General features: G+C 41.2%; 1 protein-coding gene across 1 annotated transcript; it reads right to left on the bottom strand.

The window, feature by feature from the left end:
* Window positions 1-31131: 31131 nt before the first annotated feature.
* On the bottom strand, window positions 31132-113799 carry LOC120734407 (protocadherin-16-like). Its single transcript, XM_040033225.1, has 29 exons — window positions 113199-113799; window positions 99203-100048; window positions 98921-99118; window positions 97483-98256; window positions 53245-53433; window positions 51223-51454; window positions 50861-51097; window positions 49247-50308; window positions 48846-49033; window positions 48527-48623; window positions 48266-48423; window positions 45663-46103; window positions 45047-45342; window positions 44840-44955; window positions 41793-42032; window positions 40137-40262; window positions 39792-40001; window positions 39024-39280; window positions 38726-38932; window positions 38241-38637; window positions 38012-38125; window positions 37673-37884; window positions 37392-37543; window positions 37089-37219; window positions 36636-36922; window positions 35985-36126; window positions 35705-35876; window positions 35209-35618; window positions 31132-35106 (listed from the first exon to the last, which is right to left on the bottom strand). The coding sequence occupies exons 2-29, from the start codon at window positions 100028-100030 to the stop codon at window positions 33059-33061; spliced, it is 9921 nt and encodes a 3306-aa protein (XP_039889159.1). The 5' UTR covers window positions 100031-100048; window positions 113199-113799; the 3' UTR covers window positions 31132-33058.
* Window positions 113800-142218: the final 28419 nt, after the last annotated feature.

The following is a 142218-nucleotide window of genomic DNA, read 5'->3' as shown; positions in this document are numbered from 1 at the left end:
AAGCTTGGCTAAGAGAGTTCAGGCTGTGCTGAGGAATAAAGGTGGTCATGCCAGCATTTGACTTTCAAGTTTGTTAGAATTGTTCCGCCTCTGTTTTTCCCCTTGTGTAATCATGCATGAAATACTCTACATGTTTCGATAAATTGCTGGATTCTCATTTTTCTAGGAAGATATAAAGACTTGAAGGGTAGCTCAAGACTTTTGCACAACACTTTACTCAATTGTAAAATGAAAAAAGGGTTTTCCACACTACAGTCAGTTTAATGGAAATATGCAAAAAACAACAACAACATGTTCTACACACTTTAGCATACATCATTATTACTGTACACTGACATTATTGGCTTATAAGTGATTTTTAAAGAAGCCAGAGTATCCAGAAAGATTTAAACCCGGGTCCTTCTTACTGTAAGACAACAGTGCTAGCCACCGCTTCAAAAATTGGGTCATTTTACACAGGATCACAGCTGTTTTGGAGATGGGTTATCTGTGGTTTCTTTCATTGGTCTTTAATTTCACAGATCTTTATAATAATAATAATAATAATAACGGATTGCATTTATATAGCGCTTTTTGAGACCCTAAAGCGCTTTTTACAATGCCACTATTCATTCACTCTCACATTCACACACTGGTGGAGGCAAGCTACAGTTGTAGCCACAGCTGCCCTGGGGCAGGCTGACAGAGGCGAGGCTGCCATATCGTGCCATCGGCCCCTCTGGCCATCACCACTAGGCGGTAGGTGAAGTGTCTTGCCCAAGAACACAACGACCGAGACTGTCCAAGCCAGGGCTCAAACCGGCAACCTTCCAAGACGAACTGCCAACTCTTGAGCCACGATCGCCCCGTCGACCGCTCTTTAGTGAGTTTTAGGACCATCTCATTTGTGTGGTCCTCTTCTTTGTGTTGGTTTAACGTCCAAATTTCAGCCTCTGTGTTAAGTAACAACTCTGCCCTCTGTGGGTGTGCTTTAGTATGTGATTTGAATGACGAGGAAACTCTTGTGGGCCACTGCTGTTTGTGTCTTTTCCTATTTTATAGTGTAAAATGATATATAGTACTCATAATAACAATAATCATATATTTCACAATATTGATAAGCTTTTATTTTGTTTGTTTGTTTTTATAAAGTAAATCAAATCTATAATATAATAGTGAATATGTAAAGACATACTGGTGACTCAGCGGTGCATTAATAGTTGTTTCACAGAAGGTGAACAGCAGTAAAAAAGTGCTCCAGTAATTCATGTGTGCCTTTGAGCACATTAATACTCAGCCCACTCCACTCCCTTGCAGGAACCCGCTGATCATTAGCGTGTGATTGAGCCTCTCACTGAAATTTGATGACAGAAAGAAGTAAATGTGCGAGCATAACACAGACACAGCATATTCTTGATGTGACTGTACAGTATGTGTAGGTTATGAATGAAAGCCCTGTGATTAGTGATGGGCTGAGGAGTTTCAAACGGCTCCTGCAGTCATTCATATTCTGAGGAAAGAGCTGGGAAGTGAAAATAAAGGGAAAAAGTGAGTGTTTTATTCATGAACAGAAGGGAAGTTGAAAGCAGTGCGAAGCCAAAAGAAACTCTTTCAGGCTTTTTTGGAAGGGGGTGTGAAATATCATATTGGAACATTTTACTAATGCAAGTGTGCTGGGATACACTATGAGTTTTCCAGCTGTTCATATGGGATTTTCCTTGTTCTTTTTTTAAAAAGTGTTGTTGTTTTCTTCTCCTCTTTTATTTGTTTGTTTGTTGATACCAGTCTCTGTCACTGCCTGCTTGACTGGACACGTGGAAGCTTGTCCTCTTCTTTTAAAGCAATGAAAGTGTTTTACAGCTTGCAGACATGTTAACAGTATAATCACATACGCCATAATTAGCTACAGCTGCTGCTACTGCAAATGTGTGTGCACAGTGCTGTCCACCCAGATTATAGCCTACACCCGCCGTGGTCCCACCAGCGATTGGCCGGATACCATCAATTTTTTATAGTTATGATTGTGCAGTGAATCTTTATTTATTTCATTGAGGCGGTTTAACACAGGGGAGACAGATAAAATGATAAATACCTGGGAGATGATATCTGAGAGGCAGTCAAGTATGAAAACATTTTTATAAATGATGATCTTTAAAGAAATGTGAAAACAAGCGTGTGCTGTTTCTGGGGGACAACTAGTGAAATGAAACGTGAATCACTATCTCGTACACTAAAATGTACAGAAAGGTATTTATGCACTCACTTTCATGTTCACAATTATAGAGAAGCCTTCTTTAAATTCTAATTTAATTTAAATTTATCCCAAAACTGGATGGTAATTTGGAATAAAAAAAGTGTGCTGTTGACAAAAATTGCTTTCCCAAAAGCTTATGTTGGACGTCCTCTTCATTGCAAAGCTGTACCACCTTAACTTTAAATCAAGGGCCATAATTCAGCTGATTTTTATGCGAAAAATAACACACACATTGGCCACTTTATTATGGTACCTTGCTAATACTGGGTTGGACCCCCTTTTACCTTCAGACCTGCCTTATTTCGCTTACCTTCAGTAAGGTGGTGGAAAAATTTCCTTGTCCAATCTTGGGTGAGCCCGTACAAATTAAAGCCACAGTTTCCTGTTCCTTTATGGTCTTCTGCTGCTGTAGCTCATCTGCTTAAAAATTTTACATGTTGTGGATTTAGAGATGCTCTTCTGCATGCTTTGGCATCATCTGCGTTATTCTTGGCTTCCTATTTTCTCAAAGCAGTCTGGACATTTTCGTTTAATCTCTAATATTAACTGCCCCTCACTGGATATTTTTCCTTTACTTGATCATTCTCTGTAAACCCCAGAAATGGCTTTGTGGAAAAATCCCAGTAGATCAGCGTTTTCTGAAATAGTCAGACCAGCCAGTCTGGCACCAGCAACTGTGACACATTCAAAGTCACTTAAATCACCTTTATTCCCCATTCTGATGCTCAATTTGAACTTCAGCGGGTCATCTTGACTCTGTCTCCAAGCCTAAAAGCACTGAGTTTTCTGTTATGTGATTGGCCGATTAGTTATTTGTGTGAAAAAGCAAACAACCAAGTGTAACTAGCTGAGTAGCCACTGTCGATTAACCCCTCCTGGTTTTCCTCTCATTGGTAGTTAAATCAGTAGGAAAGCTTGTCAATTTGCAAACAACATGAGGTCAATGAACACATGTGGAAAAATGGAGATGGCGTGAGCACTGGTAGGGTGAATACCACCACGCTTTCCTGCTATCAGAAAAGAAGAATTAGCCATGTGAAACACAGAGGAGGTAAGAACACATTTTTACTGTTGTAGAAAATAAGAGAGAAAGTTTTGATCTCTTGGTTAGTCAGCGGCCACATGTGAGTGTGAGTCTGGCTGTCCCGCCACTGTTTACTGGAATCAGAAGATGTTTTTTACTTACTCATTCATTATTTTGCAGACTCACCTGTTGACTCACATACAGATTCACGCACATTTAAAGTCTATCGCACACAAGATGTTTTTCCCCACTCATACTGCACATAAGAAATTAGAAATCAGCACATTTGACATGTGCGACCTGTGCAAAGTTTGACAAATATCATAAATCGGTTTATCAAACTGAATATCATCACTTCCATGGCAAAATGTTCATTATTTTCATTATGTACAGCACTTTGGTTCAACCCGTGTTGTTTTTAAATGTGCTTATAAATAAATTTGATTCATGATTTGAAAATACTGAATTAGTTTTAACTTTTGTATACCTGATATGTCCTCATGGTGGCACCAAATCCCAAACCTAACCAAGTTTAATGTTTCCAGTAAAGAATGCGCCACGGTGTTAAAATCACTGACAGGTTACTTGTAGATTATTGATCATCTCATCAACATTGAATGTTCTTGGCTTGGGGGCAAACGATCCAATCCACTGACCTGCTTAATATCAAGCAGGTTTTCATCTTGTTGCTGATCTCTACAAATACACAAAAAAACAGACATCATATAAAAACTTCTGCAAGCTTCCTTTGCTCTCATTACGCTCTTTAAAAACTCCTCAAGTCCTCTTTGATATCATCTCTTCTAAGAGATATGATGAGACCACATGATAATAACCATGGAAGCTTTAATGTTTATTTAATGATCTAAAACCTGCTTGAAATCATCTGCTGACTCCATGTAGTCTCCTCTGCTTATTGCAAACAGGACCTGTAATGAACACGCCAGTCACCACCAAGCCCTGAGCAAATGGCACTGATGTATTTTCTCTAAGAGACCACAGCAGCCTTGATTGCTTTGTTCATCAGCTAATGAGAAACGCTGCTAATAGACTGATGTTCTCTTTGAAGTGTTTACATTGTAGATAGACACCCCACCCTCTTCTTAAACAAAGAGGGTTTGACCTCACAGGGGTTGTTTAACACCCAAGCTGAATGCTCTCCATTAAAAGATACTTGATTAATGTGTTTCCTGTGAAGCAGGCACACGTGCTCACAAATGTTCATTTCTTGTATGCTTTTTGAGATCATGTGAGTTTAATATTTTGATTAACGCCAAAGCGTAGCAGGATAGACCAATCTTCAATTGGAGCTTCTGTCCATTCAAGGGTCAGTTAGAAAAGAATTATGCAATATTTTAGTTCACTATGAATCAATCAATCTATAAATAAATAGAATTAAAAGAAGAAGGTGGTGTTTTTGGATGTTTTTCTAGCATTATTGTTTAGGAGCCAGTTTAAAATTCCATTATCTAGACAACTACTTGAGCTGGCCTTCAATTTCTTTAGGTTTAATATCTGTTACCACAACCCTGAACTGGACAAGCAGAAGAAAATGGATGGATTTCATGATTAAATTAATAAATGTCGCTTGCACATTCACAACAATGATAATAATACATTCAAGACCACTTTGCATGGAGTTGCAGAGTTGAAATGGGGTCAACACATGATGTAGGCATGTCAACTGAGCTACCTCAGTGACAACCTGAGCAAAGGTATTCAGAGAGGAATGCTCCGAAATGTGAGTGAATGCTCTGCAAAAGAAAGTGGACCTTGAGTTAAAAAGCCTACAACATAAAGAAGAACATGATGATTTAGATGTCAAAGAAAATTATTTATTCACAAAAAAAGACCAAATAAATTTAAATTAGGTAAAAATGTGGAGGGAGAAAATTAGTAGACAAACAGAAAATATGTTTATGGCCAGCTGACATCTTTACACAGGTGCCCATGGTCTGTAATGGGAGATCTCAGAACACACAGACCAAACATAGACACACAATGGCACGTAACTTTAGGTTATCCATGTCAAGAGGCTGTCCTTGAGCCTTCAAGCGTTTGACCCCTACTTAAACTAGCCTACGGGTATCTCTCATTAATTGGCACAAACAGCTATTACCATAGCAACAACAGTCTAGACTCTCCTTTTTTTTAGCTGTAATGTTTTACCTTTGAACCTCAACTGACAGTCTGATAATGCTTCTTACCACCACTGATTCATCATTGATAAGCATTGATGTAGATGCATGTTGAACACAGTATTAAACTCTCCCACTGAAGAATTAATAATTCCTTGTGAGGCTTTTGCAATGCTGGAAGCATTCAGTGTTCCCCCTGTATGCCAGACATGTTATTAATGCTTCCTAAGTTTATTTTGCTTTTGAAACCAGCTACCTGCACTTGGCTGAGCACACCATAGCTTGTTAAAAACCACACAAATGTACAATGTACACTCGCATAATAGACACAGATGTGGTCAAATGAGAAGGCTGTGGCCAAAAGCATTTGCCTTAGTTGCCAAGACTGGTGTTTTACAGCTGTATTTGTTCCTGAAGCTCCAGGTTTATAGTGCACTCCACGCTACATCTAAACAACGCCAGAGTATAAAGAGGGCTAGCGCATACCCCCTCACTTCAACCATGCCACACACACACACAGGAGTATGAGGCCTGCCCATACACACTTAGCACGAAACAGCCCACATCAAAGCAAACACACTAATCCAGCCAGGAAACTGTGGATCCATAGATCTAATCACAAAAGTGGATAAAAATGCAAATAAAATAAAATAAAGAGTTATCTCCTAAACATTTACAACATCTGGTTTTAATCACTTTTTAATATGAGCAATGATTCTTTACCTTAACGTTATTTATAGACCTTTAGGGATATTTCTCTCTAAAAACATTTGCCCAGTGGTACTTGGATTAGTGAGCTCATCGCCGAATTGTTTACAACCTTTCATAGACAGGATTTTAAATTCAAAGTATAACTACATTTCATCTCATTATAAATAAAGTTTTGATATGCTATTACAATTGCACAACACTATAAACCGCAGTTAGTTTGGTTCGCAGAGAAGAGCCGAGCAGCCACCTGGTGGGGCTGTGGGAGAGGGGAAGTGGACGGCAATCAAACAAGCAACCACAGAAACACCAAGCATTCATGGGTTTAAGAAGCATTCATATCCAGCCAACCACCACACAATGAAAGGAATAACACTTTTTTTTCCATAGACATTCCACGCTGTTGTCTTCCAAAATGTGTTTTTAATGTTGGTCTTCTATTATGAAGCTGTAATAAAATGTTAGAATTACTTTTCCTCTCTCATTTGTGACATAAATTGATAGGGCCATATGAATTCAGTGGATTGAATGAGTTAAATGTGGCTTTGAGGCTTCAGAAATTGTATGTATGTAAGCTCAGGATGAGTTAAAACTGCTACACCGTTCAATTCGGTGAATTATACACTTTTGTACACAGTTCCAGCCAGTCTGTTTGGCCTCAGCCTTGTACACCATTTAAACCATATGGAAGTGTCAGGAAGATTGCACTGTGCATTGACTCCAGTCTGGCTTGGTATGGATCTTTCTATTATACTGGTCAGCTGTCAAACCAAACAGAAGAAGGAGAGGCAGAATTTAGGGCAGATGAGCAGCGGAAAAGATAGGATACTTGGGTTTGAGAGCTGAAGTCCTGTGTGAGTCCCTCTGAAGGATTAGGCATCACAACAAAAGAGATATTCTAAATACTTCACTGACATCTGAAGCAGTTCTCACTGTAAATCCTAAAGTTGAATAATTAAAAAGGTAGAAATCCTTATTTGCCAAATGATTGATTGGAAGCAGAACCAAAAGTCAGCATTTACCACTGTAGAGGTAGTTGAAATATGCCTCTATCAGCCACAACAATAAACTCACTCCATGGATGCATAATAGGCTATGGTTAAAAGGCGGGGTCATTGCCTTGGGCTGTTTGTACTGTAGTTTTTTCATCATAGCAGGATGTATTGTTCTGCTGAAGGAGACTGCTGACATGAAGGAGTGCCCTTGTGATGAAGGGGTATGCTTGGTATGCAACAATGCTTTTAGGTGGGTTGTACTTTTTAAAGTAACATCTACATGAATCACAGGACCCAGATTTTGCAAGCAGAATGCTGCATTAGAAGAAACTTATCAGTGCTATTCTTTATCCTTCCATAACCCCAATCAGTCGTGGCAGATGGCCAACCCTCACTGAGCCTGGTTCTGCTGGAGGTTTCTTCCTGTTAAAATGGAGTTTTTCCTTCCCAGTGTCACCAAAGCGCCTGAGAAAAGAATCAAGGTGTTGATTCACCCAATTGAAATGCTGTGGCAGGACCTTAAAAGAACTGTGCCTAAAAAATAATACAAACCTCAAAGAACTGAAGCAAATGTGGATCACTGCTATTCTTTTCACCAGGCATTGCTTATAATGGTTTGTCTGATCCATGTATACTCATTCTTTGAAAGCATTTAATGTCATATCCAAATTTATGTCAAACGACCCACTGACAGACCCAGTGTGATTGCAGGCATTACAACTCTTAACAAGCCAGAGATGCAGCTGCACAGATACGCATACACATAAATAAAGACAAGGAATTCTACTTTTTCTTCAGAAAGACAGAATGAACCACATAATATGTGCAGCTAAATCTTCAAAAATTTATTAGCTGTTTAGAAAAGCCGCACCGAAGAAAAAGCAAGAAACCACAGAACAGAAGACTGTAATGTGTAAGACCCCATCTTTCGCGCCAGAATATAACATCTTACCCTCTCCTCACCTCCCTTACCCCGTTGTACCCCCCAGCCGTAACATAAGAGCAGTAATCCAGATGTGCAAGACATGGAGGTGGAGAAAGAGCCTATCCAGCCCCCCAGAGATTTCCAGGTCTGTTTGGTCCTCAGGTGCCAGGCTCTGCTGACAGAAACCTGGCAGACAACAGATTGCTATCACTGGTCATGCTCAGTGGCAGCTAGTGTAAATGATTTAGAGGCTGATTCTGCCTTTTCCCCCCTGCTATAATATATAACATATCTTGCACTATGCAACTTTGCACCATCACTTTACTGCATTGGACTCAGCATTGCAATCACACCATAAAAATACACAGTCAACATATTCGGTTTAAATGAACTGAAATCGATTGTGATGATGAAAGTAGCTGCTTGCAGTCTGCCTGCATAAAACATTGTTCCACAGTGTGATGACGCAAAGATATTATCTACAAATATTTCTAAGGTCCAAGCACTGATTTTGTTTCAAAATTTTGTTAAAGTTGAAAAATATATTCGCCTAAGCTTCTGATGAGTGCATTAAAATGTAAACTGGTTTCACGGGACTATTAATACGGAGTATATCCCAGTTTGATGTCAACAAAATGGAAATTCCATTGGGATGTTTAGTTTAATAATGGTATTTTTCCATGTGTGCTGGGCCATATCTGTTAGATTTCGTGCAATCAGTCACCGGACAGAATTGGTAGATCCCTCCAGGGTCACCTCCCCCCCAAAAGCACACAGAGAAAGATGGATGCTTTCAGTCCTTTTAAGCCATTAAGAAGGTGAGTAAACATCCCCTCGAAACCCTTTAAAATGACAAAACCATCTCCCTCCTCTGCAAAAAAAGCAAATAATCTTTCCTGTGCTCACCTTGTTTTCCTCGTCTTTTGTCTATTCCTATTCTTTCTTCTATCATCACTGTGTTTTGCTTCCTTCCAATAAGATGGAAGGAAGCAAAAGCTAACTGTTGACTGGGTGACTGTTTAATAGAATGAAAATAGATAAATTGACACAGGGTGCTGTGTGTTTTAAAGCCATCCATTTCAAACAATCAACAGTGAACCTGCTGTGAACCTTCCAGACACAATGAAAGCCACACAAGTTCAACTGGAAGTGAATTGCTCAAGGGGGTTAATTTATACAGCTTTACAAGGATCTTGGTTTGCAGGGGGTTGCAGCCACCCAAAACAGCCACTTCCTAAGCTTGTCTAGTATGGGTAAGGCTGCTCATCAAAATGAACTTACCCTTCAAATCTGTTGAAATAAGGCCAACAAAGGGCATACTCAAAAAACCTGCCCTTGCATTTCTGAGATCCTGCACATCCAAAATGCCCTCTGTCACTACTGTCTTGAAAAATACAGTTTTCATTCATGTGCAAAACTAGGCATACACTTACTGCTTCCATGGGAATTAAGAGGGTAAGTAGAAGCCAAGTGCTGCCCATCAAATAGACTTGATTAGCTGATCATCAGCAAGTGTGACCATGTAGTTTGCTGGTCTGAGCATTGAGGTGTGTTGACACAGTGCTGTAATCTGGAAACCCAAAAGGTCAAACTGCAATGTTCAGAGCTCAAATGAAAACAAAACAGAAAACTACATTTCAGACCCAATCCAGTCTTTAAGTGATGCTGTGATGAATCCTGCTTCCGGGCCCAAACTACTCTCTGTTTATCAGGGTTGTTGGGTTTTTCACATGTTTTAATCCTTTGTATCTTGTTATATATAATCTCAACAAGGCCCTAAAAACAGTTAGTGATCACTGTTGGCCTCTCTTGGTTTTTATTACCGCTATTTATTTTAAAGTTCCGCTTTTAAAACCGTACGATGTAACTACAGCCCAGGCAATGCAGCAGTTTATTAATAATGACTAACCTTATATTATGGATGGATTATCTTAATTTATATTGGAAGTGATAGCAGAGCTGTACGTCTTAATTTTGTTTTAGAAATCCTTCAGTCAGAACATGGTGTATTATATTTAGATGGGAACTAGCGAGCTAACTCCCTGCTAACTTCTAACTCTGTTAAAGTTCATAAATTCTGTTTTCGTGGATGCCTGGATGTTAAACTTAATTGTTACACCTGGTAGAGCAGTCACACTGATCATTGTGATCCCGCAGTGATTGTTTGACTCAGGGACTTGCAGCGTAGTTTGGGCGCAGACACAGCTAATGACGTCAGACCGGATAGGCCACCAATAGCATGTTAAATTGAAGATGACTGGCCACAATTCAAAGCACTGCATTTGTCAAAAATGAAACACAGCATGTCGCAAATCCCTCATACCAACTGTAGGACACGGTGGTGGAGAGGTGATGATGTGGGACTGTTTTACAGCCTCAGGACCGGGACACCTTGCAGTCATTGAGATGGTGATGGACTTCTCTGTATACCAAAGTATTCTAGAGTCCACTGTGAGGCCATGCTCACAGACAGCTACAGCTTGTCATGCATGAGCAGGTGTAGCAATCAAGGTTTGCCCATCTACCTGTAGAGGAGCGTTTGTTGTCAATGGAGGCAATTTCAAATATTTATTTCAAAATATATAGTACAACCAGTGTGTGGGCTACTTGCTTGTGCTGTTGTTGGTCCATCAGGCAGCCACAGAGAAGAACAAAGTGATAACATAGAAACACCTGAAGTGAAATCAAGTACAAAAAAAAGAGAAGTGTCCACTGCAGCCACTTTCTGTAGTTCTGATACTAATATATATATATATATATATTAGAAATCCTTCAGTCAGAACATGGTGTATTATATTTAGATGGGAACTAGCGAGCTAACTCCCTGCTAACTTCTAACTCTGTTAAAGTTCATAAATTCTGTTTTCGTTGCACCCCTAATATATATATATTAGGGGTGCAACGATACTCGTATCGATATTGAACCGTTCGATACAGTGCTTTCGGTTCGGTACGCATATGTATGAACAATACAAAATGTTTAATTTATTTTATCAACTTTCCTTCTGACGATGCTGTCTGTGTTGAGCGCTCAGTGGATCTGCGCTCGACAGTGCAGCCTAGGCGGAGTAGTCGAACGCAGATTCACTGAGCGCAGGGCAAGCTAGCGAGACAGAAGTTAAGCTCTCCTGGCAACATTGCAAATTGAACCTCCCCCACCCTCATTCAGATCTGGCGTTTGGAACTATTTTGGTTTTCATGTGAAGTATGACCCTGAAGGTAAGCGAGTCATGGACAAAGTAAAACAGTATGTCGGATGTGCCACGCAATGCTCAATCACATTGGTGGGAACTAGTGCGTTAGCGCAGTTAGCTCGTTAACGTGTTGACGCCGTCCAACCCCACGCACGGGGCGATCCGCGGTAGCTCGTTAACGGAGATTTGCCGTGTTGTGGCGTTAAAGTCAATTCAGATTAACGCTGACAGCACTAGTGGGAACACAACGAATATGACTGCACATTTACTCCGACATCATCCTAGTGCAAAGACAAGTGGAAGCAGACAAAAACAACAAGCACGCATGCTACAAACTTTACCCGAGTCATTTAGACAGCCGTTAGCACATGATTCTCCTTACGGGGACCTGATATGTTTAATATGCTGCTGAGAATATAGCCCAGAAGAAGCGTATAGTATAGCTTTTATTTTGGAAAGAACCATTTCTCTGTAACAAACTCTCTTTTCCAAGGATGAGTGATTTCTCGATCAGATTTTTTTATTACTTTGTTGTTTCAGCAACATTAAATTTAAAAACTGTACTTTTGAGTTAAAATATATATTTATAATTTTAATAAATGACAAATTAAAAAAGCATGAAAATTTTTTTGTATCGAAAAAATATCGAACCGTGAATTTTGTGTATTGTTGCACCCCTAATATATATATATATATATATATATATATATATATATATATATATATATATATATATCTTTTTTTGTGCTTCTCCCATTCCCGGTGAACTACACTGTTGCTCCCATCCCCACTGTGGCCCACTTGTCAGCTAGTAAACACTGAATCAGTGCATATATCATCCACATCCAACAACATGCACTTTGATTTTTGGAGGACTCCAGGGGAGCATGTTTACGGTGGTCAGTTGAGTCATGCAACGGGACAATGACCCCAAGCACACCAGCAAATCTACAACAGAAGGGCTGAACAAGAAAATAATGAAGGTGTTGCAATGGCCCTAAGTCCAGACCTGAACCCAATTAAAACAATGCGGTAGAACCCGGCACAAATGAATGCCTGAAAACCTCAATGAACTGAAGAAATGTTGTAAAGAAGAGTGGGCCAAAATTCTTCCACAATGATGTGAGAGACTGATAAAGTCATACGGAAAACAGTTACTTCAAGTTATTGCTTCTAAAGGTGGTTCTGCAAACTACTGAATGGTGCATTGTGCTTGGTTTTTCACAGGATTCCACAGAGCCCTGTGAAAACGTTCTTTTTCACACAGTTTTCTGTGCGAGAGTCTGCCTCTCTCTCACTTTTACATGTGAAAGTGAGGATTGTAGCTCAGACAAGAGGCTCTCCCCACCTACTTGTTTGTCCCCCCAACTTGTAGATTTTAAAATTCAGAGATTTTGTTTACTCGTGTATCCATTCCATTTTGTAACTGGCCCTGTGTTTGATAATGTATCCCTTTTTACTGCGATTCTTTTTATGCACACAGATGAACACTGAGGATATACCCCAATGTCTGTTTGTGAAGATGAGGCAACCTAGCAACTCGCAAATTGGCAAAAGAAAAAAAAGTTCCTTGTTTTTTATTTACAGAGTGAAATACATTGTTTGGATTATTTGGATATGAGATATACCAACATCCAGCTCTGTGTGTATACTCTACTCTGCCAGAAATCAGCAGCTAAACTGCAAAAGAGTACAATCCCAACAAGTTGTAGTTTTCAAAGAAAACAACAAAACAAACACATCACAAAGATACAACACATTGTGTTGAGTTTTACTCTAGAATAACCTTAAATCTCAAGCTTTATTTTACTTCTGAATTTGCCTTCTTAAATAAGTGAATGTCAGGAAAATTGCCCTCACTCTGAAAAACCTGCAGATATAAGAGCTACTTCTAAAGCGTACACTCACACACATGCACACAGGGAGCTGTATTTTGAGATGGTAGATCAGAGACATGTTGACCTTATATGGTCATGGTCTAATTTTTCCTCACTGTGCTGCTGCCTGGACTAAATCTTGGTTTTGTTTAGAGAATATCAAAATCTGTAAACCTGGGTTAGCACTTGCAGGACTCAAAGAGTGATTTTTTTATAGCCGCTATGATGATTGCAAACCAGTGCTGATCTGTTTTTAAACTCACAGTGCGAGCCAACTTATGTCATAAATTTGAGTTGTTTTTATCACAGAGACCCATAATTAGAAAACCTCTCTTTGTGGTTTTGCAACCTTTGGTTACAGCTGCTGAATCTCAGTCCATCCAACCATTCTTATGTACCTGCCACAGAGGTTTCGCTGCGACCTGAATTGTGCTTGTTTATGTTCCGCTTTACGGCGAGCGGTGAGTGAGTGAGCTGGTTTTTATGTTCCCAGCAATTTCTATCCTCTGAACATTCGCCGGATCAGCTGTGGAGATTAAACCAGTCGAAACTTGGGGTAAAAGTAAAGCGTGCCCCGCGTTCTCGTACGAGTCCTGATCCTCCTAAAGGGGGAGAAAAAGTTCAGGAAAGCGGCGTTAACTTTATTCTGGGTGAGCGCAGCTTAGAACACTGCCCATCATGGCTTCTCAAAGCCTTTCATTGTGGCTTACTCTTAAAGCTGCTCATGTTAACCCCGCAATTGCTTCTGATAGCACTAAGACATACATCCTTCACGGTTGAGAAATATGCAGCACAGTGGTTATTGTGCTCCTCACTCACATCCACCTCACATAAGAGTGCATACAGCATATCTAGGGTAAGACAGAAAAGGGTTTTACCATTGTATATCTCTCTGCAGAAGCTTAAGAACCAGTTAAATGCCCCCAGCTGCCTGAATCTCAGCTTGGTTTAGACTGGCAGTTTACAGAGTGTTTTTTTTTAATCTTGCATTATAACTTAGATGTGGAAAGTGAACTTTAATGTCTTCTTTTTGGTAACCCCCCCCCCAAAAAAAAAAAACCAAACCCCCTCTATCAACTCTCTTTCTCTCACTTCTTCTACTTTCAAAAATAGGCTGAATGGCAAAAAAAAGGGGAATGGGGTGGGGGGTGTACTACCTTTCCACAGCTGATTTTTGTCAGCTGTGGAAAGGTATCAAATAAAAGCATGTTGACTGCAAACGCTGTCGTGTTTCCTCTCATTTCAACAACAAATGCTCCCCTTCCACTTGTTCTTTTATGACATCATCCATCAGGTGACATTCGTTATCGTGCTTTTTGAGCAATCTTTAGTGACAGGGAAGATTTGTAATTCATTGAAATCAGCCAGTGCAAGTTTTTCTTTCCCATCTGACTAGATGTCATAAATCGTAGAAAAGGAAGGAAAAAAAACAGGTTGTGTTTTGAGCCTTGTGAGTTACACTTGCCAAGGAATTTCCTCCCAAAATAGATACACATGTTTCCTCTGATTCCTCTGTTTTTTGCTGTGAATGCACATCAGGATGGGCAGATTTTGTTTTCAGCTTACACTTGTGTCCACGCATGTGCACACACACCCGTACCACACACACCCGTACCACACACCAGAGGGATATTCTGAAGCTTTACTACAACTCTGATTTACTACCTCCTGTGTCTGTGACTGTTTGCTCTTTACTTCCTGCCAAGATTTTTTTTGTTGTTGTTTTCTTTTTTTGGCTTGTTCTCAAAAGTGTTTTCCTGCAAAAGTGTTCTGCTGTTAGTCGTTTCATGGAGCTGGATATGTCCAATGACGTGAGGCCAGCAAATGTTTACACAAATAAAGTCGCATAGCAACAAAGCACAACATGACACCAAAGGCAGTGTTACGTCAGCTAATACGAGCACTTTTTCTTATTAAATGAACGGGCCGTAAATAGGTGGTTACAAATACAACAGTAGAATCCGACATAAATCTGATTTTAAGTTCCAAAAATATTCTGCAGAGAGGCAGCAGGCTACGTGATGGGAAAAATCAGGTGTCTGAGACCCTTTTAGTCTCACTGCATTCCCCCTTCAAAGGTGATTATTGCTCGTCTGCCCCTTTTTACATGAATTAGTTCCAAGAAGCGTCGGGTTACCGTTTAAATTTCTTTTCTTTTCTCTCATAGTCAATCATCCTTGAAGCCTTTCTCAGCAGTCATAAGCACTTTGAATTTTGACCTTTAACCCCTATGCCCAAATCATGCAGATCATGTTCTGCGTGGGGGGTTGAGCCCAGACTCAAGCAGAAAAGACAAACGTTCAATGGGACGCCACCTCAGCGAACAAGCAGAACAAAAATAAGCCAGCAAATCATAAATATTTCGCCTTTGCCTTCTTCTTATCTCGCAGTTACAGACCCATATTCATCACTTTGTGACCTCATCTTACACGTCTCGATGTTTTGCAAAGGGGATTTACTCGTCTGCTCCATCTGAGTGAGTTGGCCAGAGCCGAGCTCGCTGCAGCCAACTGAGAATCCAGCAGAGAAATCACCCTCCCTCACATGGGGGTTAACGTACAAACGAGTAAATCAATAGATGAATAAATTGCCCTCTTCACCACAAGAGGACCCAGAGGAGGAATAGAGGATGGGCGAATAGAAGGGCAAAGCCGTATCTTTTCAAGGAAAACTGGCCCTGAAGCTTAGAAGGCTGGTTTTGCTTTAATGAAGAGTCTTTCTTCTGAATATAAATGAGCAATAAGCAAAGAGAAAGAAGGGGATACCAATGAGGAAAGTGGAGCATCACCTAAGATAAAAAAAGATATTAGTACTTCATGACTTATTTATGTGTCCTGTGTGGCTGGTTAGAGTCCCATGGGAAGAATTAGAGGGATGGGAGGCAGTGCACTCTCGGTGTCTCCAGCACCGGGACGTCACATTTGACCTCACTACTAGGCAAAAGGTCTTGGAGGAAAGTTTGCCCTGCCCCGTGGGACTCCTCATCGGTAAGCAGAATTATCTCTTTAAGATTATATTCCTTTCTAACTTTCTCAGCAGATGCATCTTCAGATCTGTGTGGCTCTTCATTTCAGGAATTATTTATGTTGACAAAGAAGCCTTTGTTCAAGAACCAAATCACTCCTTTTAAGCTCGAGACACAAAAAAAAAATGGACAGTTTCTTAAGACAAACAAAAGCAGGGAGTATCCCAGTGACTGCACTGGCTGCAGAGTTTGACAGTCCAAAGCATACCATGCAGACAGAAGCAGCATGCTGAAATAATATTAACTCTGAATACAGACACTTAAAAGCTGATCCAAATGGCTTTTGGCCTACCTCCAGCAGCACTTGGTATTTTCTTTACTCACTGAGAATTTAATCGCACTCAGAGTCGTGTTGACTCAGTTGGGTCACCTTGGTTTAGAGTGGTAACCATTCGTTATGGCGGGACCGCTTTGAGCGCTCAACAGTTCTTTGTTGCCGAATTGATTGGAACATTAAATGCTGCTGTGCTACTCTGTGGGTTTTTTTGAACTGCTGGGAAGAACGCAAAGTGCAAAACAAATATGTCTTTGATAAATGTTTTCTTGTCTTCAGAGACAAGCCTCTTTATATGACGCAACCTCAGACTAAAGTGTAGAGCATTAGACTTAATCAACTCATGATCTTCAAGGCGTATAAATGAAAGGACTTTAAATCATGCATTGGACTAAAAATGTGTTTTCTTTTTCAGCGTGACTCAGATATCATAAACAAAAATTGATTCCGTTATTCTTTTGCCCATTTCTTTTATTGCTCTTTTTTTTCTCATATTCCTTTTATCGAGTCCTCAGTAGGAAGAGAGACCCAGATGGCAAGAGCAAAACACGTATGCACAATGACTAAAAACACATGAAAATGTGTAATATTTATCGTTATCCTGCTACCAGTTATTTAATGAGCAGAATGCCCATTCTTGAAATACAGATACCAATGTTAGCACAGTTAATTTTTCGGATTTGTCAGAGGAATTGGATTTGCTGAGTTGTGAACATAACCATAGATCAAATCAGTATCTGAGTTCCAGAGGGAGGGTGCATCTATGCAGACAGACCTGTCATCCAAATGTGCTAAAATTTGACAGCTTTTTATGATAAAATGACTTTAAAGCTCTTTTTTTTGACATTTTTGTGGTGGTTTAAGGTATAAGGCCAACTCCTGTAGTGTACTGGCAACACATTTGTTCCATCTGATAGAAGAACAGCTGAATTAGATATTAGCAGTACAGTTACACATTTCCAGTCGTCCGTAGATTTAGCCAAAAAATGTAAAACATGTCTGCCATCAGGTCATTTGATATAGGCCAATAACAACAAGAAGGCAGGCACAGCCCATGAGACGAAGAAGGTAAAGAAACCTGAGTGTTGCATATGAGATGGTTCAGATCTGGCTTTTACCAAGAACATTTTAACTCGTAACACCAAGGGACAGTTTTATTCACAAGCAGAGAGAAGAAGAGTAAATGTAGCCCACTCGCACTCGAGTCAACTCTCTAAAGCTCACACAAAGTAACACTAAAGCCAATCTGTCTTAGGAATAGTAGATACAGGGAAAAGACTGGGGCAGAAAGAAGGATGGATAGAAAGCGAAGGGCAATAAAAGCGTTCTGGAGGGATCTTTATTTAGTTTAGAGTCAGACTCTAAAGTGAAAGCAGATGGGACTTCAGTCTGGAATAGTTTCCACTTGAAGTCTTGGACTCTTGTTGTTCTGCTCGTTGTTTCTGACCTCATTCCAGTTTTCTTCAACCTGTGCTCTGAGCCTTCAACGAGAGGTTTTGAACCGCAGATAGGAACACATATGCAAATTCAGCCTGCGCTTACAAGAATGTAGATCTGCATGTTTGTACACAGATGTTTGAGAAATGGCTTTAAAGAGTACACAGGCATGCAGGAAACATATGCTTTGCACCAAGCTGGTTGGCTGTGTGGGGTATTGGCAAGACCCTCCACAATGACAGGGTGAGAGTGAGAGAAACCCCAAAAACAAAAACTGTGAGATGCCTTGTTGAGCGCTGCAGCTAAACAATGCCCAGTGAGGTTCATCGGAGGTTAGCTGACAGTGTTTTTGTAGTGGCACACAATACTTTACAGTAAAAGTTTAGAAAATAGTGAGGCCGTTTATTTTGTCTTCTTCGCAAAAATGTTTGCAACATTTAACTGTAATGTGAGACAAAGGCTAGCAAATAACCAGCCACATTATTTATCCTCATATGAACACACCATCTGCATTGTTCTACACAAAGAGGGTGACCTGACTGCACTGTGCATCCTCCATCCAGACAAACCAAACTGCCACCCATTCAAAAAGCCTGAGACTGAAGAATGTGTGAAAGCTTCAGAGCACGTTAATTGGGGAAAAAATGGACACACCTATGCATTTATATTTGCCATTCACAATAAAGGTGTGTTGAGCTTTCCAAACAAACATGAGCTACCATAAGCGATAGTGTTTCTGTGAAACACATTTATTGTGTGTGTTTTGTAAAGCCAGGTGCAAAGGCAAGCGCACGTAAACTATAGATGGTGATTAAGCTGCTTCCATCCCATCATCTCTGGCCGTGCTCTCTGGAGAGTCGCTGCTTTGGCCACCTTCTCAATCACTTAGTGTTGTGCTTTTGCATGTTTTATTTTTAGCAGGTGATTAATGGCAGTAGCTTATTTTGTGAACAGTCTCCCACACACCCATTATTCAGTGAAACACAAAAGCATCCACACTGAAGTCATTCTTCCGTTGTGTTCGAGGACTCGCCCTGAAGAACTGTTTTCACGCTCATTTCAGTTTGCGTGGCTGTGCAGGTTGAACGCAGCCTCTGCATCATCCTAAGGTATGTTTGACAGGTGTCTGGAGGGTTGCAAGTCCTCTAGGTTTTCTAAACCTTTTTAAGGTCCACAATTCAAAAGTATAGTGAAATTCCAGTCCTCTGCAGATGAAGCAATGTGCCTTTATGAAAGAAAAATCAGAAACAATAACTGTAAAATAAGTAAATATTTTTTACTATTAAGGGCAGCGTATGGCTTAGTAGGTAGAGCAGGTTGTCTACCAGTCAGAAAATCAGTGGTTTAATCCCAGTCTGCATGTCGAAGATGCTGAACCCCGAGTTCCCCTTGATGGATCAGAGCAAGTGTGTTTGTGAACTAGGTATAGAAAAAAAGCACTGATATGATTGGGTGAATGAGGCTCATAATAAAAAAATACTATGAGTTCTCAGTGTAAAAAGTGCCAAATAAGTACCAGCACATCCATTTATTATGTACATTTAAATTATACTAATTTAATTGATTGTTTGTGCTCACACACGACTTTAATCGAAATGAATTAAAAGGAATTTTCAGCCACTCAGGAAAGCAGAAGTGAATTGCTGTGTTCTAGGTCTGCATTGCAAATTGTTAGAACACTTCTTTGAGACCTCTGGGACAGCACACTGAGGTGTAAGATGCCATGAGATGATGTAATGATACATGCAGTGATAAATTGTCTATTGCTGGCAGCTGTTTCTCTAACTGTGCCTACAAACATTAACATACAAACAAGCTTAAAAGCTCATTGCAGGCCACATTGTGCGCATAATAAGCTTAAGTAAGACCGTATGATTACCACACCTACAGTATCAAAGGCAACAGTGCTCCAAAGTGTCTGTGATTGCAACACCGTTACAACTCTGACCAACTTTGAACCTCTCTCACTTTAAAATTCTTTCACATTGATTATCTTTTGCTTGAGACTACCCAAACCCTCAGTATGTATACCAGGTTTAAAGCATTTGGAGAAAATATTAAGATACAAACGTACAGAACTGTAACTGATGCTCAAATCTTGTCTTTCTATCTTCAAAGTTGAGTGGAGAACAACAAGCAGTGATTCCTGTCAGAAAGTTATTACAGTATATCGTCTACCTCGTAGCCTGTAATTCTTCGGTGCAAAGTATGTCGTCTTTGCAAACCACATCCAACACTGGGTTGATTCAGCTATGCTTTATCAGTGCCACTTGATTAAAATGCTGGAATCACCTGACGGTAAACCACAGCTGCTGATTTATACCTGCACAATCTGCAGATGTGTAAAAGAATTTATATTAAGCAGAACATTTTTTACACCAAAAGTGTTTTTACTCTGTTTGGCTTGAGTAATGTAATGTAATTCTCACCTCATCCATCTTATTCCAACACACAATCTCTAGGGCTCCCCCCCCCAAACCCCCACATTCTCTCCCGCCTTCATTGATGGCTTGCTGCCCTTGACATCTTACTGTTTCTCCGAGTGACATGCCACGCTGCCAGGAATTCAGTTCATCTGAGCTATGTACAACCACAAACCGTATCCTTTACAACCTGGAAGGCTCACACAGCGGGGGCCGAGAGAGGCGTGAGAAGGAAGGGATGGAAGTTCTGCTCTAAGAGGGAGTGAACCAGGCAAAGCTAAACATGTCAAAATTAGCTCCTGTGACTCTTCTAAAATCTGAAAGGCAACTTTTTTCTTCTGGTCGACAAAAAGCGAGCTGATGTTGTTATTCTGTGCTGTGAAACGGAGAAAGCTTGCAGCTGGAGACTAAGATTTCAAATCAGTGACCGTTAGACTAAGCAGCAGAACAGACTATTTTCCTTCTAAAATATATATTTTCACAATTTTGTGGAAGCCCCTTATTTTTTAAGCATTATAAAAATAAATCAAAAACCTGGATAAACCTTTAAATAAAAGATTCGGTAGGTCTTAGGGGAAAAAAATGAATGTTGTTGGGTTTTGGTTTTTTTTACTATATTTATGTATTGTTCCAAATTTCCCCCCATCTGTTCATGACCTAGAATATAGTTTAATTTGGTGTAAAATGGACCTCTGTGCTCTGTGTATACACTCCCCTGGCACTGAATCGTGTCTGTGCTTTACTATGAAAGTTTTAGCCAAGCCCACATCCAGATCTGTTTCTTTCCAAGGGAAAAGACTTACTGTGCAGCCATCCTTCACACTGACACAGCTGGAACAGAAACCTTGAAACACAGAGCGGTGCCGTGTTTCATTGTGCAAAGCCTTAAAAATAAAATATGGCCTAGAAGGACCGAGCACTATGCAGTAATTTCACCAAATCAGAAATAGATAATAACGGATCAAAACATCACCAGCAGCACAGTGACTTGCAACAAAATATTTTTCCTTGCTTGAGTCCCCCCCCTCCCTCTCCCCCTGCCGCCATACCCTGCCAGCACTTGTTTTTCCTCAATCAGCAAGTGTTTAAGCCTGTGTTTTTCCACAGGAGATATAATTCAAAATGACAGTGCACTGTGTGATACAAAAGGGCTTTGGAAAGGTGCAATACCCCAGTGTATCTATCTAAATCTCTATAACTATCAGAGTTTAGGGAGAAGGGAGGTAAAGGGAGTTAGCAGAAGAGGACACAGTAGAGGAGGTGACAGTGATGAGAGTGAACTCTTATGCTCAGGTTACGGGGGGAGTAAACTTACTGGACATGACAGGAAACATGGGAGCCATGGGGGACACCTCGAAGACATCCACAGCGCCCCTGTAAATCTTCATCGCTCACAGCTCACTCCGCCTGATATCTCTATTATACAGTCGGTGGTTCTCATCGGTTAAGAAGCCAAACCAATTTTTCCGTTCATTAAAAGAAAACACTCAATTTTATCTCCAGCTACACCACCCACTTTGTCTGAAATAATCCTTTTATGTCTTTTGACCTTTTAAGCACCCCGAATGACTTCAGAATAAGCCCCCCCCCCCCCCCCCAAAAAAGTAATAAATCCGTGAAAATAATCCAGGTTTTTATTAGTCAGAAAACAATTTTTGGAAGTAGCCAAACCTTGTAAATTTATATGATTTCACATCTCTGCAGTACCATGGCTCTTCTCGCTTTCTAACTCCTTTCCGTGCGAGAGAGAAGAAATGTGGTTTCATTACTCATTTGGGCCAAAACAGATTGTCCTTGTTTTCCTGATTTTTCGCCACAGAAACAGCCTATGAAAGAGTCCCTGGGAGCGGTGTAGCGCCCATACACACCGGGTTATAATCAAACACAGGAGCCACAGCATCCTGAGTCAGCTACTACTTCTACTGACAGCTGTGATGACTCAGGTTTTTCAAAGACATACTTGAATGTCATTTCCAGTAATGATTTATTATATATTGGGCACACTGGATTAGTCAGTTTCCCTGCTGAGTCTTTTAAAAGTTGGTCTGTCTTCATTAGCTATACCTGAATTAAGATTACAATGACATAAAGGCAGGCCCATTGTGTATGGCATACACTCCTAGGTAAGTTTGTAATATCCTGTAATAGTATGTTATTATTTAGTATGGACCCAACTGTACAGTAAGTGTAATCAGTCTGACCAACAGTGGGCAAAATGGGGATCTCCAAGCAGAATTGTATTCTGTCGATCAGACAAACACTTAAATCAGATATTTTAACATAGAAAAGTTAAGAGGGATAAACAGTCGAGTGTCCCACTTGCAAAAGGGACAGAACGGCCAGCTGTGCTGCAGGTCAGTCACCTTCTCTAGTATGCTGACAACCTCCACAGGGATCTGTGGGTCAGCCCAGCCTCAGCAGGCCAGCTCTGCCTCCAGTCTGCAGCCTGTAGAAAGCCCTGGTCTACACAAAGAAACAGGAAAACAGCATTCAGCTGGATCTTAACTGTACGACTCAGAGGACCACAAATAAGTGTCTGCTATGAAAGTATTGATTTTAATCTGAACAACCAGTCTAAACTGTATAACAGAACTGCAACGGAGAACCAGGAAAATGTGAGGGAAGTGCTCGCCATGTGGTGCATAAAAAGACCAGCCTGAGCACATCCATTCACTACTAGCAGCTGTGAAATGCATACAAAAGCACTCCAAAAATCAACACTAATTGTCTATAGCCAATGTGAAGGTGAGCTACTGGGCAGATAATACCAATCTACACTGTTACACCAGTGCATACCTCAAACCCAATTCCAGAAGAGTTGGGAAAATCTCTCAAATGTAATCATTGATCCATATTTTATTCACAACAGAAAATTCATTAAGGTTCAAACTGAGAAAATGTACCATTTTAGGAAAAATATCAGCTAATTTTGAATTTGATGGCAGCAACATGTCTCAAAAGATTTGGGACAGGACCATGTGCACCACTGTGTAGCATCCCCTCTTCGTTTAACAACACTTGTAAATATCTTGGAACTGAGGAGACCAGTTGCCTAGAGAGGAATCTTGTCCCATTCTTTTCTGATGTTGGAATCTAGCGGCTAAACAGTCCTGAGTTTTCTTTGTCATATATTTCATTTTGATACTATGCAAGCTAACGCCATCCATCGATCTGTCCTCTTCCACTTATCAAAGTCAGGGCCACTGGAGGCTGAGAGGCAGGGAAATTGGTGATCTACCATATATTCAACTGATATTTATGTTGTTTGAGTCTCTCTCTTAACTCTAAACTCAGTCATTTTGCAAACATGATGTTGCTGTACATGTGTCTGTCATAATACGCTTTGCTTGACTTGTAGTCAATTTATTTAAGTGCAAATGGTGTGGATATAAGCCCTGCTGCTTAGCAATACGTCCCCCCTTCAGCTTAATCTAAACAAAGCGTTCAGCAAGTTTTTCTGTGCCTAGAGTACTTAAGTGTTCCTGTGCTTTAAGCTGAAATGACAGGCAGTTGGCTTGTCTGAGTGATAAGTCCGATCCCCGTCTCTTCTTGGCTAAAATTCCCCCATACAACTGATCTCCCTCTTCCCATATTTTTCCTTAATTCCTTGTTTTTCTTCTCCACTTTGGACAGAATCCTCTAAAATGACATCTTGTATTAAGTGAAGAGAGAAAGACGCAACGGCTCTTCTCATTCAGCCATTAAAAAGTTTGCAGTAAGTTGCATTGAATATAAAATATAGCTTTTTCTGGTTCAAGCACAGAAAGGACACTTGTGAGATGAATCTGCTAATAATCATTTTAAATTCTTTAAAAAAAAAAACAGCATCTTTGCTTTTCGATTGATACATAGAAATAATTTTATTTTGGAGAAACAAAAAAGGAAGTTTACTAAAATCGTAAGTAACCTGTGTTCTGTGGAGAGAAACTAAACAATGGTCTGTCTTCCATCGAGACATGTCGTTTTGCTTTTCATTGTCGAAACATTGCACTCTATTCCAGCATTAAACATAAAAATGCTTCTGCAGAATAGCTGCATATAAATGTAATTAATAGGAAGCATGTTTTGAAGAAAAACAGGGTATTTGCTCTCACATTTCAACTCAGACTTGAATTGAAAAGAAGCAGAAATGTCAGTGAAGCCACAGCCCTGCGGATGTTTGCACTTGACTGATTGGGGATTTCATTCTATTTTCTCAATTTCAATTTTTGTTGATTAGAAATTTTTTTGGGAAAAAGTAAAGAACAATACAGAATCCAATGGTTTATTAAGCAAGCTAACTTTCATTATCTTCAACATGCGTGGATATTTATCACACTTGTTAAATACGAGTACAGGATGGACAGTTCTGGCGAGCTACCTTTTTACTGCTTTTATCTAATTCCACTCATAAAATTCCACTCTGATCAGTCTCTCGGAGAGTGTCTGCTGATGGGTACATGCCTGCCAAGTAGAAAATTTACATGTTCAGAAGGACAGATGTTGTTTACAAATGCCAAGGAATAAAATTTAAATAATTGTAGGAAAGCCATAATAGACCAGGGTGAACAGAAGTTGCCACAAAAGAATTCTGAAGGCCAGTTAACTCAGTGGAAACTAATTATTTATGGCTTAAGTTCCTGAATAAATTTGTGTCAGATAACGGTCATGGGAGATTAGAATGAAAAGAGAATTTATTCAAAAGGGAACTTGCAGAAAACTCTGTGACTCTGTAAAAAAAAAAACCACCTTCTGCAATTGTTTACACCGCATATGGCCAAAATGCAAAACAGCAAATGGGTGCACTGAGATCTGCTGTCCCCACTGATTTGCTCTGCTCTAATTGAATCCATTATGAAGATTTATATGCATGAGGTTTAGCTCAAGAGTTAGTATCGAAAATGCCTGAAAAGAAAAGTTTAAAAATGAAACTAACTGTTTTGGATTTTATGGGGAAAATCTGTGGAGGACAATGCCTGACATTTCGTACAAAGAGAGGAATCACTGACTGTTATACCTCCGTGCAAAATCTGGGCTATCACAGAGCAGAATAAATAGCAGGTGATCACGTGATCTGCAAAGCCGCTGGGAAATAAACCAACAACTGTGATGTTTTAACATGCTCTAGATATTCAATGCAGCAGTATAGACTGAATTTCTCCATGTAAGAAAAGGCTTGACCTGCAGTCTATCAATCTATCAATCATAAATCAGCATAATAGCTTGTAATGTGAAACATATTTTTGCTTCAACTATAATCGCAGTTTTTTCCTTTTATGGGAGGGCGCGGGGCCTTTTTTGTTTGCGATACCAGAGAGAAGTGGTTTTGTTGTCCTCTTGCTTTGCCCCGCTGCCTATGGTGTTGGTTTAACCTTCATGATTGAGGGCCAAGAGTGTTTTCTTAAGTTCTGTATCTCTGTCAGACCTTTGGCTCACATTTTGCACGCAAAAAAAGAAGGCAGAAAATAAATTTGAGCTGTGAGAGAGAACGAGGGAGGAAGAAGGTAGTTTGACAGTGGAATAGATAGAGAAGTAGAGACTGCCACATGACAATAGACTGAATGCAAGAAAAACTTTTGATAGGAAATTATACATGCATATATATGATTTTAGGAAAGCCCTCATGGACTGACAGGGCTGTTAGCAGAAGAGCTAAAACCAGTATCAGTTCCCCTGCTGCTTTTAGGTGCTGTGGAAATATGCAGTCATGGACAGAGTGAAGACAATGAAGAGACAAGGTAGAGAGAGGTACGGAGCCCATTAGACCTTTTGCGAGAAAATAATCCCAGCAATCACTCAGCCAACCTCCCTCCCTTTTCCTCCGTGCTTTCCAACTGGAAGCCATCCACATTACCTTTGAACCCAGTCTAAGCAGATGTGGCCTTTAATTCATGTAAATAAAGAATTACTAACCAAAAATGTACTCCACCCATAATGTCTTGGCCAGTGACACCAAATCATACACATGTTCAAGTGTCCCATTCATGGTCAGACCATGAGATCTTGAATATGTGCTTTATTCTTCATAATGAGTAAAAGCAGACAGAAGTCTTGGGGATAGTGTCAAATGATGAGTGTATTTTGACCTTCTGCTGTCTGGTGAGTGTCTTATTCAACCTGTATCACACCTCAGGTGGGAAAACCACAGGGAAATTTGTGAAACGTAAGTCAAAATGCAAAAGATTATTAAAAGGATGGTTATTAGCAAAATATAAAAAGGGAGAATGGTTTGAAATAGCAAATTTATTTGGGTGTATTATCTCATCACTAGGAAGTCTTGCAGTCATGCATAAGAAATGGTCAAAATCTAATAAGCTCATTTAGGGTTTTGCAGTATGTTACTGTATACTGTAATGTTGCATTTAAATATCCATCCATATGTACAACCAATTTAAAATCACCTAACCCCATGCATATCTTTAGACTGTGGGAGGAAGCCAAAGTGCAAATAGAGAACCAGTGCACAGCCCCAGCCAGCCGATTGATTAAAACCCTGGACCCTTTTTTTGTGAGGCAACAATGCTGATTACTGCACCACCACGCTGTCCTGCTTAACTTCAACTGTGTCTGCCAAATTTTAAATGCTTAATATGTTAGTTTTCCTACTTAAAGGTAAACTTGACATCTGAAACCTTTGATATGAAAAAACATCTTTGTTGAAGTAAAGAAGGGATTTGATTGGTTCAGCTATGATGGCTCATGCTGGCAAACTTTAACTTGGTACAGATATGTGATGGAAATGGTCAATTTGCTGTCTTTATGACTACACTTTATGACGCTTTATGGCTATAAAACACTTTCTATGAGGCACTAAAACACACTGTTACTACTCTTGTGCTTTAATCACGAGAACAGTAAAATTAAAATTGCATAAACTGTAAAAAAAACAAAAAACATCATACATCTCACACATCATACGAGGGAAAAAAAATAGACTGTTAGGTTGTATTGTCACATAAATGTAACAGACATTTGCAAAGATTTCCTGGAACAGTTTGGCATAGTTCATATATTATGCCTTGCTCAAGGTGCTTTCAGTCTTTTGAAAGCCAACAGATTGAATTACTGACCATAAAGGAAATGTTTGGACCCTCACCAGAATGTTTGACACCTGCACACTCTCACAAGGAAACATTCAGTTCAGGAGTTGGGGTGAAATGAGCTTTATTTCTCAGAAGCTCAGTGTATTTTTCATACTTTATACTTTACAGACTGATTGCTCTACACTGCAATCTAGAGAAGAGTTTATTTTTTTCAGCATTTAAAATTAATTATTGCTGCGATTTTAACAATGTACAAACAACGTGCATTAAACACTCACTCAAAAATGTATTTAGAAAGGCTTGAACTGAACCCCAGTCTCTGTGGAATCATTCCCTTCAATCCTTGTAATTTCTCGCTAATTAACAGAGTAGCAGAGTTCAATGCTGGCTTGTTATTCTGACTCTGGAACACAAACTTTCATTTGGTTTTTATGACCAAACAGGTACTGTGAGGTTTTTTTTTTTTTTTGGACAGTCTCCCTTGCCATGTCCACAGCGCCCTCTCCTCCCCTCTACTTCACCCTCCTTTTTCCTGCAGTGTGAAGTGTGAGTGACACTAGTGAGGGAGTCCTGTAACACAAGGTCAGCACAAATGAGAACCAGCCTCACACTGACTCAGCTGGCTCATTTCTTCTGTCATTTTTCCTCTGCTTGACACCACAGAAAAAAAAGTGGAAACTCACTATAAATAGCAATTTGGAGGCCAAGAGCCAAATAGCCCCGTCGACTGTTTTCCCTCCATGGATCCTGTTAGTCATGAAAGTGGCACGACATAAATAGGAGGGAGAAATGAACTCTGCATAGGCAACAGAAATGAGTTCAATGTTGGCAAATTTTGCACTTAAAGTTTCGAGAATTCTGCAACTGTTTGTGGCTAATGAAAACCAGGTGAGGCACAGCAACCAATCAAGCTGATATTTGAAAGTTGATCACATGACAATGTGCTCAGAGATGAAAAACAGGGAGACAAACATCTCAGCCTTTCAACACATATGGGCAGGACACACATGCACAACGTTCCCTTACAGCAACAAGTGATGAACAGCATGAAACTGGATCTTGGAACCAAAGGAGCTCCTGTGAGGCTTTGAGTCACGAAACGGGGATGAGTGTGCGTTTACGGTAATTTCTCCAGGTCAGCCCTGACCTTGGAGTAAAAGCTGATTTAGCCAACTTCCACAAGTCCTCTTTGTAGTTCTGGGACTGTGTTCAAAGAGATCTCTGGTTAGATTGGACAGAATCAATTGAGTTATTCTTATAAAACCTTACATGGGACGATCAAATTGTTGACTCCAGTGAAGTGAAATGGAAAATGATGAGCCGATTTTATTCTGAATGCATCTCTTTCAGTTCTATAAATGTCTTTTTAAACAGGATTTCTTTTAAAGGCCATTCCAATGATGAGAGGTTCCCAGTTTGGATTAAGCAGCAATAACCTTTCCCACAATGCCATTTAAAAAAAGACTGCTTCTTATATAGTGCTTTTCTGCCGTTCACTGAGCACTCAAAGTGCTTATGTGCCCATTTACACACATGGGCACATAGGCACATACAAACACTTTATTCTACATCTAAGTACTTTCTATCTAACATGGATACTCTAATGAATTCACTGGGAGAAACTCAGGGCTCAGTATTTGGCCCACGCCCAATGTACGCACAATGTACCACCAACCATCCTGCTCTACCTCCTGATCCACAGCCACACTGGAGGTGTGAAGTTTGCTTCTTTCAAAACTCATGTTTCCATTTTATAATCTGTATATTTGTAATTTGTAGTGCTAAATTGTCCATGCAGAACAAATAAAAGCTTTGGCCTTAAAAAAAGCACAACATTACTCATTGAGACCCATGAAAGAAATCATAACTATGGTAAATGTTTTCTTAGTCCGTCTGTTCACACTCGTGTTTCATGTGAAAAGTCGGCGCTGTGCTCCTTAAAATATTTGATCGCCAAATATGTGCGTTGATTCACAATATAATAGGAAAACACAGTAGTTTGTTAGTTCGGGTCATAGGTTTTCATACTTTGCACTCATTTCCGAGTACAAGACAAAATAATTAATGTCTTTGAACTCTTCTCCCCCTTGGATGCCTGCTTGGGGTAACCTGTGTTTTCACTATAATGCTCCAGTTGAGCCACAGATGCCTTGTTTTGGTCTTAATTTTCATTTTTAATCTTTCTTTGGTAAATAATAGTTTATACTGTAAATCCCTGAAAGAACTCAAAGCTAGTTAAAAGTTGCCCCTCTCTCTCTCTGTCTCTTTCTCTCTGCACTGACCTACATTAAAGAGTAATGCATCAACTGATAGAGTGCATTTATAGTGTCTCGTACTGTATACAGTACATCATCCTTACCAGCAGCATGCATATCTTATTTTGAGGTACCAGTACATTTAGGTACATGTACCGATTCATCACTTAATGAAACCAAACTGATCAAAGTCAAAATGAGAGAGCACCTGGGTTTTAACTACAGTGTGGGCCAAGTTTAATATGATGTTTACAGGCTTGATTCCCATTGAGTGCAGCTGCAGATTACCCAGACCCACTGGAAGGAAAACAAAGTCTTTAACAGTGTGTACTTTCTTGGAATGTAATGAGTGGAGAGAATAAGATTTATCAAAGTTCCCGTTTGCCAGAGCTTCCAAAACTTGGAAAACCTTATCTGGTAATTACAGTTTAATGTCAAAAAAACAGTCCAAATTTTCCTAAAACTTTTAGGCTTAAGCCTTAAGCTGGTCTCATTTTTATGCATTGAATCTTAAAAGAAGAGATTAGGCAAGACTGTCTTTATAGACCATTAACTCATTGTATACCTGTGAAGTTCTGAGGGCCCTTAAATCAATTTGAAGAGTAAATGTAAAGGAGGAAGTCAAATGGACATCAGTGATGATTCTGTGCATCTTTTAATTTTTATTTTCACGAGCTACTATTTCAGTTTTGATACTCTGAGATTTCTTGGGTTACAGGGCTTTCTTTTATCTAGTTTAAAGCATATTTAAATGCTGCATGTTGTTACGGCTACAAAAAAGTCTAACAATATTTTATGACACAACAGTGCTGTACCATGGATTTCAGACTTGGCTTACGTCTTGTCCTGCACTCGGCTCCGCGTAGATTTCTCCCAGATTTTGCAGCTTGAAGAACCAGCCAAGTATGTGCCTGTCGGAGCTGGATCGTAGCCAATATCAGCTGGGGCAGATTTGTTTTGGGCCATGCGTGTCACTGTGTAGTAGCCTCTAAGTACATGTGTGGTTGTGATTATTTGAAGTTGTGTGGGGTTAGTGAAGGAGTCTTGGGAGAGCAGGCTGTACACACAGCTGTGTGTGGAGGTGAACAGGCAAGCTGGGGCAGCAAGCCCCTTTATTTTTCTGGCAAGGCCACAGTTTGGGTTATATGTTTCATTTGCAAAGCAGCCAGATGAGCTACAGTTGTCTGTTTAATATCAGAAGAATGCATTTATGAAAAGCGCTATATAAATACAGGCCATTTACCAATTTATCTGTGTGTAATTGCCCCTGTGATATGTTCAAGTGATCATGTTGAAGTGATCATCATCACCTCTCATTTGAGGCCTTGCATTTCTCTCCTACACTCAGGAGCTTCTGTCTCTGGCTCTTTCTCTTGGGCCTTGTCATAATCCATGACTAGCTCCTTCTGTACATAACAATAACAAAGAAATGCTGCGAGGCTGTGCGTGATGACCAAATGAGGCAGAAATCCCAAGCAGCTATGCAAACATGCCTATGCATCATATGAAATAAACATTTTGCAATTATTCATTCAGATCAGTTGCTTCTCAGTTCTCCTCTCGCTGTCTTGACTCCTGAAAAAGATGAAGTACGACTCCAATTTGTCAAAAGAGATCAGTAGGAATTTATTATTTGCTTTAAAAAAAGAAATACAGCTTCTTCTTTTTTTCTTTCTGTCTTCCATTGCTCCACTGATCAGTCACTGGCAGTCATCTCAAACTGAACTCCAAACTGCGGTTCTCAAACAAAGAAATGTTTCTGAAACAGCCAAAGAGCATGTAGTGCTGGAGCTGGGCTCGTGACATGAGTAACTTTAAGCTGGACCGGTGCCAGCTTTGCATGATGGGGATTTGCACGGTTGAACACAGAACAGAGGTAGAAACCAAATCTTGAAAACATCAGGACATCCAATCACTGCAATTAAAATGATGAGTTTGATGATGAGTATATATAAAGAATGAAAAACAAAAACAACATTTTAAGATTGCTAAAACTGAGTCTGAGCAATGGGTGTGGGTGGGGGGGCTGGTGTAAAACACCTCATCATGCTACTGACATTCTCGATGTGTAAAGTCACAGACATAAAAAACAGCACTGGTGGCTAAATCCTTGTACATTCATTAGGGCTCATGTATTCAGCCTTTTGGTTGCCACTTGTCTGGCTCGTGTGCTACATCTCTCCGGGTTTTGCCATTTGAGAATCTCATCTTGTTCATCGTTGTTTTCTTTGTACTGAGATGAACAACTTCACAGTAAAAACGCATTCAGGTGAATGAGTGATGTAACTGATTTTAGGAAGCACTTTCTTTGAAAGACACAGAGGTGAACAGCAAACCGAGTTGTCCCTGAATAACAAAGGGAATCTTCTGTCACGGCGTGGCGCAAGTGCAAGTGCAAGTGCATGCCACGACAGTGCTGAACAGCTGCAAAGTGGAAATACAGACTGATCACAGATTTTTCTTCATCTGGTTTATATGTGTTTGATTTAGGATGATCAACAATTTGACAAAAAAAAAAAATCTCAACACAGCATAAAGTGAGCTGCTGATGGTTTCCAAAGCTTGTGGTTGAAAGTCCTCTTTTCTTATTATAAATAATGCTAAAAACACAAACGCCTCCCTGTCACTCAATTCTGAACAATCACAAGTCTCTATAAACCTAGGAGACACATACAGTACACATAATGTAGCCCACATACATACAAATACACATATATTCAAATACTCAAAAACAATAACCTCTTCATGTGAAATAATGGATCTGAAATCATAAATTTATATAAAAATATAAAATAAAGGTTAAATCCAAACGAGTGTTGTCCGAAAGGTGAGAAAAATAATAATCTCAATTGTTTTTTCACTATGCGATGCATTGGCAAATCAATGAATCAGTGTCTCTGTGAACACACACCGTTTGTCTGTCCATGTGATCCGACGGGTGCGTCCAGAGACCATTCTCAGAGTAGCCACTAGATGGGTTTAATACTGGAGGGTAAAAAAACAGAAGTCCACAGACACAAAGAGAGGAACGAGGTCCTTAGCTCTCTGGCCAGCCAGCGAGGTAACATGAAAACTACACATTTATCTATCTACACACTAAGGGATCTCTGACTGCAGGGCATGGTAAGTGCACATTTTCTATTTGGCTCTTAACCCCGATCAGTTCGTGGAGACCTGCGTCACTTTGTAGTGGATGGGTGGGCTGCTGCAGTCGAGCCCATCACACATATTCCTGCAAAGCTGCCGACACAATGGCAGTACAAATATTCTACCAGGAGACAGACGCTAAGTATTTTTTGTGGGTATTGCCCACCAAATGTCACTAGCGGGGAATTTGGGAAACCTTGATTTCTTTTTGTGGAATAAGACAAATGTTTTTGAGAATGACAATAAAACTGACACCATCACCGCTTGCTTTCTTTTGATCCATGCAAAAGAACATCCAAATGCTGGTCAGTCATGCTTTGTTCAGGTTGTCCGTCTTAGAGTTTCTCCTTAAATAGTAATGTCATGTTTCAAATGTTTCAATTATATTCTCATCTCATGATCGGGACTCTGTTCCAGTGAGGGCTCCCTGGTGCTGATCATGGACGCTGAGGGCCCTTGGTTGACTCCAAATGGAGAAACAGCTGGCGATCGAGCTGCCAGAGGGGACAGAGACGGGGAGAAGCTCGGTGACATCGCTGCTGATGAAATAGATCCCTCGTGACTGATGGGGGACCTGCGGAGTGAAGCCAAGTGGGGGAATGTCCGCCCAATTACAGGGACTTTGGGAGGAACTGACATGGCTCCTGGGTGGGCCACTGATGTGATGAGAGGTGGAGGGTCAATTCTAGGTTTAGGATCCATTTTGGGCTTGGGCTGGAAGGGCTGGCGAGGGTTCTGACTTTGCTGAGCAGTTTCATCTTTCAGCCTGGCAATCTCTGTGAAGACATTTGCAAGAGGCTGGAACTGAGGGCACCAGTTGAGTAGATAATCCCAGTTATAGCTTCCACGGAGCTCCTCGTCACTGGCAACAATAGCTGTGAGGGAACCATCTACGGAAGGTTTACCATCCTCGGGAAAGGCATAATCCTTGGGGAGGGAAATATTGAGACCACGGCCCACTCCTAGGTAACCACCTCCCTCATCCCTGTAGACCGGGAGCTGTCCAGAGAGTAAGGTCCCACTGAGGCTGCCACCTAGCTTCTTTCCTTTGAACCAAGTGCTGCCCTCCAAAGCTGCAGGCTCACAGGAAATATCAGAAAGCTGGTCAGCATCCTGCTGGATTCCAGAGTCTGGTCCTCTGGCAGAGATGTGCTCCTGCATTGATGAGGTGATGGATGCAACGCGGGGATACTCATTTATCATCCTGATCTCATCATCCTCTGCTGCTTCAGCTGATCCTCTACCACTGGAGTGAGAAGGATCCAAAGACCCTCCTCTAGTGTAGGGTCCGCCACCAGCACCACCTTGGTCACCAGCATAGCCTGGCAAGGCCTGGTGGTAGATCCTTTCTCCCCCTGGCCCAGGGCTGCAATCATCCAGTTTTTGCAAGGCAGTTCCTGAGGCAACAGTTCTGTTTCCTGTCTCCTGGCCTTTCTTTCTCCTGCGTGACTTGACCAGGAACACAACCACTGCCATGACCACAAGCAATACGATAAAACCAAGAGACACAGCAACTATGCTAATAACCAGGATGTTGACGTCAGCGGCCAGGCCAAAGTTGGTGTTTGTCACATCGATGGAGACCTGGGCTGTAGTAGTGCGAGATGTATCCAGAGGGCTGTGAGCTTGCACGTCTAAAGTCATAACTCTGGTTTCCCGTTTACTCCGACCCGACCCACTGCTGCTACTGCTGCCTGAACTGTCCAGCTTGAGAAAGACCACCCCAGTGGTTTTGTTTACATCAAAATATGGAGAGCTGGCAGTAAGAGAATAAAGAACAATACCATCCACCCCTTCATCCTCATCACTTGCCTGGACCTGGCCAATGCTTTGTCCTTTCTTGGCTCCCTCTGGAACTTCAAAGGAGAAATCAGAGGATGTGAAGAGTGGGTCATACTCATCCTCACCCGTGACAAACACCTGTACAGTCACAGTGGCTGAATGGTTGCCTGAATCCGCTGCCACTGCGACAAAACTGAAGGTGTTGACCTTCTCGAAGTCAAATGGAATTTTGCTTCTGATTTCTCCTGAGTTCTGGTCCACAGCAAAGCTTTCTTTTCCTGCCCCAGACCGTTCCAACATGTAATACTTCAGCTGGCCAAAAACCCCCGTATCGTGGTCTATCGCGTGCAGAACAGTCACCGCTGAGTTGGCTGGCTGGTTTTCTCTGATACTGGCTATCAGGACATCCACAGGGAAGAACGGATGGTTATCATTCACGTCTTTGACCTCAACAATGACTGGAGCTAGGGCGAAGTGACCCTGTCCATCTGTCGCTTGAACAATGACAACATGTGTGGGCTGGTGCTCGCGATCGAGTGCTCGCTGAAGCTTTAAGGCTCCACTCCACGGGTCCACAGTAAATAAGTTCACCTCATTCCCAGAGCTGATAGAATACTGGACTTCAGCATTAGGAGTTGAGTCAGGGTCTGTTAAAAAATACAACAACAGAGTTCAAGTATATAACTGAGAGACCAAACAAGACAGCGAGAAACATTTACAGGTGACTGGATGAAAGAAGGAACACCCACCTGTAGCAGTCAGTCGTATGATCTCAGTCCCAGCGGTAGCACCCTCAATCAGTGACACGGTGTATTCTGCTCGGGTGAATGCTGGAGGATTATCATTCACATCACCGATCGTTATCACCGCAGCAACACTAGAGCTCCTCTGCGGCACGCCGCGGTCTGACACTACCACAGTGAGGTTGTACAGTGACTTGGTTTCAAAGTCAACTCCCTCGGCCAACAGCAGAGTCCCAACCGTCTGAAAGCCCCGTCCCTCCAGGAAGCGCACGCTGCTTTCGATCTGGAATGCGTTTCCTTCATTCCCGCTGGCAATGGCAAAGTCGAAGCCGCAGTTTTCTCGAGAGAGGTCGCTGTCGAAGGCTTCAAAAGTGAGAACTGTCGACCCTGGGATCGTGTCTTCAGAAACCGTAGCCCTGCAAACCAACCAAAGAGTATTATGTGAAGACGGCTGTTCGGGTTGCACCTCAATATGTCCAAATTCTAATGAGCACAGACTGACCTGTACTCCGACTGGTGAAACACAGGAGCATTGTCGTTGACGTCGGATATTTGAACTTGGACTGTAGTAAGAGAGGAGAGCGGGGGCAGGCCTCTGTCGCGAGCTTCAATGACGATGCTGACTGATGGACGCTCGGGGTCAAACTCAACTCTGTGATTGATGAACAGAGTTCCTGAAATCAGAAGGAAATGAGATGAACTTACTCATTGTGCCAAAAGTGTTATTAAAAATGAGCGCAGGGAAATAAAATAGAGCAGGAAGCAGCCAAGCTTATCTTTACCATTGCTCGGGTCAATGTAGAAACCCTCCTTGGTTGACGACATCACTTTATAGGTGATCCTGCCGTTCTCGCCGGAGTCCCTGTCAGTCGCTGTTACTGTGATAACTGCACTTCCTGGTGGTGTGTGCTCAGGAAGAGTAACCTAAGAGAAAAAGAGACATTAATTCTAACATTTGGATACAGGAAACAAACACCCCAGCATTGGATCATATAAACCTATAACTCACTGTGTGGAGGGCAACAGGCACTGCCTTCACAGAGGGGAAAATACTTTTTATAATGTAGTTCCTTTATCCTGTGTGTGTTTTTCTTTATACTGAGGTCATTTCCTGAGACAGAGTAGTATATTTTTTACAGGCTCATCTCCACAATGGTCCCCAAGTTAATATTAGGCAGTTAAATTTTATCACACCCACTGTGTGCAAGTCAGAAGTGTACAAATGTGTATTCAATGTGTTTCAAGCCCACGAGTGCATTTAATGTTGTCTACTAGAAATAAACTGTTTCTGAAAATAATTCACTTTCTTTTAAGATCTTATAATTTGTGAATACCTCAGACAAAAACACATTCAAGCAACTTTCTCTTTAGGTGCCCGTATGGATTTTTAGAAAATAACAACAAACACAATAAAAATAAAATTAACGGCATACCTGATAAAGATCATGTGTAAATGCTGGTGCATTGTCATTAATATCTTCCACCAAAATTGTAATGTTGGCCTCAGTTTGGTGCTGGCTGTCAGTGGCTCTGACAGTCAGGGTGTACCACGTCTTCTCCTCAAAGTCCAGAGGGGCAGTGAGTGACACACCTCCACTATAGCGGTGAATCCCAAACTTGCCTAGTGCTGTTGGGTCTAGCTGTAAAGAGTAGGAGAGGGCAGGACTGGAGTCGACGTCGTTGCCCGTCACGAGAGTGATTTCAGTGCCTATCAAAGTATCTAACAGAGAAAGAAAGTGGAAATGAACTTATTAGTTGCATTCAAACACACCACATATATTGCACAGGCATGATTTGTTTGATGATGATCCTTACTGTTTGTAAATGTCAGCACTGGGTGTTAACCAGAAACTCCAACAATACCTTTTAAATTAAGCAAAACTTACTCTCTGGGATGCGGATTTCCTGGTGCATGGGAATAGTGGGACTGTTGTCATTCTGGTCAACAATAATGACCGTCAGTGTGGCTGAACCTGCGAGCCGTGGACTTCCTCTGTCAGTTGCTGTAACTACCAGCCTGTGGGTGAGAAGAGAAGGTGATAATCCAAACTGTCCTCTGTTATTACACTTTGGTGCTACATGAATAGAAATGAATTTAACTGGATTGAAAATTATGTGAATATTCCGTTTCAGACTGATCACATTTTGGTTACAAAAGCAAGAAAGTAAGTAAAAGTTGAAGTTCTTACTTAGTTTGAGTAAAGATCTCACGGTCCATGATGGCTGCTGTGGTAATGCTTCCTGTCACAGGATCAATCTTGAAGAGGCCACTCATGCTTGATGACTGGATGGAGTAGGTCACCTGACCATTTTGGCCCTGATCCACATCCTCAGCAACAACCTGGAAAGAGAGGACAGAAAGAGAAACAAAGAGGAGGAAATTTATTTGTAGCCTTTGTAGAACTCCAATAGACCAAATATCTCTGTAACTCTGTATTATTATTATTATTATTTTAACATTTGTGAGCACCTGTATGATTGGCATTTCATATCCTTGTGCTTCCTTCATGTAGGCCACATAATTCTGCAGCTGGAAGCGAGGAAGGTTGTCATTGACATCCTGCAGGATCAAGTTGAAAGCCATGTAAGATGTAGAGGACACAGTTTCAGCCTTCACAACAAGACGGAGTCTTGGGGTGTCTTCAAAGTCTAGTTCATTGGAGGTCTGCACCCTTATTTCACCTGTGGAACAAACAGTAGGAAGATTTGATTAAAAAATGAAGATCACAATATCCTCATACTAATTAACCATCTTGATAACACATTGCACGAGACATACTTTAAGAAACACTTAAAGGGTGAGCGTTACCTGTCGAAGAGCTGATACTGAAGGCCTGCTTTCTGTTCCCACTGAAGAGGCTATAGCTGATACCGTTACGAGAACCATCAGGGTATTGAGCTTGAGCCTGAGCCACAGTGGTACCTGAATTTTTTCAGTGGAGCAGAGAAAAAAAAAGTGTTTGTAATTGTTTTAAAAAATGATATAGGAGAATTAAAACCTGGTGCACTACTTGCTATTCCTGATAACACTGCCCAACCTTTCTCTGCGTTCTCCTGTATGCTGACATCTCTAGCATTCCTTGAGAAACGAATTCCGCTGTATTCCACCTCCTTCACATAAATGATCACAACACCCTGTGTCGACTGAGCTGGGCTGCCTTGGTCCATGGCCTCCACTATCAGGGTCCTTTGTGCCTGGGTGAGGTCCGCCAGTCGCTCAGTGGCCTGTATCTCCCCAGTTAGGGAGTTGATACTGAAGCCTTTCACTGGGATGGCGAAACGGTAAAACACAGAACCATTTGCTCCAAAGTCCTTGTCCTCTGCCTTCATCGTAGCTAAAACCCGCTGGGAACGCCTGTTGGACACTTCAATGACCAGTGGATCTTGGATGAAGAAGGGGGTGTTGTCGTTGACATCCAGGACAGTTACTGTCACCTGTAAGGAAGATATCATGTCTGAAATTAGATTTCAGATCATAAATTCAAGCCCATTAAACACCTGAAACAGCTAACCCCTCATTTACCTGAGCAGACGAGTTCCTAGGTGCAGCTGGTGAAAGGTCAACAGCAAAAACCTGGAAGCTGTATGACGCCAGTTTTTCGCGATCCAGAGGGGCTGACGTGGTGATGCGACCATTGTGCTCATCTACACTGAATGCGCCATGCGCCTCTCGACTGAGGAAATACAGAACCTTCCCATTAAGGTCTTCATCAGCATCGGTGGCTGAAACCTAGATACATACAAAAAAAAAGTCAGATTATTAAAAACTTTTTTTCAAGTATTTACAATTTTTGAATATATTTATTTCCATTTCATCCCACCTCAAGAACCTGTGCTCCCTCTGTAGCATCCTCTGAAATTTCCACCGAGTAGCTACTTTTGCTGAAGACGGGGTTGTTGTCATTGACGTCCAGCACGTTGACCTCCACTGTGACAGTAGCACTGAGAGCAGGGCTGCCTCGGTCTGTGGCCACCACCTCCAGAGTGTATTTTGCATGCGTCTCCCTGTCGAGCCCGCGAGATGTCGACAGGGCTCCTGTGCTGGCGTGGAGTTGAAAATCTCCATCAGGGTCCCCGGCTAGAAGAAATGGATAGAAAAAAAACAAAAAACCAACCTGAATTCAATGCTGAAAGACGGAGAGGAATGGAGACATCTGTGCCAGCTCTGCACTTAGTCCAGATTTTCTCTCTAGAGAGGTAGTAGTGCTTTTGATAAGACTATATCAGGAGCAAACATTTGGCCACTCTGTGCAGGTTTTATTTGAGATATGGGAGAAACAGGGTCTAGTAAAACACAATAGGGTAAATTAGTCCAAAATCTCTATACAGCCTAACTCCTAGTCAGGACTAAACTCTTACAATAGAGTAGGTACAATATCAGCAAAAATGGGTCCAGGAGTCAATTTTAGTAACACATTAAAATCTCTAAATTCAAACTTTATGATTTTCTGGCCTCTAAAAAAACAACAAAAATGAAAAAAATGTAATGTTTCTCCCAGTAAACAGCAATTACAGCAATTGTGGTGACCTAAATCACTCTTTAAAATCTAATAAAATACTTGGATTGGACACACAATGCAGTTTCTCACCAGCAATTCTGTACTCCAGCTCTCCACCAGGACCTGAGTCAGGGTCTGTGGCCTTGAGGATGCAAAGCTCTACAGGAGCCTGGTTCTCTGGCACTTCAAGTCCATAAAACGGCTTTGCAAAGATTGGAGCGTTGTCATTCACGTCCTGCACCTCCACTCGGACTACAGTCTTGGCAAAGTTAGGAGGGAGGCCTCCATCCCTGGCATATACTGATATGAGACAGAAATAAAAGCGATGTTAGAGTGAGTAAAGCAAGTTAAAATAAACTGTTCATATGAGCTGATGTATGCTTAAACTAACACATTAATTAAAGCATTTAAATAAACTCATAAGGGATTTAATACCTGTAAGAGTGTAGTGATCCTGTAGCTCTGTGTCCAGTTCCTTTGTGGTGGTGATGGCTCCTGTCACAGGGTTGATTATAAAGCCTTCCTCTGATACTCCTCCGTATGTTATTTGTCCATTAGAACCTTCATGAAAAAAACAAGACACAAATAGAAATAAAGGCACACAATGGACTTGGCTACATTAAATGTAATAAGGCAGTAATTTCAAAGAATTACAGCTGCAAGTGCCGGTGCCGTAAACTTATAAGGCTCTGGATGAAGATTGTGACCACACATTATCGTTAGCATCTGCATGTGATTGATTTAAAAAGATTTGGTTTCTCAAAACCATTTATGTGTGTGGTTTAGTTCTATGGTTTTGGGGGCTGATCGGCTTCCTTCTTACTCATTAAACCAGCACTGAAACTTGGAACCTTTTTTTCCTTCCATATCGTGACTTTCTTGGCATTATTCCTTTGGCCAAAAATAACAACTGTCTTCAATTTGTACAATTTGCTCTTCCTGAACTAAACGAGATCTTACTTTTTAAAGACGTTTTTGTCAGAGCCATGTATTAGCAATTGGAAAATGGTTCATTTTTAGGACACATTTATTTAATTTTAAAATACAATCCAAGCTGCTGCTGCACAGGTATCAAGCTAGTAGCTTACATAACACTCTGTCATATGTTAGTCACTGGGAACCTTTGTTCCCATAGGTGGTCCCTTCAAATTCGCACCTCAAAGTTTAAAGTAGTTCATTTCAATACAAGCTCACATAACATAAACACAGAGCACTTAACAAAAGGTATAAAGATATGATACTCATGAAATATAAAGAAGAAGAAAATGAAGAATTTCAGTGAATGTCTTTGTTTAGCAAGTTACTACTTCATGATTTAGTTTAGTGTTTTAAAACATGATGATATAATAACTCATATTTTACACAGTGTATATATTCTGTCATTAGAAATTGGTTTGTTGTTGTTTTTGAGGTTTATATCAGTAAGGAAGCTGGATAAATACAAACTTATGGAGAAGTGTTGCGATTAAAGAAAACCAATCAGAATAGATGGAGCAATATTGGGTGAATTTTACCTTATTTTTGTAAAGTATTTCTTTTTTTTTTTTTACTAAATGATTTCTTTTTACTTTTACTAAATAAAACAAACTTTTTGCAGCTAATGCTTATGTTGGCTTATTTTCACATTCCTACTAGTCTAGTTCACTTAAAACATTAAACAGCAGTGAGAAAAATGTCACCCATCAGTCATGTGACTGAGATAAAGTGGTCTTGTCAAGTCATGATTGGTCTATTTTAATCTCTTGCTCTCCAACTCAAGCACTTCTCCCACCTCTCAGCTCAGCAGTCATGACTGAGATTAAGCTGAGTCTCTTAAACTCTCATTCATTTGTTATAGCTTCATATGTTCAGTCCCAATTATTTAAAAGAAAATTCACTTTCATTATAACCTCATATATCCTACTAGTGTTCACTGGCCATGTTTTTAGATGTCTAGCAAGTTGAGCGGACAAATTGAAGACATAAATTGCAGATATATTCTGCAGCAAACAGAACATATTTCTGCACATCCTCCCTGCCCTTTAAGCTCACTTCTTCTTATTGACTGCACATACTCTAAACTTAAAACTGTAATAAAACATTTAAACCAACCTTGGTCCCGGTCAGTGGCCGTTACTGTCAACACTGAGGCTCCTGGTCCTTGGTTTTCCATCACCTGTGCCTCGAACTCTGCCCGCAGGAACACTGGAGCCTCGTCATTCACGTCAATCACCTGCACGCACAGCACCTGAGAGGTGGAAAGCTGCGGTATTCCATGATCTTCTGCTACAATAGTGAGATTGAAGATTTCTTGCTCTTCACGGTCTAGGGATTTAAGGATGGAGAGAGAGCCTAGGAGGGAAAGAGAAGAATAATAAGAGAGTGCTGCATAACAGCTTTCTAAAACTTTCCCCCAAATACTTAAATTGAAACAGATACTCTAAAACAGATTTTTTTTTTTTTGGCCTTTTTCTGTGTTCCTTGCTGTTTTTGTGTCTAAGTGTGTGTTTGGATTATTTTTGCGAACGTGCAATTTTCTGTACCTGTGATTTTCTGTACCTTTTATGCCTGAAGGACTTGTAAAAGCAAAAACCTTCACAGCTTTGCTTTATGAGATTTTCCACTGAAAGCCCAGAAAGTACAGCTACTTCATACCAGCTATTCAATTCTGGCACTTTGAACATGCATTGAAATGTGTATCTACTTATTATCACTTAACGTGTATGATTACTGTAAACACTGTAAAACAGGCACACAGGTAAACACACGCTTCTGTTCGAGCTGCAATCCCAAATCAACTCATGGCCTTGCCTTAGGTCAATATGCTTTTTTTTAATGCAACACGATCATATGTTTGCATTTAAGTCTGCAAGCCATTAACCGAAATGGGTATTTTATGTAAATCATACCAGTTTACACAGCGTCTGTGATTCAGACTCTTACCTAGATGTCACAAACCAGTCATCACCCTGACATTCAAGGCAAAGTAAGAGGCCATATGAAGTGTGTGTGTGTGTGTGTGTGTGTGTGTGTGTGTATACTTTTCGCATGAGTCTACAAGCTTAGCCGGCATGCAGAAGCCTGAGAGACGTGTGTAATTTATAAATGTTACAGCTTGCCAAACATACATTGTGTGTAGAACTTTTTGTGAGGCTGAGGCTCTGATGTTTCTGTGAGGTCTCGCTAGCTGCCCTGTTTTAGTTAAAAGAAAACAGATGCAAACCATCTAGCGAACTATTGCATTACACACTCGAGCCTATTTTGCTTTACTGATACAGTATCGACCATATGATAAAGGCGGTGTTACCCTTTATCATCAAATGCCATATTAAATATAAGAAAATGTACATTAAAGAAAATGCAGTGCTGTACAAAAGCCCTCATTTCTTTATATTTTGTTAGGAAAATGTGAAACAGGTGCAGCAATTTATTGAAACGTGTCGCCACACACAGAAACATATTATATAAGTAGGGGAAAAACAGTATATAAGGCAAAACAGTGTTTTGAACAGTTTTTATAACTCTAACAAACTTGAAAGTTAATATTTGGTCTGACCACCTTTATTCTTCAACATAGCCTGAATTCACTTGGGCAAGCCTTCTTAGAATTTCTTCAGTTAGTCTTGAATATTAGGCTTATTATTAGGCTTTAGAAAACACTAGTTTGATCAAATGAAGGGTCAGATGCAGGTCCTGTGTCAACTTTTTGTTGGATTTTTTCATATTGCTTTAAGACATGACTTTCATGTATTGTTCATATTCTATAAATAATTTTACAGGCCTGCCACATCTTTTTCACTGCACAGCATGGGAAGATATGCCAAGTTTTCAGCTAATAGCTCTTCGGGAGTCACATTGTTGTTGCAAAAATCTGATTTTATGTCTGTTAAAGTGTGTTATCTTTGGCATTTTTTGTAGATTCGACTAAAGAAATGGGGAAAAATATGTGTTATGTGACAGGCTGCTGGTAACAAAGCGCCTTAAGTTGTCTCTTATGCTTAGACAAAAAACTACTTCAATCATTCAATCTTTTGTGTGTTTGAATGATTCATAGGTCAGAGTTAAGTGTTTTAACAAAAACATTCCTTCGAAAATGCTCAGGCACAAGACTTGGACTGAAAACGAGGGGGGAAAAAGCAGCCAGTGTCCAAAGATGAACTTTGAAAGACCCTCACAAACCCTGGAGAACTATTCCTCAACGCCACTTTAAAAAGTTAGAAGAAAGTGTTGCTTCTTGGAAGCTAAATATAAACAAATCAGGGGTGGCTCAAAACTTTTGCAAAGTACTGTATATAGAATATTTAATCCACAGCGCATAAATCACCCAAGTATCCATTTATCCAAGCATATTACTTAAATGATGCTCTAAATAGTCAGATATAGAACTTTATAGGCAATCAATAAAATGTAAATTGTAGTTCATGAAATAAAGTAATTGAAAATTAGAACAGCTTGCAGAGCAGATATATCACTTATAAGCAATAATAAATCTAGTGATACCCTTCACATTAGCCCAGGGGTTTGGTGCATGTCTTCACAATACATGCTAATGTGTCACTACAGCTATTAATAACCAAAAGCCTAACACCAACACGCCTGAGAAACAAACCAGAAGTGAAATCACTCCCTGTTAAGGAGCCAGACACTTGACAGTAATGGCGTAAAGACTTTCTTCCATCTGGAAGCTACATTAAGTGTCTGTGTCGTAGTTGTTAATCTCATCCCAGAAAGCGCTGAGCACGCCCACACCACCACGCTCCAACAATGAAGAGATCACATATGAAGAAAAAAAATATCAAGAGCTATCCACATCTCGAGCCCAAATAAAGATTGGTTCCCATGAACAAATCCATCAAGAAAAGGACACCAAGTATGATTCCAAAGAAATATTACACAGCAGCACTTCAGTGTCTAATTATGATCTTCTGGAAAGTTTTGTTCATCCAGGCGGCTTCCATCAATCATTAAATCCCAAAGAAAAAGGCCACAGGCTTGTCCTGCTGTGTTAGATCACTTAAAGCACAAGGAACTATGTGGTGAATTTTACTCGTTTTTTGATGGAGTGTAAATTGGATAGTCATGGAAAGTTCCCTACGTCTTGAGATATCGATTTCACATTACAGTATTTTCAAATGGTACGTCCCACCCTCAAAGCTCACCGGTGTCAGGGTTCAGGCTGAAGCGGGCAGCGCTGTTGCCTGCCTGAATTCTGTATGATACTCTGCCATTTTCTCCTTCGTCTGAATCTCGAGCCATGACGTACAAAATCACAAACCTGTCAACGAAGACACAAACCAAACATCATCACGGAAATGCACTTGAGGATCCCAAAGATATTTTATTACCGACACTGACGTGACACTCACCCTACAGGCTGATCCTCCATGACGCTGACCGCAGATGGAGAGCTGAAGATCGGCGCGTTGTCGTTTTCGTCTGTCACGAACACTCGGGCGGTGACCGAACTCCAGCGTCTCTGAGAGATATCCACTGCCTGGTCTGTGGCTCGCACCACGAGGTAAAGGGAGGGTGTGGACTCACGGTCTAACTTCTGCCCCAGGGTGAGGACTCCACTTGACGGGTCAAGGATGAGGAAGTCAGGAGTTTCAGGCCAGAAGTGCTCGATGGAATAGCGCAGCTCACTGTTGGGTCCACTGCCATCCTATAAAACAAAAAGAAAGAATAGATAAATTAGACAGGAAGTGGATAGATTATTCTCCTTCTACTTTTCTTCTGCAGAAAATTTAACAACAACAACAATGATAATGAATTGATCATTAAATTAATAAAATACTTTATTAGGATAAAACGATCAATTTGAAGATGTCAGTTCTGTTAACAGATAACAGAATAACTGATATTTTAGGATTAAACAATGACAAAAAACAGTGAATACAAAGCTGAAAAGAACATGAATGACAACATAACTCAGATTAACTGTGCTTTATTGAAAGCATATTGATCCCATACACTCTTTCCTACCTGATCCACAGCTTGGAAGGTGAATATGGAAGCCCCTGGTTCGATGTTCTCGTGGATCACAATGGTAACGGGGTCTTCAGTGAACTGGGGCGCATGGTCATTGCTGTCCTGCACGTTGATATCTAGTTTCACCAGGTGGCTGCTGGGAAATGCCTGAGAGAAGTCCGACACCTCGATGTGCAGGGTGTATCTTGAGCCCTTCTCATAGTCCAGCTCGCGGACCACGTACACATCGCCCTTTAAGTGGTCCACCATAAAGGTCCCATCGCGATCTGTCCCTCCCACGACCAGGTAGGTCACCTGGCCTTCCAATAGAGCAGATTCATGCTGATCAGGTGGACGGACTGAACCAATGACAGAGCCTGGAACTGCCCCTTCGACTGTGTTCAGGGTCATAGAGAGAACGTTGGGCTTGGGGCTGGACCTGGAAGAGCTGAGAACCTAAAGAAAAGGAAACTAGTGTCAAACAAACCAATTTCCTGAGTATTTGTGGTAAAGTCTTTCCAATAATAATTGTGATTTAAATTGCAGTGTAATTCATCCTTGGATCTGTCCCAAAACAGACTGAAACAACACTTCTCGGTAACAAAAAGGAGGAAAGCGGCAAGAAGCTGTATACGTGTGTTAAAGGATCTGATTTCCTCTGATATTCTGCAGACAATGCATCTATATGGCTCTCACCCCAACCCATCCCTAAACATAGCCTTGGGCTGTAGTCTGTTTCTGTTTTGTTGTTAATGCTATAATAACCTTCACAGGCACTCTCACTGTGCATGAAAGCATTACGTGTAATCCTTCCAGTAAATATCTTGACACTGCCGCATTCTGGCTTCAACTTGAGAGTCAGGCTTTGTGACCTGTGACAAAATAATGAAGGGTGTGATAGTAGGGAAAACTGTAAGTGTTCCAGTTCAAATAATTCAGAGCAATAAGCAACCTCCACATATGCTACAGGCTGCTCCAATGGGAAACAAATACGAGCCAGAGGGCCTTTGACACTTTGAACCACCTCAGGGTTCAACACTGCTCTGGGACGGATCAAAGAGCTCTGAGGAAATATAAGCAGATTTTCTGGTTTCATCATCAAGAAATACACACACGGACACACACACTCCTTTGTCCTCAATACCTATAGCGATTAATGGAGGTTTTTTTTCCTCCATTAATTGGACTCAAACTAAAACTAAAAGAGGAGGGACATGATGTGGTTAAGTCTGACCACTTTTTGCACGTATTTGCAGGTGAAATGCACTACTATCCGCACGTTATCAAGGCCCATTTATTACTACCTCACCCCCACTCACTCACAACTTGACCCATGAGACCTTTAATAACAACCTTTTAACTCTTACTCGTAAGAGTTAAATTCTTGGGGACTTTCCATCAGTTTTTAGAATTGAAAAAGCCTCTATCCTTGAAGCCTCCAGTTGCTATAACTCAAGTGCCTTTAGGACTACATCACTACTTTTGATCACTTTTTATTTAAAAAAACAACAAAAAAAAACCCAGCAGTAGAAGCAGAAGTATGTTGCAGCTTTTCCTCCGTGCTTCATTGTAGTGCCGACACAAACAATAACTGATTGCACTGAAATTCCGGGCTCAAGCTCCAAATGGATGACTACAGCTGGTGAAAGTCTGTTTTTTAAGTAATTTGCTTAAATGCACTTCCTCAGATCACATAATTTAATGAGCTGGCAGCACCAACAAATGTGCTGCACTGCACTACTTATACTTTTTCGCCTCATTTGCCTTTTCTCTGTACAGGCTAACTATCATGTGTACTGTAGTACATGTGGTGTACAACGGTATCCGTGTGTCTGATTTTACGCGCAGCTAAGGGAAATGTTATCTCAAAATCATTAACTGGAAACGTTACCTCATGCAAGTGTTTGAACGTGTCATTACAGCGAGCGTGTCTCTGTGCGTGCATGTATCACTGCTTGCTACTGTACTGCGGTGTATTCCCTTTCTCTCTGTGTGATTTGATGCAGCTGGCTTTCATCAGATCTCATCTGGGAGCATTTGATTCCAAGGTGCCTGTTTCCCCTCTGTCTAATCTCAGAGCCGCACAAGCAGTGCACAGGCGAAATCTAAGGCAAGCACTCCCATCGTAATTAGCATCCTTTTCCTTTCTGAAACCACATCGCACAAAAACACTGAGCTCCTAAGCTTTTTTTCTCCCTGCAGTTGAATTCCTGATATTGTATGTTGATATGGAGGACTGACCCTCCTCCAGAAAGTTCACAGTATTAGCTCAGTCTTTCGCATCATGGGTTCTAGTTACCCCTCTAACCTTTGGATCAGGAAACACCCACTAGATTGGATAGAGTTCTTTGTTTATAAAGGCACAGGTTCAGTTTCTCTCTTTCTCATATTTACCTCTTTTCCAAATTCCTTTGACAGTCAAACTGCTCACTGTTTTCCTCAGATTGAGGAAATTACAGCTTGTGTTACAGAAAGAAACGCAGAAGGACTGAGGTGAAGCACAGATGTTTAGGTTCGGTCACCAGACAGGAGACGTCACAGAATATTTTGGGAATTCAGTGCATATGAAGATGTTTGGCAGCTGGATGAGGATATGAAAATGTGCAGATTGTGTTTACTTGTATTCGTAGCTGGCAGGTGGAGCTGAGTGTCGGCGCGCCGTGGTCGGCAGCAGTCACAGTGAAGGCGTACTCGGCTCGCTCTGTCAATCTCAGAGGGGAAGCGCTTCTAAGCTCACCGGTGGTTGGATTGATGGAGAAACGCTCTGCTCTGGAGCCTGAAGTAAATGAAACAAACATTAACGATGTATGTTATGTGGATGCCGTGGCAGGTGGAAAAATCTGTAAATTTGTGGCTATAAGATGAATTATGAGGCTCACCTGATAATGAGTAATAGATGGTGCCATTCTCTCCCTCGTCTGGATCTTTAGCTGCCAGCGTCCCTATGACTGTTCCTGATGGAAGCCCCTCAGTCACCTGCAAAGAAGTATTGTTACTCACCGGGAATGAACGCAACTGCAGATCCATTAAATCCTCACTTTTAGGGTAATTTGCTACGATACCACCTCTCTGTGGGTTTATGTCACACCACACTAATAAAACCCCAGCATCCATAGAAGAAAATTAGATTCATTGATAGATAAAATTTATCCCCCAAAGCTGCTTGCTGATATAACTAATCTCCCCTTCCCTTCTCACCTGAAGCACCAGCTCCCTGTCAGGCCTGGCATGAATGAAACTGGGGGCGTGGTCATTTTCATCCAGCACAGTGATATGTGCAGTCCCTGTTGCACTGCGAGGGGGCGTACCCCCGTCCTGTACAACCACAATAACCTGATAGCTGGACTGCTGCTCTCTGTCCAGTGCAAGGCGGGTGCTAATCTCACCTAAAGCAAAAAAAAGGACACGAGGGAAGCCGTTGAGTAATTACCGTGTTAATTTAATTTAATTGAGAAAGAGCAAATCATCAACTCCTCAAGGGAAATTATGCTGGTATTATCACTGCTTACGAAGTAACTACATTTCATGCTGTGCAGCACAGTTAAAAAAAAGTGTACTATTATCCCTATTTGTGTTATGGTTACGGTGTTTATTGTTACCTGTTTGCGAGTTAATCTGAAAATGCCTGTCTGTGTGCAGCAGCCTGTAGGTGAGTCGAGCATTTAGTCCTGCGTCTCTGTCCGTTGCAGAAACCCTGCCGAAGCCCGTTCCCGCGTGCAGGTTTTCTCTGACAGCCAGAAACACCCTCTCCTGGCTCAGTCGAGGGGAGTTGTCGTTTTCATCCGTCACTGTTACCCGGACGGTCGCGCTGCCGGTTCTTCCTGCACCTCCTGGGCCCGAGGTGGCAAGAACAGTCAACAGGAACATGTCTTTGACTTCTCGGTCTAAAGAGCTCCGAACAAACAGCCAACCGCTATCTGGCATGATGCCAAAACCTGCGGCATCACCATCAGGTCTGAGGCGGTAGGAAATAGAGGAGGAAGATGATGAGGAGGAGGAGCTTCCGCCATTTCCAGAAGCTTCTCTGTTAAGTGCACGGACCTGAAGGAAACGCGTGTTTAGAGGGGTGTTTTCACGTAGCTCCACGCGGTACGTAAGGGTATCAAAGTTTGGGCCTTGTGCGTCTTGTGCTTGGATGTGGACCACAAGGGTGAAGGTGGAGCTAAGTTGAGGCGCTCCACCATCCTTGGCAACCACCTGAAGGTCATAGCGAGGGACACTTTCATATGATAAACTCCCAATTAGACGTACCTCCCCACTGCCCCTGTCAACGCCAAATGTCCTCTGGCCACTGCTGCCTGCAGCCCCAGCAGAGACTAGATCGAAGCTGAGCTGACCGTTATGGCCGGAGTCTTTGTCGGTGGCCTGAATACGGTAGATAATCGTCCCCATTTTGGTGATCTCGGGTAAAAGAAGGGACTCTGATGAGGATGGCAGGAAGGTAGGGGCATTGTCGTTGATGTCTGCAATGGTTATGTGTACCCGGCTGATTCCATATGCCGGAGGAGAGCCAAATCGTGCCTGGATCTCCAGGTCAAGACTGGGGCAGGTCTCGTGGTCCAGAGGAAGGGCTGTGCGAATGGTACCAGAGGCGCTGTCCACTGTAAAGTAGCCATGAGGGTCTCCAGATGAAATAGAGTAGAAAATATCCTTAGAGCCAACTGATGGAAGACAGAAGATGTAAGGAAATAGTGAGAAATTATGCCATATGGGATTTTCAAATTAAAATACAATAAAACAGAAAACAACTGAGGTTGAAATATTAAGTCTTTACTAAGAAATAATAATATGAAGACCAAGAATCAGATTCACTGAGAGCCTTGTATACCACCACAGCCATCTGTCCACTACACCACTGATTATTCTGACTCAAATTTACATCCCAATTAAAATCCATCATTAACCGTGAGAGAAAATAGGAGTGCGAGTAGAAAATAATCGCCAGTAAATTGTGCACCGTGAGGCGGATGTGATTTCTTAATGGAGTGTATACAATTGTTGCTTGGTTATTTCTACAACTACTCGAGAGATAAGGCATCATGCTGCAGCCCATTAGTGCATTTTTGTCCTGGTACTTGTCAGGAAGATGAAAATGGGCAAGCCGCACAGAACTGCTTCTCACTAGGGAAGTATGCAAGTGTTAAAAGCAAGCCTGAAATAACCAAAGCAGACCCAGGAATCCAATAAAGCATGTGAGCGTACAATGGCCTCACCTGTCTTGGCAGAAGCACGAACCACTCCCACTGCCGTCCCCCTGAGAACATCCTCCGACACGGTAAAGAAGTACTGTGCCTGTTCAAACACCGGAGACGCCACTGAGCCCCCCACGACGCTCACGTTCACTCTGGCATTTACCGGTGCTGTAAGACCGCCCCCATCCTCAGCCGATATGACCATGGAGATTACAGTGTTGGCTTTGCCATGGAGTGAGCGGGAGAGAGAGATCACACCTGCAAAAAATAGATACATACAGACAACAAGTTCATTTTTATGTGAGTCATTTTCACATGTCTTGGTTACGGTCGTAACATACATGATTGTGCTGCACATGCAATAATAATAAAACACTACACACCTGTGTCCTTATTAAGGGTAAAGAAACTAGATCCTCCTCCAGGTACAGTGCGGTAGGTTACTCTTCCGTTTTCTCCAACATCAGGGTCATTGGCTGTTACCTTGACGACAGACGTTCCTGGAGCACTATGGGTACTGAGACTGACCGTGTACAGGACTGGATAGAAGATGGGCCGGTTATCATTGATGTCCACCACCGTGACCCTCACACGGGCTACTGAACTTAGACCACCCTGTAAAGGAAATGTTAAAAAATGGTTTGATCTACTTTATTTGACTACAGAAAACCCTAAAGTATCAGCAAGCTAAGCCACCTTACATGAGGAGGCACAAAGAAGAAAAGGACAGTGCTAGACTGGATCAGCAGGAGGAATACTGTATTGTGCTGTGTAATCTGCTTTTTTAACCTGCTTTGCCGCTATCAACAGCCCAGCAGCTCTAAAAGTTTCTGAAAGTTATTTACTGTAGGTTATCAGGATTATCCACACATCAGTTGGTGACATCACAGAAGCTACATCCATGTTTTATGTGCTGTCTTTAGCAGAAACCACAACTCGAATGATATATCAGAGCTCTGCTGACTTGACTATTGACCCATAACTGGATGCTAAACCATAAGAAGAGCTAGTTAAGTTAAACCAACGTCTCCCTCCCTTCTAGCACAGTGTAACAAGGAAAACAGCATTCACTCTGTGTATTACCCCCTAGTGAAAAGTAACAATGCAGGGCTTTTAAAGGTATTAAACTATTAGAACAGTTTCATCTCCATGCCGTTGAATGCATTAGTCAATGAGTTTGCACTCATTACACTATCTCTCTTTATGAGACCATTAAAAACAGAAACAGCTGAGACAAGGGGCAGACCCGAGCTGAGTATTTGGAAATGAGCAGGTAACACTACAGGACCACGATGACTAACAATAACAAATTTACAACAATTCTTGCGTTTCTATTACCTTATGTAAGCCAACAATGATCAAGAGATTCAATGGTTTATTACATGTACTATCGAAATAGGAGTTTCAATTCCTATTTAAGTCAATCCTTTGGGAATAACTGATAGTTTAACCTTATCCCTCTTGGAGTTCCCTCTGATTGTTTTGCCCAGCTGCCGAGGAACTGGATAGTGTCCTCATTAAACACGCCCTGTCACTTTGATCAGATTTACTCGAGTGCAGCTTTAGACTTCTTTAATTTGCTTTAACCCTGTCACTTTGATCAGAAGAAATATTACATATGCAACAGGCAACGTGTTTTGTCATGAAGCATCTTCAATCAGCTGAAATATCCCTCATCTAGCTACAGAACTAATGCCGTGACTTTCGTTGAAGTTCGAGCCTTTGACTTTTTCCATCTCCTTCAGAAGTCTATTTCAGTTACAAATAATTAGGCTTTGATTGCAAAAACATGCAAAGCATGAGGGATTACTTCAGCATTTAATGTGCTTTTGCTTTGACTCAAAGAGGTAGCTGAAATGCTCCATATGTAACTGTGGCTGGTTAGCTTAGCTTAGCACGAGGAACACATAAAAGCGCATTTTATTTTCTCTGAAAACAGGAATTTCCAACAGAATCTCTAAGGCTCACTAATTAACACATATGTCGTTACACTTTTTCTCACATTTAACATGCAGTTCTCACATCAGGAATGTAATTCTCACCAGTCTTAACGCAGTTCTTAAAACACCTACTGCTTCTTCTTCTTCCATCTGCTCCCTTTAAAGGATTATCTACCTCTGTTTTAACCTATCTCACTGCCATCCTATAAACTGATGTGAACATTGCATCAAAGCAATCGAGAAAAACTGGGATCTATCCTAATATAAGAAATACACATTGCAGTTTTGCAGGATGGTGCTACTAGTTTTCCCACATTAAAATTTATCATACAGAGAGCTTTCAATCCTGTCTCTTTGCAAGAAAGTAATGAAGCATATTCCTCAAATGTCACTTGATGTTTCGAGGAATATTCTGGTAAGATCTCAACCTTGCAGAGCTTACAACGATTTTCTGCAGTTACTTACGCCATCTGTTGCTGTGACAGTCAGGTCAAACTTGTCCAGTCCCTCATCCCGGTCCAGAGCTGTGCTGGTGCAAAGTTGGCCAGTCTCCTTGTTGATGGTAAACTGGGTTGGCAATGTGTTTCCAGAGCTTGAACCCAGGTTGTAGCTTATAGTACCAAAAGAACCACGGTCCTCATCTGTGGCCGATACCTGAGGGGAAAAGAGACCAATGTAAGACAGATGCTTCGCCAGTGCCAACTAGCCTAAGAGACACATAAGGATTTCAAAAACCATCACATCCAGCAGGTCCCACAATCTGCATGAAATAAATCCTACATGTGTCATGACTATTATATACGAGCTAAGGGCCTTTCTGTTATCACAATAATGTCCCATAACACAATCACCTCATAGGCCCATACATCTGCGCTTGTCCAAATATCACACACCATAGCACTACTTGTTATGATTTCCAGACTACTATAAAAACGAGCATCTGTGAGAGCAATTCTTTTTTATATACCGCAGATTGTGGTATGTAAAAAAAATAGATCTCCCCAATGGTGTGTTTGAAAAGCTGGCAAAAGAAACCATGCATATAGAGGGGAAGAGAAGAGAAGAGAAGAGAAGAGAAGAGAAGAGAAGAGAAGAGAAGAGAAGAGAAGAGTATGTGGATGTTTATGGAGTCCAGCTTATGGCTTCAAACAAGGCACTAATGGATGTGAAAAAGTCAAGTGGCACACGATGGCTTTCATATCACACTGAACTATGATTCAGACTGATACACACCCCGACTTGAGAACCACTTAAATACACCTCAGAAAATTTCTCTATTTATTTCCTCTAAACAGGTCTGCATGGCCCAACCTCAGACCCATTTGCTCATATTTACCTAACATCCTTTTTTTTTTACCACACAAACTGAAAAGCACCCACCACATAAATATACATTAACCTGTATGTGCTGACAAATTCTATTAAAACATTTATAATACCACAAAGATTTCCTTGCAAAACACAAAAAAGGAAACGGCCTGTGTTCTCTGGGGTGCTGCTTCTGACTGAAGTTCTGCACGACTCCATAACTTTGTTTGGTGGCATTTATGGTCCTTGTTAAAAGTAACATTGTTGCTCAGATGTCCAAGCCTTGAAGGTGAGCCAAGATCCAGGAGGCCTCACGACATCGCTCCCTCTCAGTAGTACAGTCGCCTCTCTTACGGTAAATCAACAACAGTAACTTACAACATCTGAAATCTTGGATTTAGGTTTTTATTTTTTTCTGACAAAGGAAGCTTGTCTAAGACACAGTATTATATAGAAAAAAACAGCTTTTATTTTCAGACCTGGAGAATATTGGATATTTTTTGTTTAAGAAATAAGCAGTAATTTTATAAGAAAACATTTTAGAAGTTACAGCCCTGGCTAACACCTGGTCTTACCGCACTCAGTGCAGCCAGCAGATTTTTGGGCTAACACTTCCTGTTCTAGTCACTGCCTACTGATGAGGACAAAAAGCTATAAGAAAAAGCTAAACCAGTGTCAGATTATAGCTGATAATTTCAAAACTTAATTATGGTGGCTGCTGTCATTCTTTTGTCTCCACACAGATCCAAGCAAATCCAGAACCCAGACTACAAACAGAAAACACACAGATTATCAAACATGGCTACAATGACCAGTCAATATACATGGTAAATGGATTGGTATTTATATAGTGCCTTTCAACTCAATTGCAGCACTCAAAGCACTTTCTAATGCAAGTCTATTTCACCAGGTACCAAACATTCATACGGTGCTTTTTATCTTCACCTAAGGACTTTTATCTAACACTCACACACACACAAAACTCAAGAGTTCAGTATCTTGCCCAAGGATACAGCAACACGTGGACAGGAGGATCAATCCACCAAACTTCTGACTGGTGAACAGCCTGCTCTCCCATCTGAGCCACCGCCATCAATTACAAATTTCATCATATAAACATTTCTGCATTTCTTCAGATATATATGTTTTTGTGTTGCCACAGGATTTTCCCTCCCTGCTAGCTTCTCAAAAGTCATTTCAAATCATAAAATATGCAAGTAAAAGACACGTTCCTTATGTCTGTGCTTGTTATTTAATGACTTTGTCACACATCTGAATCTTGCATTCTGGCCCAGAACCCCACAGAGGACAGGACCACCGTAGCAGACATCCGGCTCGTCTTCCTTCCAACTCAGCAACACATGTCTTCATCATTACACTTACCTATTAGCTACAGATGAACACTACCACCTTGACTCATACTGTTTCTCCTATAGGAAATTAAGACATGGTAATATTAGTAGAGCTCATTTACAGTTGCTGCATTACCATGGTGAGACAGTCGTGGATTTGAGGGGTTATACTGTGCCTCTTTTTTTTGGGCTGTGTTTACACCTAAGGGGGATTTAGATCATCGCCGGGACTTCCTATTGAGTACAATGTTGAGACTATGCTATCTTCAGGATCTAGGTTCATGTCTGAATGTTCATCATATCTTCCCAGCTGTCTGTGATGGATTAGCCACCTGTGGTCACAATATTTGGGCCATTGTCCACGTGCTTGTATTTATATGATGAGCCCAATTTTTTCACTAATTATAATTAAACATCCATGACCGCCCACTTGGACATGTCACCTCTATATTTACCCCAAAAGGTATGTCTCCATAAAGACAGGGCAGTGGATGTTCTACCATAAGTAGGGCAACACAGGAGGTGTAATTAAATTTGCTGGGCTTATATGACACACATGGGTTACAGTATTGAAATACTCTTTTTCTTTTTTTAATGGACTTGGACTGGGAAAAAAAACCTGCACAGGGAGTCTGGGAAGAAAAAGAAGAGCAGCACATTGATTCTCCACGCACTAAAATGTAAAAACCTAAACAGTATGGTATGGATTCTTCATGCTGGAAAAATATGCAAGACAAAAACACAAGACTGTGGTAGAAAATGGCTCGAAAGCTCACTTTCACATAAACCACGGGAGCTATAAAACAAAGACAAAATGATTTGTGCTTTCATGCTGCTACAAACCGTATACAGCACAGTGGCTGTGTTGTTCAAAAGCCAAAGTGCGACAAAAAAAAATGCAGGGTTAAAACTTTAAGAATGGAGCACATGACAATATCTTTAAATGAGATGTGTAGCATCAAATCAACAATCCTGAAAAGACATGAGCTTACAGAGTCATCTCTGTCATCAGTCATTTTTTCCTCTGTCAATCCATCTGACAGTATGGCACCAGTGTTTAGTTTAGACTGCACAGGCCGGCAGGATGGATGCCATAAGATATCAGAAATTCCCCCTCCAATTTGTTGCCGTAACCTACAGCTCTTATCTCGACTTACAAAAAAAGTAGCACAGGTTTAAAGCCAATAAGGTAATCTTGTAAACACACACACTCGACATGTCTTCATAAATCAAGGGGTCTGGTAGGCCAGAAAAGGGTTGCTGCCAGGGACGAATCGCTCCAACGAGGGAGCCTGCTCTGTGCTCCATGAACAGCCTGCTTCGTCTCTGCTTAACTACTCCTTATCGTACATCCTGGAGGTAAAAATGTAGCTACATAGTAACACAAAAACAGACACCTGTCTGTACCTTTTAACATCTAAGTCTCTCTGTGGGTTTGTGCATATTTAAAGTCAAGTTATTAGAGAATCTGTTTTGTAGACAAAAAGTCCAAAAAGATTCATTTCCTTTTTTTGTGAAGCTCTATAGCCAGACACAGAATTAAGAAGCACATATGGTGCTCGATATGACATGAAAGGACAATAATAGTGGTTTTGCAAGTTGCAAGTTGCTTTTACATTTTAGTGGAGCAAAGAGAAACTAATGGCTGCCTGGAAGGTGGTAAATGCCTGAACTGTGGTTCACTTTGGCAGTAATGCTAAGTATACACAATTTGCAGTTAATGGGCTAAATCTTGCAAAACCACTAATGTGGTTACTTTCTTTGGGAACGCTGATATCACACCTGACGTATGAAAAGGCAGAAATTTTTAGAGAAAAGATTGAAAAAATAAGGCAGGAATTTACTGATAGCAGCGGGTTAAGATAACACAAATCAGCCATTAGTACGAGGAACCTCATACCAGGGCTCCATGTGCAATAAAGCCGTTTGGATGGAAATATTCAACTGAGTGAAAAAAGCAGGCAACATGGCTAAAATGTAATTTTATTGTAACTAACCTCTAGATCTTGTATGTGAAGTCCTAAATGCTTTCCTCTGAAATTCCATATTTATAACTTCCTTTCTGGCCTTTCTGGTACCAAAAGTCTTACAGAGCACTTAGCAGTGAAACACAAAATGACTTAAAAGAAACAAAAGAAACAATGATTCACTTAAGCATCTGAATTTGAAATGCATCAAACACTGTTACACATAAAAACACAGTTTTGATTTGCCTATGGTGCAGTCCATTGACTGACTGTATATCTGTTAAAAGGCACAGCTGAAGTTTGAAGTAAAAGCCTGCCGAGGGCGATGTGAAAAACAGTCGCGAAGAGCGTGCCGAGTATCAGATTCACCCAGGACTGAGGCTGGGAGCTTTTTTGTCCACAGAGAGCCATTCATCCTTGGCTGGGACAGTAGAAGAGCGATCACTCACCGGAGCATTAGCAAAGAGCCAGACCTCATCATTCATTTGCCTCACTCTTCTTCACAACTGTTCCCTTTTTTGTGTCCCTCGTCTCTCTACCTTTCCACTTAGCTTTTCTGTTATGCGCCTACTGTCACTCTAATTCTCTCTGAAAAAGACTGGATGTCTCACCAAGGGTCCACTTAGATGTCAGATACACGCCTCACGCTCTGCCATTCAGCGCAGGTCATGAGTGAAAGAGATTTATCTGTCAGTATTAGTTTGTGATGCAGAGACGGAGCGGTCTCCTGTCTGGGGTGTGGTGTAAGCTAACAGGTAATGTTTAATGATACCAGTGGGTCAAAGCCTTTTTCTTTAGAACTGCCCATACTTTACTTTCACACCTCAATAGATACAAGTATTACATCAGCTGACCCCATTTCAGGTTTTATATGCTCTTACTTCTGTACTAGATTATGCTTTTCCTCTTTTCACCTTATTTTATGTCCTTTCTTTCATTATACTCATGACTTTATACCTTTTGCCATACTCTTTTTTTTTTTTGCACTCTTTTCCAACCCATCTTTTTTCATCTTCTCCAGATGTGGGCGCAGGTCCAGATAGATCCTGCTGTTCTCTGCAGTTTGTCTCTGTAAAACATCAGCTAATGTCAAAGGGAGCTTGCGCACAGCTTCTCGGACACAGCTGCGGTTCTGCCGCAACTCAGGTTCTTTTACAGCTTCTCATGAGAGAGACAGAGAGGGAGAGAGAGCATCTATAAGCTTTGATGGTAAAACCTGTAAAACACAGAGAGCTGTCCTGATCTAATCTACTTTTTTTCCCTTCTGACTAGTGCCAGGCCTGAATGTTTATAAAGCCATCATCAGTGGTTGAGTCAGACGGGCCAAGAAGAAGCCTAATATCGATGCTCTACGATGATATCACTACTACAGCTACAGTCTAACTTATTAGCTTTGGCCACCATCTCCGTGGCATTTAACTGCCACTTATTCTTAGTCATGTTTACTTATTCTCTGACAGTTTTTTCCTCAGTTACATAAAAGAAAAACTGTTGTTCTTAGGATTTTTTTTCTAATCTTCATTTTCTAGTTTGGCAAAAGTGAGATTTTATTTATTTGAAAAAAACAAACGGTTGACTGTTTACCATGACTTTCCATGGTCTTGCTCCTTTCCTTCATTAAACTTGTTTTAAGGATGTCACTGCACTGCCAGATTACAAAATTAGCTTTAATGAGCGCGAGCATATTATAGTCACTTTAAATAATGGCCCCCACAAAAAAACCCTCTAAAATTATACCCGTGCTTAATAAAATGGAATTTTTCTTTACATGAACAGCAGTGACCATAAAAGAGCATACTGGATCTGGAGCTAGCTAGTGAGCAGAATGCATCACTGCTGGGTAATTGCACATACGCCGAAGCTGTTTGATTTAAAAGTTATTTAAAGGTTACGCCGTGTCAGATGGAGAGAAAGCATTCATTTAACTTGTGTTGCTCTTTTTCCACTCGTACATTCCTTTGCTCTCTAGTGAGCTGCATTCCTCATATTAGGCATTCTCGAGTCTCAGAATCAATCTCTGACTTGCTGTTGCCAATGAGCTAAGGCACTATGGGTACAATTAAGATATATGGAAGGGAAGGAGCGCAGGGAGGGGAAGGTGGGAGAGGGAAATGAAGGAGGGGAAATATCCTGGCAGAAGAACAAAAGGCTGGGCTAACGATAACACGAGACCTTGAAATGGGAAAGAGGAGGATTGAGGCCTCATCTCCCTTCTCCTTCAATATCTATTCCTCCCTTGACCTTTCCTTTTCTTTTATACAGCCTCGACTCTTTTCTGCCCTCTCTCTCTCTCTCCCTCTCTTTCACTCGTTCTTTCAGCACCCTATTACGCCAAGTACTTGTTGTCTTTCATGTGGAGTTCACGGCTGGAAATGATTAGGAACATCAAACCTCTGAAAGAAAGGGAAGGGGAGGGAGGTGAAAGAGACCGAGCAAGAGCGAGAGATTGATTTCTATATTTGGAAGAAAGAATGCTATTACTATTAATGAACATAATAAGGGGTGATGGTCACCAAAAACTCTGTTTTTCCTCTGTCTCCCACAAATGTGCATACATACTTGTATACACGCACACAGCGAGGCACATTTCTAAGATGGTCCACGCTGAAAGCTTAGCAGTAAAGTGTAGCGTGGGTAGAGCTTTAGGCTGTGGAGTTTAACATGCGGACATGTGGTGTTTGTTAGGAAGTTTATCTTTGGGATGCTTCACATGTTAAAGGACAACAGGAACGCTTTACCAGTGTTGGTTTACCAACATGCTGTCACTCCCTGCTCATATTTAAAGTTTAGCGGCAGATGGGTCGTAGCAGAAATCTGTTCCTCTGAATGGGCGGCTCACTTCAGCACTTTGAAACAACAGAATGGTGATAGGAGTGGCCATTTGGCTTCACTGAAGTGCAATTATACATTACTTAAAATCGAAAAGGCAGCGCAGCCGTAGGGTTCTGCTGACCAAAAGAGATCAAGACCACAATAAATGAAATGAGTTACGATCGAGCATATGATCACACCACTTTGTGGACATGATTACTTCAGATTTTCTTCAACTTCTCTTTCACTTAAGAAGCTAGAAACAAAGACTAGTTACTCTGATACATAAATTATCAAGACAATCGGCAGTTAGTTCTGACTGCTCCGTTGACTATTTTTATATGAGGTTGTTTTTCCCCCTAAACACACTCAGAATATTACTTTAGATTTCGATTTTTAGTACCATATGACAACGTCAGCCATCAGAATCAAACTATCAGAACATGAGTCAAGAACAACTTCGCCATCTCTTTTCTGAAAAAAGGGTTGTGAATGGAGGTTAAAAGAGAGGTCAGCAGGAGATAAAAAGCTGTTTACAGGGATGGACAGTGATAGAGGAGCACAATGTGGGATGACATCACTGTACTGGATTCTGTGGAGTGATAAGAAACGCAGGAGATTTAGATGGTAGCGATCCTATCTTGTGCAAAGCCCTGCAATCTGGCTACTCTTGTGCAATTTTACGTGCGCTGTGTACGTGTGTCTCTGTGCCTGCCTCTCCCCCTCCCTTTTTCAAAGTGAATTCGCTGGGCTCTGACTGACAGCTGGCTTTATCAGACCTATTTTTTACTTATTGTTAAATATTTATAGCCGTTTAAACCCCATCTCAGGCCTCAGTGCACCGGCTCTGACTGGTGCGGCAGCTGCTAGCAAAAGACCTGCATATCTGCGAAATACCAGACATTTTATTGTGGCTAGCTGCTAACAAGAAAGCTAATGAGGAGACCGAGGTCAGGTATTAAGATCAAAGAAGGAATGTTGTGTGTGCCACCCAGAGATAAAAAGTAACTTTAACTTTCAGGGATGTCACAGCCTCACACCAAAAATTCAGTAGTTAGTACCATAGAAAATATAAGAGATGGATGTAGCTACCATGACTTTACTCACTGGTTTCTAAAATCCATTATGAAGCCACTGTCGCCATCTTGGTTGCATTTTTAGCACATTTTTATACCACAGATAATCCTTAATTGTTGTTTGACTGATTGATGTTACTAGTCATTAAATTCATTTTGGCATTAAGGTACCATAACTATGAGTTCTGGTGACATCTGTTTTAACTTGTGGTCATTCAAATTAGCTTATTATGCTTTTTCTTTTTTTGTCATGTTTAAAACTGTGGATGCTCACATTAAGCCAGGACAGTGTTTTAAATAAAGAGGCTACCATATATGCAAATAACCCATGTGCGCCAAAGGTTTAGGCTTCACATAGCTCTAAACATTTGATTTCTGATGTTGTCAGGTAGAGGAGATATGCTTAAGCAGCAACCTGCTGTTAAAAAGATTCTCTGTTTTTAGATGGTGAACTGAGGGGATGCACCAATACCCGCAGTAAAGAAGAAAAATAAGGATTATTGTGAACTGTGAATCATGCATGCCACTGTAGTGGAGCCCATGAAGAAAAACATGAAGTTTAAAATAAGCATAATCATTCCTATTTAAATGGTCCTGAGCCTGTGTACAATAGAAGCTGTATGTTCTGTAATTATCAAGAGTTTTCAATATTATAGCTGCTTTTAAGCATAATTAGGGAAATCAATATTGCACCCTTGCAAATGATCCTTATTCCGCAATCAAATTCAGACATTTGTGAACTTAATGAGGCTGAGCGCTGTTATGCTGCTGATCAACAGTGTAACTGTTCTGTTTTATCTCAAAGTTATCACACTACTGCATGAAAGTAAGTTTTTCAGGGCACCGTCTTTGATTTAAGCAGTAAGGTCTGTGATACAAAGCAACCAAAGATTGTCACTTATTGTCTTTCGGTTGCAAGTTTGCTTCAAAGATGAGAAGAAAACAGTAATTAAAAAGTAGAGCACAAAGACACATAGGCGCTGGACCGGCTCAGATGCGGGACTGCTGTCTGAGACTGTCTGAACTGTTGGGCTTTTGAATGAATGAAAGGATGAATGATTGAGAGTGAGCGGCTCACAGTTGCCTCAGGGACACCACTCTGGGTAATTTTAAATCCTCCAGCGATCAAAAACAGCAGTATGTGTTTAAGAGGATGCATCTGTGTTTCTGCTCCAGCCTTTGTCTCAGAATGGGAGCAGACATGTGTGTGTATATATAAATTTTGGGCATTTCAGCGGTTTATCCAATAAAAACATGACAAAGAGAAAGATCTTGGAATTTCTTTCTTTCTTTTTTTTTTCCTGAATTGCCACACCACAGGATTTTATTTTCTTGGGTGCTGAAGTCAGTGCCTGGAATTTGAGGGTTAGCATCTGCTTGTTGATTACTGTTTCCAATTTGTATTTTATGTTCGTAGCGCATCTGCAAGGAAACAGAGAAATAGACAGAGACACGGTAATAAAGTTTGGAACTAGTCATATTACCACTTTCTTTATCCCTTTAGGACATCTGCTATCATGTTAAAGTATATACACAGCAAAAAATAAAATGTATTATCAAGTGAAAACAGTATTTCGGTGCTTTGTGAGACTCAGTAAAATCAGTTCTCTGTTCTGCTGGTCATTATTTCATTGTGTGGTTTTTGCAAACTAGAAGATGTGTATTCCTATATACAGTATTTTTGTGTGCCTGCGTTTTGTGGAAAGTCGCAGTGCACAGTGAGCAGTTCTGATTAAGGCTATTGATTAGTCCATCTGTGACAGCAAGAAGAAAGCACAGAAACGAGAAGATCAATAGGTGTGACTTGATCGATCTATCATGAAGACAGCTGCTGAGGGAGTAGAAAAGGATTTAAATCTTCTCCGGAGATCTAAAAGCATTTCTAAATAAGACTCTGTCATCAACAAAGTGAAGACAAAACATCTGAAAAAAAATGTGGTCCTAAGTCAGCCATGCTCTCTTGGAGGACCCATCTCCATGTTTATGTACTCCTGGTGAGCTTATCCTGACAAAGCTGATGTTTTACAGACTTAAAATAAACGTCTTTACCACCATCTTTTCATTAGTCTCAGATGTTTAGACAAACTTTTCTAATCTCGGGCCGGCAGGAAAAACTCCTGCCCTCTCAATAATACGGTTCAAGTTCATTCACAAATAGATACACACAATGACCTCTAAACACGCGACACAACGGTTCAGGTTTATCCTCGTTGATTGCACAGCTTCGCTCCACTTAACCAAAATAGTGTCTATAAGCCTCTGCAACCCTCCGCCAATTTAGTCCAGCTTCCTGGATGTGATCCCTGTGGCCACTGGACAGATTCATCGTGGCCTCATCAGTCACGTGTCAACAGTGTTTCTGCAACACTAAGGACAATGGAGGTAAATTAATTAAGACCAGATGGCAGCTAAAATAAGGCACAGTTTTGATTATGGCAACTAGATTTTAATCACAAGAGCGCCTTACCGTCAACATTCATCCATCCTAATTCGGGCTGGGCCCTGATTCAATAGTGTCATGATGAATAAAACAATTTCCCATAAGCTTTCTTTACACACTGAAAAGCTTTGTCTGGTGAGAGACATCATTACAAAAGGGTTTTTGATTGTTTAATGCTGCATGTAACTTTGCATACATCTGACTGATTGTGAGATGAGATATTAAAAAAAACATGGCATGTTAACATTGTAATTTTTGACCACAGTGCCACAAACTTGCAAAACACTTATTTCAAAAAGTTTTTTTATAAATTTTAGAGCAACTTGGGAATTTTTGGTTGTATCAACTGACTGTGACCACCCTATAAAAAAAATTGTGTTGTGAGCTTTTGTTTGAAAAGAGAACCCAAACATGACTCACTGAAACGCCACGCACGTCTTTCCAATACTCCCCACTCTCCACCACAAAAAGAGTCAAAACAAGGCAGATAAAAATGGCTGGCCTCAAACAGCCACAGAGGTAAACTCCAAAAATCATTCATCACTGTCCCAGTGATTCCTAGTGTCACACGCCCACAGTGCCCCCTCATTGTCCCACTTTGCCAGATGGAAGGCTTTAAAACAAAGGCTTACTACTACGCTATTTATCTATCACTATCTCCTGCCCGTGCGCTACGACTTGCTTAAATCTAGCCAAACTGGAGTTAAAGGATTCTATACTGACATGTTTCCAATTCAAACTTAATTGCGGGTGTGTAAAATAAATCTGATTGAACCCAAGTCCTCCCTTCGGTGGAGCAGCAGTCTTCGAATCCAGTCGAAGCCTGATTTTCTTCACATAAACATTTATGTTTCAGTGTCATTTTATTTCTCAATCTGTAAACCAACACGCAGCTATGTGGGAGGTTCGCTCTAATAAGGCGGAGTGTGTTTATCATTACAAGTGAGCTGGGTTTTATTGGGGACAGACTAAACCACCTCTGTTTGCCCTCCAGGAATGGTCGCTCATAGAGCCAATGCTCATTTGACAATATTAGTTTCAGGGACGAGGGTCATTCCAAACTGTGCGCCTGTGCTCAAGTGTGCGCTAAGCGCGTCTGTCTGTGATCAAATCAGCGAGCGTCTCAAGGGTCAAAAGTGAGACAGATTTCCAGCTGCGGCTCTCTTTTTTCTCTAACCTCCAGAGACCATGTGCATTCGTGTAACAGGTCAGCCGTAATGAGACTTGAATGTGTCACTGTCAAAACAGGGGAGAGAAACACCTGTTATCTTTGTACAAAAGGGGGGAAAAATGGAGACTTGATTATAGGGAATCAAATTGTGTCATATTGGGCAAAATAAGTGTGTAATCAAAAACACAGATGATGTAATTCTGTACAGTTAATCTCACTTTTATTTTTCATTTCTTTCTTTTATATTAGAGCCACACAAATCGCTCAAGAGTGCACATGCGGGTTCACTTTCCCTGAACCCCTCGTCTATGTCTGTGCTTTCTCCAAGTCGCTTCGTGTTTCCCTTGTTCTTCCTGAGGTCGGGCGGTTACTGACCTCCACCTCAGGGAGGTGATAATAGTAAAAGATAGCAGGAGCACCCCCTGAGCTTTGAGCTTACATCTGGTATTGGGTTACTCTGATAGTTGTTGACAGCAGAGAGAGATAGAGAGGGAGAGAAAATCAGAGGGTTTGTGCAAATGCTGTTGTGTGATTTTATACACAATTTTATACCAAGTCTGCATAATTTATGTAGAAATCACAATAGAGAGGAAACACGTCTGTGCACGGGGTGATGTCACGGAACTGGGGACAATAAACATTGTTTAATATTATATAAAACAGCATTTAACAAAGGTGAAATCCAGGCCAGACATCAACTAACACTCCTGTATATGACAGCCACTGTAAAAGCTCACTCACGCTCTTCCTGTCTCTCTTTCACACACACTATACGTACACCAGTATCCCTGTGCAGCCACATGCAGAAATTAATACAAATCCTTTGATTTTTTTCCCATGTTCACATCAAGTTAAGTCCTGCATGTCATGCATGATAGTAAAAATTGTGATTTATAAACCTTTTATAACACTTGTAGTTGCACACTACTAAAATATAAGCAATGTTCTCAGGTCTCATAAAGGCAATCTTGGAAACAACCAACAATAGGACTTTGGGGGGGGGACACTGAAATACAACCAGATGTTCTGTAGTTGACAACATTAGTCACACATTTTACTGCACAGATTAAACCTTGATGCCTTTTGTCCAATTTGGACATTTTCTGGCCACCTGGACCCAAAAACTACAAGTATTACTTCAGTTTTATTGCAATTCATCATTGCTCTTCAGGCTTCAAACAGAAATCACCACATTGTTGAATTCTTACGGTGGTCGCTTGCCCGAAAATGTTTGTATTCTGAGGTCATGCAGACATCTGTTATTTTAGAACTGATATGCAAAGAGGACGAGAACTTCACAAGCTAATAGTAAAATTGTGTAATGTGTGTGCATTCGTGCGGATCATTTCTGCAGCTAGATATCACCCTGACCTCGTGCAGTTACTGCATTTACATTTGCATCATGCTTGTCAAACAACAGGCAGCAAAGGTCAACGGGTGTTAATACTGGACCTCAGACTGACAATGGAGCTAAGTTGATTGTGCAGTTAGTAGTAACAGACAGCTAGTATAACTGGATTAGCTTGTCAATGACCTAGCTTGAACCACAGCCAGCATAAGAGATGGGTCACTTGCAGGTTACTATTGAGGGAAACAGAGACGTTCTTCTATCTTTGTTAATGCTCATCAGCATCTGAGTCTAAAGCTGAAACGAATCACGGTCTGCAAATTTAATACTGAGAAGGTAGTCTAACGACTGCAGATGGTGCTTGTTGGTCATTTAGAAAGTTAGACCCACTACGCACCCACACGAACACACAAACTGCTGAATGATCACCAAGCTATTACATCTTAATGAATTCTATTGATTAGCTTTTTTCTGCTGAAGGTTCAGGAGACAAACTCCGTCTGCTCTACACACACACACACACACACACACACACACAGAGTTGTGCCTAATTGACCTGCAGAGACACAAGAAGCCTCCATGTGTCTGAGTAGAGAGTATTAGACACCGCGATTACAAATTCATACACAGCCAGAGGGGGTGAAAAACTAGCTTATACTTGTTAAATTAATTTCCTGACTCTGCACATGTGAGGTGAATATGAGGAAGTGGTGAGAAACACAGTCCTGATTCCTAAAGCACCTGTTAAACCACAGTTCGTGCAGAACCAAAGCCTGATCCGGCAGAAATGCCGTGCTTCGATGAGGCAGCCAAGTTACTCTTGGGATAAACTGTTCTGTCCAAAGGTATTTCAGCTGCTTAAATCTTCCTCACTTTCTGTTGTTTTCCCATTGATTCAGTCCTCGTGCTTTTCATCTGTTCTCATGAGTTTCGTGAGAGGGGATTAAAGTTAATTGTTCCTTTGTGTCGGCAACTTTCTCTCTCATTTGTTTCTCTGTCCCTCTGATATTGCCGCTTACTAAAGACAGCCACTGATGACACTGATGGCTCTGTCAAGCAGCAGGGAACCTCGCAGACTGAAGCAAGCAGCAGAGGGCTTTTAATACCCAATCATACTCGGTAAACCAGGTTGTCAGTGCTGTAGAACATCTATCAAATGTGTAGAGGTGCACAAACATGCATGTGGATGATGTTCCCCACAATTATCATTTCATCCTCCACGGTCAGCTCAGCCAACTCAAATTTCCAAGAAAAACAGGTTGGCTATGCATGATGCAGCCCTGGGGTCAGAGATGCAGCCAGCTCATGCTGGGAGCAAATCAGGCAAGAAAAGGGGGGGTGGGGGGGTTAGTACAGTACAGTAAATGGGGCTATTGCTGCACATCTACAGGCGTGCAGAAAGAAGACTTAAATCAGCTGCCATCCGCACTTCATCAATCAGCTCTCTGGGAAATAACTTCTCAACACAAAGACAGACCTGAAGCACAACACAGCAAAGCAGTAGCTTCAAACAAAAACATTGTGGACAAGAACCGGGGAGACGGAGTCTGAGCCACAGATTACTCCATTGTCTCCAATAAAACGCTATAAAAGCACACCACAGGTATTCAAAGGAATGCTGAATGCTTAGACAGTTACTTTATCTGAGTGTTGGGAAACTAAAAATCTTAATTGCTTGAACAGAAGTGTGGAAGCAAAGATAAGCGGGAATAAAGATTCATTTAAAGCTGACTAGTCTCTATACAGAGACACTTTGGCTTCAAACAAAGAAATAATAAGTCTCCGGCGACTGATAAGTTGAGGGGCTTTGTCTGTCTTCATCACTAAATCTTTCCTATTATTTGTATCTCAGCTGCTTTCATCCACAGCGCTAAATCATTTTCACGCCATCTCTGACATCATCATAAAAAAAACTTTGTCCATTACCTCATGTCTCAGGCTGAAAGTTTTAGCTAATTTACCCACACACAAGACGGGAAAAAAAAGTCCTAATCAATTTTAAGGACAATTGACTGCAAATCAAATACAGAGGAAACTAACTAATATGTCCTATGAGTACTGATATGTTGTCATCTAAAAATCCCATATATCGGCCAAAATTTTTTTCTTTCAGATACATAAACATAGATTTCCCTACCACTGTTACAAGTAGCTATTTATTTGAGTCCTTAAGAAGAAAACATGACAATACAGTTTAAAAACACTCTTCATTTGTGAACTTCTAGTCTGTTAATCAGCACTAACTGTCTCTGTATCTTGTATCCTTACAGTTTATGGAAGCAACTTGCTAACCAAGCTTGTTAGCATTAGCTTATCACTTAGCACTCCGCTAATGCTAACCAAGCTTGTTAGCATTAGCTTATCACTTAGCACTCCTCCTTCTTGTTGACATGTGGCAACTTTTGTCTCTAAAAAGCCAACATTGTGCCAACCAGACTGGGTCATGATTTCTAAAACAAGACATTGTGTATCTCAGATCTTTTTTGGCCTTTTTTTGGCCTACCACAAAGCGACAGCAAGACTTTTTGTTTTCTTCACGCAGACAGTATGCTGTTTGAAACTAGGCGACTCACACCAATCTCAATGAATAAACAGCACTAAATGTCAGAAAAGCATGTGAACTTTTCCTTTGTGACTGTATAGAAAATGGTTTACATGGCTCATGGGTCAGGTAGGAGGGCCTCTACGCAGGAATTTGCTTAGCACTCCAGGGAGTTCGGGACAGGCTGCGATGAAGACCAAACAGAAATGTTGGACACGATCAGTTGCACTGTGCCGTATAAATCATAACACACTCATCATTGCCATCCAAGATAGGAAGAAAGGAGGTGTAAACAGAAGTCAGTCAGGAGTTAAAGGGATGGAAGAGCGATTACACTAATGTGTATGATGCTGAGAGATGAGGTGATGACGTGTAGTGAAAGTGTCGGTGTCAGGATGCGTTCAGAGGAGTGGAAATTGTTACACTAAGTGTGCGTGAGGAAAAGTGCATAAGAAGGGAGGGAGAGAGAGAGATGAACTAATGTGGTGTTTTGAAGATATGAGACAGGGGGAAGAAAGACAAAGCAGCGGGGAAAGACCAGAAAGTCAAAAGAAACAGGAGAAAAGTTTGCCTAAGGAAAATGGTGGTAGGATAAACTGTTATCATTGTGTAGACTTTTATTTGAAATGTGCTTACTAAATGGGAAGACTTAACTCTTTCAGTTGTCCATTTCGGCATCAAGTTCACCCACAAAGGAGGCGATGAAGGTTAGGAGGTTTAGCTAAGAGTTAGAGGGGGGATTAGCTTCAAGTCACGGGGTAAACAGACCTCCAACACAGTGAGTCAAGGGGTTCAACGTAGGAGGCGCTGACTAAGATGCACTAAGCCACACAGTAATGGGAAATGACGGGGTCCCAGCTATCACATGGCTGGTCACACTAAAGCTGCCTAGGAGTGGGATGAGAGGGGGCGGCGGACTACGGGTGGCACAGATTATTACCCAGATCAAAGCAAAGTTAGAGCAGATTTGGGTTTCAGTAATGAGAAAAAAGAGCCAATATGTGAGACGAAGGCAGGATGAAGATGTAGAGATACAGTAAACAAGTTAACAGCTTAAATAATAACAACCTCTAGTCATTGCTCACCTCAGACTCCCACTTTTAGGTAAAGAAAACAGGTTTAAACAGGAAATGTGCATCTGCTGTGACAGATTTGCATCCCACTGCTCCCTACTTTCCCAACCCCCACTATACCATACTCCTGCCAAAAACAGCTTCTGCTCATGCTTCCTCTCTGTTAGCTCACCCTTAAGTGTATTTACTTGACCTCCAAAAGATATCAACATGATGATATTTTTCTCACTCCTAAACTCCCTCCCTACACACACGGCTCAGATAGCAGTATCGTGCCTTAGCCAGCAAAGCTTACCCTCGCCAGGGTCACATTTAGCTCAGCTCAGCACTTACAAAGGAGAACCACATAGGGACAACTGATACAACTGCAGAAGAGAGACAGTGGCGAGGGCAGAATAAGATATAACAGCAGAAAGGTAAAAAAAAAAAAGAGACAGGGATGGAGGGGCGAAGCTTACAACAAGCTAGCTTTGGGGGAAAGGGGGATCTGTGTTATCTTAAAAGGCTTATTGGTTTTTCTCCTTTATTACACAGCATGCCCGCTCCCTGTATTGGCTGCAACACCTTAACCAACACATCCATGTATGAGGAATCACTAAGTGCTAGCATGCGCAAATGTATCTTTTTAGCGCGTTATGTAGCAGCTACATGTCCATGGGACGTTCTACTCAGCAGCAAAAGTCCAGCATGCAGCTTTATGCCCCCATGTGACAAAAGGCCATCCCTTACAGGTATCAATGAAGCATGAAAGGAGGCTAATTTCAGTGACGGAAACGACGGCAGCTGCTTGAACATGTAGAAACAACATGCCACTGTAAATTTCCATCTCAAACACATTGCTCCCAAAGGGGCCAGTCAAAACAGACCCGTCAAACTCAGTTAGCAAGCCACTATAGACACACAATGGCGCCTTGTGTGGAGGGCCAACCAAAACTTCTCCCAGGTTCCCCCTTTCTGGCCCATCTCTTCACTGACAGGGTATTCACCTTTTAAGCTGCTTCCTTTTATACCTCAGTTTCCCCTGTATTATATCCCACTCTCCTACTCGAGTCCATTTTTCGATCCTGGTCACCCCAGTCTTACTTTCATAGTCTCTCTGTCTTCTGACTCTCTTTTATTGACAGCTTGTCTCCACTGCCTTGAGCTCTAAAGGCAGTGTGTGCAATATTCTTTGCTGCGAGTAAAACCCAGAAAGCCAGGGTAATTGCCTGTTAAACTACAAACTGATTTCTTTTCCTTCACCCCATCCTTAAATCAATTTTATTTAAAGTGAATGCAATCCATCTGTATTTTTAAATCTTTACATTCCTGTCCAAGTCATCTTCATAGAAGTGTTTCAGGTTTTAACATTTTGTGCATTTTTTTTTATTCTGTTTTCAGTTTTGGTTACAGTGACAGGGTGTGTCGCATTCATTTTTGGGTGTTTTTTTTTTTTTTCCACTCTCATTTTGGTTTTGTCTGAGGAAGCGAACCCAAAAATATTTCTGGTTGAGTATTATTTTATTTTCAGGGTGCACTGTGTTTCCTCTGCTGTACATTCATCCAGCAGCGGCTGCACCGCACTGCGGGAAAAAGTCAGCCAAGCTGTAAGGAAACCTGACAGATAAGATACTAATCATCATCACTGTCCTCCCACAAACACAGCACTTTTTATGATTTTTTGAACTCCTGTGTAGTTTCATTTTAATAAAACTTTAAGCTCATTATGTTTCTGTACTGCAACAAGCTCTGAAAGCGAAAATGGGATTGTCATCTCATTTTTTTGTCTTAAACAGACCACAAGCTAAAATTGACTCCAACTCCTGCTGTTCCCAAAGACACAGCACACAACCACCGTGCACACATACTGTAAACAATGTTAGTGATGAACAGATGGGGATGTTCAGTTGTCCCCCCTACAAAACACTAGTTAGAAAAACAGGAAAACAGTTTCAGAATTACAGTTACTTCTGAGAAGAATACTAAAATATTTAAAGCTTCTAACCATTAGATTATTCCCATGATAATTATTTTATTCTCAAGATGGCACTGATATTATCTTTCAATCAATGTCACATTAACGAGGCTGTGAAAAGTCTAAGATTTAGCTTTTATGATGCACACAACTCTGCGCTGATGCCAACACTGATATGAATATTTGCATGTGACATCATCTGGCCCTAACCCACAAAGGGACTGCCAGAAACCCTTAAAAGCAGGAAAAATCTATTAAAGCCTTCCTCAGTCGTAACCTTGCCAGGTCTTTTCAACCCCCGGTAGTTTAAATCTTTGTTTTTGCCTCTTCCATCTTCTGCATCCCACTCCCCTCCTCCTCATTTTCTGCACACTTCAGTCAGTGCCAGCCTCTGCTCCCTTTGTTCTCTACTAGGTGTGGCCGATGACAGAAGGCTAGGGGGCAGTAGACTCAGCCACTGCTCGAACACCGCTTCACTGATTTGCTGCTTTGAAGCTTTCGCTAATCTCCAGCACTCGCTGTGGCACACACTGGCACAGAGATGTACAGCCCTGAGTACATGCACGCAGGCCTTCAAACATCTTTGTGAACGTCTCTGAACAAAGCATGCAAATGGAGTTATGCTGTGGCGTGTACAATAAGAATAAACACAGAGTTCTAAAGCAGACATCTGGAAATCCAAATCTGCAGGTGCACAATTAGGATTCATAATTAGGATTACAACAGCTTCCATTAAAGAAATAGCCCCATCATTGTGTTTTAGAAAAACGGCAAACTGAGCAGCGTCAGGTTCAGAAAACAAAGAAGGCTGAGTGGGGTCACACACACACCCAAACTCAGCTGATTACTTCACTTAAAGGTATTCATCATTAACAGTGTCTCTGAATGGGCCAGCTAATAACAAAGCACAAAAATGAGGCATAATGGTTTGCTAAAGACTTCACTTTTCTCCTACACTTAACAAATCGCATGGATGGTGTAAGAAAGTTTTCTCCCAGATAAGATGAGATTTCAGCAATTTCGAAATGTTTTCTGACAAAATTCTGAATAAAAATCTGAAGAATGGAAACTGACATCTCTTTTACTGGAACATGAGCAGAATTTACCACAGCCGAAAGCAAAATGCCAATCTGAAATAGAAACCATAAGCACCCTGTGAGTCACTGTTTCAGTATCCTTGGACACAAAAAGTGTTGCCTCGTGGCATTCTCACTTCAAAACCCGATGCTCTGATTTGCTCTTTGGCACTCGACTGATGCAGATATCTGTCTGCAATCATCGCAGGCTGTTTTTGTCTATGCTGACAGAAATAGACACATTCAATAAAATTCATACATATTTAGATTTGTGTCATATACAGAGCATCCGACCTTCGAGTCTGATGAACCCATCCACTGTGTAATTAGAGTAAAGTCATTCTACATTTCTGCTATGCCAGACTTTTTGATTATATATGATAGGAGCTAAAATGAGCCCAAAAAGTTGCACTCAATCAATGCATCATTGCTGCATGGCACTGCACAGATTTTTCCATTACATAAGTTTCCCAGGCTAAGTGAAATGTATGACAAAAACAAAGTTCTGCACAACAATGAGCCATTCCAGTTTCCTCCATATCCCTGACATGAATGTGAGTGGGTGTTGCATGAATTAAAGCACTAGATTAACTTGTCACCAATGTGCAAGAAAGATGATAACTGAATCTACAGAAAAATGGCGAAGATAATAGTTTGACAGGCATAAAATTGTAGCTTTTGCATCAACAAGATTGACATTTCTTTGCATGGTGTCCAGTGTATCCTTAAAACAATGAAGCATAACAAATTGGACAAGTGGAGGACAAAAAAATAACAGATCTGAAATAAATTATCTACAGCTGATAAACAATATCAGGAAAAATATCTGACACAGGACCTGAGATTCATCTGGAGGTTCAGTCGATCCATCTGCTGTTCACTGAAGCCTCATCAGAAAAGGTCTCAGTGGAAGGTTTGCTGTCAAGAAGCCATACTTAAGCAAGGGAAACAGGCAGAAATGGACTGAAAATCAGTGGCAAACATGTCCTATAGAGTGATGAATTCAAAAATGTCTGAAGATTAGAGAGAGTTCAGGGTATGTTGACGAAACAAGTGATGTTTAGATGTGCTAGATATGCTGACTGTAATGAGTTCATGTTTTCCTGCAGGTTATTGAGTGAACTGAAAAAGTGATTTTTGGTGAATTAAATCACAAATCAAAAAGTTGGACTATCTTTCAAAGACCTTTCAGCTTTTGCCCTGGCCTTGATTCCTTGTTTGGGGTAGTGATGGATTTCCAGTTTCTTGGACCGGACACTGTGGTGTGAGACTGTCTTAGAACTGAGACAGGAAATGATGCGATAACTCAGGAACTCGCCACTATTGTTAGGACCAAAAACCGGAAGCTCTGCTCAGGACGATATGCTCAAGAACTGGACGTCTGTGCTGAAATCACACAAGAAGCACATCCACATGGAGGCACCACAGAAAGAGAACAGACACACACCCTCAAATATTCTATGTGAACATAAAGATATGCTGATGATGATATTTCCTCAAAAAATTATCAAGAATTTAATGTGTTACATTTGAGTATAAATCTGTACATTTGAGAGTCTACATATCTGACAAAGTATTAATAAGAAAGAATAAAAAGCTGTCTGCGCATGCTGAGAAAAAAAAAATTGGTTAATCAATAACCCATGAAAGAACTATTAAAAATCTGATGACGACCCAGGTGAGGTGAACCTGAGTGCATGCTTTGCAAACAGAAAGGAAGAAGTCTTTTGCCAAACTGGATTTTGCACGTTTTCATCCCCCATGCTTTTTCTGAAACCTTGTGATTGAAGACGATAACCCCAGCAGTCACTTACTCGCTAGACTGACTCAACAATTGCAGTTTGCTGACATGCATTTCACACCTCTCCTGCACAGAATCAATTAAACCCTCTTACTGTATAGCCCCAGGAGAATATGCACAACCCTCCTTCTCTCATCCTTTCTGTCACACACACAATACGATTTCCAATGTCCAAGTCTCTGTGTTGCACACAGCACTGGTTTACACATCTTAAACTCTTTATCAACATCCCAGATTCTCCAAATTTTCTCATACCAACCGAACATAGACGCGTAGGAAACAGAATTGGTAGACACAGCGTAGAGCCTTGAAATGGCCTCAAGGAAGCCAATGCTTAGCTACGTTGAGCATGCTCTCTTTGTACAGCTTTCTCTTTGCTCGTACAGATCTGCCATCTCCATTCACTCGGCGAGCCTCATTATAAACGAGAACAAAAAGATGCATGTCAGTCAGAACACGATGGAAAAAATGGAATTACTTCATGCTACCCGCAGCTACAGAGACACTGTGCTCAAACGTGCGTGAAAGTATAAATATGTGTACATAATTGAGCACCCAACAGTGACGGCAAGACTATATTAGGCGTTAGGGATTACATGTGAAAACCAATCTCGCCCAGCCATGACCAGTGCTCTGTAAAATAATAAAGAATAAAATCTTTGCAGACAGAAGCTGAGGTGGAATGGACATATCGTTGGTTCATTATGGGAGTACACTCGCAGGAGGACACATCTGGATTCTTCATGCAGTCATATAGAGTGGTCTCTTTGCATTGGGACTTATATGCAGTTTGCAGTTTGTGTGTCAAAATCCATCAACTTTGAGATAGATAATAACTGACAAAGTTTTAATGGCCTTGCTGTGACATTAATAGGAATAATATTGTTATAATATTATTAGCACAAGGATTTAATATACTGCCTTCCCATTGTTTGAATTAATCCATCTATCTTAATTAATGCAGCTGTTTTTCTATCCCCCGTTCCATCTTGGTCCTGTTATCCGAGTAAACAGTGGCGACAGCAGATAATATAAACCAAGCTTGTTGTTTGCTTGCGTCCATATCCCCATTGCGAAATGATTTGATTGCTCCCTTGATAAGGTAAAGCATAATATACAACAGCTCGTCGCTGTATGTGATATTCTCAGGCTCTCCAGTCACTGATTCAGAGGAGCTGGAAGGTTGCGCAAAAGCTTTGAAAGTAAAACGAAAGAGCCTTGATCAACATGCTGCTCACATATGATGGCATTAGACACAAAACAGAATTGTAAGGAAACTTTGATTTGATTCTGAAATATAAAGACCAGGTTTAGGGTACGGTCTGTTTCTGTTCCGTCAATACAACATCTAAAGTGTACCTCCTTCTGTCAGCTCAGGGAATGCACTGCCTGGAAGAAATGAATCGGTTGTCTTGACATTAGAGTGTAGGAGGGGAAAAAAATCTTTGAAGGAATTCAATTCCAGAAAATTATTTTCAGCATGGCAGAGTTCAGAAAGAGGGGGGATAACCCTGGTACTTGGCTTACCAAAGTTAGAGCTAGGCGTGCTGTGATGTAGGTAAAGTCTGAACAGCACAGACAGACCGTACAGCAAGTGGACATGTAGTATAAACATCTAGGGCCAACGCTTTGATGCATTCTGTCTGGTTTTGGGAAAGTGGTCCTCTAAACAGCACCTTCATACCAGCACATGATCAATAGGCCTGTAAATGTTGTAGCACTGACGCTACAAGGGGCATAAAATATTGAGGCGCAAGAGTGAAACACAATCTCCTGGGATATAGCATGGAGCAGGAGGGGGGTAACCCTAGAGAGCCAGGCAGCATTATAAACTACCCTCAGTTACTCTACACCAGCGTTTGAGTGAGGAGACAAAGACAGAGAACAGAGCCTGAGACTCTATCTCGATGATTTGATTGATCTTTAATTCAGTTTGTGATTGGTTCCCTGATATCATTTTCAGCACTTCATCAATAACACTTGTGACTGTCACGGGCAGTCGCTGGTAAAATGATCTGTCCTCACAAGACGAAATACACATAAACAGACTCAAGGAGATTATGTGTAATTTGTTTACATATAAACCATTACATAGCTCGAACACCAGCTTCCCATTCAACAACCGCTGACATGACAAATTACCTTTAAGCACTCCACTTCCACTCACCCGCATTCTTACAAACACTCTTCCCAACCCTGGCTCCACATGATTTACTTGCATGTATATACACCAAATGAAGTCGAACCCAATACGCACTGTATGCACAATACATCTAGAGCATACACTTCAGGTAACTTCAAAATGCGGCCCATTGTGCAGTAGTGGAGCTGAACTCAGGTTACTGCGGGTGTTGAATGACAACTAGGCATGAATGAGCGAAAGTTAGGCCTGAATGCGAGTCCAGCTTTACGACACGAGTAACATGATAGGCTGTATTTACGACAAAGGAAGCTGACCTCTGCTCGGTAGGAAGCTGGGTCGAGGGAGAGGAGGCAATTCAAATATGACTGTTGGAATGAAGGTTCTAGCTTGTTACAGCTTTAATCCAGTGTTTCGTATGTTTATGTGACTTTTTTTGGTATGAAATAAACACAGAAACACTGATACAACAGGCAAGTTTACATTTTTTTTAATGGGTTGAGAAGAGACAAACCCCTTCTGCCTCACATGTTCAACTCCAAATTACACCTTTTCTGATTTACGGACTTTGGAACTGCACTATTAACCCGAATGACCCCGTGAGGATCTCCAGCAAGGACACAGAAAAACATGCTAATGATCACTTTCTCAACGAAAGTGAGACCCTTCAATCAAAGTATCAAAACCTCAAAACCTATTCAACATGAGAATAGTTTACCTTGTTACCTAATTTTAACTATTTTTGCTCTGTTTAGCAATTGACAGGTGTAGCATTTAATTTATCTTCCATTTCATCCCACTGATGACAAATAAAAGTCAAAACCTTGTGTCTGTGGCAAATTTCACAGGTGCCAGTGTGTGACGTACTACAAAAGAAGTTTATGCAGGCCATCTAACCCAATCTAACAGTAAATTTTAGCACTATGTGACAGGGGTTTTCGCTCAAGGCTTGAGTAGTTTCACTTCCCCTCTACATCTTCTTGGACATTGTGTGAGAGAGATGGGGCTGACAGATGGCTTAAGGTCCCAACTCACCACCTTGCATGAGCAGCAGGTCCCAGGCTCAGCTCTTATCCCCCTCCCCAATCTTTATATCAGCCGCCACTCTTAACCTAATCAGCGAGATGTATAAACCAGACAAGCATATGTGAATATTTACATACGACTTCTACGTCTATCCCTAATGGTAAAAACGGCTAAGAGAAGGAGGCAGAGACAATAAGAGTGAACTTAGTTGTGTAACACAGACAAAGAAACCGAGATAACAAAGCTCTCAAGATTTCTACCATCCTTTAGCCTAGTCAAAGTCTTCCTTGTGCCTTCTTTTATGCTACCAAGCCACTGCCATTGCAAATTCAAATCAGCAATTAGACTAATTTCCTCACAGCTGACTCACCCTGGAGGAGGTCAGCATTAAACTGTATGCCAGATGGAGAATACAGAGCTACAGTGCTGAGATCATTGTTGATAATTCACTCTTTCCCACCATTCAATATCTGAGGGGCAACACGAGGCGACGAAACATGTGACAGTGTTCATGTGGCTGTGCCAGATGACTTCCAAGTGTGTGTGAGGGGAAAAAATGAAGAAGATGTGACAAAAGTCAGAAATTAGTTTTCAGTTAAAGAAATAAATCGAGCCTCTGATGCGTAGAAAATGATTTTAATTTAAAGTGTGACGAGTGGAATCTGGATGCTATGCATGAAATACCAAACAGAAAAGTGATCATTGCGAAACCAGTGCACTGCAGATAGGCAGCACCCCTACTTGATATGCTGCCTGTGTTAGGCTACACTTCTGTCCAGGCCCTCCATCACAGAAAAATTAGGCAAGCAACTGCGCTTTACCATGACTAAAACGATTTAGGCAATGAGGTGAGAAGGGAACATAGTGGAGCTGAGGAAAGGAGGCGCCTCGCGTATAGCTGTAAATGATCAGTATTCTGGAGTTAGACTGAGAGGGTGCTGAAGTTTAAAACTGGGAGGGGTGGGTTACATGAGATTCTGACCTTAACCTCGGAGACCCTTAGGGGAGGTACTAGAGAAACCCATTTGTGTACACACATAGACTCAGAGGTTTATTGAATGTATAAACACGGCACATTCTCTGCTCTATATGGTGGGTTAAGTATTGAACTCCTCCATGTGTGTCTGGCTCACTTCACAAGTAGAAAAAGACAAAGTGAAGAAGAGCAAAAAAAGAGGAAAAAGAACAGAGCCAAAGACACAGGCGGAGAGCTTGGACTATTTGAGAGCTGTCCACAGTAAATCACCGTAATAGTTCTCTTTGAAAATTCCCATAAGAGCAGACCAGCAGAGCGACGCCACCAGCCAACTTAATAGTGCAGATTAAATCTCTATAGCTGGACTATAAAATGACTTTTCTCTGTTTCCATAGGTCTTCTATAGCCTGCATCTCACATTACCTCTGTCCTGACTCTGTGGTCTGCTGACTAACCAAACCTGACTCCTTACTCCCAAACCTGACTCCTGTCTCTCTCAGGTGTCATTAAGCCTAATGCAGTGGTTTCCAAACTGGAGACAAGGCACCATAAGCTAGCTAGAGGGGCCACTAAGGGGGTCTAAAGTAATATAAAAATAGTCTGGCACTCAGGTGCTGGAAATCATATTAATGATTCAATATGTCTACAAGAATTACTGTTTCAATTATTGCTTCAGTTTACCTGCGGTTATCTATCCACCTGATTCCCAGCTTTCACATTCAAATCCATGTAAAACTGGCCTAAATAAAAGTTCTCAGGTGAAGTCATCCTGGGAAACTGAATCTATGTCTCCACGATAGAGTCAATGACCAACACAAAACTGGAAAACAAATACAAAAGTATAGTCGCACTTCCTGTAGATAAATGGACTGGTTCTTACATGGTGCTTTACTCTACTTAAGCACTCAAAGCAGTTTTTGACAATATATCTCATGCACACACACATTCATGCAAGCACTTTTTCTATGTCTAAGTGCTTTCTACCTAACATTTATACACAATCACACTCGGGGTTCATTATCTTGCCTAGGGATACTTTAGCATGCAGACTGGAGCTGCCAGGGATCAAACCACCAACCTTCCAATTAGTAGATGACGTGCTTTACCTCCTGAACCACAGCTACCTCTCACCCAGCAAAAATGAGTTCAGGTTGTGCACAAATAATCAATAGATGTAAAAGTGTAATTTGAATATTAAAAATCAACCAGTTACCTTGTGCACGCAGAAGGAGCTGAACTTATTTTAGGGCAATAAGCTCTTTAAAGTAGAGCTTTCAGGAGAAGGCTTGAACTGAGAAAATATACAATTTAATCTTTGGCTAATATATTTAAAGCTGTTAACCAAACAGCCAGGATGCTGAATTATCTATTTCAGATAATAAATGCTGTGGATTCCTTCACATATTTCTTTTCACTGCGAAGTAACCTTGTTCTTCTAATATGAATATGAATTTGTGTGGCAGTTGTGGTCACGCCCCACAAATGGAACTGCCAGCTGTAATTCTGTCGCAGATGTTAAGATGTAAATGTACCTTTGTCTCTCACGCCTGAGAAACCTACAATATCTGACATATCCATCCTGTTCTGCCCAGCTGAGCCCAACCCACTGCTGAGTGTAGCACACAGGCAGAACCCAACATCTCTTCTTCTGTGGTTTCCAAAAAGGAGAAGCGAGCGACTGATGGCTTAACCAGAGAGTGTGTTTACATCTCTGATTCAGGACTGTGATACCTACAGTAGTCTTCCATTGTTCCACCCAACAGTGGAATCCAGACGAGTCTGCCTTGGGCTGGGGACGAACCAGACGCATGAGCTGTGGAATTTCAGTGTCATACTTACTGTAAGTCACTTCATAAGTTTGCAGTCAGACATGAAATAAGTGTGTGTTTTGTTTTACGTCCATACACTCCAGCCAAGGTGATCTCTGAATGAGCGTGATTATACAAGCCTCTACATTTGTGAGAATGTGTGCTTATGTGTTTCTGTATATGTGTAAATGTGTGTGTACAAGTCAGCAGTGACCAGCTTGGGGAGAGGGTGCACAGTGAGAGCACACATACAAAATGAGTGAATGACTGATTTATTAGGTGTATAATTGCCACAGCTCTCCTCTATCTTGGCTGTAGATTTCTGCACGATGTCCAATGTGTGTGTGTGTGTGTGTGTGTGTGTGTGTGTGTGTGTGTGTGTGTGTGTGTGTGTATCGGAGTGGGCAATGTGCAGCAGAGTTGAATTAATGGAACACTCACCACGCTAACTCCATGCAGACCACCAGCATGGTGTTAACCTCATATAATGAGACGGAAAGGCCATGAAATTGTGTGTATAGCTGAATATGAGCCTGTTTGCTCCTCCACCTGCATGCTTGCCCGTTTATTCTGCATCTTCTTTTACTTTTATTTTTAACTCCTCATGCAGAGGCATAATTTTATCTGTAACACTGGTGACTCAGTGGATCTCATTTAGGATTTCAGCCAAATGCTCTCTGGTGTATGTCATGCCCCAGTGATGTTAAGTCAAAAGAGTGAGAGGGAGAGACGAAAAGCTCACATGCATGCACTCTCAGATGCCCAAAAAGCTGTGCCAGAGGAAGTCTTATTCATCAAATTTGACCTTGTGAAAATGAAGACTTGAGTGGAGTTCTCTAAATCACAGAGATGAAATGGCAGAGGGAAGAAGGAGCCAAATCACTTTATTACACAGTGCACAGGCTGGTTTGTATTCAAGCCATGCCTGAAACCAAAACAGATGATGTAAAAAAACAAAGAAAGAAAGAAAGAAGGTGGTTAGGAAAAATGTTCCTCCAAAAATAGGAGGACCTGTTTTGCTTTTGGAATAAATATAGATCTAACAAAGGGATACAGATTTCTCACTGACAAATTCTTTGCCAGATAATATGATTATTTGTCTATTTAAACCCAAAATGTCTCCTTAAAGCCCTGCAAAATACTCCCAGTAGGCCCTACCTATGCCTTTATTCAGAAGTACTGAATGAGCCACTGATTGGATTTCAAGCCAAGGTTCAAGTCCTCGCTCTTTTGAATGTTAAACCACTAAAAGAAGCCTCTGAATTCTAAGCTTTAATTATGTGTCTTCAGGGCTGTGCAGCAGGGGGACATTAATTAAGCTAAATGATCCTTCCTCTACAAAACACTTTGCAGCATTCACGATGGAACAAGGAGCAGAATTGCTCCTGCAGCGTGAAATATAGGTGTGCTTTGTATGGAGCTGTGGGCAGCTCCATGGGGTTCACATCCACTCCACTGTGAAAGAGAAGCAGCTGCAAGAAAGGCCAAGCTAATTTGTAAAATGGTGGATGTGTGACTGGTCTGAGGACGGGAAATGAAAAAAACACTACGAAACAAACGGCCACAAAAAAAAAGGGATAACAGAAAGAGTCCACTCTATCCCATGTTTCAGTTTCCGTTTTCAAAGCCTATCCCTCCTTGCTCCGCCTTCATATTTCTCAGACACGGCTGGGATGGATGAAGCTCTTTAGTGGCACTCTGGGATTAGGCACACACATATAAACACATACAGACACGCATATGCATGCATGTCCTAAAATGTTCGCAAGTACTACACATGCTCACACACACGCACGGGCAAGATACTGGAGGCAGCTTGTGAGGTGATTGTTACCAGATGAGGCGGGTTGTCCATCCACCCTCGCTCAGAGATAGACAAAAGATTACGCTGACTTTTCCTCATCCCCGCCTGATTGTGCGTCCGTGTGCGCATGTGGATGCACAGATGTGTGTGTGAGACAGAAAAGGGGAATTTTCAAGCACCTTCAAGTTGTTTTTTTAGGGGGGAGGGGCCTTGTATCTTAATGAATGAATGCTAAACCCCCCTTTTTCCAATGGATGAGCTGGCAGCTGGCATATGTATGTCCCATTCAAATAGAGTGACATGTTTAATTTGACAATTAAGAAAACAATGGAATCCATTTAGACACACAGTTGGAACACAGTTGGAGGCTGTGTATACTTCGTGTGTGTGCCTGTGTGTGTCCCTCATCAGTTCTTTACAGAATTGAAAAAGACAGAAGGGGAAGTATTGTGGATGCAGTAGCCTAAAAAGCTGCAGTAAACCTGGACTGTCAGTTTAGATAAGCAAGAAAAGAAAAGAATCCATGAGTAAAAGCAGGCAAGACCAAAAAGCAAATTTATTTTTCTAATTCAAATCACTGGGTCTGAGCTGCTGCTGCTCTACCAGTCAATGGGGTGCATGCGTGGACTATTTATTGTTGTGGAAAGCAAAGTACTCATTACCTCAGTTTACCTCAAAGCAGCAGCAGACCACAGCGATTTAAAGGTGATGTAAATAACGCCAGCGCGTGCTGTTTCTTTACAGCTGGCTGAGAATCATTAACCTCACATTATGTCACACTTCAGGTGCTGAGAAAGCAAGCTGGGGTTTTACTCATAGACACACGTAGTCTGCCCAGCAAGTGTGCGGTGAAATTATGTTACCCATAATCGCACACAAAACACAGGAAAAGTCCTACGTAAGTAGTTTCCTACAAGCTAAATAAAAAACCGCTATTTCTGAAACGGCTCGAGTTAACTGTGAAGATTTAAGTACGTGTTTTTCCATATTCCAGGATATGAGGAACCACTAACTCATCTGAAGTGACCCCCCCCATTTTGGCTCGACACCGCTTATCAGAAGATACAGACGGGTACCCCCCCATGCCTAATTCCTTCTGTCTCACCCTCTTTCTCCCCTTCCTCTACCACCTCCTCTCTTTTTCTTCCCTGTGGTCCTGAGAGTCCTGTTACCATGGTTACGGCTGAACGATGGCTCCAACCCTTTGAAAGCCACACACACATGCACACTTGCACATGCTATCTGTATGAAGTAATGGCAACCATCCTTCACGTGGCTGAGTGTTCGTACGAAGTCCGTCTGCCTGCTCCTCTCTGTGCCCAGTTACAATAACATGACCCCCTCTCCCCCTGACAGAGATGAAAAATATCACCGGGCAGAAGATTCATGTACATGCACAAGAGAGCCTATGCTACAGTCATTCTCAGCTAGTTGTTAAAATTTGCAAAGACAAAGTCCTCTGCAGCTATTATCCTCTAATGATAACATCTAGTGCAGCCTTGTGCCATTTTGGGATACCACTCTCAGTTCAGAAGTGCAGTGGAAAAGATAATAAATTGAGTGACAGTCTACTTGAACATGAACAAGACTGAGATTGAAATATTTGTCTTCTTTCACTTTCCCTGCATGGCTCCCCTATCCACTACCCGTCTGCTCCACATCCAATCCTCCACTGCACTGCTCTGCTTCTTGATAAATATGTGCTTAAACGTGTCTGCAAGGAAGGTAGACCACAGACAAATAGCCTCCTTCAAGGGTACTGAGACAGATAGAGGTGAAAGCATGCACACAAACACGCACGCACACACACAGATACGAGCAATGGTGATGAATCGCTTTGGCCCCACCTCCCCTGTCCTCTTTCTACTTCTCTCATTGTCATGGTAACCATCAGCACCTCTACTGCATCCTGCATTCATGCTTTCACACCAGCCATCCTTTTCATCAGATTTTTTTTTCCTTATCCTCACTCCTTGTCTGAAATCTGCTGAGTTGCGTTCCTTTCAAAGCCTTTTATTTCTTTACTATGAATCATCCATCTTTTCATTAGGTGTTCACACAAAAACAGTAAATGTGTTGTATATTTCATATAATACTATAATAATGTTCCACAAAGACCTTTTGTGAAGCTTTTCTTGTATGCTTGGACCAACTAGAGTTGTGCAGTGAAAGGGCTCCTTAGGAAACTGGATTTTTTTTTTTTTTAACTTAATGGCTTTGCCATTGTACCTCTCAGCCATGCTCACACTACATCTGTCTTATGTAGCATCAATCAGCATCAAAGGCAGCTGAGCTGAAATTGTGATGTGACCTATTATGTCAGTTACTCCCTAATTTGCTTCATGATGATTCAATTCAAGGCCCACATTGGGTTCTACAATGATGTATAACCAACCCTCATTGTCAGAGAGGGAAAACAGCTCCATTTTGACATAGGGTGTCTATATCGTGACGCACCAGGCCTCCCTCCAAACTTGTCATATATGAGCATTTGTAAAGGAACTTGGCCTTCACATCAAAATGAACTGAGTAAGAATCACTTTTTAGTGTGCTGGGTTAATGTTGTCAAGGGGCACATTTTTATCAAAATCACAAATCTTTTCCAAAACCAACAACAAGCAGCTGTGAGTGCCTGAAGCTAAAGAGCTAGATAAAGGGAAAAGGGAAAAGCAAGTGAACCAGTGCCACCCTTTCAACCTCCAAATGCAAATTTACTCTTTAAAAAAGGACCTTTGACATTTGCTGCCGCATCCAAACAAGGGAAACCAATAAAAAGGTGAAAAGGACAATTAAAAGGCTACAAAGGCTGAAATTTTGAATCTTCTCTTTTAATTTAGATTATTATTCAGCTTCAAGATTCTACGCTCACTAATCCAAATGCGTTAACTCCCTTATGTGCACATTAGACACAAATAAAATTATCATATTGTAAGATAAGGTGCCAAATTTTGCATTTTATCAGCGGGCTTCACTGAAATGTTTATATTGTGTTATGTGTTATCGCCAAAATAAACATCACCTGCACTGCACTTCCTGTGATCTTGGACTCTTGATCTGTATGACTTGAAAGAGCTGTTCTTTAGATAAGAAACAAAGCCTTGAGAGAAGAAAATATCCTTTCAATGGATTCGCATTAGCCCTTGTATCCGGTATTAGAGGCGCAGATCTGGCACTCTGAGATCCTTGCAATCAAGCAGCCCTTCTGTAATCGTCCCCTGGAGCAGGGCACAAAATACTCTTTACAGCCTGCCAGCGGTGTGGGTGTTTACCAGAATGCACATGACTGCAGGGAAGCGTGTATGCATGGGTATACATAAAAGTGTGTGAGTCTGTATGTAGTTTGTGTATGTGAACACCACTTGACAGCATCAGAAATCACTTCCAGCTTTCTAAATTGATATTCCCCTACAGAGAGCTGGACGCCGGCCAAGAGACCAGCGTCCCTGACTGCTGGGGACAGAGAAAGAGACTGCATCACCAACAGGAACGCTCTCCCTCTTTTACCAGTCTAGACTGGAAATAAATTATTTTTATAATCATATACAAATACAACTGCAGACTTTCTGTATTTTCACGCCTTGTATGTTCTACAAACCACGTGATTTAAAATATCTGGCTCGCCTGCAGACCATGATTCAGTCCTTGCATTCATTTGCTCTGAATGATGTTTAAAAAGGGCTTTAAAATCTATTTCTTTGCATTTTTTTTTTCAAAAGAGATGTACACTATTTCTGACATCTGGCTCTTTCATGGCTACAAACCAAAGCCATTTTTCTTCCTTTCTGTGTGAAAATGAATGAGTGGGATATCGGATTGAATAAAGCTATATCTCATTTCATCTTCCAACCATCCAACTGTTCCTGCCTGCCACAACAGTCCCGCTCTGCTGAGCCGTGATGTGAAAACATTACGCTGCGCTGAGTGACAGCAGCTAAGACACCAGATGTCGACATCTAAAGTCGGCCGGTGCAACTCCTTGTTACTTTTCCTTTTGTCAGTTCCTTTGATCATGAAACAGAAATTTCTTTAGCATATTGTGTAAAAATTCTAACTTTTTTGTCATTTAATTGTTTATCCATTGCTTAATTACACTGGCGTAGTAACGGGTGGGAGTGTTCAAAGTCTATATGCACTCCTTCACATTTTCCAAAGCAGTCTGGTGTGCCAGATTGGAGTCTTTGTCAGGCCGAATTTGACCCCCAGGCCTAATGTTTGACATCCCTGGTTTACAGTAATACACACCTCATCTACCAGTTTTTTTTAGATAGTACAGTTTGGCTTGAAAACATCATCCAGAGGCACTTTTACTGCTAAATTCCATATGACGGACATGTTATTTGAAAAAAGGGGGTGTTTTTTTTCCAAGAACCTCCTAAACTGTACAACACATACCAGGGTGTGTTAGGCCAGAGTAAATCTAATCCAAAACCACAAAACTGTATTTTGTCTACATGCAGCAGAAATGTTGGTTATTGTAAATTGACATTAAATCTAACACATCCTTGCTTTAAAAGTGAAATCACTTACAGCAGCGAGACAAAACCTGGGCCAAAGCAGAGGATTTACCTAAGCTCAGCCAGCACCTATCGCCTAAGCCAAACGCCTGTAAATGTACTCGAGGTTAAAACATCACACACCGACTACTGTTTCTTGTCAAAAAGATTCATCTCGGAGTCCTTACGCGATTCCAACACTAACACCTTATGCATCATCTAACTTCTGTCGTGGACTTTGTAATTGCTAGACTTTTAATAAATTGCAACATGGGAATACTGACAGGCAAAGTGACAGGAGAGATGAAGGAACAATAGACCACCCCGAAGCAGCTAAAATGTGGGTTGAATTTTGAAATGCAGCCTGCAGAAGAAGATGTTTAAAGTTTTTAGACAAAGCGTGTCTCAACGAATCCTTCACATGCCTTGGTTTCTATCACACAGCTGTTCCATCTGGTTGTTGACGGCCCAAAAACACTTCTGTTGTGTTTTGAGAGATTTTGTTTTTTTCTACTTCCAGTCTTTTCTTTTTTCTATTTCTGTTGTGTTTGATTTCACTTCTGTTGTACTTTTTTCTATTTGCTGTTGCTGTCTTTAGTTTGCAGTTCGTTAGTTTGCACCGTAGTTATGCTGTACAATAAACCCATACATGTGGCACAGTGAGTTTATATCTGCACATATGTTTTATATTTGTTAAAAGTATGTAATAACTAAGTAACAAAGTTCAAAGAGGAAGCTTAGTGTACATATATATACTTATCAGTCCCAACTAATCACAAATAGCTAGGAGAAACATCCCAAACAAGAGCTCAGAAGTCTTGTGGGGGTTAAAGATATTTTGTAAATGTTGATATTTGAAGCTTTTTTTTTTAATATTCCATTGAGGGCTTATTCACAACAACACTGATTTGGTCTAAAACTATAAGACCACCATCCATGAGGGATACATTTAGAGAGGGGACATTAAAGTCTGCCAAAAGCACACTGTTGCCTTTGAAACAGTTTAATTCATGCCTCAGTACTTTTTTCATTTAAAAGGAAAAACGATAGGGAACATTATTCCTCATCTTAAGGCTGCGATTTGAATTGAGGTTCTGCTTGTCCTACATTGACGGGTTCACAGAGTGCACTAGGCTGCAGTGCAGAAAAACATCACCAACTCTGAACTCTGAAGATGGGACGTCTTCTGCTGATGGAGGAAAATTAATCATCAAACTCCATAAATCAAATTTCCTCGTGTTTACTGATTTTCTCTTCCAACCTTTCTGATCATTCCTCATTGAACCATTAGTCGTCATCACTCTTTCACTCATTCCTGTCCATTCGCGCTCGCAATTGAAGATTTGCACAGTTAATCCAAACAGATCACAGCAGTTGCCCATACAAACAGTAAAGCTATTTCCACTCGTGTAGTGCTTCCAGCCCTGTCTGACAGACCGCAGCCAGCAACCACAAACACTATGCATGTTCACATGTACAGAGGCCGACAGTGGAAATAACTCTTCCACTCACTGTGGTTTCTATCCTTAGAGCCCATGCTTTATGGTTTCATCATATGCTCCTTTTCTTTTTTCTTTTTTTTGCACATGCATTTTTCACTTAAAAAATAATCATTAGCTCTTTATCTAATTACAGCTATACAAAAGCAGCACAGAGTATGTGCATATAAAGTACCTCATTTCTGTATAGTTCAGGAACACCAGACAGGAGTTGAAAAAGAGGGAGAAAAAGCCAGTAACGGAGGTTAGTGTGGGCAGGTGAGAAATAGTAAAAGATCTCCTGTAAAAGATTCCACTATAGGGGAGTGGAAACTTTTTCCCACTCTTTTTGATGCCGCTCAAACCTTTAATAGTCATCTCATGGTGAGAGCCATCCTTATAAAAACTGAAATCGGATGAAAAGACGATATAAGGTGCATGCATGACAGACGTGATGTGGACCATGCTGGATATAAAACCCATTTTACTGATGAGTGAGATTTCCGTGCTATCACATAGACTAAGCAAAACCAGCCACGTTGTGTAATGTTGGTTTTTCAAAGCACTATATCTGGAATACTAATATTCCCCCTCTCTGCTACTCTGAGCATCTCTCCATATTTGAGCTCCTGAGGTGAGAAGGAAGTAGAAGAGGACAACAAATATCTACATATGTACACTATAACATATACGCAGACAACAAACTGCCCAACTAATGCGAAAAAGACAACAAGGCAAACTGGATTACACATATTAAATCATCCATATATGACAAAAACAAAGCCCTCAGAGAGAAAAATCATGGTCACACCCAACTGGGACTTCAATCTAAAATCTATCCCTCTGTATAGCCGACAGAAACTGATATACTGGGAAACAAGCACTCATACTGCCCTTCTCCCCTAACTTATTGACCACCTGCTGTTCCAAACTGCAGAACCCCCTCCCAAAGCAAATATGACATAAAGATACACAGGAAGCATGCTAATTTACACCAACTCTACTCAGTGTGTCATGAAATTAGATTAGTGTGACCTAATGAACCTGCTGCTCACGTGCGTTTGTGCCCTTTTCTGTCACTTTGTATATGTGTGTGGCTGGGTTTTTTCCCTTTCCCTCTCAAACTCCACTGTCGGGTTGAGAAAAGGCAGATTCAACCAATAACAGACGTGACAGCAACAAAATGGATGCTCAGAGACAGAGTATGGACAAAAAATATTGCACAAAGGACAAAGCACGAGCTGCCCAGGAGAGCTGGAATAAGGAGATAGTCCTGAGACAGATAAAGAAATCGTGCATCTGAGTGTGAGTGTGGCTGCAGTTTTCTCTGTGTTCTGTATGGAGGATCCAGTGCCTGCAGATGTTTGATATCGGCCTGTTCACCAGACGACGGGAGCTATCTCGACTGTTTTCTTGCTAAAGCTGAATGCCTCTACCTTGTCTGTTTCAGACTGCTGATAGAAACCCTCTGCACTAAAGATAAGCTTCACATTTTACCATTGTGTCATGTATACCCCTTCATCCGTTGCAGAGACGATAAAATGGTATATGTTCAAGAACCCCTCTGTCATTTGAAAGACGAGTCAAGCATTGTTGAAATATTTGAAACATTGGAAAACATCATAACAACCAGCTGACAGTGTGAGAGAAGCTGCCCTTTCTCACACGTAGCACACAGCAATCGATAGTCTGCTTTAATCTCGTTCTCGTTTCCCTGGAAAATACCCTTGCTGATTTAGGCCGAGAGCAAGATAGAGCATGCAGGAGACAGTACACATGACATCCACTCACTAACTGTGAAGTCACCAGAGATATACCTGAGCTGTTCTCACATGAGCAAAACTGGACTTCAGACTGAACTTACACTGAGAAGCTGACAGGTTAAAGACTGTTTTAACTCCCAGATGGCTAATTCAGGAATTCACATTCTTGCATGCTCCTCTTTCGGGTAACCTCTAGAACAGTTCATGGCAGCAAGATGTGCGTGTTTGCATGAAAACACCTTTTGGTCAGATCCACAGTGTATCCACGCCAGAAAAGAAAAGTGAAAGGAAGTAGTCACTACCAGATGAGATGAATGCAAGAAAGAGAAAGCAGTCAGATTGGAGAGAGACAGAAAAAAGGGGTGAAAGAAGAAAAGCCCTCACTGCCATATGGTACAGAGTATTGGGCTTAATGAGGCGTGAGGCCATCCCCTCCACAGAGGCACTGGCCAGTGAGATCGCACATGAATGAATACTCTGATAGGTTTACAACACAGCATATGCCAACAACTTGTGATATGGAATCAAACTAATGCTTGCATAAAAACAAAAAGAGAGAGAAAAATGAAAGCGTTCTGATAAGATTTCAACATTTTCAATCTGATTACAACCGAAAATATTCTAGCAGAAAGAGATACTGTCGAGATCAGAGGAAAATCTGAGGCTCTGAAGCTGTGCCACCATCAAATAGAGAACCACTTTAAATTGGCAGGGTTTACATTGTTAGGTTATATAGTGCAAGTCTTGTTATATGCATCACTTCCACTTCCTCTATATAACAGCAAGAGTGTTTTATGTAAACAGCTCCTGAAGTTCTTAGGAGGCTTAAGGTTGTCCATATCAAATCCCAGGAACAGCATATATGCACTGTGAGGCCTCTCACCTGTAAATGCAAGAGGAGGAAGAAGAAGAACAGCACTTATCCATGTATAGGACCAAATTTATGATGGACTTAAAAATGCTGCCTGCTCAGTTAACTGAAAATAGGGCCTTAAAAAACTCTCACAGCTCACAGATTTGCTTCTGCATGTAGTCCAATGCATCTATGCATTGAAAAGGTTAAATTGGACCATATCCCATCAAAGCTCAGCTCCACTTCCTGACATCCAAATCACACCCTGCTGGAACTGCTGGAGACATTTCCTTCATTACCACAGCACTACCAACTTGCACACATATCTTGAAATCTCCTTTTGGACACAATGTGGTCAGGATTAATTAAAAATGCCTCACCGAGTTGCTGAAAGGTACATAAAATGCACAAACGAGGAAAAATGAGATGCTTTCAACAGCAGCATCCTGCTTAGTTACATTTCCTTTATACATCTGAATCAGAAATATCACTAATGCCGGGTAAAAGGAAAGAATATCCTTTTGGGTAATATAATAAAATCACATAGAATCACATTAGATCTACTCTCCATTCGAGAAACAATCGCTACAAAAAACGTCTGCAGAAATAACACCAGCTAAATAAAACCAGAACTCTTGGATTATGACACAATTTGACACAAATCTTGCCTCTGTACACCACCACAGTGTATTTTAAACTAAACAATCAAAGTGTGATTTAATTTTTTTTTGGCAAAAAACAGCATCTAAGAGTGTCAGAACCATAATCAGCTCTTTTAACTCATCCAGAGGCTCTAAGGGGACACAACAGTACTACACAATAAATTCTAACATCAGCAGGCTAGCACCTTCACAAAGGCAATACTAGCATGTCGCTGCTAAACAGGGATCATTTATAACATGATCACCATTCTAGTTTGACATATTGTTTAATTATTATGCTATTACAGCTAAGGTTGGTGTTCAGGTCATTAGATTTGTATGCATGTGGTCAAAAACCAGCGTCCTGGCAATATGAAAGCTTGACCCAGTGATACCACTGTATGAAAAATCAAACCATCAAATCACAAACCGCTGATCCAACAAAGAATATGATTGAGTAGCATCAAATTTCAATTAAATGACATCTATTCCATGTTTTTTCGTAGAAATAAATTCTCATTGTTGGGCTATAAAGCAAGCAACACCCACAGTCGTAGGGCTGATCTTTTAAATCACAACAACTAGATGCTTTACATTTTAATGTAAAGACAACCCCAACAATCAGATGCCCCCCTATGAGCAAGCACTGATGACTGATTAGGGATGAGGGGAAGGAGAGGGGACAAAAGACACACTGTGGCAGTAATCAATCTAATATATTCTGCAAAAAGGTGTCCAACAAAAGAAACCCTTGGGGGTAGCATATAACATTTATAAAACCAGAGAACCTCCCCTGAGTTCAGACCTTAGAAAGTTATTACTACAATAATTTTAAGAAGTAAAGCCCACCTCTTTATGCCAACAGTTTACAGGCACAAGTCGAAAACCAAAATGGATTTTCTTCATGGTATCTGAGCCTCCAGTAGCAAACAGGTGACGAATTCCGAGTGAGTGTTGATGGATGTTATGAGAATAGTTCACATAGCAGACACACCATCCTGATCCCTCGTCACACACATCCTGTCAACAACGCCGGCAGCTGAGAGACGTGTGACTCGAAGAGAGAGAGGCCGAAAGAGGCAGAAATACTGTACCAGACAAAAAGCATATGAGAAGAGGGGCCAGCTGTTAACAGCATGAAACGATTCACCAACTTTTCAGTCTCGCTCGCGTCTTTGTGCAAAACCCAGCATTTGTTGTCGACTATCACCTGTTAAATGCAAATTGCGGCATGTGATGACAGCGAGCGCTGAAAACTCTTCTCTTTCTCCATTCAGCTATTGATCCAAGTAAATTCATCACACTGACAGATTAATCAAAACGCCCAAGTCACGGGCGAGAGTTTCAACAGGCGCGGGCCTTATTAAAGACCAGCTACTGCTGTGCAAGAGCAAGAGTGAGGGAAGACATCAAGCGGACAATAAATTTCATCTTCCTCACACTTTTTCAGGCTAAATAAAAAACTATAGTGTGTTTTGAGACTGGGCTGGAAAAGGGGAATGGGCTCCAAGTGGAAGCTGTGGTTTGTTCTGGCTCTGGTTTCCATGGGGGTTAGATTCAGCGCAACACCAGCAGGAGACTGGGAGACTGGTTTGGTGTTACAGGAAGCTTATGCTGAATACCTTCCTGCTTTCAGTGAGTCACAATGTATCTCTGGAGCTATTGCTATTGGTTTATCAAATGTGATTAGTCTCAGTGTGCATGCGTGTAAGCGTTCCTTATAGAGGCTGAATAGAATTTAGCTGTGGGATCTCTGACTTTGGACTTCACAACAAAAGGGCTGATTGCTCTGACAGATAGACACGCTGTGTTTGCTTAAGTGGTTTTCTGGTAGGTTCAGAAAGACTAACTCCACCTGTTAAAAGAAACCTCCCCCACCTATATGTTTTTCACTTAGTTTCGGTTACCTTCAAAGGCATGCCCATATGTGCTTATGTGAGATGCTGTGACAGCACAGAAAAAAGACTCCAGCCAGCTGATGGATTTGAACTCAAGAACTTCTTGGTCTCAGGTGATGGTGCAACTACCGCACAACTATGCCTCAAACAATGACCCAAACTTCTCAAGCGTGATAAGGCAATATTAAACGACAGTCACAGAGCCATATGGTGGCAACATTCAAATTACATTTTTAACAGTTTGGGGTACTGGATCCAGCTGACTGACCTGAGACATCTAAAATTTATTCGGGAAAGCCTTAAGGACTTGGTGTTACATTATTTTGTAAACTAAGTTTTCATCATAGGGCGCTAAATTAAACACCAGCGTGTTAAATTTCGATGCTTTGTCATGAAGCACGCAATTGCTGTAATTCAAAGATATATTGTCCAGTCTGCACAAAACTTAACAGGTTTGATGAGAGTCGTGCGTCAAACACATAGTAGTAAGAAACTTTTAGAGCGCCTCAAAGTGGAAACAGGAAATGTCATGTTTTATATTGTACTGTACTGTATGCACCTCAAAGTGGTCTGAATGAACTTCAGAATATTTTGGTGTCTAAGCCTAACAAAAAGTGTCCACTTAGGAGTGACAGCGTTTTGGATTAGTGAGACTGTCATAAAATCATCATGTTCTCAGTTGCCTGAAGCCAGCAGCTCTAATTTTATAACTCGAGTTTACTAAGCAGATTTGTGTATTTGGGCTGTGGTACTAGAGCGCTTCACTGCTTTTGTAGAGCAATGCCAACAAGCCATTTCCCATCTCTTCATATAGTACATTTCCCAGAAGAGCACATCTGTGTCTGTCTGGATGAGTGTTTTTCAACAGCCCTGACCAGGAAACCACATGCTGAACATCACAGGGGAGATCACCTGCTGAAAGTGAGGTCACATACACATACACAGACATACTGGATGACATACGGACATGCTCATACTCGTATATACACGCACAAAAAAAACTCGTGCTTTACGCTTTGTTGTTTTGTTTTTAACTATCGAAGCTAATTTATCTTTTTGTTTTGAAATCATCATTTCGCTTTTATTTAATTTGGACTTGATTTGCTTTATTCTTTAATCAAAGCAAAGCATCAATTCGCTGATGTCCGTTGGGGCTGTTTTGGAGCTACGACCAGAGTGTGCGTGCTACTGCTTGTGAGATTAACAGTGCCTTTCCAGCAGTCAGGTTATGCTGGAACTCAGCATGTCATTGGATTTGACAGAGGCTCTGCAAGGAACAACCCACACAGATGGGAAAAATGCTTTAACTCTGAAAAACACAAATTTTAAACGAGTAAGAAATCTGAAAGTAATCATATGCACTCAGTAGAAGTAGCAGTCATTCAGAAAGAATGATGACATGAGATCAGATGATTTCAGCGACCTTCACATGCAAATTTTTAGTTTTTAAGGACTAACTTTGCTTGCTTTTCACCACCAGCTACAATCTCCAATGTTCTCATGACCTTTACCTTCTCAGGTTGTGAACCCGATTCCGGCGAATGTGTATGCCACACACTCGCACACACACAAACACACACAGCCACTTTTTAACCTCACCAGCCTGGGAAATACTTTAAGGAAGCGGAAGAAAAGGAAAGCGAGGAAACTGAGAAATAAATAACCCCTTTGTGCCGTGGCCATATAAACAGTGCAGCACATTACAGATTACTAGAGTGGCCAAACTGATAAGAAGCTTCCTACACACTGCATGTACTACATTTGTGTGTATGTGTAGGTGAAGAGTGAGCGAAAGCAAAATCAACCTATGGAGAAAGATGTAACGAGACAGAAACAAGGGAAAAACTGGGAGAAAACAAATGACAATGAAGATAAAGATATGACAAAACAAAAAGCAAATTGTGGGACTCAGGAAAGACTGGAAGAAAAGCAGCATATAGAACGTTCTTCATACATGTCTCCTGATAACACATTTCCTTGTTTAGATATTAAACATTAGTTGATTTCCCCCCATTTTTAAGTGTCCGAAATCCAAACTTAGCCAGCCGGGCCAGCGTAGTAATTCCAAACTCCAAACAGTGATTGCTAAATATTGTAAATATTTGTACAATTCTGCCATTGTCTTGACTGTGCGGAGCGTGACAAATCTCACAAACGGCTAATCTGTGCCAAATAACACCGCAAGAAAATATGTAAACTGAATCCAAGCAGGCCAGCTGACCCAAATCTCGACTTTCCCACTAGCTGACAGTGTAAAAAAAATGATGCTAGTAAATCACAATAATTAAATGATCAGTTCAAAACAAATCTGGAACAGGATTCATTAAGCTATGATGTCAGGTCTCAGATTATTTCGTGCGCTTGTGTGTCCATGTTGCACTGGCCAAGAAAAAAGTTAACACCAGCTGCCATTATACTGAAAAACTGCAGCTCTCGTGGGGAGACTCTCGCCTGGAGTTTCTCGGCACAGATGAAGCAAGCATTGAGGAACGTGCCGGAATGACTAAATCAAACCTTATTCAATCTCTCTGGCACACTGGAAAACTACCCGTGATGTCTGGCATGGGATTAGCCTGCACCTAGTGCCAGAATAACTGCCGGCTAGGATTAGAAAGAAAAAAATCAGTAACAGTTGATTACAACTGTTGCAACAACTGGAATGAGGGTCTAGAGGGTTCATTTAGTTGGTTAAGGGATGTAATAATGCAAAAGGGCAGGCTAACTGAGGACAAAGTACAGGGTTCAGACAAAATCACCGCCTGGATCTGACTGTGAAAACATTTAAAGGTTCCATCTGTGCATTTCTTGTTCTTTCTACATATCAATCCCTCTCTCCTCTGCTGTTTTACTTCATTTACATCTTATAGTCCTCATTACATTTCGTCACGTCTCATGTCTTCCCAAAGGAGCCAGCCCATATGCCAGCTTTTCCAATGCATGATAAGTGAACCTACAAGAACATGAAACTCTACTAGTCTTTCTGGTTTTAATACGGCACCAGAGCCTTTTATTAGAATCTCAGTGGTGTTTTAGGCCCAGCAGTGAGCTATCTTAAAAATTTTGAAAAAGGGGTGGGGTGGGGGGGTTCTGCCTCATGTCAAAGCGTTTAAAACTGGCTTGTAAAATCTGCTGGTCTGATCTGTGCACGATGCCATGTTAAGACCTTTCTGGAAGACAATCTAGCTCTCCTTTTTAATCAGGCGAGGTCCGCCTCATATATGAAAGCTGCTGAAATCGTGACGAAAACAAGACAGTTAAGCCGAAGCGAGGTACTGCACCGATACCAAGGGCTCACCCCACATTTCTGGCTAAGTTACCATGGCAATCCTACGAGGTGAGAGAGAGGACACACCAGAAGAGAGTAAATCTCCTCAAAGGAGCTTCAGGAATTCAGGTAAAGACTCCCTCCCTGCTTTTCTTTTTCTTCTTTCTGTTAGATATAGTTTCCCTTTAAATGAGATCATTGAATATCCCAGACTTTATGAATCACATCACAATGTGTCAGTGCTTCCAAGTGCCCCATCCATTGTGAAGCAGGACTTTGAGACTGCTTTTCACTTCAGACGTGACTTTGATTTCCAGACCACTTTATATTGATGTATAAATCAGGCCTTTGCCAGGGGAGTAATCATAGTGGGTTTTACGGGGAGTGTGTTTGTGAAAAGAGAGAGGGAATAAAGAGATGAGAGGACTGGGAAGACAGTGAATACTAGGTTTTGGCTGCGTAAGTAGGACAATAGTTTTGTGTTCAACACACTGCAAGATAGAGCTCTCAAAGAATTAAAAATGTCAGTTCCTCTACAAAATGAAGACAAGTAGAGAGAAAAATAGATAAAAGATTTATAAGTTAGAAGGAGAAGCAAAAGGCTGAAGAGAAAACTTTCTCTGTCAGGGTTTCTCCTACCTCTAAGAAGCAAGTCCCCGCTGGGGTGTTTTCCTTGATGGAGGTATTGTAGAAGTTGCTGGAGAACACCGGCGTGTTGTCATTAACATCCTGCAGCACAATGTCCACTTTCGCTGTCGATGACAGCGGCGGGCGTCCGCTATCCATCGCAACCACAGTCACACTAGGCGCTGGCTCTGATTCAAAATCCAGAGCAGTTGCTGTGGTAATGATCCCAGTAACTGGATCGATCGAAAACCAATCAGAGTGAGAGTTTTTGCCCTTTAGCAGGCTATATCGCACATCCCCATTGGGGCCCTGGTCCTTGTCCCTGGCAGTAACCTGAAGAACAAAGGATCCAGGATACACAACCTCAGGAATGGTTTGTCTGTACGCCTGCTGGTCAAACAGAGGGGGGTTGTCATTGACATCAGTCACCTGGATGGTGAAAGAGGACTCTGCTCTGAGCGGGGGTGTGCCAGAATCTGTGGCCATCACCCTCAGGTCATACGAATCCCGCTCTTCTCTGTCCAAGACCTGGTCAACATATATAAGGTAAATGATACTGTCCTTGGTTGTAAGAGCAAACTTCCCATCACCACCCTCAAGGGACACATTGACGTTGGCGTACTCTCCATAATCTGGGTCGGTGACAGATATCCGAGCTACATATTGGCCGGGCTGGGCTCCTTCTGAGATTCTTGGAGAACCATCCTCACTGAGGAAGATGATGGTCATAGTAGGCTGATTATCATTGTAGTCACGGACATGAATAGTCACAAATGCATTGGTCACCTGTGAAAACAAGTTATAGGATTTAGATAATTCTTCTACTGGGAATTCATCAGCGCAGCACAAGTTCTTCACATTCATTATATTAGTTTGTACTGTTGGTATGCTTAAATCGACTATTTAAGACTAATTTAGGCTAAACATGTTAGTGGTCAGGAAAACAAGCTCCAGCAACACTTCATCATGTCACCACGTGTTGACACTGATGAAGGCTACAGACTGAAATGTGTTGGTCAAGCAATAAAGTTGTTCTTCATACTAGAGGTGCTGCTAGGCCTACAGTCACTCTTCTAAACCAAAGTGATGGAAAAACAAATTAGCTTTGACCTGATGATGGTGATAGAGGAAACTCAGGGGATCACAAATCCTGAAACAGACTAGATAGCAATGCCATACAATATTTGTCTTAGAAAAGGTGAAACCAACCACAATGTGTCACTGACATTCATCGTCTGGGAACCACAAAATTGAATGGAACCAGCGAGGAATCCATGTCTAGATAATAATGAATTTGGACCATCAGTATCAATCAATAGGATTCGTGCTCTTTGCGGCTCATTAGCACTTTCTATCTAATATAAGTATATAATACGATATGCTGCAACCCATTAAGCACACTGCACGGCTTTGTTAATGCACTATAATCAAGGGGCCACAATGCAGTTACCTCAGGGTGGCTGGCATTATCCCTGGCCTGGACCACCAGTTCATGAACCCTCTTAAGCTCATAGTCCAGGGGTTTATTCAGAGTGATGACCCCAGACTTTACATCAATGACAAAGTAGCGTTCAGGGTCACTCTGACGCCGGTTGATTTCATAAAGCACCAGCCCATTATCACCTTCATCCTCATCTGTGGCAAACACCTGCACAGACAGCAAAAACAAAATCCTGATGAATGTGGAGTCAAAAACATTATTTTAGAAACAAATTAGAGCACAAAAACTAACCTGGAGGATACTGCTTCCCTGTGGGAGACTTTCAGAGATAATAGAGTGGTATCTGCTTTGATTGAAGACTGGCGCGTGGTCATTTATGTCAGTCACAGTCACCTCCAGGGTCATAGATCCCATCTTCCTAGGTGAGCCCCCATCAAAAGCCTCTATTACCAGGGTGTACGATGAGCGTTTTTCCCTGTCAAGCAGTCCATTGACTACCAGGTCTAGATATAGCACCTTGTTAGCACCTCTCTTGGTCTCAAGTTTGAATGTCTGGCCTACATTGCCCTCACGAATAGCATAGCCTTGGGTGGTCAGCTGGTCCTTGTCTGCATCGGTCGCTGGCTCCAGAGAAAACCTTGTGCCCACAGCTGTGTGCTCAGGGATCTTAAGAACAGCACTCTTTTTTGGGAACACAGGTGCGTGGTCATTGATGTCGTTGACAGTGATTGACACTTCAATAGTGACCCCGGTCATTGTAACAGCAATGAAGCTATAGTGGTCCCTCTGTTCACGATCCAGACGGCGTGCAGTGGTAATGATGCCTGTGGTCTCGTCAATATTGAGGTCATTGCTGACACCTGTGCTTTCGTGGTCCGAGATGAAATAAAGACTTGCAGTTTCACCAGGCGGTAACCCAGCACTGATGTCCCCAACAATGGTCCCTGCCGGTTGCTCTTCATCCAGCTGGAGTTCTAGTGCACCGAGAACAGTTGTTGTCTGGACCAGAACAAGGATGACACAGAAATAAAAATAGACCTTCTGATGCCAAAGGCGTGAGCGCACACAGGGTTCACTGACCCAAGACCTCCCTCTTGACCCTTTACTTGTTATCGGCATGGCTGGGTTCTAAAACTCCTGGAAGAAAAGAAGAGAGGGAAGAAAATATTAGCCACAAAAATATGACTTTTTAAAAGTACAGGTATATTTTATGAAACCTGAATTGAGCAAGTGTACAGCGCTTTTCATTCTCTATTGAAAATTCCCTCTTGAAAATTCGCTGTTTTGCATGAAACAAAAAGAGAATGTTCATCTCTTTTTTATTTTCACTGAGTATGTATCTTAAATCCCCGCATGACAAGGTGCTAACACATTTATAGTGGTATAGAACAGATATTAAAGACACTGCCTGATGAATTTCAGCTTTTTCCCCATAAAATAGATATATGTAACATTTTAGACAGAAGTTTCCAGCTAGATCTGGAAGCACTGAAAGAGCATGACAATGGACGTCTGAGTCTGTCCAGGATCCACAGTGGGTGGACCAAACTGAGGACAGTCATAACTTATAATTATCCACAGGATAACAACTTTTATCCACTGGGTGACAATATCTTAAAGTGGGCAGAACATAACACACTGGGAATTAAGATCTGTTTGTCAAATGTTTTATAGATAACACAGATCAGAACAGCAAATGCTTACATGCATAAATGTACAATAACGCAGAAAGCCTGGGAAAGTATGCCTATAGATTAGCCTCTTAGCCTCTCTGGTTCCCCAAACTTTAAATCATGCACGCTTCCATAAAGTATCCTCCTCGTGCTAATGCCAAATCAATGGAAGTAATGATGAACAACTGTCCACAAACCCCTGCAGAGTCACACGCTTCTTGCTAGCAACTGTTTATGGTTAGCCTCTTGTGCCAGAAAGTGGTAAGGTACTGTAGGTCTACTCCAACACATGACATGTCGACAGCAGGAACCTTAATCATAAGATTTTCGAAGTCAAACTAAAACTCACCTGACAGTGTTTTAAGCTAACCTGCAGCATAACCACCATCTGGTTCTTCCAGCAAGTTAAAACAAACACCAATAATTATCTGCAAATGGAAACTGGCCCAGTTTTGACACATACTTTTGCATACTAGCATAAAACCCTGGAAATACGCTCATAAATGTTCTGGCAAGTTTAACCGAACAAGTTTAACTGGACTCTCACGAGATAGATGCACGTTTTACCCCTTGGCGAAGTCTACAAATATTTAGATTACTTTCAAAATGAGACCAATTGTTTATGCACGTTTCACTCGTATTTATAAGGGAAGATTTATTGAGCATATAACTCTTCAAAACATCCTGCAATGAGGAGAACCGTCCAGCCCTGACACAACTCATTCATCACACTTTTGAGACCGGAGAGATGATGCTTTAACAATATTCTACGGCGATCTGAACATTAATGCCTAAACTCTCTGCAATGTGAATGATTCCTGCCCCTGTTGCTATTAAATTATCAAAACTATAAATGTGCGATGCAGGCAAAAGGCCAGTAGCAGACTGGAGACAAGTTTTCAATGGCGGGCGGTGGCCCTTGCTGGATGGCCATATTCACCAAAAAAAATCACTCCCATAGTGCATGTATAATCTGGACAGTTAACTTTAGGAATGTCTTTCACCTCTAGAGAAAAAGCCAGCCTGCTGCTGGCTGCAGATTTCACACATACATTAAACTAAAGAATTCATAGTCTCACACACAAAAGGACCATAGACTTACCCTTTTGAATGACTGCTATCTCATATACAATAATCAGAAAGAAATGAGTTTCTTGCTAGTAGTTTAGATTTACAAGTCTCCTTAAAAACTTTTAAGTATGCATATGGCACAAATAAAACATAAAACAATATTTTATGTGATGAATCCTCGTGCTATCATCCACTTTACCAGTCTTTCTACTGACTCTGACCTGCGGTCATTTATGAGGCCTCTGAGGAGGAAAGATTAATAAAGGCTATAGCTCCACGGGGACTGGGGAAGGGGACACTGATACTGGCCCCTCTGACTGACCCCTACATCTGGTACAGACGGCTGCTCTGGACAGTTGCTGCACTCCTACACAATGCTCAGGCTGAGCACATGTCTCCACACAAAGCCCTTCTTTTGTTGTCTCTGTGTTTCAAAGTAGTTGTCAGTGTTTGTGTCTGTCTGAAACAAGACGAAAAGAGAGGAGAGAGAGAGAAGTTGAAAGAGGCCTGGGAGACAATTAGGGGTGTGATGATAAAACAAAGCCTTTTAACTGCAGTGAGGGAAACTCAGAGTCATAGCTTGGGCCTTTTGAGACGTCGCTCTGATGAAATTAACTCAGTACCATAACACAGCCATTGAGCAGACCAAGGAGAACAGCATGAAAAGAACAAAGCAGAGACGTGGAAAAAGCAGATTTGGAACACAATAGCAAAAGTAACATTCATTGCAGTTTGCTTTGGCTTGGCAGGCCTGTTGCCTTTAGAGACCACTGGACTGTGCAGGCAGAACTTATGATGTCAGAAAGGGTGTATTCCAGTCTTTTTACGTCTTTTCTCTCTCACTGCTTCAGTTGAGTGTCAGTGAAAGGTAATATTGATGAACTGATCGCATGGCTGCAATCTGTCACTGTCAATGAGCAGTCTGTCCATGACATCATCTCCACCTTTGACATGGGCTGCAATACACTTGTGTTTGCTTTGGACAACACGAGCCGACGAGGGATGGAGAGTGCAGGGGCTAAAATAGAGCTCGTATTGAAAGTACTCTGGCTTTAACAAAGAGTCAGCGGAGTAAAAGATAATCACCTGATACACTCCCTCTAGTGGCTCTCTTTAAAATTATGATGAATTATGCACGGCCAATTTAAAGAGGTTTGGAATTTCTCCTAATCTTAAAAAAAAAACAGAAAAGTAAGACATAAAGGGGTTCAAGCAGCACAACAAGCAAGATTCAACCTGTCTGCAGGCTTTCATGTGTGCATGACATGTGCATGCAAGCAGTGACATCATCTGTGTGCGACCACATTGACAGACAGGGCAGACCCTTAGGGCTCCACGCAGTCTCAGCCACATTATATCTGGCATTGCACCCCCATAATCTCCTTCTGCTGTGTGCAGCCCTCAAAGCCTCAAATGCATGGGCCTCCGCTCTTAAGCGCTGCAGCCAAATAATAGAAAACCATAGCGTTTTCTATATGTGACCATTTAAAGCAGTACGGTATGTGCGCGAGGATGTGTGTAAATGTGTTTATACTATCGAAACTCAGTTGTCAGGAATAGCTTCTCCACGTGCGGTGCCATCTCCCAATCCCTTGCATGTTCTACTCCTCCTCCTCCTTCCCTCTGTCCGTTCCCTCTAATGTATTTAGCAGATCTGGCTGGGCACGCCATAGTTACGCTCAGCCAAGCCAAACAGGACTCAAAGTCACAAAGTTCCAAGTAAAAACAGCCCGCTCTGTATCACCGATATCTATGCCATCTTGTGCTTTGATGGAACAGCAAAAGGGTTGCATTAAGCTGGTTTCTCAGTGGTTAAAGGGTAGGGCTTTGCCTATAGATACTTGTCACTCCTGGAACTGCTGCCGTGTCACTCAGAACGCAGGCCAAACTTTGTGATTGACAGTAAAGACCGAAAGAGAAGAGAATAAAAGGAAAAGGTTTCATGCTGTGTCAAAAGTCAACAATAAAATGTGCCACAAAGACAGAACACTGGATACAACCATTTTTTGCATTTTTAAAACCCCATCTGTTAAAATCTAGTGTATCATCAGGCACAAGACCTGCATGCTTGATAACCCCAACATGGCAATGCTCTGGTTTGTAAAAGTATGACAAAACATTTTCTATGCAAGTATACGGTTACATTTAAATGACTGAGAATGAAAGGTTAGGTCAGTTTGTAGTGAAACAGGCTGCAGCGGTCTGCAGTGCCAAAAAAGCTTTGTGGGACGAGGGAAGGAGGGCTGAGTCTTGCAGGGGGTATAGGATGGAGGAAAGCTTTGTTCTTCAGTTTTCATGTCACTTGGGTTGTGTGTATTTGTGCGCGTGTGTGTGTTTAGGAGCACAAAAACAATGACTGCTGTGTCCCCTTGAGTTGCCTTGCCATGCATATCTGGATATAGACGTCCTATTTCTAACCCCAGCTGTCACCAGCAGTAGGCACATGTGCGTGTGAGCCGTCTGTGTGTCTTTGTGCATATTACGTGTAATTCCCTGGCTCCGCTTTTACTTTTCCTCAATTTAAGAACCTACACTAAAGGTGGATATCAATTTCAATTCATTTCCACAACTGAATCAACCCCCACCCAGTGATTCTGAAGGATAACAGCACCAGGCTCTCAGACAGCCAGACAGCCACTGTCTGGAAAGTTGCACACACACTGAAATATACATGTTTGTGCTACACCAAAACACAATCAATATTAATACTACTACTCATAGAGCGAGTTCATGACTGTGTCATATGACTGGAGTACATCACCCAAGGGATGCATGTAACTGTAAAAGCTCTCACAACCAGTGAAACGCAGCCTAATTCCAGTGTGAAGACTGGTAAGCACTTAGTAAGTACATTTGAATTAATTATGCTGGAATAGGAACCAGTTCCTTGGCACTCCTCTGCTTTAGACGTCAGTCCTAATCCATCCACAACCAGATAGTGTAAAAAAAAGTGAAAGAGAATGTGCTAAAACTGGTCGGGCGTTGGTCTCCTGTGGATAGTGTCGTAATTCATCTCACATATCTTATTATAATTTGAATAAAATTTCTGACTTTTAATTCTCTTCCTATCAAATTGTTACTAAGAGCTAAAAGCTCAATTACAAACTCTCTTATAAGGACTCATTTATTACACATTTATCTCAACTTTGTGAAAGGTTTTGGTTTGTTTTTTAAATTTTGTCCATAAAACGTTGCTCTGGAGTTTGATTTTATCACCTTTTTCCTATGTCGAGTGACATGAGCATGGCTGCTGAGGGTGGGCAAGGGGAAGTGAGTTCACAGAGAGCACAGCGGTCTGTGCCAGGAACCTACTGAGAATAAGAATGAAGTCCATAATCTGTTTTCATTTGTGGCTTTCATGCCAAATCAAATAGAAAATGAAAAAAGTTCAAACAATAGGCTTTCTGATTGAGGATGTAAATATAAGAGAAAAAAACTGTCTAATCCAAAGGTATTTGGAAAAGTTAGTTATTTGCCTCCACACTCTTATTTGGATATAAAACCATGTCATGACTTATTTAAAGGTGCAATCTGTAAGAACTTTAAAATAGATTTTGAAAAATGAAAACACAGTTATTGTTATCGCCAGAATGTGAAGACTTAACAGCTACGAAGTTATGACAAACATGTGCAGTGCTGCAGAGATTTCTACTGAAGTTAGCATGTCAACCAGTTAGCGCTGGTCCAGGTGGGCTAATGAGTCAATGTAGCACTCGATCTGCTTTCAGTCCAAAATGAGAGAAAGGAGCACCTTCAGACAAGGAGACTGCATTTCCCTTTGCTAACACATGAATGTTTAAAAGGAGGCTACCCAGTCTGGCTTTTATACTTTGTCTTTCTTGAGTCTCACAGTGCACAGCCTACATTTGAGCCAGGAGAGAAAACAGCTCCATTCACACGAGAGATTGTCTGATTGTTGGCGATTTTTCTGTGTTATTGTAGACTTTTCACCTTACATTATCAAGTGCAATTTGGCGTGATATAAATAAAATTGAATTTAATAAAATTCACAGGTGACACTGGTGGATCGGAGATAGCGGTACTCAAAAATGATTGCTTAAAGGGCTTATTCTCTTTACCAAATAGATATAGTATCCAAATCTTAAAACTGAAAACTAAATTGGCAATAGTCTATCATTTGGATCTGGCTCTACATATATATACTTTCTATTTTGCTTTGTTGTCAATGTATCAGGTCACATCCCAAAAATACACTCACACACACATTCTTCTATGAGCTGGGGCAGAATAAAACCAATAACAGCTCTTGGGAATCACTGCCTAGCTACATATTCTGAGCATTACTTAGACTTACTTATCTGTAATTGTGCTAAATTCCTAGAAGTCATTACTGGCTAAAGTTACGAGTCCATTTCAATTAAGTATGCTGCTCCAAGAATAGACAAGTTACGCTTTAATTTTTGCACATTACTACTCAAATTCTTACTTCAATGGGGATACCAGCTGAAGCAAAAAAAAAAAAAGACTGCAAAAGACATAGAACTCTGCAGCACCAAGATGACAATTCAAAGCTAGTGTGATGACTCAAGATTTGTTTATTTACTCTCACAGAGGCTGTCAAGCCAGAATGCAGACACACGCAGTTACAAACTACACCAGGTCCCCAGTGACAAAACGTCCTAGATTTTACCGGCCGACAGAGAACGGCGCCGTGCAGATGGAAAGAGCAGAGAAAGAAAAGAAAATAGAGATGCAGCAGAAGAAAAGTTTGATTCAGAATAGGATTTCTTTAAAGAAAACTAAACAAAAAGGTTAGTGTGAGCGAACGCACAAATGCAGACTGACATGTACACACATAAATAATGTACCCTGTGGACCATCTGTGAAGCCATGGAGCAAGTGAAAACACAGCCGTAGCTGCTTCGCTCACCTCTTAACCTTCAAGGCCAAGTGAACGTGCAGTGAGCTTAGCTCTTCTGATGAATATGTGTGTTTTTCTCAAGGTTTTAAAGGTTTTCTGAAAAGTTTTTTCAAAAAAGAGCAGCGTAAGAGAGAATTCAGTATGAAAATAAGACAAAAGACAGAGGGGGAAGAAAGCAAACAAAAAAGATTATGTGGTGAAACGTTTAATAAAGTGAAGCAGCAGCTGCCACCTACATCACTCGCTGCCCCTCACCAGCAGAGCATGTTTAATATCCCATATGGGCAAGCTGTCGAGCTGAACCTTATCCATGACTATGTCAAACAATATTACACTGCAGGTGAAATGAAAAAAAAATACCATGACAGGAGCTCATGCATTCCTTTTTTTTTATTCATGGTTTGCATTTTGAGCTCTGTACGTGAGAAGAACATCTATTTTGTCCAGTGAAAAGAAAACACCGACTGGAAGCAATTAAACATCAGGAATTATTGTTGAATGTGGAAGACATTAAAATGTAACAACAGCTACTTAATGAGTCCATTTGGTTGCATAATGCTCTAAACCATAGTGCTCGGTTACAGAAATATTGTTACACTGGAAGTTTTTATTCATAGTTTGTATGTTTTATTCATTATTTCTGGATGTTATTATTAAGTAAATCCATATAATTACCAATCACTGTACACTTTATTATGTTTAAATGAAAACCTGAACAAATAAATTCCATTGTTGATTTATATATATCCGTGTCTATCACTAACACCCACACATACTTGTGAGAACACTTCATTGACTTACTTTAATTCTCTAGAGGCTTATCCTAACCTTAAATGCCTAAGCCCGACCTTTAACCCCTCTTCAACCCAGTCGTAATTCTCGGCCTAAAACTTTAAAATGAATCTTAAACCTTCTGAGGATTAAACCTGGTCCCTGTAAGGGAGGTGTACGAGGCAGACTTTTGTCCCAACAAGTGATGAAGCGCAGAGTGTTATATCAGAAGACTCACAGAATCAGCTAATGAAGAAAAAGAGGAAAAGTCCAAAGACAAAACACCCAGCTGGTAGCCAAAACATGGTTAGTAAAAGGGAAACGGCACACTGTCTTGCAACTTAAACATACACAATGAGATACACAAGTGTGCGAGTGCACACTTTAATCTCCTTCTGTATTCCATCCAATGAAATAATCAGAGACATGGCCTAACGGCAAGCCAGGCACAAAGTCGTATCAGGTCATGTTATTGTTTCAGAAAACACATAAATATTAATCATGGTGATAAAAATGTTTTGTTGAAAACCTCGCCAGCTATCAGAGCAATTTCTTAGGGTGAAGAAAGGTCAGTATCTTTGTTAAAAATAAAAAAAACAACCTAAAGAGAGAAATTGAACTTTCTTGTCTGGCGACTTATCTGGGAAACTATCAAAATGTGTAATTACTCATCTGTAGCTGAGGACAGCGCCTTGGCCTATAAGTTATTAATTTCTCCATCAACTCTTGGGCTGGTGGTGCGCCGGCAGCTGTTCTCCAAAGAAAATGCCTTTGTATCATGTTTCTCCATTATATTTCTTGTGGTAAGCCTGGGAATTAAAACTGTCTATCTTTTGTTTTCAATTTGTTCAACACAGTTGAACAGACATCCAAACACATCAATTATATGACGCTAATACGACAAAATTAAACACTGACAAAAAAATCTGATGAGATAGACAGCTTGAGGCTTCAATAGAAAGCTTAATGCATGAAGCTCACTCTTCATGCATTAACACTCACACACTCTTTGACATAAAAGTTAACAACAGACAACATTTTTCACAACCTTCAAGGCTGCTTTTCAAATTTTTCAAACTTCATCAAATTCTCATTAACTGAGCTCAAAATCTTGTAAATGGTAAATGGACTGGTACTTATAAAGTGCTTTTCTAATTTAATTGAGCCCTCAAAGCACTTTATGCTACCCTTTATTCACCCAATCACACACAGATTTGTGCAAGGTCCTTTTTCAGAGGTGTGTAAGTGTGTGCAAACGTCTAAAATTTGCACATGCACTCACACGGATGCTTCAGGGGCCGCTCGGGGTTCAGTATCTTGTCTAAGGATGCGTTGATGCACAGACGAGACTAGACAGGGATCAAACCCCCAACCTGGTAGATGCCCCACTCTACCTCCACTCCCACACTCCTGCACCTTCTACCTAGGAACCGTCTACTGATGTGGATCCAGATTCCTTTTCACATAGTTCACATATAAAAAGTGTCTAAGTTATCAAGAGCCCCAAAAACTTTCTTCCCAGCCAACTTTTTTTTTCTTCCCTCCTTTTTGTTCCAAACCGCCCACACACACATCCAGCAATGAATCCCTTAGCTTGCATAACACATTGCTTCACCTGAGCTGCGATGCCCTACACAGCTCTCAGCTCGCCGCAAGTGTTTGAAGTTACCAGAAGCTCAGATCATCTCACTTACTTCATTAAAAACACATGAGACGCTACACAGACAGCTTCTCTCTTCTTCCCCGCTCGGCGTGCTTGACTCTGAGCGCAGACACTCCTTATCCATAAAGCGCTCACATGGGCAGGAGCCAGTTACCGCATTTCATTCATCTTTGTTCAGAGCCTAAATTCATCCCTTCGTGTGTCTAATGAAATGAATACATCACTTCATTCCAATACATGTGAGTAGAAGTGGAGCATTTGCCAGTACTAATCATCTCCTCACTGAGGGAGAATCAATAAAACAATCTCAGCAGAAATCTTTCTGCTATTATCTAAGGCTACAGTGCTGCAAACATAACAAATTACCTAACTGCCACTAATAGTGTTATACACATATGTACATGAACGAAGTTTAAGTTTTGGACTGTTGAGTATTAGAATATTGGAAATTATGGAAGGGTTTTCTAGTAGTTTCTGACAGATTAAATGGTTACTGTGTTAGTTAAGAAAACAGCTGAGAGATTAATTGCTAATTGCAAATAGTGATTAGTTGCTCCCCTAATGAGAGATCTCAGCTATAGCCACACACTTACTTTCGTGCACACACGCATGCATTTACCCATTCATCTGCTACAACAACAAGGCACTCACATTTCCAGTGGTCTGGCCACACTTCTGGAAGTCAGTGTCACACCAACTTGAAACTTGAGACAACATAAAGCTTTAGAGGTTTCCATCTGCAGCTTCAATCAGGAATATAGCAACCCATTCAAAGCAGTCAGTCTTCTAGGTCTTAATCATGAATCAGCTAAAAGCCTGATGTGCAGCCACTCAGTTTATGGGATAATGTTTGATGTTGAATTTTAAGATGAGAGTGTAGCAAGGTAATGCATTTCAAGCTTAGCGCTTTGGTAAAGTAGGGAAACTGGTCCAAAAGCCATGCAGAAAGCCTCTTCTTTTTTTCTCCCCATTTGTCTGTAATCTTTCATGTTCGGTTTATCATTACAGTAGGATCCCCACTGCCAGGACAAAGACCATGAATGAAGACAGCAGTTCAAAATATGGGTTTCAGAACAAACCAAAAGCTCAGCGTCTGACAGGAGAGTCAAGCCACTTCCTTTGAATGGTTGAGACTGTCCTACAGTAATATCTTCTCCAGTGCCACAGATAAATGGATTTTCATTCCATACATTGAAAGGTAAGATCTGTATTTCCCAAAGGGGGACAGACTACAGAGAACTCTGAAAATAGTTTTCAGTGTGAGCTCAAAGATGAGGCATGACTTTGGATGACTGACTAACGGGGGTTTGATGAAGTTTGCTAGTATATTTATAAGATAAGCAAGTCTATGACCACACAGTGGGAAGAATAATCTTGCACTTCATAACTCAAAAATGATCTTCCGCAGTTGCAGCAGCAAGAATGCGGCTGTTCTACACAGAACTGTGATTTTCATTTTGGGTAATCCATGCACATGTAAGCCAGGATTTAAAGTGGGAAAACTTCACAAATCATAATGATAACAAGATGACCAACTTTGCGATTGTAGCTGTTAATCAAGACGTGGGATTATAACAAAGAACAATCGAGGAGTAGTTAGCAGATGAGACTCCTGATCAGCAGAAATCTTGCTTCTAACTCTACTGGTAAAGCTATTAATAACAGTCTGGCCTTCCTGTGTGGATGGTGATGCAAACAAGAAGTGACTTTCCAGGAAAACAGAGCTACTCCCTCACACAGCACTGCAGCCTACAACTGCTTATGGTCTACACCCTCCGTAATAAATTAAGATGGCATTAAAGTCCCAAAATATTGGGTCTTTGGCTTATGTTATGTCTACGATGGCAGACTGAGAGGTAAATAAAAACATCGACACAGATTCGAGGCAGCAGCAGCATGCAGTGAGTAAAAAGATGGAGGGTAAATATTTAACACACGAGCTACTCATCGTGGAGCCAGAGAGAATGGAAACAACCTTTGCTGTTTATGTTTGTGTTTGTGTTTTGCTAGCTGGTAGTGCGTCTGCATCATATTTGCATACCTGAGAGAACACGAGTCTAACTTGGCATTTATCACGTGTTAGGGTTTGTTGTGTATTTGTGTGTGAGTGTGCGTGCAAGAGGAAGAGTTAGATGGAGGAGTCTGTGAGTCACTTTCCGATATTTGTGCTCAGACACTGATTTCACATGCTCGAGAAACAAAAACCCAGGAAAAAACAGTTCTGGGATACAATTAGATTTTTTTTTTTGCTTCAAGGCATCATTTGGATGGGGAAGATATTTTCAGTTTTTCTCACTTCGCTCTCCCTCATTGGCAGCACTTGGTGATTTGAGATGATGAGCTGAAACACAAAAGATTTACCCGCTACAGTTTTCTCTGCAATACTGTATGTGTATTGTTTTCGCAATCTTTTTTTTTTTTTTTTTTTAAATCAGACAGTGGGAAAAGAGTTATGGGATTATATCACGCAAGTAATGAAACCTGACTGGGAAAAGAGCTATTTTTCTTTCTTATGTGGCTTTTGTGGGAGTTGCAAAGAGGACAATGGTGTATACAGTACTAACAGAATTTCAGTGTCAATGTGGGTGGCAAATGCACAATTTGATTACCCTGTGTATTTCAGGGTAAATTCCCAAACATTGCTTGAGATTTGCAAAAAAAGGAATAAAGCGGTAGCTTGGACATTCCCTTAAGGAAGAGCATTAGAATGAACAAGGAGTTTCCTTAAAGGAAGAAGAAAAAGAAGTTGATGACAGCTCAAAAACTGAAATGGAACAATATTTGGCTGTATGTCAGTGTGATTCAGATGTAGGATTTCAAGATTGAAGAAACAGAATGAGCCCCACCCAGCATCAAATTAAAATCTAATCCAGCCTCCAGATATACTCCTCTTGCATCAGGGAGCATGAATTTACCAGGACGAGATAAAAACAACTGTGAAAATAACCCGGGTTGTTTAAAATCCTTCTCCTGCGAAGAAGGATCTGTTCTGCCGAGCAGCTGATGTGAATAATTATAAGTTGTTAGTATAAACTGAGGCTCTGCTCAGTTGTAGCTACTAGTGGCACTAGATATGCATATGGTTCCTGTTAGAAAAATGTCTTGCTGCACGCCTCATCACTCTGCAAGAAACCAAACTCTTGCTGTTTTTATGCAGACCAGAGGCTGTCTCTGAGGTCAGTGTACTGCAAGGCTAGAGCACATGGGACGATGTAAGTGGATAGTGCAATAATGCAAACATCAGTATCCCCTGCATGCAGCAGAAAACCAAGTGCCGAGGACCTCAGTGGACACCAGATATGACTGGAATAAGTATTGTGGTTAGGAGTTCAAATATGCCTGTGGGTTCCCATTTTTAGCTTTTGGCCATGTAAACATATACAGACAGAAATGGCTGAAATAACAACACTTTTATGTTAGAGGGGGAAAAAGTTAGATTGAGTCAAAATCTGTTTGCCGCATAACAAAACTGCCATGAGCAGTCCAAACTAAACTAAAGTATACAGTCCATGTCTACTGAGAGAGTCCTGCTCCAGTCTGAGGTTCTGTTTTCATAATCAGAAAAGCAGAAATGAGGAGCTACAGCAGCATTTGCAGAACAGACCCTATGTGTGCCTTGCTCAGTGGTACACAGCAATATTTAAAATTCTTTCCGCTAGTGATGCCTTGCGGGCATTTTTCATTGTCACACCAGTTGGTCTCCCTGAGAAATACTTTTAACAAACGCTGACCCACTTTGTGCACTTCATGGTGTTTCCCATTAAGTGGTTCTGTCGTCCCTCCAAAATAAAAAGAGTAGCTACTCTGAGCCTGCCAACACTGTGGAAGAAACCACTGACTTGCCGTTACCAGCTCCATAAAGCGTAATTAGCTTGTGTGGTAGTCGACCGGATCTGCCGCTTTTTCATTTCAAATGGGGATGAATCACTCTTTTTTTCCATCCTCTCTGACTGGGAATCAATAATCAATATTAAGTTACAGTGCATCACTGTGATGCGCTGATCTTGTGCTACTTTTGAGTCTCTCTAGTATAGCCTTCCACAGCACAGTATAGAGATCAGCTATCAGCCCATGCACGCAAGGTGCAGATGCAGGGTGCATACCCCTCTGCATGGGAAACCACCAGCCTCCTCCCAGTAAGAGACTGTCTGCCTGCATTTATTCTTTATTCTTATTCCGTGAATGAGACATCACTGTTTAGATAAGAAGTAAAAAGCGATCACTTACACTCATCGGACCCCCGCTGCTCTGGATGTGCACCCTGGATATCCCCTTCACAACCTGATTAGTATGCAAACGGGTTTCCAGTCCCTCACAAACGACAGACAATCCGCCAGGACAGAATCTTGAATGGAACCTTGCTGGCCAGCTGGACTAGGCTTTTTGATGTTCCATAATATCAACAGAAAACGCCAGTAGTGCTAATTCCACAGATGCTCTAATCCCGCTGACCGACAGGTTGGGTATTCCACAGGGAAGGGTTTTTATGCGTCTCCGTCCCCGAGTCAGGTGAGCGCGTTTGGATCAGCTGGGAAGCTGCACGGCTTCTTCACTATCTGCAGCAGAAAGGAGACGCTTGTGGTCCTCTGCACAGTCTCTCGTTGATCTTCAGTGTTTCACTTTTCGCTTCTCTCTCGCTCCCTCTCTCTCTCTCAGCATCCAGTCATTGAGACACGGTGCTTTTTGGATGTGTGTCTGTGCGTGTTGAGACAGAGTCGCTTCAGGGTACAGTGCACCTCACCAACCGAAAGCCGAATCGTCCGCCACAAGGCCCAGCCCCCTACTCAGCTCCATACCCTCCTCCACCTCTTCCTTCCTCCTTCACTTACTTGGATTGCTAATTTATTCGGGTAGCTACACAAAAGGGGGGATAGACGTGAGGGAGGCTGTGAAATACAGTAGGGAGGAAGACTGGAGAGCAGACTTTGGTGCCCCCCAGCTCCGTTCAGTGGAAGTGGCCAAGTCTTTGAAACAAAGAAGCGCACCATGCGCCACCAAAGCACTAGTCATTATGCAGGTCCCTGTATATATTTTTCCATTTTAACCTTTCTGATCCTTTTTATTAATGACGAAAAATTAGAATCATAGCCCATGTGATGGTGATTCGGGAATGCGGCGTTCTCATGAATATCTAATTGTACTAGCATTTAAATTCCAAGTTAAAATGGTAATAATAAAATTATTATAGTTTACAGTTAAATAAAATTACCAATTACTTATATTTATGCAATTGAATGACACTTTTACACTTCACAACAATGCCTTAAATCCTTTTTTTCATATGGGAGGAAATACTGTTACATATGCAACCAAATTTATTTTTTGAAGTTGTGTTTAGGGTAATTGATGAGATTTTACAAGCATCTTAAAGCTTGTGACTATAACCTGCAGCAGATCAGGCTGGGCTGAGGTTCAGACACATATAGACCACACAACCATCACCCATGCATGTACACGCACACACACACCACTAGAATCAGCAAGATGAGAGTCATTCATCACCCCAGATTTTAGGTCAAGCCTCTACCTGCATCACTGAAGCAGAGCAATGGAGGAGAGGTAGATGAGGGAGAGCTGTGTCGCAGGAGAATGTGTGAAAAGGGGGCTCGTGGGAGTGGTGGTGGTGTCAAGGACAGCAATCAGTCAGTCCCCTCTTGGTTTAGGAGTCCACCAGAGATAGATGTGTTGTTGCAGTCAGTATAGGGGAAGTGGTACTTTAACATTTTTACCACTAAGTGCTATATTTAACCACAGCGAGTGGGACATGATGGCCAGACACCATGGACTCAAACCCAGTGAACTCTACAACAGACGCAATTTACACTAAAAACTGTTTGGTTAATGGCTAAAGCAGGCAACAGTGATTTATGAAAAACAAACAAGCATAATCTCCCCATATTATGATGTTTGTCACTTTGTGATTGAACCATAAGTCATGACAGTAGTGCAGTGTGCTAACGTTAAAGTATTATCTTATACCAGAGGGAAGGAGAAGAGGACGAGAACATAAGAAATTCACCTATCACATTTTATGATGTTGTTTGAGTGTTAGGTAAAAGAACCAGTTGATCCCGTGTAAAAAAGAAATGTATTTTTACCTCCTGGCTGAATCCGAGGCCACAAAATCACTTGAACTGGATATGACACGGGATATAAAAATCTATAAAAACAGGCACAATTGTTGCCTGGAAGTTATGAGCTCAGTACTTACCATGCTGGGTTTGAAAAGCATTACCTGGCAGAAAAGCTCTGACAAGTTTAAAAGGTGCAAAGTCGTGAACGGTTCAGACAAAGGTTTGCTCGCTGAGAATTAACTTGAAACTGTTAGGAAAATGATACTGGTGGCTACTGGGCAACATATATGTGGACACAAATATGTGGGTTATAAACCACTATTGACCAACCAAAGTCCAACTCTACTGTAACCATATTCTAGGTGTTTGTGAGGGAATTCATTTAGCCTTGATTCTGCTGCATGAACACTTGCCTCAGCCTAACAATTACACAGCTTTAACCAAGAGCAGATGGTTTGGGTGTGACACTTTTGGTGGGACTCACCACCATGGTGGAGACCACTGCGAGATTTACGTCATTGCCACACACGTTCATAAATGTAATATCTCAGTCAAATACTGACACCCACGTACACACAGACACATACTCCTACATGCAAACATGCATCGTGACCATGGAATATCGTGAAAGGATTTATTTGGCTCCTGTGTCTATCCTGTCTGTCATTTCCTCCCTCTAACCACAAAATCGACATTCTGACTATGATAACCCCAATCAGCTGGAGTTCATCAATTTGGGGGTTATCAATTTATAGAACGTCAACACTTAGATAAGCTTTGTATTCATTCCAAGTCTGTACATCCATAGCAAAACGGATTAAACCAGCATCCACAGAAAGGAATAAATTCATATTTCTGTTATGTCTACTAATTTTCATTATCTGGGAATAAAAAAACCCCAATCTATAAACACACTACAGAAATACATATAATGTGGTGGTTAGCTTATAACTACTTACTAGCTGTGAGGTCTTGCATCGTTAGGAGCTAATGGAGGGGCCTGTCTATATTGGCTGTACCACTGGGCTCATTGGCAGGGTACCTCTATCCTATACAAACACTCATGCACAGTTGACTGCAGCTCACTTAGTTTCTTTGAAACTTACTGGAACAAGCTGATGCTATCAGTAAGTAACGGATAACATAAATGTAACAACTCCAACACTATAAATTATTTTTTTCCCTTTTATTTTGAGGTATGAGGTAAATGTGTCTGTTTCCATTTTATGTTATTCCCACTTTCACACACATCAAAATGTTTTCATTGCAGCCCTTATGTTGGTACCTAATATCTTCTGTGCACAAGTTCACAAGTTCTTGTTTTTTGGCACTGTGAGTCTCTGTGAGTCTCTCAGTCACACACACTGTGTCTCTGCAGGTGCCGACCCCGGCTATCTGATCCACCTTTCCTGTGCAACAGGATGGGATGAGGTCACCGCGTCACTCTGTGACTCTGTGCCAAAAGAGGAAAGAGCAGTGCTTTACTCAGACCTTCCTTTCCCATGGCCAAAACACCACTGATCCCCTTAATGGGGGACTTCTGTAATTCAAAAAGTTCACTTTGGAGTATTTTTGATTTCAGGCATAAAAAGGCATAAAAATCTTATATCTTATATATAAGACTTTGTCGACAAAGTCTATAAGATTAAAAAAAAATCATATGTTTCTTTTATTTTAAATAGATTCAGGGATTTCAACTGATTGTCTGTTTCTGCTCATAATTTGTCTGGACATCGCATATGACTAGGAATTTAAGGGAAACTACTTTTTGATTCAATTTCACAATAAAAATACTTCGAATCTCTTTTTTTTTCTAATGACATACATAGCGGAGATGACAAAGTTTACTTTGACTTTGACTATATGGCTTTGTTTGGGCCAGTTTATGTATTTTAGATTTATTTTAGATATCAGTGCCTAGACATCATAAAACGTCTTGCAGTCAGTAACGGTTAAACAAATGTACCGCTTACTCCCATCAGTTAAAGTCTGGTACCCGGTTGTTTTCAAAAATGACTCTCAATTCCTCTTACAGATGAATGAAAGTTCTATGACAAGGCTCAAAATAAATCAGATTGGAATCAGCGCTACAGATAACGCCGAGAAGTATTGAATCATTGAGAAAAGGCCAGTCTTTTCTTCATTTTGGGCTTTGTATTTGTCGAAAATTGGAAAAGAAATACAGACTAATGCTAGTGTTATCCTTTAAAATCTTTAATTAGCTTCCAAGCAAAATGTAGCCAGACTTTTAAAATCCTGGACATTACAAAATTTTACAGAATAAGTGCCCTTTCTTTTAACTCCAGCAAGACTTTCACTAATACTGTCTTTCTTCTGTTTTCCAAAGTACACCGTCTAAAGTTGTCTTTGTCCACATCTGTGCCTCTAGGGTATTCTTAGAGAGATTTTTATAGCTTACTTTGCTTTGAGGCCATTCTCCAAACCATGCAACCACACACCAGGCCGGTGGATTTCACTCTTCTTTCAAAACGTCTACATTGTCCATTTGTGCTGATCCCACTTAAAAGGAAGTAAAAGTTGAATTGAATATAAATTTAGTGGAAATGCTTTGTTTTTGAAGTTTTGCCATTTTGCTGGGTGTTGGCATCACACTTCCTGTTGGTTATGTGTGGTTTCCGCTTGCCTTTTTTTTTTAGGTTCAGTGATTTTTACTGGTGCATTGTTTAGGTGAGTTTTCCGCATGGACATGTGCAGCTTCAGGACTATTTTTAGGGAAAGACTGCGACGATGAATAGAATGATAAATGACAGAGCAGGAAAAGGGCATTGTTACTAGGAGATGTGAGAGATGGAGCTCCGCAGAACCAAATCACATATAATGTCTTCCATCCAAAAGGAAATGATGTCTGAAATGAAATGTTTTGACTTGAGATATCACCGTGGCAGCTACTTACCCCTGAAATATCTCCTATATTTAATTCAGTGCTTTCCAAAATCCCTCACTAAATCCTCTTTTCATTTAGTGAAGATTTCCACTAATTCTAAGCTTCATATTTAGCCCTTATCTCGAACTACGTCACCACCATAACATGCTTACAGTTGAAGAAATGTTAAAAACTTTATCATCTATGTCTGAACTGTTATAAGTCTGGAGACTCGATTTCACAGCCTGGCCTTTTTCCACTTGGCAGGCCTCACCTCAACAAGACCTCCCAGCATTAACTAAACATTAACTTACACATTCACACATGATGATTGCATTTTTTTTATTGGTAATTTTTTTATTCCTGACATAAAGAGTCCAAACAGGAAAGTGGCAGTTTAACTTTTGAACAGCTACAATGCCCCTGACACTTTGCATATCTTTACATGGAGGTTGATATCAGAGCAGTTCCTCTGACGAGCTTCCAGGTTTTGTTTAGCGAAGAAAATGAATTGGGTGCAATCTATCTGAGGCTGTTGCATGCTGTTGGGAAGATCACCAGAATCACTTCTCTTATATCTCTCGAGGACTTCTCCCTTTTCCCTTATTATCTTCTGCTCCAGCCATTATCTCAATCGACCTTCTTTGCACGACTTGGACATCACATCAACACAATACCTGCACGCTGCATCCTCCTCTCCTTCGAACTTGCCTCCCCCTCCTCATTAATTTATCTCTGCATGACACCTCCCTTCCTCCTTCTTCCTCCCACTATCAGAATGTTTTATTGTCACAAAACAAATGCACCAAGCAGGCTGATACAGTAAAAGTACGACAGCCTCGATTTAAGACCTAAAATTGTTTAGGTTTTGAGGAAACTATTTAGCCTCTGGCTGACAGACATGCTATAAAACCTTGCCGACCATAAAGCATGGACTTAACAGTTTTATCATTGTTATGCTGATGAACATTAAACTTGTGCGTACAATAGCCACAGTTGATTGGCTCCACCGTGCCGTGTGGTCATAGGAAACTGTTGGAGTAACTCAAGACACGTTCCATAGAAATAAAATGAGCAGAAGTTCTACTAAAAATGTTTAATGTGTGCATTTAGTAGAGACTGAGATACTGCTGCTGGAACAGTTGCTTCCACTGTCGCATGAAGGTTTGTTACACTTAGTGAATTGCTTCTGAAAAGCTCCTTCTACCACACAATGTGCTTCTAATACAAGCTCCTAGCAAACAGGAAGTAGCCAAAGCTGAGAACTTCCTGTATAAGCCCATTTAGGGCCCAGCTTCTGCACTATGGGCACAGGAGGTTCCTGAATGTGTCTTAAGTGTGTGTGTGTGTGTGTGTTTGCCATTCAGTATTCCATCTCCTCTGCTTCCTCCACCCCCCCCCCCCCCCCACCCCTTCAGCCTGCTGATGCACGGCATCGTGGGAAAGAGTGAGTCGCACTTCCACACACCGAGCTGGCTCAGTCACCAAACACATAAAACAGCAGAGACGGGGGCAGATTTAGTGGGTGTTGTGAGCCAGATGTGATGCCATGTTGCACAACTGTAGTGACATTTTGCTGTGAATGTGCCACCATGAGTCTATATATAGTGTTAATGACAGACAAGTCTGCGTGTTGGAGACTGAAAGGAAGAAAGAAAGAAAAAAAAGAGATGAAAAAAGGCGCTGCGTTACCCGAAACCTTACATTGTTACATTCTTTGCAGGGTGGAGGAGAATGTTCTGGATCAAATTTATACCCTCCAGAAGGATAATGCTACACAGACACACACCATCCCCTCGCTTTGTTTCATCATCTATAGTTTTCCAAAATGAAATTTGCAGCTTCATGCGACAGCAGTGACTGCTTTGTTTATGTGTGTACGTGTCTTGCGCACGTGTTATGGGATTTCTGAACCTTGGCCTAGCCTGTGAGGTGTGTGCTGGACACTTCAGAGGAAGAGGAAGATGACAAGGTCAAGTGCGCCGGGGGAGATAAGTTGTCACTCAAGTCGGCCTTCTGGATCAGCTGCTTCCTGTTTATTGCTGCACTGATGCGTTGTTCTACGAGGCTTTGGCCTTTGACTCCACTGGAACAGAAGCACATCCTGCGACGGATAGCCGTACTGGTCACTGCACTGTCACGCCTCGTCACATGACCACTCTGACCTGACGTTTACTCACATTTAGATGGTGCAAGTTTATTAGACATCTTTGGAAGCTAATGAGCAAAGATTATTGCATTTAATTAGGATTTTTGGATTATTTTCTCACCCAAAAATAATCACTTTAATTGTTTGTTGTTTATTTGTTTGTTTGATCGGTTGCTTTGTTTAAGCTGTGTACGTTTACCCCGAGACAACAGAGTTGATAGATTATATTCACAGCTTTGCCTGTCTTCTTGGAATCATAAACCAGAAACCTAAGGCTACTTTGTGTCTGGAAGTTGATCAAGAAGAAGTCCAAAATCAGCTCTGTAACTCTCACAGCTGTCTGCGAATGGAGCCAGGGCAGAAGCTGGAGATTTCTTTTACGGCTTTCCTTGAGTGTGATTTATACGTCCAGTCCTGTCTTCTCCTCCTGTTCCAGCTTTCTTTGATTGTTTGTTTCTTTGGAAGCATTTAGATGTCTTTTCCAAAAAAAATAGCCCTCCACAAAAGGACAATAATCAAGATAAGGTAATGCCGGTTTCCCAACTAGTGCCACACACAGTACAGGCCACAATATGTTTACATTATGGACTGCTGTCTGAGCTTTTAGAGGGATTAAGTCCAGGAGATGGAATGGCTCCAACAGAGTTCACATTTGTTCATAAAGATACTGAGGCTAGTCTGGCAAAATGACAGAACTACACAGAGGCTTGGAGAAAGATGGAAAGCAGTACTGAAGACATGTAGAGGCGGTACCACACGTGGGGAACAAACTAGAGTAGCTTAGGTTCTGCACATGAGTAAAAATGTAAGGAAGCTGAACGGTGTAGTTCAAAAGTTTATTTTATATCATCTGGGCTGCTGTCATAGAAAGGACACTGTTAACAGAATATGAGGATGATCGCGTGAGGATGTTGAAGAAACGGGAGTGAAAAAAATCCAGTTCAAATAACAAGCTGAGACTGATTTACTTGTAGTTCTTGAATCCCTCACAGCACCGCAGAACTTCTCTATTAGATCTACTCGGGAACATTCGAGGCATGTCAGCCTGCACAGAGGGGTTTATTCATATCATCGAGTCCATCTCTACCAATGTGGAGCCTCTCAACATGTGATCCAGATCTGCATCTCTCAAAGTCTTCTTTAAAAAAGTGGTTTGTGAAAGGCGGTCTAGAGAAAAAGAGACAAATAATTTTTAAAACAAATTTAGACGGTGCAGAGTAAATATGGTAAACAAAGTTAAGTCTAGACTGCACACTGATAAGAGCTGGAGACAGGCACAAGGGTTGCTGATGATGTGGTAGTTTCTTATGACTGCATCGTTTCTTCCTAAAAGTACATTGCTAACGAAACGTAATTTTAAAGTAAGTGGTCTTGTCTCTTTACTTTTTTTTCTTTTATTTAGCAGATTATTTACAGATAATCAAAGAAAGTTTTGTAATTAAAAACTCAACAAGTACATTTAAAAGCAGGCTCACTTTTGAACATATCATAGTTTAAAGATTAGCTTTGTGATATCATGCCAATTAATATGACAATTAGCACTGAGCTCATGTTGTGTTTTGCCCTGTGAGCCAGTCCTTGTGTTCTCTTCTCCAATGGCAGCTGGGCAGTCTGTGAGACCCAAATATTTACAGTGCCTTGTCTGTCATCTAAACACCCTTTCTACATGACACATTTATTCAATTATGCTTCATTTCACAGAGACAAAAACGAGTCCCGGCCAAGTTGTGAGCATTTTTCCACCAACAACTGTATAGTCCCAATGGTTTTGATTCAAAACAGGCCGAGAGAACTTCTGGACCCACGTATGACATTTGTTAAATCCTCCCTGTAAACCATTTTGACTGGTGAGGAAATCATAAACACTACTTTTGCACGATTCGAGGGCCAGGTACGGCGCTTGGAGCTCGCAATATGGTGAGGTGTTTTTTGGAAGCAGGCCTGTGGATTTTACAAAGAGCACTGTATGAGCTACCAGTGATTACCTACCACAAGGGAGGTATTCTCCAATTTACAGCCGTATTTCTCTGTTATTGGACTTTTTCTTTTTTCTTTTTTTTTTTTACCACGCATATATTTTAAAAGTTCAGCCCACAAGTACTGAGCATTCCTCCCTGCAGCATAAAAATGTCAAAATTCACCAAAATATTTATTTACAACCTTGGAATAGGTCCTCCGATCATTGCAACAGCTATTGGGTTTTACACCTCTTTTAAATACAGACAATTACAATCACTGGCCAAAAAGCTCCAACATTGGAAAATGTTTCTTTCAGCCCCGGTGCCCTTTGATTATACATGTGCTGTAGGAAAATTATAGTGACTTTAGGTTCATCTCTTTGCATATATCATCTGTTTACATCACAACAATGAGTGTGACTGTGTAGAATTACAGGAAGGTTCTGCCTAGTGTTGCACATTGACTATTCAGATCAATAGGATGAAGTTGCTAGCTATGTTGGATGTTTGAAGCAGTTTTCTATTTTTTGTTAATCCTTCCAAGCTCTCGAGAATTGATTTTCCCCCTTTTGTGTCTTCCCGTGTGATTTCTATAAGGCTTATTTCACAAAACAACTACCACATTCTGTTTGTTTTTCAGTTCTTTGGAAGAAATCCAGCTGTTTCTCAAGCCCTTCCACGAAACATAATGACCCAGTCTTCATTTACCCGTTTTCTGTATTGCAATAATGGTGCCTATCAGGCAGACAGTGAGGTGCCAAGGACCTTTTAGTACAAGGTTGACATCATAATGATTTCATTTTTGCCTGCTCTCTGGTTTTCAAAGTCAGTCAAAGAGTTCTGTAAACCTGGATGCTCAGGGGTGCTGACATTTCATATACGACCCAATCTCAGCTGGCAAACTTCTCTTTTTGTCTCCCTTTCACTTATTCCCCTCCTTTCTTAACCTAATTGCTACTTTTCTTTTTGAGTTTGCCTCAAAGGCAAGATTTAATACTTTCTTCTGAAATATCCGTGTGCCTGTGCAGAGGCTGGCTGTTTTATGTTGGTGGAGTGTGTTGGGTGCAGGGTGCAGGGATTTTGGGGATATTGAGGTTGTGGTAAGGGGTGGTGGGGGTGGACGGTACTGTTTTATTCCTAAATTTTCCATGAATTAGACTTATTGTTTTACTGCTTCGAGTATCGTTACACTCACACTCTATACACATGCACGTGCCATGGAAGCAGGTCTTAGCACAGGGACCAAATGGCCACTGTGTTTCCCATCACTTTGTGCGCACAGATAGCCGTAAATTGAAAAGCAAGGTGGTGTGTGTGTCGGTGTGTGTATGTGTGCAGCCACAACCAGAAAATCTGCTACTCTGCTTAAGTTGCCCACGGGCTGTCCACATCACAGTGACCACAGATTTTTGAGCTTTGTAATCATGATACACAGGACTATTTTAGTGCAATCTGACTATGGATTAGACAGCAATTTGCCAGGGATGGTAAATGTTTCCATGGAGAGGGTAGTAGTTGCTTGTAAGGAATAATAAACAGAGATTCAGATTGGACTTGACGATCTGAGAGCTGCAGCAGCTGGCGGAGGGCCTTTATTCCAAGGCATAAAAAGGAGAGCGAGAGGGTTTTACATGGGACACAACACTAGAAAACAGAGCAAAGAAAAAATATTTCAGTATTATACTAAATCATCCCCATTTGTGCATGTCTAACTTGTGACTTCTTCTTTATAAACTATTAATCAGTTGGGCGTAATGACAAGCCGACATAGCCATAAATGTTTATACTCTGTCAAGCTTACACATATGTGCCCAAGGTCCACAAACTTGTCACAAGTCTTCTCAAAGCTGTATTCATTACAGAGTTTGTGGTTGCAGCTGTCAGGAAAGTCAACTTGACCCAGCAATTATCCCCTTTAATGAATAAAAACCCCAAAACTCTGTCAGAATCCCTCCAGTCTTAAACACTCAATCATGTTGCTGAGAGACCAGCATGCGACTCAGCCACACATGCAAACACAACAGCTATAGATGGCATCGGAACATCATGAAAATAAACTATATATCCCGGTTAGACAAAAAAGAAGCATTCTGAACTAGAAGCATGGTTTCTTTGGACATTGCAGTATGTCCTCACAGTTGTTTCCTATTGACTAAAAAGACTCCTCTCTCACAAATCACATCAACATGTTTCAGCGGGAACAATTGAAGAAGACGCACATCTTTTTCTATTTTTAAGTAGAATTTTTTCTAAAGTGGTGATGAAATTTGGCGCTATTTTGCTCTCAAATTTATATAAAGGCATGTCAGAGCTCATTTTCAAGACAAAGCATCCAGAGCACTTGTAGAAAATGTGTGAAAAGCACGTATGCAGATGGTATGTAAATCTTGCCAAAGAGGACAAATCTGCACTGGCTCTATCAGTGATAGTGGTGTAAATCACTAAAGTTATAACATCACTGTACAATAATTCATCTCAGCAGCAGCAGTGCTGAAAAAGCCAATACGTTACGTTTCTCTCATGAGGTCATTCAGAGAGTTTGTTTTTGTTACTCATCAGTGTCCCAAAAAACACGCACACACACAAAGAAACAGTTTTATCAAATGAAATGCAAGAGTTCATTCCTCCTTTATTAAGTGTTGGAAACTAAAGTAGAACACTGACACTTACTAAACCCCAAATCCCCCCATCCATCTTTTTATAGTTCACTTAAACTGGTCATGAAGCAGCGATGCTGTACAAAAGTCTTGAGTCGCTCTACATGCATTATGCTTGCAAGGAGCCAGGCTTTCTTGTAATTTTTTAAAAGTGGTCTTGAGAAATAGTTCTCCGGGCTTTCTGAAGGTCTTTCAAAGTTTTTCTTTGGACATTGTCTGTTTTTTCACTTTTTTTTAGTCCAGTCCATTTTCAGAGGAAGGTTTTCTTGTTTGTTTAGCCATTTAACACTGACCTATGAATCATTCAAGCACAAAAAGGCATCTCTCTCATGGGATCAATCAGTATCTACAAATAACAACTTGTCAACAAAACTGTATTTTTGCACCAACAAGGTGAATCCCAAAGGGCTATTAGCTAAATTTTGGGCACACATTGGAATGGTGTGCAGTTTAACCTTGAAAAAAATTTGAGGAAACTGGATAAGTGGAGGACAAAAGAATAATAATGGATTGCACTTATATAGCGCTTTTCTAGGCACCCAAAGTGCTTTACAATTCCACTATTCATTCACTCTCACACACTGGTGCAGGCAAACCACAGTTGTAGTCACAGCTGCCCTGGAGCAGACTGACAGAAGCGAGGCTGCCATATCGTGCCATCGGCCCCTCTGGCCAACACCAGTAGGCGATAGGGTAAAGTGTCTTGCCCAAGGACACAATGACCAGGACAGAGAGAGCTGGGGGATCGAACCGGCTGGTTACAGATGAGCTTCCTAACCACAGTCGCCCCCAGAAGCGGAATCCTTAAATGTAGCCTCATCAGGAATTGTCTCAGTGGACAGCTGGGTGGGAAACTGAGAGAAAAGACTGAGGTACACCAAATTACACAAGAACTGGACTGAAAATAAATGGCAACGTGAAATTTTGTTACCTGTAATTAATTACCTGTAAAACACAGCAGCGGCTCTGTAAAGGTTTGGGACTGCGTTGCATTTCAGCCAGTGGTATTGGGAATCGGACAAGTACCATCAGATCTTGATCCACCATGCAATACTATCAGGAAAGCATCTGATCAACTGCACACATCCCAAACGTATGGAATGCATGGAATAAAAGCATACATGGATAGTAGGGGTGCAACGATACACAAAATTCACGGTTCGGTTCGGTTCGGTACTTTGGTGTCACGGTTCGATATTTTTTCGATACAAAAAAAATGTTCATGCCTTTTTAATTTGTTATTTATTAAAATTATAAATATATATTTTAACTCAAAAGTACAGTTTTTAAATTTAATGTTGCTGAAACAAAAGTAATTAAAAAAATAAATCTGATTGAGGAATCACTCATCTTTGGAAAAGAGAGTTTATTACAGAGAAATGGCTCTTTCCAAAATAAAAGCTATACTATACGCTTCTTCTGGGCTATATTCTCAGCAGCATATTGTAGCGGGTCAGGGCTGTTCGGGGTTCTGTTTGTACAGTTATGTTTTGTTTATGTTGCCATAGTGACGGGTGACGCCCTCTCGCTGCGACGGTGTGTCCTTCCGGGGTCAGAGGGCGCCCTGTGTGTTGTTGTTGCTGTGCGGTTGCTGCGCTGAGCAGTTAGCTAGCGGCAGTGTTCTTCTGCAGATGTCAATAAACGGCTGTGCTCCCTGGCTAGCTCACGGAAGCAAGACCAAACCACACCTCCGTCTCCTCGTTGTCTGAGCTCGCCACATTGGTGTCAGAAGTGGGATGATGGTGGCACCCCATGTTCTGACCCGAGTGACTTTTCCCCCGCCAGTCGTGACCAGCCAGTGCACCAAAAGAAGGCACCTGGACATTTGCAAAGTGAAAGCAAAAAACAAGCGCAAATTCAAACGCGATTTCAATATGTCACATATTGACAGTGGCTCACCGATGCCAATGACATAATTACCCAGCTACATTTCCGAAAGAATGCAAAAGCATTGACATATATTTTTCCTTCCTACAATAGCCCGACGGGCAGGGCAGAGATAGATTTTGGTAGCCCGACTGGAAAAATCGCTAGCCCCGGGACGTCGGGCTAGCGATTTTGCAAGCCCTGTGTTACAGGCATGGCCCTTTAAGGATGAAGCCTGATGGGAAATGTATTCGGGATGTGTGTAGCGGGACTGCCTGGTGTGTGTGTGAAGAGAGAGAGCGGAGAAGGGGGAAAGTAACGGTTAGCTACAGAAGAGACGAAAAGAAAATAAATAAAAGGAATATAATAACTCCCTCGACAGCCAGAGTTGTGTCGGCGATGCTCGCTGTGAGTAAACTGTTTCAGCCCACTGTACGCGGTGTTCGTGCCTTAGAGAAGAAATAAAGTTCGGTGAAGCAGTTTCCTACGCCTCCTTCGATCTTTTTGCTAGCGGAGTTGACCTGTATAGTAAGCTGTTGCCGGCTACGAGTCAGTTACGGAACCTTCAAGTAACTGCCAGAGGTTTCCTTACTACGGTTCGGGCCGCGGATCTGGCGCGGTAACACCTGTATCTGATTGAGGAATCACTCATCTTTGGAAAAGAGAGTTTATTACAGAGAAATGGCTCTTTCCAAAATAAAAGCTATACTATACGCTTCTTCTGGGCTATATTCTCAGCAGCATATTGTAGCGGGTCAGGGCTGTTCGGGGTTCTGTTTGTACAGTTATGTTTTGTTTATGTTGCCATAGTGACGGGTGACGCCCTCTCGCTGCGACGGTGTGTTCTTCCGGGGTCAGAGGGCGCCCTGTGTTGTTGTTGTTGTCGTTGTTGCTGTGCGGTTGCCGCGCTGAGCAGTTAGCTAGCGGCAGTGTTCTTCTGCAGATGTCAATAAACGGCTGTGCTCCCTGGCTAGCTCACGGGAAGCAAGACCAAACGACACCTCCGTCTCCTCGTTGTCTGAGCTCGCCACATTGGTGTCAGAAGTGGGATTGTGCAAATTCCCTGCTGACTCGGCCTCAGGATGTCTAGAGGCAAGAACCAAGCGCACCCAAATGAGCGCATCAGTGATCATGTGCGCATCACGCAGAGGGAGAGTGAGGGACGAAAAGCAGCAGCAGAGCATGGCAGTTGTATCGCAGTTTGTGTGATTCCGTGTGCGTTAATGAGACTGTAAGTGTTATTACCTTTGACAGGTTAACTGGTAGGATAATAGTTATAGTTGTTTGTGTATGTTTGAGCTACAGTTATGCCTCAGTACACTGCTACCACGTTAGTAGGTTTATTTAATTAATTAGCACTAAGTTAATACCAGTGGCCAGAATCTCCCCCAATGATTACATCCCGCGGTTAAAGGATTTTTCTGTTGTTTATTGTTTGGTTTAGCTGTTGTTAGCTTGCCACATGCTTGCCTTAGTACTAGCAACTGGGAAGATATGTGCTATTTAGCCAACTTCTGGTCTTACGGCGACCCCTTGTGGACATTGTAAAATATTGCTGTGTCTGAGTAGATGATGTGTTCTGATTGTTGATTAGTTATCTTTGACCCTGCTAATTATAGTATTACCTGTTTCTGTTTCCAGACAACCATGCTTATAGTCACCGATACTGCACCTGCCACAATTATAAGTGCATATCTTCTGTGAAGCTTCATTAAAGACGGTGAACTAAACTCCTGGACTGCTGCAGTCTTTCTGACCGAAGACTTAGGCCAGACTTGTATACCCAGCACTTCCAGTATATATATATTCTACAGGGATGATGGTGGCACCCCATGTTCTGACCCGAGTGACTTTTCCCCCGCAGGTCGTGACCGGCCGGTGCGCCAAAAGAAGGCACCTGGACATTTGCAGGACTTTGTGTGGGGTAATGGGGTCGTCGGGGACGACTGACCCCTTAGGTGGGGGCTATGTAGCGGGTCAGCGCTGTTCGGGGTTCTGTTTGTACAGTTATGTTTTGTTTATGTTGCCATAGTGACGGGTGACGCCTTCTCGCTGCGACGGTGTGTCCTTCCGGGGTTAGAGGGCGCTCTGTGTGTTGTTGTTGCTGTTCTTCTGCAGATGTCAATAAACGGCTGTGCTCCCTGGCTAGCTCACGGGAAGCAAGACCAAACGATACCTCCATCTCCTCCTTGTCTGAGCTCGCCACAATATTAAACATATCAGGTCCCCATAAGGAGAATCATGTGCTAACGGCTGTCTAAATGACTCGGGTAAAGTTTGTAGCATGCATGCTTGTTGTTTTTGTCTGCTTCCACTTGTCTTTGCACTAGGATGATGTCGGCTAAATGTGCAGTCATATTCGTTGTGTTCCCACTAGTGCTGTCAGCGTTAATCTCGTTGAAATGACGTTAACGCCACAACACGGCAAATCTCCGTTAACGAGCTACCCCTGCATGGGGCTAGACGGCCAACACGTTAACGAGCTAACTGCGCTAACACACTAGTTCCCACCCATGTAATTGAGCATTGCGTGGCACATCCAACATACTGTTTTACTTTAGTCCATGACGCGCTTACCTTCAGGGTCATACGTCACATGAAAACCAAAATAATTCCAAACGCCAGATCTGAATGAGGGTGGGGGAGGTTCAATTTGCCATGTTGCAAGCTACTTGCCCTGCGCTCTTCCTTCTGATGATGCTGTCTGTGTTGAACGCTCAGTGGATCTGCGCTCGACAGTGCAGCCTAGGCGGAGTAGTCGAACGCAGATTCACTGAGCGCTCAACACAGACAGCATCGTCAGAAGGAAAGTTGATAAAATAAATTACAAATTTTGTATTGTTCGATACATATGCGTACCGAACCGAAAGCACTGTATCGAACGGTTCAATATCGATACGAGTATCGTTGCACCCCTAATGGATAGACAAACACAAAATCTATCATGGTTTGGCCTCCCCAGTAGCCAGGGATCATTTTTAGAAGAAAGCTTCAAATACCAAATATTGTCTTTCAAGCTCGTTACAATAATACAAACTATGTTCACACATGAAAAAAAAAAGGTTGCACCATGTCCCATTTTCCTAGAAAAATACAAAAAAATAAATGAGGCGTGGCTCAAGACTTTTGCATGTCATTGTACATGTTAATAATTATGACCGCTGCCTTAGATGAGTGATGAGTGTTTCTTTTAGTTTTTGATCACATTTCCCAACAGCCAGCTTGGCTTCGAAACACTTCTAAAGCCTAAGCAGCACACGCTCTCACCTGCACTCCAAATGGTTAATTTCCTGAACATCAGAGAAAGTTGGCAACAAAGACAGGAAAGAGTCTGAAAAACTGGGGGGCTTTGATAGTTACGAGGTTATTGTGCTTTGCTAAGCACTCCTTCTGTGTGTGCGTGCATGTGAAATATGGGTGCCATGTGGGGTTGAAGGTGTAAGAGGAAGCCTAGCAGTCCTTCTCATTAGATCCGCTGGCACATGCTGCTTTGATGACTGTTTGTGAACTTCACAGCGAGTTCCAGGTGTTCAGTGTGTGACCATAAAAAGACAGTGAACACAGTAGTGCTTGTTCACACCACGAGAATATCTCAATAATATTTCATTTTGCAATATTTCAATTAGTCCCACAGATTTCCTGTGAAGATTTACCAGGCAACTATTTATTTTCACAGTTGCTATGATGATTGCATTTCAGGGAGCTGAGATTTTTATGAGAGCCTTCACATGGCTTGTGGCTCTTCTTGTTCTTTCTTTCATTCCATCCATCTTTCAACATGCTGTATATGCCAGCATTGTTCAGTTCTGGATTACAGTAAAGGCTGGCGCCCACTGATGTGGGAGTTGTGTGACGAGATCTGGACTGGGGGAACAAGTACGATTTCTGATTGTTCTCGGTAGGAGGAAAGTAAACAGTGACTTTAAGGGATTTTATCAGAAATGTACACTAAGACCCGGAGTAATTCCTGTGTTCTTTGCATGTGCTGCTGTCGTGTGAATGTTAATATACAGCAGTTTTAGTTTTGCACAGTTCCCCTTCTCTGCTGTGTAGCTATTGGTTAGTGTGAGAGAGCCTAATTTGAAGCCGATTCCCTAGAGTAAACATGAGCCACCCGGGGACACTGTGATCAGTCCCAGGCTACAGCGAAGATTTGGGGGTTGCTTCAGTGATCCTTATTTGCAGGTGGTTTTCATTTAAGTGACAGTATCATCTTTAGATTCTTGTCCTTAAGTTCTCTTCACATGGTCCCACCCTCTTTTTCCATGTGCCTTAACTCTTGTGTCCCGACTTGACCTCACCAAACTTCTTTTTTTTTCTTTTTTGTTTTGTTTTGTTTGTTTGTTTTATCCATTTTTGCAAGTCTCTTCCTTTGTCTCTGGCACGGCAGTAAAAGAAGACAGCACTCTTTAGAAGGCAGTCGTGAGTCATCCCAAATAAAAACACATTCAAAAGCTTTATCACCTAATTGATGCCAAATGTAGCATTTTTACACAAGATTATTTTTTTAAATGCTTTTTATAATTACAGCAATTAGAAATAAAGCATAATTACTTTAGTCTTGCTGCTGAGACACTGGCAGTATATATCAGGCCACTGAATGTGAATTTGCTTGCTAATCCTCAGCCTATCCTGGGAGTGCAAATTTTCAGAACTAATCTAAATAAATAAATAAAATAAAAACTGTGAGCAACTAAAAAGCTTTGTTCCCAGTTTTTTCCTAGCACGCTCCTTTACCTTTATTATTTCCTTCTTTTGATTCAAAGGGATGTTAAAAGGCACCAACTCTGTCCAGGTGCAATACATGCACAGAGATTACAATTTGTATAGTAAATAAAATGAATATGATCATCTCTAACATCAGTGTATGGAAGAGAATGATTATAGCAGGAAGGCAGTTTGTGAAGTCAGCCACATAAAACGTCTTCGTTATTGGTTCAAGGACCTCTTATCTCATGCAGAGCTTCACTTTTAAACCAGATAACGAGGAGATTTTAGTGGTTTTTCAGTGGTTTTTACATCTGCACGGATTAGACACTTTTGGTGAAAACAGCTGAGAGAACACTGAGGAAATCTACCAAGCGATGGGCGTGGGTCTTTTTCAACTGTGTGTCCCAGAGTCAAACTTTCCTTTAAAATGTAATGTGTAAGGCATTTTAATTTGCAGCTTTTCTGATGCCACTGATTACCAACACATCAGGATCACAGTAGTGTTTAGCTGCTCCAGATGTCTCTGCCCTCTTTAAACACCACCATCATCGTTTGAATGATATCAGCAGGATATTATATACCAACACTGATGATCTCAACAAACCTCAGTGCACTTCATATGTAGCCTACGTGTGTGTGTGTGTGTGTGTGTGTGGCAGTGGACAGAGCTGTGTGCGCCTGCTATCCATTACACTGCATCAGAGAAAGTGTTAGCTTTTTAAAGCGCTCTAAGCACAGGCTGTAATTTGCAAAATCTGTGTTTAGGATGTGTGCTTGAAGCTGGCTCTGTGCATGTGCTGGTAGACTGTTTGGCACACTGGGTTTTTTTCCCCCTCCTAAAATACAGAGGGCCGTAGCAGACCTCATCAAAGCTGGTCTACTGTTTAAAACTCTTGCTGCCTGCTAAAGTATTTCAAAGGTCACATACAACTTTTGGTTAAAGCACAAATTTAACAGTATGGATCTTCCCATTTAACTTTAGGCAAATAAACATATTTTCAACATGTTAAGAAAGAAATTTGCTCAGTTATGCTAAAGATGTCTAACGCCGATTAATAAAAGTTCAGCCCCAGTGAGAGAGGTCACTCGAGCCCGGTCACTAAGTGGAAGGAAATATTTCTGTTGACATTTTGTCCATAAATCAGACAGAACAATAGCATAGAGGACCCTTGGTAGATCTGGATTGGAGACCAGAAGGTACTTGGCTCCAAATATTTCATGGGTTTTTCTTTGCAAAGATTAGGAGTGCTGATTTTAGGAAACCGTAACCATTGTGGAGAAGAGGGAATGGAAAAACCAGTAGCATAAAACACTTTTCTTTTCTATTGCAAAACTGAACTTCCCTTCCCTTATAAAGGTTTTGGCACGACAAAGAGATCAAGTGATTAAAATGGGCTGGTCAGTGTGTTTCACATGGCATTTAATAGCATTTTTTTCTCCCTTCAGAAATTCCTCCTCTCTTAAATTTACGCTTTGCTGAAATGTCAGCATTCATTTTACTGCAATTCTCCACTGCAAACTAAAACTAAACAATAGACATGAGGAAGCCAGTCTTGTAAAGAGATAATCAATAAGGTCAAATGATGGTTAACCATCCCTCTCTGCCTCATTTACTAAACATCACAGTCAGCACCACGCAAGCTGTATCACAAATACTGCATCTGGTACTGGTAAGATGATTGAGCCCACAGCCAGATAATATGGGTCACACAAGTTCACATTTCAAAATGGCACCACGTGTAAAGTCTAAAGCTGACAAGCCGCCAGCTTTTTGTCAAGCAAAATATTTCATGGCGAATGGAGGAAAAAAACAGTTGTTTCTTCTTTTTCCCTTTTTTTTTTAAATTAACAAATACATATGCTACTACTGGACATGCATGTAATGTATTGTTTTAGGACTTCTTAGGTATAGTTTTTGATTCGTGTCTCTTAACTTAATCCAGTGTCGTAGTTTCGACTTTATCAGCAAGATTGGTTAAAAAGAAAATGATCAAATTGTCTTTGCTTATGCTCGCTAGCATGGCAGTTACCATAAAACCGCAACTTGGCAGAGGCTGCACATTTCCAGTGGCGTGGAAGTGGTAAGACAAAGTCTTGCAGGGAAAGAAACACACCGTCTTCAAATGCAACATTAAAGGTTACAAGAGTAAGTGAGGCAGACTGTGAAAACGATGGAGTGTAAATGTGTTTGCATGCAAGCTTTTATATATCCATCTTGGTTCTCTTGTGCGTGAGGCTGTGTGTGTGTTTATGGTCTGTGAGTATACTTGGAACTTTTGTCTGGCCATGCTTGAAGACTGACACAAATTGGTATTTAACCGGCGCTTTCCTCTTAGTGAAATGTCGGCTGCATCTGTTTAGCTTGGCACAAGGCAAACTTAATGCTATTTATACATGAAGCTGAAGCACTAGAACAGCTAGCATTAAGCGGCAACCGCATGAATACATGCACTTATTGGCCACTTCATTAGGTACACCTTTCGAGCACCAGGTTGAATCCCCTCGTCTTTACTTCTTCATGGCATAGATTTAACAAGGTGCTGGAAACATTTCTCAGAGATTCTGGTCCATATTTACATGATAGCATCACACAGCTGTTGCAGATTTGTCAGCTGCACATCCATGATGCAGATGGCTTGTTATCCTGCTGAAAACAGTCATCAGAAGACACAATGATCCAAAAAGGATGGACATGGTCGGCAACTATACGCATCTTGGCTGTGGTGTATAAATGATCCTCAACTGGTACCGAGGGCCTCGAAGTTTGCCAATAGTATATCCTCTACACCATTACAGCAGCCTGAATCACTGATACAGAGTCGAATGGATCCACGTTTGTCGCAGCAGATGTTCAGACTCATAGGAAAATCAAACCTTTTCTCAATCTTTGGGAAAAGTCCGGTCCAATTTTGGTGGGTAAATGATAGCCTCAGTTTCCTGCTCTTAGCTGACCCAGCGTGGCTCTTCTGCTGCTGTAGCCCATCTGCTTTAAGGTTGCACACTCAGAATCATTTTTACAAGTTATTTTAGCTTTGACTATGAAAAATAAGATTTGGGCAGGGCAAGCAGCAAGTCTTACAAATATGGTTAATCAGAATGTAAGAAGCCTAAAAAGATCCATTTTCATATGTTTTTTGGTTTATTTTTTTAAACAGTAATAAATCAAAATTCTCATAATCTCCATAAGAACTGTTGAGGGAGGGGAACTGAATATTTACTTCACTTTTTACAGTTTTACTGTTGCCAAAGAAAAATGTTTAATGAACTCAAATGATTAGAACAATGATCCCCTAGGTCATCCTGCCTTTAAATGCACGTTTTACATGAAAATGTAAATATCAGTTTATCAACTCTAAATTTCTCGCATGATCTTTTGACATTACTGAAACGAGCCCATCTCATTAGACTACGAACAGTCACAGTGGTGATAGTGTAAAGGGTGGTGTAAGGCTAGCTTATGATTACATTTCAGCAAGCAAAATAACTTTGAGGCAAATTTCGATTAGACAACTTGAAGAGCTTTATTTAAGGTGAGGTGAGGTCACTCCCTTGTTTGGGCAAGTAAAACAATAAAAATAATTTGAAATAATTTGAAATTTGAGAGTCTTGGCTTTCGATTTTGAGTAAAGTGAAAAAATATTAGAAAAATATATACAGTATCGTATAATTCATTCTCAGTTTACCAGCTGCAGTCTTATATTTGACCTGTGGTCTACACAGCATCGGACAAAATCCTTTGTCTTGTCATTTTAGTCCTACTAATGATGTACAAATACAGATGTGCAAGATGACTTAAATGGCTGCAGCCAATAAAGTTATCATGCACACATGTTTGGTTGTCTGCGTGTGCATAGGCGGATGTGTTTTCTGTACTGTAAATGCATATGTTCATGTTCATATGTGTTTGTGTGTGTGTGAGATGCTGACATCAGTCACATGGCTGACATGTGAGCGCAGATGTTAGCAGTGTTCCAGTAGACTCAAATAATTCTGGAATAACAGCTGGCAGAAGAAACCTCTGAAACCAAGATAAAGGCAAAACGGCCTCTGGGGCATTATCTGTGTCCTGAGACTTTCCATGCTAGTTGGAAGAGTATCTGCATCTGCAAATACTTCAGCTACATGGCCTCACACACACACTCCAGGAGGTTTATGTCACAGTCATTCTCTACTGGTGATGACACTCAGAACAAAGAAAGCCTCAAGGACATCTCAGAGGTTTCACTCCGGCTGTGAGAAATCTCTCATTGTTGGAGAGGAAGAGAGGACAAAGGGAGGACACCATCGGGGTTGCATGGACAATAAATTTGTAATTATATCCTGCTTTTCCCTTCATCTAAACTCCAACAGACACTGTCATCTACCACTGAACCGAAGGTGACTGAGACTTCCTCTCACTTATGTTTGGGTTCACAACAGAGGCCTAATAGACAAAATAAAAGCCATCTCAAATAACTGGCTTCATTAAAACTGTCCAGATGGATCATTTGACTCCGCTGTTAAACATCGAGGGATTTGCTAAGTCAAACAGATGAAAACAAAACAGTAATATTTTAAGGGTCAGTGACAAGGTTGATCCAACAATGTTGGTTTTATGGTGAATACACCACTTACAGAAACTCTCTTAGCATGCTTTTTATGAATTGGATTTCCATGTATAAAAGGACACTGTCAACAGTGAATTTATTTGTCTGCTTAGCCAAAATTTCATATTATTTGTTCTTCAGTGCCATAAAGCTCAGTCGCTGTCTAAATGCCATTAAAATAAGCCACAAGTTCCACAGAGTGGCATGTTTTCTCATTACCATTAACACAGCCATTTTAGTTTATTGTGTCTAACCCCCTCAAACACAATCCCACATTTGAAAAAACCCCACTAGAGCATGTGCTTTACTGTACCCATAATGATCGTTCACGCAGATAGTTCTATAAATAGTAATAAAGACATTGTATTAAGTCAAATAAACTCAAAAGTACTTTGTCACTTCTTTGTTTACGTTTTTCTCTCGACTAAAAAGACTATATAAAGAGGAGCTACTGAGATCCATTTTTGCAGGAGCACAGCAAAGTTCTTTACAATGTTTGTTATTGCTCAGTGAACACTGAGCATAGTGGAGCACTGAAGCCTCAGATGGGGATGAAAGCAGCAACCCAGCAATTGATTGACTGCCAACCACCTGAGGTTATAGTCACACTGGGGAAAACAGTGGCTGGAGGCGCTGCTCCAGTGAAAGTATTGCGACACTGAGCAATCAAAATGTGATCTCTTGCCTTTGAAATGGTCGCTTCAGACGTGGACCAAGTCCGAGTCCGGTTGCAGCCAACTGCCATCTTGCTACAACTTTAGTGGGCTAAGACAGCGGTAAAATAGCCATCATAGTCGGTGTGCAATCAGTTTTCTATTGGACAGAGTCCATTTGGAAATGACCTGAAATCTGTTTGTGATCACAACTGTGGTAAATCTCAAATCTACTACCATCTACCTCAGACCTGAAGTGCTGTCCCGGAGCCAGGGGTGGACTCCCTCCCTCCAACGCTCCATTAAGTTCAGTTCAGTTCTGGTCTCTTTCAGTAAAATACCAGTATTATTGTGGAGCAGGAATATGTGGGGCTCAGCTCTGCTCAGTGCTCACTCTGTGTTTTTTAAAGAGTTACAGGATAGAGCCAAAGTTCTGGCACTGCGCTCACAGCTTTGAGCCATCGAGCCGTGCCAATTGTACACTCGTTCTGATCACATCTCCCTCTCTCGTTCCAATTACACGAACACTTCTAGTGGCAACTTTCACACACATATTTGGTGCAAAACGAGTCATGCTTTTCAGTGGGAGTTTAGTGCAATTTATAGGAAACCGCCTGCCACAAACCTCTGTAAATTGGGTTTGTGTTTTTCATTATTTTAAGAGCAGGCGCTCATCGGTGCAGACAGACTCCGACTGATTACAACATGTTGGCAATTTGTCTGCAATTACAAATGAGATTGTGATTAATTGCAAACCTCAACCATTCTGTTTGAGAGTGATTGCAGCCTGTCCGAGTCAGACCAGGTGACCTGAACAGTTGTCTTGCAATGGACGCCAGCAAGCCAAAAATAAATTATTTCCTTAATTGAATCTCATTTAATAATCAGTGCGGTCAATTGCCAACCATTGGTTTCTCCTGGTTGCATGGAGGTGCCAGCCTATTTTTACTCTAGTGTGATTGAGGCATAAGCTACCACTGCTCTGCTCATTGTATGGATTAGATTTGATTTAAAGCATTTTTTGGCTTTTTATCTAATTTTTCTAAACCACAGTCACCTGAAATTTAAAACAAAAGAAATGAGCAGTCAACAAGTTCTCTATCAATGAAAATATATCGACATTTACCCTAATAAAACGAAAAAATCTAATGTTTCAAAGAACTAGATAAGGCACCCCAGTCATACAATTCATGTTTAAAATGGTTGCTTTATTGCTGTAGAAGAAATAAAGTTTGGCATCTAACCTCTAAGGTCATCAGTTTATCAAAAAACGATTGAAACGTGAGAATAATGTAAAAAGATCCACCAGGGTCTATAGGTGGAATTCAGGGTTGTGGAGGTCAGGCATCGATGTAGGAAAGCAGTGGGAAATATGTTGGCTGAAATACCACCTTATGTTTGGTACACAAGGTGGTCGGGTTGGCTGCCTAAACTAGCTGTCGGGCAATCCAGCATAAAGATAGCTGACTAGATTTTTAGTCAAAATATAAGATTAATAAACTTTCAGAATCAGTATACTTTATTAATCCCTAGGGAAATTATGTGGCTTACACTTGCTCCAGTACAGTAACATTAACAAAAACAGACTATTTAACAATACAATATGTTAAGATATAAGGAACAGCACAATATATACAAATCACCAAATAATAAATATGTACAAGATTGATAGATGTAATTATAAATAAATATCAAGAAAATTGACAGCACCATTACCGAGTAAGAAAAGAGTGTGTGCAAAAAGGATGTAACTATTGCAGTCTTTACGGTGTATTAGATGGAGTTGTCGTACAGGGAGATGGCCACAGGCAGGAATGATTTCCTGTGTGGTTCAGTGGTGCTTTTTGGTAATCTCAGTCTCTCACTGAACGTGCTCCTGTGGCTAGTCAGTATGTCATGGAGTGGGTGGGAGGTATTATCCAACATTGTCTTTATCTTGGACAACATTCGCCTCTCCGACACCACCTTAGTAGAGTCCAGCTCCATACCCACAAAATTACTGGCCTTGGATCAGTTCATTAAGTCTGTTGGCATCAGCAACCCTCGACCTGCTGCCCCAGCATGCAACAGCATAAGGATAGTACTTTATTGTCTGTGTACTCCAAGGTATTTATAGCCCTTAGCTCTTCAGTTTTTTTCAAGCATGTTTATTTTGAATACAGTTAGTTTTTAAAAAGCATTTAGATTTTTAAAAAGTATTTAGCCTCAATAACTGGTTTTGGTATTTTGAATGAAATCGGTCAGTTATAGAAAACTATGATATGTACATTTGGTTTTATTCGTTTCTGTTCTGAGACCAAACGCAAAGGCCAACTAAAATACTGCAAAGACAGAACAAAGTAGCATTATGTATCAACTGATTCTGAACTTTCCACACTGAGGCCATAACACTGATAGTCCTGTGGAAACTGTAATGCAAAGTTAAAATGAGAAACACTCTGTTAATAGACCAGCAAAAAGCCAATGAGGCCAAATGGAGGCTGTAAAAATGAATCTGCTGCAAAGAACAGGAGCAGAGGCTGGCTGAGAGAAAATCTGATAAATACAGATGTGACTGTGTGCTCTCACATCACTCCACACATAGCATGCCGGTTAACTGTTTTGCCCGTGTGGCTAAACCAGAGACTGTATATACAGCTAAACAGAGGGTTTACAGGCTGTGGTTTCTGTAATGTTAGAGTGAAACTGAAGAGCTTCTGTTTTGACCAGAGATACCTCTCAGTTTGTGTGCTAATGTCTTTGTGTCTTTAAGAGCACAGTTTAACCAACTGCAGTGAATGTGAGCACACTTAAGACCCATGTGCACATTAATAAACCCAAAGAGATAATAAAATCTTCACAAGGAAAACTGAGACCAGACAAAGGTCTGGATTCACTAAATGTGATTTTTTTCTTCTTCTCATGGCTAGGATAATTATAAGAATTTATGGGAATTTCAGGAGGGTCTGCAATGCTGATGGTAATCCCTTCACAATATATTAAGTGTGTGCCCAGTCTATCACTGGTAGCTTTCTTCTTCTTCCTCCATCTTTCCATTTATCAGGTCCTGAGATCTCCCCCACCTTGGGTAGCAGGCTGATTAGTCTGATGCACTGAAGCAGAACCGGGCAGAGTATTGATTGTCACAGTGACCTTTCCTTTGCCACTCGTCTAGAGATGTGGGGGGTTGCATTCTTTAAGACTACATGGCTAAAGACAGGAACCTTGCTCTGCACAAATGACATTCATGGCTTCCAAGACACTGGATGGTAATCACTGTGCTCTCAGCAGGATGACACAGCCAATCAACGGTCTTCAGTCTGGTCCTCCTGCACAGGGCCTCAACTGGAGCTTTAACAGTATGGCTGCAATAAGTTTATTGGGATAATTGTGAAAATTGGAATTTTCTTCGTCTGACATTTTATATCCATCAACTTAATTGTGTTTTTCTAATCTTACTCCAGCAATAAATATTAAAACCTGACGGGAAACCCCTAAACTGCAGGTTTTTAAAGTGATACTTTGAAAAGGACACATAAGAATGAACATTTACAGAAATATTTATGCTAATCATTATCTTCAACGATTAAATATGACCCTATTTGATCATTGAGCCTATTTTTTATATCATAGCACCTTAATACGAAACAAGTAGCTTGCATTTGAATTTTGTGTGAAAGGGATATGAAACAGACATACAAGATATCCACCGTAAATTGGACCTTAAACAAGTCTAGAGTCAAAGATAGAAGCTAGGAAAGGCAAAGGGGAGATGAGGGGTCTGTGGTTAAAGCATGTGTCAGTAATAGTGGTTAAAGATCTATTTTTGAAACCTCTTTAAAAAAAAACAACAACAACAACTTAATTCTCTTATGTGAAGTAGTGCAGAGCAAATAAGAATGATGAGAAGGGAGGGAGGGGAATACAGGAAATAGTCATTATTGGCAGCTAAGACAGAAGACATCTGTGGAAGCAGTGGCAACCACATGAAGCCGTGGGATCCAGATGTGACAGAAAAAGGTGGGCAAATGTGATTATCTCAGCAATACGAGATGAATCAGAGAACAAACAACCATGCAATACTAAAAATTGGGGGAGCCGAAAATCCAGAACTTGATGTGGATATCGGTTTACCTTCAAGGGACTAGAAGCCTCACAGAAAAAGGAGTAATTACTGCAGAGGCACAGAACTCAAACAAACATCCATCTAAACACACACACAGATAACATGTGTTGAGCATTGAATGGCCGCAGCAATGAGGGGGGGAAAAAAATCACCACCACACATCATCCACAGCTCGTGGCAGGAGGAAACAACACAGCTGAGTGACCTTTGTAGAGAGAAAAGGGGTTGGAAGAAAACAAAAGATAAACGTCATACCAGCTGAGGGTTTAGATAACAATAGTGAAAAAGATGCGCTGGTATAACTTCTGCTGTCACCTTCATCAAAGGAATAAACAGAGACTGCAAATATTGAGCTATCAACATGCTTCGTCTCCCTCCCCTCACCCCCAGGCGGTCAGAGCAGATGTCTGCCCCTCCCTGAGCCCAGTACTGCCAGGAGTTTCTTTCTGTTAGAAGGGAGTTTTTCCATCCCACTGTCGCCAAGTGCTTGCTCATTGGGCAGGGGTGTCTAACATAAGGCCCCAGGTTCCAGAATCGGCCTGGCAAAGACACCAATCTATCCCACTGGACAGCTTTGGAAAAAATGAATTGTCTTCATAAGTTTTATAGCTTTTCCTAATGATAAAGATCTCCACCGTGTCCATTTATACAACATCCAAGTGTTTAACCAACATACAAGAAAATTTCTGTTTTTGTCTATTACAGAATTTAATAATTAATTTTACACATTTATTTCTTACAATTTAAGTCTAAAAAGTTGTCCTGATAGCCTTCTCTCATTATAGAAATTGTACTTTTCTTATTTTAGGATATCTCGGGGATTCAATGTGTAGTTATTCTTCTTTACACTGACTTTTCAGTGCTATACTGAGCATATGCAGTGGATCATGGTGTGAACAAATCATTCTCAGATCATCAAATTGATCTCGACTGAGAAGCCAGGCTGTCCCGCCACCTCTTCGTTTAAATCACGCAAACCACCTCAAATGGGTTTTCATATTATTGTCAATTATCTCCTCCGGGGGACAGAAGGTTGAGATAAAGAGAGGTCTGCTTGCAACTTTCTGGATCAACATCTGAGATTAGGCTCTTGATCTGATGTGATGTGGTGTGCTGCACATGAGCGTAACTGCTGACTAAGCTACTTTAGAAACCAGAAACCAAAGACCCCGATTCCCTGCCTCCAATCTCAACCAGACTCTGTCAAACTTCCCTTTAATCGTCAGCGACCCCATGCATGCCAGACAGGCTCGAGCCACTACCACGACTGTCTCCCCTTGAGCCGCTTACCCCTGGGAATTCTGCGCAAACCAGTGTTACTCCTCACCACACCTCCGTCTCTAATTTAACCAGAAACCTCATGTTTGGTGCCAAGAAAGCCCTGCCTCAGAAGATTCCCTTTGTAACCTCCGGCACCGACCTAATTCATACACAGTGTCAACATTACCGTACAATCAAGCTGCAGTCACGGACCTCAAGTCTTGAGGATGGAAATCAAATAACTGCGCATTAAGGTCAGACGTCATTTGGGTTTCCACAGATCAAGCCAATTTAAACCAACGTGCCCTGTAGACCAATAGTGAAGATATTGGAAAAAAAAGAAGG

This window comes from Simochromis diagramma, unplaced genomic scaffold, assembly GCF_900408965.1.
Source record: "Simochromis diagramma unplaced genomic scaffold, fSimDia1.1 OVJJ01000216.1, whole genome shotgun sequence".
Taxonomy (NCBI): Eukaryota; Metazoa; Chordata; class Actinopteri; order Cichliformes; family Cichlidae; genus Simochromis; species Simochromis diagramma.
The sequence above is the reverse complement of the archived record's forward strand: the minus strand, read 5'-3'. Positions and strand labels throughout refer to the sequence as shown.

Coding starts and splice junctions, on each gene's coding strand:
- LOC120734407 (XM_040033225.1), bottom strand. CDS start 100,030: ATGCCGATAACAAGTAAAGGGTCAAGAGGGAGGTCTTGGGTCAGTGAA. Junction 42,033..44,839: donor CAGCCTGAACCCTGACACCG/GTGAGCTTTGAG, acceptor TTTCCCTCCTAG/GCTCTCTCTCCATCCTTAAA. Junction 37,544..37,672: donor ATGAAATGCCAATCATACAG/GTGCTCACAAAT, acceptor CTCTCTTTCCAG/GTTGTTGCTGAGGATGTGGA.